Source organism: Cupressus sempervirens, chromosome 5 (assembly GCF_028749045.1).
Source record: "Cupressus sempervirens isolate cs-2001-9-10 chromosome 5, ASM2874904v1, whole genome shotgun sequence".
Classification (NCBI taxonomy): domain Eukaryota; kingdom Viridiplantae; phylum Streptophyta; class Pinopsida; order Cupressales; family Cupressaceae; genus Cupressus; species Cupressus sempervirens.
This window is the reverse complement of record NC_143122.1, coordinates 634,534,286-634,670,154: the sequence shown is the minus strand read 5'-3', so window position 1 is coordinate 634,670,154 and position 135,869 is coordinate 634,534,286. Positions and strand designations below refer to the sequence as shown.

At 36.1% G+C, this 135,869-nt stretch overlaps 1 protein-coding gene across 1 annotated transcript; it reads left to right on the top strand.

Annotated features, from left to right (window-relative positions):
- The first annotated feature begins 27,330 nt into the window (after window positions 1-27,330).
- On the top strand, window positions 27,331-123,802 carry PEL1 (Eukaryotic release factor 1 (eRF1) family protein). Its single transcript, XM_089832151.1, has 16 exons — window positions 27,331-27,639; window positions 27,783-27,865; window positions 34,900-34,975; window positions 35,279-35,353; window positions 35,467-35,523; window positions 71,781-71,826; window positions 72,029-72,104; window positions 84,853-84,928; window positions 89,064-89,096; window positions 89,195-89,263; window positions 92,180-92,286; window positions 110,813-110,885; window positions 111,023-111,061; window positions 122,005-122,099; window positions 122,419-122,525; window positions 122,656-123,802. Exons 1-16 carry the CDS (start codon window positions 27,589-27,591, stop codon window positions 122,727-122,729), a joined length of 1,137 nt encoding a protein of 378 aa, XP_089688277.1. The 5' UTR covers window positions 27,331-27,588; the 3' UTR covers window positions 122,730-123,802.
- Window positions 123,803-135,869: the final 12,067 nt, after the last annotated feature.

The following is a 135,869-nucleotide window of genomic DNA, read 5'->3' as shown; positions in this document are numbered from 1 at the left end:
GAAGCATTTATGTTTAGCTTAGTTTGTCCCAACCACACTCTGAGCATATCTCCAGAATCCGCTAACTCAAAGTAGTCTTCCAACTCACCAATCCAATCAATTGGGACTTCATGATTCATTATACCTAATAAATAAGAAACATCCATCTTCTACTTCAGCTTTAACTGAACTCCAAATTTATCCAACTGACCAGTTCTATCTTCCACATATATCTTCATTTGATCATCTTTGTTTCCCCACTAGATCTACTAACTTCAAAGTCTTCAACAACTTCTTCATAACCATATTTTGTACCCACATTTCTCGGTACACCATATATAGCTCTCATGATCTTAGTGACCATATCATTCTTCATTAGCTCTATCTTAGATCTAAAATATATTTTAACCTTCTGTAAATTCTTAGTCTCCACAACATCACATGGATCTGCAATTTCTCTAGGGTCTAGCTTCTTGAAGGAATCTTCTAAGATCTCTAAAAACCCAAAGCAACAAATCCATAAGATCAACCAGGCTTTGATACCACTTGATGCAATGCAAGGTAGGATTATCCCTAAAGGAGATGTCCTAGCCTCTAACAAATAACTTCATGTTGAAAGAACAACAATAACTAAGATATTTTGATCAATTGCAACACATATTCTCATAATAGAATCATATGATTTACGTCCAACATGCTTGGTTGTAAGGCCTTCTGAGTTACAACCGCATACATAATCTATTACAATATAAATTTTGTAAGACCTTACAATATCTAACCACTTGCTAGTCCAGATCTACAATCTAGTGGAAAATCCCAAGAAGAATCTAAGTTTGTCCTCGCAAGCCACCAAGAAACCTTCTTGTTTCCCAAGCCCATACTTAGCTACTAGCTCTGGCAAACTTCGCTCCTCTCTTCTACTCCTTCTTCTCCATGCTCAAAATTTAATGAATCTAGACATCACAATACCCTCTAGTTATACTAAACCAAGCCATAGGCTAGCCTATCAAGTTAAATTAAATAAATCCCCACATGAAATACGCATTCAAGCCACAAGTCAGCCTAACTAACTAAATTAAATAAGCACCTAGGAAAAACCCCCAAGTTTACATTGCATAACTAACTCATAAGACCAAATAAGAGTACATGCTCTTACGCATAAGTCCACATACCATCCAATGATCCAAATCCAAGAGTGCACAAGACAACTCTGACAAATCAAAGCTCATGAAAAAAATCTGCAACATCTTCCAGTAAATAAGGAATATGTTTCCAACAACCACCAAAAAGGCTCTAACTCCAACATGATTAATCCAAACTTTATGTGCACTTAGGACAAGATTCCCCAATATGCCTTGAACACCATCCCAATCATGTGAACCATAAATCCACAAATTCAAGCTCGATGTTCTTGCATACATGATTGTTGACTACCCCAAGATGCTCCTACATCAAAAACTTCCTAATATCATCATATCTTTTGATATGACACTTACCTCCAAAGATTCTAAAGCATTTCACAGTAGTTGTATGTCCAAACCAAAGTTCATAAGATGTCTTACCAGTGCCTTGTCTAATTTGTACTCTATTAATTACATATTATGTGGTGCTTATTGCTTCTCTCCAAAATATATGTGAAACATTATTCTCAAACATCATTGCTCTAACTATTTCTCCAACTAATATGTTTCCTCTTTCTACTATCTCATTCAATTATACTATCTTAGGTGTTGAAATTTGTCTTTTAATTCCACTATTCTCACAAAAGATGTTAAACTCATTTGAAACAAATTCTCCTCCTCTATCTAATCTCAAATATTTAATCTTCAAACTATAATCATTCTCTACTCTATTCTTAAATACCTTGAACTTCTCAAAAGCCTCAAACTTTTCTCTAAGAAATGCTACCCATACCATCCTTGTAAAATTATAAACAAAAAGAATAAAGTACCTTTATCCATATAATGTTCTTATTCTTGTAAGACCACTCAAATATATGTGCACAATCACCAACTTTGCTGATGTATTAAATATTTTTTGCTAATCTTCACATGTGTAGTAAATCTCTAACTATATGTGTAGTGCTAATCTTTACAATGCTATCAAAATTAATGTGACAAAAAAAATTGTTATAACAAACTATAATCAACATTTTCAACCAAACATGTCATCTAAGTAGGATTTAATTGAAAATTATTACCTCTTTTCCTTATGCCTATACCAATCAACTTACCATCTTTATCCTTGATTATACAAGTCTTCTCTATGAATTGTAACCAATATCCATTATCCACAAGATTTCAAACACTCAAAATATTATGTTTCAAACCATCAACAAAGTAAACATACTTAGCGTTAGAATTTTCATCAAGTGTAATATATCCTATTCCTTTAATTTGACAAGGTGCATTATTTCCAACTCTAACTACTCCTCCATCATAACTATTAAACTCAACAAACTTATTCATATCTCTAGTCATATGATGAGAACAACCACTATCTATAATCTAGTCAAATTTCTTGTTTTCAATATGTGACACTAAAACTTTCTCTCCTATTACCTCTTCTTACTTAGGACTTTCTTCTTTGATAGAAATAAATCCAAGTTCATCATCTTTATCATCATTATCTAAGATGTTTATCACCTTAAAATTGAATTTGTCATCCTCATCAACATAGAAGCAATCTTGTGTAAAGTTTGACTTATAAGGATTCCAAGGTTTTCTTTTCTTTTCTCTTTTAGGAAAAATAGATGAAAAATGAACAAGGTATTTGCAAGTCCAACAAGCAAAAAAAATCTCACCTTTAGGTTCTCTCATCATAAGTAATACAAGCCCTTCATCAATCTTCTTATCTTCATCTTATTTGACTATTTATTCTCTACCATAGTCTCCACTTGTGCTCACACTCGTTGTAATTTTAGTTATGTCTTCTTATACACTAAAGGTTTTCATAGTCCTTTTCAATCCTTGGTTCTTCTTCAAAGCCCATTTAAATGCTTGCAACATCCCAAGTAATGTTTCTCTACTAAAATCTGGTGTTACTGAAATAATTTCTTCAATCATTTCAACTTTGTGTGCATAATAAGGGGTCCAAGATTTCAATATCTTACATAATCGTCTATCATAGTTCCTTCACAACTCTTGATTCCAAAAATAATCTTAGATATTCTACCAAAATATTCTATGATGGATTCAATTTCCATCATCTTAGCATTACTCAACATATTCTTCCAATTTTGTAATCTAGACTTCTTTGCAAATTTAACTCCTTTGGATAATTTTTGTAACTTAATCAAATTTCATCTTCAAGATATAAATCTTTTACCTCAACATACACTAGTTCAAGAAGAGATGATAACAATGCTTCTCTAGCATACATATTGTAAATGAATAGAGCTTTGTCTTCTTCAAAACATGATGCCAAATCCTTTTCTTCTATCACGTCCTTCTTTTCTCTTGTAATTAGCCAATAATTTGATCCCATGCATAGAAATTCAGTCTTCATCCTTTCCTTCAAGTTGTCATAGTTCACTCCATCAAATGTTGCACTTCCTTTCCTGGATGTAGCCATGGATCTCCTTAATCTATGAAACTTTATCTTCAAGGACTTAATGCTTTGATACTATTTGTTAGAAAGTAAATTAAAAAATATAATTGAAGGGAGAGGGGGCATGGGGGGTAAATCATTTATATGCTTTAAACAACTTTTATCAAATTTAAAAAATCTAAAACATGTAACCAAAAGATATAACAACCACAAGATGATAACCATGCAATGTGACAAAAAATATGTTAGCTAGGCAAACTCTTGATCAAGGGGAAAACCTCAATGGGAATAATGCCCACAAGATGCTGTACTGATATAAAAATTCCTTGTAAAAGGGTGTGACCCTATTAGGAGTCAATTCAATACAATAAGTACATATGAGTCCTTGTAAAAAGTTTCCAACCCTATTAGGAGTTAATAGGAAGACAATTGAACCCATTGTCCAAACTACTTTAGAACTATTTTCACTAAACAATTTAGGATAACATTTCCAAAAAATTAAACTAACTAAAACAACAACTTATCTTTCCAATATAATTCCTTTGAATTCCATAACTTATCCTCAGCATCAAGCACTACTATGACCTTCACAAATTTGCATCCAAAGCTTGCATAACATCATATCACATAATATATGAACACATATGATCTCACTAATAATACAAAATTTGCAACCAAGGAAACATATTTCCTTTATAACAAGTCCTAAGAACTAATTAAGTTGGTCCTGAGTATTTCCTAATGTACAATGAATAATATAGAACCATCATAAGATATTACATTTAAGTTCCACATACTATAATACAAGTTAAATCAATAATTCAACACAACCAACCTCTACGAAATAACATGTATGTTATCCTTCATAAATATTCATAGAATGAAAAATAAATTCCTCCATTTTCAACATAGCTTCATGAACATGTCTTTGACCAAAATCCAAGCTCATTGAACAAGCTTCAAGCTCATGAAAAAGATATGACACAAACAATAACATGCAGTTTCCTACAACCAATCCTCTACAAATCTTCTATAACTCAATGAAACTTCATAATTATTTTTGTCCATATAGAAATAGAATCTATAAACATACAAGATCATATTGTTACCCCTTTGAAGGAAACTCAACAACCTCTAACCTAACTGAATAAAGCTTTCTCCTCTACTCTATCAGAACTGTCCAAAAAGTTGATATGTTGGCACCAATGACAAACCAAGTCATAAATACAACATAGAAGCACTCAATCATGTCCAAAACATTCCTTACAATCTCCTAGAGGCATTCGTGAAAAATATTTTTCTCTTCAATAGTTTTTTAAAATACATCAAATTAATTAAAGAAACTTGTGGACCTATATTATTTTGAAATTATTGAATGAAATATTTAGCGAGAGTTTGAAAAGAATCAATATAATAAGCAAGGCTTTATCCCTAAAAGTACATCTAGTTTGGAAAGTTTTAACTTGAAATATGGGATCCCCCTTACCATTATAAGTCTCAAGATCAAGTACCTCAACATGTTGTGGTATAACAACATGAAGGAAAAATAAGGAAAGGGGATTAGCAATGTCACATTTAGGAATGTTATTGTTGGTGTAAATAAGTATTTACGTATTACACTTACTTAATTTTACTTAGGTTAATGCATTATTTATTTATTTTGCATTATTTTATTTGTGAGACACTTAGGAGTTTATGCACTCTTGTGAGTTGTCTTAATGACATCACAGGGGTCCACACCTCTTTTAAGCACATGTTGTCTACAACACATGAATCTTCTACACACATATGACACTTTGTCATTCTTATCCATTCATCTAGAATGTTGGATAAGGTGCTTAGTTGTCTTATCTTCTGTTTGTTTCTGGAGACATTCTAGGTGCTTCCTGAGAGGCCTTTATATATAGGCACTCCTAGTGTGTTTGAACATCACATTCTGAACAGAGCAATGTATTTGGACATACTCTTATTAATTGATCATATCCATTTTTGGTCTATTGTATTTTTGTGTTTGAGTTCTTAGTTCCTAGGTGAATTTTGCCCTTAGGAAAATTCTTACATGGTATCAGAGCATAGAGACTTTCTCATCACATAGCCATTTGAGACTATCATTTTGCTTCACCACCATAGCTTGACTCTAGAGTATCATAGAAATTGGGAGTGTCCAGCATTAGGTTTGACCTCACCATTACATCCAAAACGCTGATTTGGTGAAAATTGGCTATAAAGCTGCCTACCCTAGGCCAAAGTCGATTGTGAGGCAAATTTCTTTTGCAAATCGGCACTCGAAGGACTGATTTGTAGAATTGGTATGATTATTTCAGATATGTACATTTAATTCTCAAATCTACTTTTTTCATTTGCATCTCTGCTATTTTTTCGGATCTGCATCATTTTCTAAAAAAAATTTGGCCATGGGGCCATAGGAGAGATTTTTTGCAGGTGAAGATTGAAGCTTGTTGGTGCAAATCTGATATTTGCATCACATTCATAAGGTCCAAAAACCCCTAGATCAGATTTTTTTTCATCCAAATCAAACATCTGAGGCAAAATCTAGAGCCATTTATTTTTTGGAGGCGCGGCGGCGATTTAGAAAAAAATAATAGTAGCAGCGATTTTCAAACAACGATATCTTCCTCATACGAACTCCATTTTGCGAGCAATTTTTTTTGTTTTGAAGTAGGATTTCATGATCTACACATTGGTGCAGGTGGTTTGAGATCTCTATTTCTGAATTTTTCTACAACTCTTAAATCTTGAATTTTGCCACTTAAAATGCTTGGTACGAGCTCATCTGGACTCCAAATCAGGTTCCATTTTTTTTGAAAGTGCATATTTTTTTGTCTACTTTCTAGATCTGCAATTACATTATAGGTTTTGTAGACAAAAATACTACTTTTAGAAATAGGCCCTAAATTGGCAAGTGGCTTTCAAGTGCCAAAATCATACATTAGGGGGGGTTTATTTGATTCTTCTTTGTTTTGGAGGTTTCTTTGATTGGTCCATCATGGAAGAGTCAGATTTGATTGAATTGACCCCACACAACTATCATGAATGGAGTTAACTTGCTATCAGATATCTCCGTCAACACAATGTATTGCCCTATGCACCAGATCTTGAGTTTACTTTTGATCAGCATGACATCATTTGGTGTACTCTCTATTTACATATGGAATATAAAGTTCTAAAAAAGCTAATCAAAATTAAGTCATCCAATCCATATGTTTTTTGGATGTATCTTTGGGAGCATTATGGAGATCCAACTATTCCTCCATTCCTAGAAGATCTTCTTCCTCTAATTGTAGATGACTCCTCTTTCGATGAGATCACGCCTCCAGCTCCTGTTGCTCCTACTGATCCTATTTCAGCCATGGATGCTTCTGAATCAGTGCAGCATGATACTTTATGTCTTCCTACTCTACCTTCATGCAAAGACTTCCTTTTAGACATTGCACAGTTGTTCGTGGAGTCTCACATTGAAGATGTGGGAGATATTCTTGATGGCATTCATCTTCTTTTTGAAGCAGATACTTTATCATTTGCCGCAGTGACATATTCATGTACTTTAGCACTACAGGGTACTCATGGTCTTCCAGGTGATGATTTCTTATCAGACATTTTAGTTCTATTCTTGGAGTCACACACAGCAAAAATGGGAAACTTTTATGATGATTTCTTGGTTCTCTTTGCTGAGGAGTCTTCTACAGTTGTTGCGAGGGCCCACTTTGACCCTCAACTCCATGCTCTACATGATCAATCCTTTCAAATTGGCGTGATTGTGGATTCTTATTTGCAACATCTATAGGAGGTCTCTTCATCAGTTGAGAAGACTGTTGGTTTCTTGAGACAGGTTCTACCTCCTTCCTTCTTCGATCCGCTCTTCTCTTCAATAGTTTTCGAGGATGCCATCATCAGTATCAACACAGGGAATTTTGAACAAGTTTTAGAGATACCAGTCATCATAGAGATTCCTTGTCCATCTAGGGGACACATCTCACAGGTACCCTTGCCTTTGTTTCTTCCAAAGGGGAGAAACATCATCCTACAGTCATGGATCAGCTTCTACATTGGAGCATTTCTCACTAATCAGCATACTACTTTTGAGGAGGGGGGGGACTACCTTGTCTCCTTCTTCTCCTTTTTGGGGGGGACTTTTTCCTCATAGGAGGTTTTGTCCTTCTCCGTTCTTTCTTATATATACATGGATGTATGTCATAATGGGGGGGGGGTCTTGATTACTCCATCCATCCATGCATCCCTTTTATCTCTCTTTTTGGGGGTGGGTTTTTCCCATGAGGTTTTCTCTCTTTCCTCGCTTTATGAGAGATTTGCATCTGCATTATGTACATGGGTACCTAATACGGCCTAGTAGCTGGGACCCATTATGCATCTTCATCCTAGTTCATAAGCTTAAGGGCATTCCCCTAAGTTTCACTTAAGGGGGGGTATTGGTGTAAATAAGTATTTACTTATTACACTTACTTAAGTTTACTTAGGTTAATGCATTATTTATTTATTTTGCATTATTTTATTTGTGAGACACTTAGAAGTTTGTGCACTCTTGTGAGTTGTCTTGATGACATCACAGGGGTCCACACCTCGTTTAAGCACATGTTGTCTACAACACATGAATCTTCTACACACATATGACACTTTTTCATTCTTATCCATTCATCTAGAATGTTGGATAAGTTGCTTAGTTGTCTTATCTTCTAGTTGTTTCTAGATACATTTTAGGTGCTTCCTGAGAGGCCTTTATATATAGGCACTCCTAGTGTGTTTGAACATCACATTCTGAATAGAGCAATGTATTCGGACATACTCTAATTAATTGATCATATCCATTTTTGGTCTACTGTGTGCTTGTGTTTGAGTTCTTAGTTCCTGGGTGAATTTTGCCCTTAGGAAAATTCTTACAATTATATTTAGATTGAGTAAATTGAGCCACGTATTATTATAATAGATTGACACTTTGAACCAAGCTAGTAATGATAGGATCAAAAGATACGATAGTAGGCATAGATATATTAGATGTGTTAGGAAAGTTATAAGAAGTAGAGGGAAAATGAAAAGATGTTAACTAAGGATTTTAAGCAATGGGTAAAGGATTGGAATAAGTAAAAGGAACCACATTATATGAAGGTAGAGAAGAAGATATGGAAGTGAAAAGCTAGGAAGATCAACACTTAAAGGAGTGGACACTTGTGTAGAAGTCATCGGAAGAGGTGGAGCATATGTAGGAATGCTAGAAAGAGTGGTAGAAATTTGAATATAAGGTTCAAAGGTGGTGAAAGGAGGAGGATATCCTAACTTTTAAGCACACTCCATCAAATACTTAGCATGAGTATTAATAAGGCGAGATATACCATGCAAAATAGAAATTTTATTATCATCATTATTAACAAGTTTCTTAAGAGCCTCAATAGAAACATCACTATCAATTTTTTTATGTTGTTTCATAAGCCAAGTTTCCAATTTATCAAATTCATGAGAAATCCTATCAACTTGTAAAGGAATAACTATTAAGTTCTCATCATCATCATGGGATGATTGAGAAGAGTTATGCTCCATTATAGGATTAAGATCATGGGAAAAGATGTTAATGTCATCATGAGACTTAGGTAGAAAAGAGGAATCATGATCAAAGGATCCCATGAGTCTACAACTTCTCCTAACAAGAATTCTATAGGTTGGACTTAGTCTAGTTAATCTCATAAATGATGAGATCACAAAAGAAAACACTAATGAGATCTAACCACACAAATGTAAGAAAGAAAATAAAAGAGAGATATAACCACACACAAAAGATGGTAAAATCTAACTCTGCCAAAAGAAGCAAAAATCTAACTCCAAAAAGAAAGGGGGCACAATTCAAGTTCACCAAAATGTTTAGGGGAAAAAGAGAGATATTTTAATAGGATGTAGACCTCCACTCTTTGCCACTAAAAAATCCAAAAGATATGTGAAGGGAAAGAGATAACCTCCAAATATAATTCCTCTTTATAATCTAAATTAGACTAGTAATGCCCAAAAGGAAAGATATGCCAATACCAAATCAAAATTGTGAAAAGGAATGCAATATAAGGGAATACACTCTTTAGCCTGTGTGTGATAATATGTATGCAAAATTGAACTAATTGATTAAATAATGCAGATCCAGATGCTAAGTGTATGCAATCATCCCAATTAAGATATAAATCTAAGATAAAATTATGAAGGAAAATAACATATGAAAGACTCACCTTGAAATACATAGTAAAAGTTGTATTTTATCTTCAAAATGTGTGGATTTGTATCTATAAATGCAAATTTGGCTACAGATATCCAAAAAAAATGAAAAACAAAAAACATTAGTTTTCTAAAAAAGCAATAGGGAACCAGACGACTTGGTTATAACTATACTGAACAATTTCCACAAAGTCATCGTGTTCTAGGGGCCCTATAATGAAGTCAAACCAAGATCTTGATAAATCTACCAAAAAGTTATTTTCAAATTTGTGATCATAATTTTTCTATCATGCTCATGCACATAGAAAATAGAGGTTTTAATTGTTTAGTGTATGAGGTCTTGCCTTCATTTGAAGAAAGCAACTTCTAGAGTAATTAAGTCTGTACAATCAAGTAAAAATTATCAAAAAAGAAAGGAAGTGATTGCATCTTCTAGAAAACCAAAAAAGAGAAGAATTATCATCAAAGATGATGAGGATAATGAGAAGATTGTATCTGATGATGTCGATAAATTCAAATTTGTTGTGCATAAGAGGCCAAGTGCAGTTGATGAGATGAAAGATTCCCTAAGGGAACACACAAGTTTTTCTACATTTACATATTTTAAATATGATAGTATGAATGATGTGGAAAACAAAAAATACAATATTCTTTAATATCTATGATGGCTAAGTTTAAATGTGCATCTATAGAGATAATATGATTCCTAACAATCTATACCATAAGATTGACAACATACGGAAATATGCCTTAAACACTAAGAAGGAAATGAGAGAGAGATCACTTGCAATAATAATGCCTAATATAACTGAAATAAAAAAGGTAATGAAAAATCATAAGCAAAGATTTATTTAGAAATGAAGAGAACTATATGTTTTGATAGGACAACCACAAGTTGTTGATGAGGATGGTCAAATGAGTTGGAAGCAAATTTACAATATTAAAGATCTAGAAGAGGTAACTCAAATTGATATATTGAGCCTAAGAAAAATTTTGAACTTGATAATCAAGAGGATGATTATGGTATAAGTATATCTAGTGAAGTACATTATATGGTTAAAGTTATAATTGGTCAAGATGACACCATATCCATTGAAGATATCACAAGAAAAGATCCTGGAGAGGAAATAAACAAAGATGAAAATGTTATGGCTAACACTGAGCAACATATAGAAGGTTTAACATCAACCGAGTCAGCTCAAGCTCATATAACAATTTATGCCCCTATTATTGAACAAATCAAGCAATATCCTAAGCTAGACACACAAAGTGAACCACAAAATGAGAATAATATTCATGTTAATTCTTTGCAATCTTTAGTTTATAGTATTCCTATGGACATTGATGGAGATCAAAAGGACACATAGACCGAGCATCATGCTCAAAATTCTCAAGGAGGAGATTCTAATACCATGAAGAATAAAGATAATGTTGATGATGGGAACACTTAGACATAAGGAGATACAACTAAGAGCAAAGAAGATGATTTTGCTACAAGCAAAAGGCCACAAGCCTAGGGACTCCCTAATGAGGGAAATATAGAGAAATGACATATAAGTTCAAAACATGAAAAGAAGAAAGAAGACCTCACACAATATAGGGTTACATCACAAACCATATTTCAGTATGCATTAGTTGTTCCACCTACTACAAGACAAGAAGAGAAGAAAGAGGAGGAAAAGAAAGATGAAGTGATTACTGCTACATTGAAAAACCATGTTAGCTAACAATATTGATCAAGGTGAAACTAGAGACAAGACAAAGAAAGATGGCGAACCTAAAAAAACAAATCAGAAGACCCAAGCTCCATTTCCACCCCAACTATCCCCGAGTACTAGTACTATAGATTCAAAAGGTAAGAAGTAGAAGAAAAAGAAGGAGACACCACCGATAGTCAGGATCAATCCGGTCACACTTGATGAAGTAATAGTCTTACCCGATTGGAATCCCAATGCTTGATTTGATTTAGAACTTACAAGATTATGACTTAATCTTAACAATCAGATATACATTCTTGATTCTTGCAGTAAATGCATGGTTATGTATCTTAAACCATTGAAATTACAAGAAGATTTATGCTTTAAACACTTAAAATTAACAATGTGTTTAATAACATAAAATAAAGAACATAACTAAAAAAATGATAGAAATAAGAAAGAGATAGAAGAGACGCAAACAATTTGATAACAAAGTTCATCCGGTTAGGACTACGTCTCCGAGTTTGCTTCTCAATTTGGGGATCACTTTATTAATGTCGCCAAGAAAAACACACCTTCTTACAACATCCAAGCTTCAGCCTTTATAGTCTCTCTATTTCGCACTTGAAGTTAATAACTTCATGCTTACAATAATCTCTCACCCACAAACTCTCTCAAGAATTACAAAACTTCTCCCAAGAGCAAATTTTCCTTCCAAGCTCTAATTGAAGAATGCCTTTACAAAAGGACTACACCCCTTTTTATACATGATTTCAATCCAAAAATGGCTTAAAACCATATAACCATCACCATAATTACATAACCCAATTTGAAATAACAAAATAACCCCCTTAACTCCCTCATAACAAATTACATTTTCGTTTAACCCCTTTAGCCTTTTTATTATTTTGGCCTTTACTAATTTTTGGGGTTAAAAGTTATAACAAGATAACAAAAACCCTAATTTTAAATAATGGGTGGGCTGTTTGTTGTGGCTATATAACAATTCTTCCTTTAATGTTAAATATATTATAAATAGCCCAGTGGTTGGCCTTACTTTTAGGAGGGAAATGGTTGAGAGTTCAACTCCCATCAACTAATTCTTTTAATTCGAATTAAATAATAATTTTATTTGAATTTGAATTTTTTCCCTCTCTTTAAGATTTTATGATGTCATGCTGATGTCATTAGAATCCACACTTTTACTTGAACTTCAAACCATCATAACTTTTACATTCGATCTCTGTTTTTGACGAAACGAACACCGTTGGAAAGCTTTTATCATGCTATTCATTTTAAATCTATTGTTGACCACTTTTGAGATGGTATAATTTTGCCCCCTATCTAGCCCTCTGGTCTACCTGTTGACTAGAACTTTGACCGAGCGTAACTACTGCATACGAGCTCCTTTTTTACCCGTTCAAGTTGCGTCGGGTTCCATTCTCTAAGCTCTTTGCAGTGATGCTAAATTTGAGAGATTATGAGACTATTGAGTTTTTGGCCTTCTGAATCCACCTGGATCATTCCTCCCCACTGAGAAGCTTTTGGACCTCCAAAAGTCTATTTTCCACATAGAATGCAAATGAGGGCATGTTCGCCTCACTTGCCCTGTATCACTTGTACAAACTACTGGAATTTTGAACATTTGAACCATCACGCACATTATGAAGAATGAGATAGTACTGCTAATACCATCAACCATACATCCACCAGTATTCATTATTACATCAATCATCCACATAGTACCAGCTAGTAGAAATAGAAGCAACAAAATTGAAATAACTAATGAAATGGAAAAAGTATCAACATTTTGGACCTCTCATACATAAACATCATTATAAAATGATCCTTTCAAATTCTCTTTTACCATCGCAGGTTGAAGATTTGATTCTGCCTACACTTGATCCTCACTAACTACTGCAAACATGAGAGTCAGTTTATTGCTTGCATTTATTATCATTTTCAAATGTCCTGTGTTTACAATTGATCCTTCATTCTTCATGCGATGAGCTCTTATAATGTATTCAATTCCATTTTTAAACAAGTGATACCTGTTATGTTCCATGAAGAAGATTGCTTTCCTATCATATAATTATGGGCTACCCAACACAATCCCACAGATGTCAAGTGGAACTACATCAAACTCAACCTCATCTTCGAACTTAGATGTTATTGCAAATCTTAACTTACATTTCTTAGTGACTTACAATCTGTTATCATTGCACACCCAACCTAATGGATAAGGTCTCTTATGTGGCTTAGTTTCCAATCCCAATTGTTTAATAACTTCTTCTGAAATCAAATTAACTTGGGACCCACTATCTATCAATGTGTCAGTTTTAGTGTTCTTTGAAATCACCCTTATATGAAAAATTTCACACCTTTTACTATCTTCAGGAACAACATGACTTTTGGAAGTGGAAGCATATGAAACATCAGTGGTAGAATCAACAAAATCTTTACCTCTCAAATCCACAACCGATATGGTTACTTCATCACCGAAATCTAATCCAAGATCCTGAACAATAGCTATAGACTTTTGCTTACCCTTATGATCCTTAAACCACTTTGGTTTCAACTCTGGATGCAATTTCCAACACTTTTCTTATGCATGTCCTTTCTTCTAACAATGCAAACATGTAGGCTTGTCACCTTCCTCTTTCTTTACTGTGGCTGCCTTCTTTCCTTTCTTGATGCTATCAGGGGAAGAAATTTCCTTCTTAGAACTGAAACTTATGTTTCCTCCACCTGCTTCAATATGAGTCGCTTGAACACATACTTCATCAAATTTAGAAGGACTAAACATCGATATCGTATGCTTCAAATATGAATGCATTCCACCTATATACTTTAATAAAGTATCTTGTGTATAAAGAGGAATTCCAAGAGTTAATGCCTTCTTCCTAAACACCTTTGTATACTCTTGCATAGACTGCCCTTTACCTTACCTTAGATTTTGCCAATCCATAATGGCTTGTTGCATATAACCCAACAGATAAAACTGTTTCTTCAGAGCAGAAGTAAATTCATACCAAGATGAGATGATTTTACCATGTGCAGCAAGATCATCCTGGATCTTACTCTCTCACCAAACTAATGTGGTACCTCCCATTCTGAGAGTAGCTAGCTGGATTTTGGAAGAATCATCCAAAATCTTTTGAACCCTGCAGTACACTTCAATCTACTTAAGCCAATTATCCAGTTTCTCTACATCCAATTCACCACTATATACAAGCAAATCAAACTTAACATCCAGTTTTAACAAAGGCACATTAACATGCTTAGGTTTCTTTGAAGAATAAGTAAACAAAGAAGATGAAGAAGAGGAAGAAGAAGATGGAGAAGATTGAGACGAAGGTTAAGGAGGGTCACTACCACCTCCTACTCCTTTACCTTTTGCATCTTCTGATGAGGATTTTGCTTCCTCCTTCTTCTTAGCTTTATTCACTTTCCTCAAATATTGTTCATGTCTCTCTTGGAGAAGAATGTCGACCAAAGCCTTTAACTCCACAAAAGATCTTTCGAATGCTTCTGTATCAAAATCAAGAAAATTCTATTCAGATGCCATCTCTGATCGAGGAAAAGTCCTTCTTTTCCCAATTTCTGGATTGAACTCTTCAAGTTCACCTTCTCCTTGTTTTAATCTCAACCTGGTTAACATTCACCACCTTCAATTTCTCTGCAAAACAAGCTCTGATACCAAACTTGATCTGATTTAGGACTTACATGATTATGACTTAATCCTAACAATGAGATATAAGTTCCCAATCCTTGCAATAAATGCGTGGTTATGTATTTTAAACCATTGAAATTACAAGAAGATTAATGCTTTAAACACTTAAAATTAACAATGTGTTTAATAACATAAAATAAAGAACATAACTTAAAAAAATGAGAGAAATAAGAAAGAGATAGAAGAGACCCAAATGATTTGATAATGAAGTTCATCCGATTAGGACTAGGTCTCCGAGTCTACTTCTCAATTTGGGAACCATTTTATTAATGTTGCTAGGCAAAACACACCTTCTTACAACATCCAAGCTTCAACCTTTATAGTCTCTCTCTTTTGCACTTGAAGTTAATAACTTCATGCTTACAATAATCTCTCACCCACAAACTCTCTCAAGAATTATAAAACTTCTCCCAAGAGAAAATTTTCCTTCCAAGCTCTAATTGAAGAATGCCTTTACAAAAGGACTACACCCCTTTTTATATATGATTTTTATATAAAAATGGCTTAAAACCATATAACCATCACCATAATTACATAGCCCAATTTGAAATAACAAAATAACCCTCTTAACTCCCTCATAACAAATTACATTTTTGTTTAACCCCTTTAGCCTTTTTATTATTTTGGCCTTTACTAATTTTTGGGGTTAAAAGTTATAACAAGATGACAAAAACCCTTATTTTAAATAATGGGTAGGCTATTTGTTGTGGGTATATAACAATTCTTCCTTGAACATCAACTATATTATAAATAGCCCATTGGTTGGCCTTACTTTTAGGAGGGAAATGGTTGAGAGTTCAACCCCCATCAACTAATTCCTTTAATTCGAATTAAATAATTATTTGAATTTAAATTTGAATTTTTTCCCTCTCTTTTAAATTTTATGATGTCATGCTGACATCATTAGAATCCACACTTTTACCTAAACTTCAAACCATCATAACTTTCACATTCGATCTTCGTTTTTGACGAAACGAACGCTGTTGGAAAGCTTTCATCGTGCTATTCATTTTGAAATCCATTGTTGACCACTTTCAAGATGGTCTAATTTTGCCCCTTATCTAGCCCTCTGGTCTACCCATTGACTAGAACTTTGATCGAGCGTAACTATTGCATACGAGCTCCTTTTTCGCCTATTCAAGTTGTGTCGAGTTCCATTCTCTAAGCTCTTTGTAGTGATGCTGAATTTGAGAGATTATTAGACTATTGAATTTTTGGCCTTCTAGATCCACCTAGATCAATGCTTTTGATTCTGATACTCTATATTTACAATGAATTATGTAGTAGAAAGGATGATCAAGAAACGTGGAAGAAGGAAAATAAGCAAGAACAGGTACTTTATGATGTTATAGATATTATATTGGAGGTTATTTTTGATGTCGCTTTGAACGAGAAAACTCCAATCCTGGAACAACTTGTGTGAATAATGGAGAAGCTCAATGAACCTGATGTGGACACCCAAGCCAAATCGATGGCAAGAAAATAGAAGAAATCTGAAAATAAAGTGCTAGACAAGGCTGCTCAAGTTGTTGTCATGCAACAAGTGGAATTGTCCACTAGCGTTATTGAGTTGGAAGCCTTAGTGCAAAATGTTCTTATATTACTTAGGAAGTTGTGTGATATACCATTCCTCACAAATGAAATCAAAGATAAATTGTAAAAAGTTAGTGTAGATATGAAAGCCAGTGCAGATGCACTTAATGTTGATCTTAATATATTGATACTACATTACTCCCAAGTTAGATTTGTAACATGATTTCATCATAAAATTTTACAAGAAGAAATAACATTAAGAGAAGAGATCAATGAAATCCAAGCACTTCTACAACCTCATCTTGAGATAATGTAGAATCATATAAAGATAGTGATCAATCTCATAGTTTTCCTCAACGTAATCATTGCAAATCATATGACTATTTGAACAACTAAGTTAAGGATTAAGAAGAAAATAATTGAGTTGTTAAAGACAAACTAGGATAACACCATGGTTATCATGTTAAAGAATCATCAATCTTTTCATGATCACTATGGATTACATCCTAAGTAAGTATTTTAATTTGTGTTGTTATTTGACATAAGTGTCGAAAAAGGGGGACATGTGTCTATTGAGATAGGGGGAGTATATGTGTATATATGTATGCATTATGAGAATGTGTACTTCAATGTAAGGAGTTATTAGGATAAGGAGTTATAAGGAGGAGATATAAGGGATGAAACTGTAAACAAAAGAGTTTGGAAAAAGATTTGGCAAAACAGATGTTATATTGAGGAAGTATATATGTATGGGGAGTTCTAATTTTTTTGAGTTATTTCTCAGATAATGTTTTTTCCACTAATGTCAAAGGGGGAGATTGTTACTCATAAGATACCTTCATATTGTCATTAGTGTCAAACAATTAATTATGAAGGAAGAAGATATTGGTCGGTGAACACTATCACTGAGTTATAATGTATTTCCCAAACATAAGGAAAGAGATAAGAATATGTTTTCTAGTTATAACTGAGCTTACCACACATCAAGTACTTCAATACTTATCGAGCACATAAGTTACCAAGAATTTCAACCATAACTGAGTTTAAAGGACATCGAGTGATAGCATAACTTCCTAGCAGAAATTGAGTATACGATGAGTTGTATAGAGGGAACACAAATATTTACAAGGGCACAAAATTTGATGTAAAATAAACCCACTCAGAGAGAAACATGATTTACATAGATCGAGGTAAAGATTTGGAAAGATTCATTGGTAAATGTGCAATGTCTATTTATGATTTCAAGGCACATAAGGCCAATGAAATAAAAAAAAGGAAAAAGTATGGGATAACGATTATTCTATATTGTTGATTTCGATCAGTGACATATTCTAGAGAATTCCAAGACACTAATTATGCTAGAAATCATAAGAGGCAAAAAGAAAACTATTTAAAGACCTACTGACACAATTTAAAGTTGTTGTTGAGATGAGATTTGTTGTTATTGTTAATGTTATGTTGAGAAGGGGATAAACATAGATAACATTACTTTTACTTTCAAGTATTGTGGTTAATGGTTTATCCTTACCAAGTTGAGAAAAGAACAAAGACATTGTAGATTTTGTTTAAAGGTTAAAGGTTTAAAAGGATACTAATGCAAGAGCATCGAGCTTGGATTTTTGAGGACCTTATGGTTTGCACAATTGGGGATGTATTCAAGGCATATTGGGAAAACTTTTCCTAAGTGTGCATAGAGTTTGGACTCATTGTCCTTGAGTTAGAGCCATTTTAGTGGTTGTTCATAACATGTTCCTATTTTACTAGTAGATTTTAGAGGTTGTATTTGTGAGCTTCAATCTATGGGAGTTGGTGTGTGTGCTCTTGGATTTGGATCATTGGCTAGCACATAGAACTATGTCTAAGTGCACGTATTTTGATGTGGTCCTATGAGCTAGTTGTGCATTTTAAACTTGGGCCTTGTCCTAAGTATTTAATTTTATGTCATGTATTTAATGTTTGTTGCCAAGATGACTTGTGTCTTGAAGGGTGCATTTAATGTAGGTTCATTTAATTAATGTAATTGGCTAGGTCGACCTGTGGCTTGGTTTAGTATAAGTAGAGGGTCTTGTGGAGTCTAGAGTTATTGTCATTCAACATGGAGAAGGAGTAGTTAGGAGGAGAAAAGTGTAGCCAAGCTAGTAGCTAAGTGTGGGATTGGGAAACAAGAAGGTTGCTTGGTGGCTTGCAAGCACTAGTTAACATTCTTCTTACAGATTGCAAATCTAGGATAGCTAGTGGATTGGACCTTGTGAGATCTTGTTGAACTTTTATTGTAATTGTTGATTTATTTGGCCATAACCAAGAAGGCCTTACAACCCGATACATTGCACGTAATCAATTGTTTTATGAATACAGAGTTGAGTTTGGTATTATATCTTGTGTTGTGTTTCCACTGTGTGGTTAATTTTTGGGGACTAGGAAAACTCCTTTGGGGATTATCCAACCTTGCACTACATCAAGTGGTATCAAAGGAAAGGTTGGATTTGGTTGATTTATTATAGAGGGGTTGCGAAGATCTTGGAAGATTCTTCCAAGAAGATTGTACCCTGGGTTGATTGCAAATATTTGTAATATAGTGGAGATTAGGATTAATGAGATGATGTCTTGGGTGGACGCTGTTGTGGATGTTTCTTGGTCTAAATGAGTAATGAACCAAATAAAGAAGTTGTGTGTTATTGGAGCTTAAGTCTACCGATATGGAAGCAAGTTGTTTGGCTAGTTAAAAAACTTGTTTGAGAGAGAAAAAGGGCATTACAAGGTTGAGGTGGAGGTTGATTTTGTTGATTAGTTTGTGGAGTCTAATGCAAAACCTATAGAGCAACTTGTGGCTATTGCTGATGATATCTCTAACCTTGTTGTTGTTGGGATGAAGATTTGTTTTAATGATCAATTGGCTCAGTCTGACATGGTAATTGTAGAGCACTTGGTTGTGAATAATCATGTTGCATATATGTTGAGTTGGATTTTGCTGATGTGGTTGGGGATCTACATGATACTAAAGATTCTTGATTTCCTAATGGTTGAAATGACTGGGGATTTGCATGTTTCTCTTAGTATGGATTTGGGATTACATGCTGTTGACTTGGTTTTGGAGTTACATGATGTTGATGACATGGATTTCATATTGGAGAATGTTATTATTGCTAGTTGTGATCAGTTGTACGAATTATTGGTGAAGCATTACATTCAATTTGTTCTTAGGAGTGAGCATGTTGATTGGGTTGCTAAGATTCATTCGATTCAAATGTTTGAGTGGATGAAGCATAGATGGTTGAGTTTTAGATTTGTTCTCTTGTCCTTGATGGAATGGAAGCCTTTGGTGAAGATGAAGTTGGTTGTGGAAATTTCTTCGGGCATCAAAGTATGCAACATACTTTTCTATCTACTTAGGATTCTGATGCAAGAACATCGAGCTTGGATTTTTGTGGACCTTATGATTTGTGCATTTGGGGATGTGTTTGAGGCATATTGGGAAACCTTGTCCTAAGTGCACATAGAGTTTTGAGTCATCGTCTTGGATTTGAAGCTATTTTAGTAGTTGCTCATAAGGTGTTCCTATTTTACTAGCAGACTTTGGAGGTTGCATTCATGAGCTTTGATCCATGGGAGTTGGCATGTGCTATTTGATTTGGATTGTTGGTTGGCATGTGGAACTATGTCTAAGTGCACATATTCTTATGTGGTCTTATGAGTTAGTTATGCATTATAAACTTGGGGCATGTCCTAAGTATTTAATTTTATGTCATGTATTTAATGTTTGTTTCCAAGCTGACATATGTCTTGAAGGGTGTATTTAATGTAGGAGTATTTAATTAATGTAATTGGCTAGGCCAACCTATGGCCCGATTTAGTATAAGTAGAGGGTCTTGTGGAATCTAGATTATTGTCATTTAGCATGGAGAAGGAGTAGCTGGAAGGAGTGAAGTGTACCAGAGCTAGTAGCTAAGTGTGGGCTTGCGAAACAACAAGGTTTCTTAGTGGCTTAGGAGCACGAGTTGACATTCTTCTTGGAGTTCTCCACCAAGTTGCACATCTAGGCTAGCTAGTGGTTTCGATCTTGCAAAATCTTGCTATAATTTTATTGTAATTGTTGATGTATTTGGCCATAATCAAAAAGGCCTTATAGCCCAACACATTGCATGCAATTAGTTGTTTGATGAAAAAAGAGTTGAGTTTGGTATTGGATCTTATATCTTGTTTTGTTTTTCCACTTTGTGGTTGATTGTTGGGGCTAGGACATCTCCTTTGGGGATTCTCTAGCCTTGCATTGCATCAAATACTAATTCACCACCCCCCCACATCCTGCCTTTCCTAAATAATCCAACATCAGTAATGGGGACAATCACCTCCTTGTGACAAAGTCCTTTCCACATGCACAAAGTTCTTGCCACCTTCCCTATAATTTAGTGGATGGTCAAACCACCTCACTTATTCAAAGGTGACTCATAGGACACTTGTACCAAGAGTTCCAATGAGGATTGAGTCTCACCGCTCTTCTCTCAAAAGGTCTTTGTGAGATGGATGACACATGACTTCCCATTCTACTTCAAATTCCTTTGTGTCAAGGTGAGAGGAACATAACTCCTATACTTCCTCTCACATCCCAACCACTCACCCTTTGCTCTCCATTCCTCCAAACAAGTCAATCTCAACCCTCCACTTGTCTAACTTTCTCTCACAACCATTGGATTGTGATACCTAGGCTAGGGTCTCCCAAAAGTCTATAAAAAGAGCTTCCATTTCCACAAGAAAGCTAATAGGTAACTCTTGAGCAATAGGAAATCATAAAATTTTTGAGCAGTTACAAGCATTCTAGCATTTTTAAAAGCAAATCATCATATAGAAACTTTGATTATATTATGACTCCATCTAATTATCCCAATCATGTTTCACCCATCCTTTCATAATGCATTATAGGATTTGCGTTCTAGTAATTGCATTGGAATCACTTAAATCTCCATAACCTTGAAGCATCTCGAAGAAGGAACTGGTTCAAATCCAAGGGCTCACCAAATCAAGAACTCGAAAGTAGGAGGAAAATGAATTAAAATTTTGTGGTCTTACATTACCATAATCCCCCAATCATAATTTTGTAATTTGACAAAAGATTACAAGATGCATAAAATAAATCATAAAGATGTCCTGAATAATGTCCACTGTTTAGAAATCACAACAAGAAGGTGACGAGAAATCCCAAGGCCAAGAAATATGAGGTGGATAAGGGGATGGAGACAGAGGAGGAAAAAGACCTTACTGCCCCTACCCCTTTGGCAACTAAGAAAAAGTCATTCAACAATAGGCATGGCCCTTCTAGAGCTAGGAAAATTATGAAGGAAGAAGGCAAGGAAATAGAGAAAGACAAGCAAAAGTTTGTCACCCCCAAGTCCACTAAGAAAAGATATTAGAACTAAGAAGGTTATTAGGGAAGTCACTAAAGACATCTCTAAGGGTGCAGGCTGAAATACTCCTTGTTTTGAGAAGAAAGTATGGGAAAAATGCCAATATTATGAATGACTCCCTAGGTGCTGAAGTGAGAAGAGAGGGAAATGGTTAGAAGGGTAAGGGAAATGTCCATATTTAATAGACCATGAAAGCTTTGTGGATCATTATATGACCATCTCACCATCTATTTCTTAAGAATCAAGCATGGCTCTAAGGAGGTTTATTCTCCTCCTCATTACAAGAGGAAAGTGGGGGCTTCTTCTATGGAATTATCTATTGAAGGCTTTGCTAACAAAAGGGAGGTTACTCTTGGGGTGCTACAAACACCTAAAGCCAACTCCTTGTATATGTTCAAGGTGATGAGATGGCCCTTTCTTGAGATTAAAAGTCTAAACCTAAAATATTGTGCCCTATCAACCAAGGTGGAAGAGATGTAGACTACTACTAGATATAAAGATACCTAGGTGGCCACAAAGCTTGATCTTTCCTATGCATAGTGGACCTATGGCGAGAAAAAGTTGGTGATGAGCTATATGTTAGCAAAGTCCAATGCTAGAGCATTGCTAGAAGACAAGCTGGGTAATCTAAACTAGAAGGTGGACAATCCTGACACTACTCTTAGGAAGATTTTGAAAAACTGTCACAACAACATAAAGGTCTCCATGGAGAATATGAGAGCCTTAATCATTAGGCTAGAGTCTTTTCACCAGGAGAAGACTATTGTAAATCATGAGTAGGAGGGTGAGGCTTTTGCTAGTGATATTCAATGTCTAGGAAAAAGAGAAAGAGCTAGCATGAAAAAAAAGGTTGTTCCTATACCTTAGGATATTCAAGAGCTAAAGAATTTTGCTAAGAAAATGAGCCAACTACAAGAAGAGGTCACAAAGACCTTGGAAACTTGGGTTATCAATCTCTCTTTACAGTTACTTTTGGTTCTTTTTTTTGTTGTATGTCTACTAGGTGGGGGTTGGTATTGTTTAATCTTTGTCTCTCTCTCTTTTTTTTTTTTTCCAATTTTTATTTTGTTGGGTGCTATTAATGTTCAATCTATTGTAATCTCTTTGTAAAGGGTTTCAGGTCCCTTCAAAATCCATTTTTGCATTAATAATAAAAAATATTGTAAAAGTATAACACATGATATATGAGATTCAATCCATGATTAGTCAAAAAGATTTAATATAATCTTTGATCTATAACCCACATAATTGATTTTAGAAACTATATAATTTTGAAATTTGATTCACCAATTTCTCTACTATTTATTGACAATAAAGGATTGTAAGTATTTAAGAGGGTAAGTTGTGGTCAATCAACTCCAGAAAGACTAACTTTATAATCCTAGATAAGTGCTACTAAACAAAATAAACATGCATATTGATCTAGATGTGAATTTTGATACGATTGTGCAATTTTTAGTGATTCAAATCTAATTGTTCCATACATTCCTAAGACTATTATGAGTAAACATTAAGATACTTGATTTCTCTAGTTTAATGTTTAAAATTTCAAATGAACGTGTTTAAATATAAAATTATAACAAATTGTATTGCACAAATATATGTTAAATTTGACGAGTTATTAAAAAATAGAATTCGATAAATAGAATTAATAAAAATAAATAAAATTTTAGACCGCACCCACACCCACACCCACATCATGTAAGATTGATCAAATATAAAATTGTAAAATTTCATGATAAAAATAAAAATAATAATGATAATAATAATCATAAACAAAGTAATATCCAACAAGAGACACACTGCATCAAAGTTCCTGCCAATAGTTAGGAAAGAAGGAAATTAGAGAGTAAAATATATGAAGAGAGAGTTAAAAGAGATATATTCATTGTAATAGTTAGAAAAGAAGGAAAATGGAGATTTATATATATCAAGACAGATTGAAAAGAGAGATAATGATAATAGAGATTTATAGATAGAAATGAAGGATACAAAGGATATGAAGAGATTTAAAAGAGAGAGAATGACATGTTATTTTAAGGACACTAAATAGAGATAGTTGGAAGAGAATTAAAAAAATAAATTAAGGATTATGTTATTTTAAGAAATATTTAAATGACAATTATAAAATTGAGTTAAATCAATGAAGTATTTGTTTCTACATTTTCTAATATAAATTCAAATATTAAATTTTAAAAAATAAATTGTTGACTACTTGATCCAAATCAACAAAAGAGTTAGTAATTTTGAAGAACACTATTAATTTTACAAATTTTAAAATGCAAAAAAGAATTAAAACAAAATTGGAAAAACTAGCTAGTTAAACATAGTGTGAAAAATGTTAGCATTTTATGATTGACAAAAGTAAGGAACAATGTAAAACTAATAAATATATTTAAAATAGAAAATATAAACATTTAAAACTAAATTTATTTATTTTTGTAACAAAATTTATAAATATTTTTAGTAAAAATATATCAAATAATTATATTCTTAAAAATATACTTTTGTTATTTATTAATTTAATTATAATTTAGAATAAAAAATTATTTTGAAAATTAGAATAAAATAATTTTAAATTATTGTGAAGAAAAAATTAAATAAATGTATTTTATAATGATATGATAATTATATTTTAAGTAAGATTTTAAATAAACTTAAACTTACAAGATGTTAAAAACAATAGATTAATATATTTACAATCTTTGGTAAGAAAAATGATTTAGTTATTATTGTTGATTAGACATTCATTTATGTCTTAGAGAGTGAGGTGGAAGATAAAATAATTATTTTTGAAACTCTAATTAATTTGTCACAATTGTGAAAAAGATAAAGCTATCATTAATGCATGACATCATTGTGTTGGAAAAATAAATATGTGAATTTTTGTAAAGGAAAATTAATTTTTCTCCCTACCAAAAATTAATTTGTAAATATGTGAATTGTCATAGTTCCTGCCTAATGCATAATGGTTGTAGAGGTGTAGATGAGTGAGAAAAAGGTTAAATAGTTCTAAATTAACATTGTGAATGCATTAATTTTTTCCTAAAAATGCACTTGTGATTTGATAGGATGACTCATATTTTGTTGTTAAATTCTCATCCTAGAAATGCACTTGTGATCTAATAGGATGGTTCATATTTTGTTGTTAAGTTCTCGTGTTATATTATTATATCTTTGGGCATTTAAGCCCAAGAATAAGAGGCCAAAGTCCTTGATATGACATTAAGTACTTAATATCATACTATGATCAATAAATATGCTTTAGACAAATTTGCACCTTCTACATTGACAACTTAAAATATGTACAATGAGGAAAGCTATTCATACCAATATTTAAATTATAGAACTTGAAGAAGTGATGAAACATTTGGAGTATCACATTATATGTTTAAGCATGTTATGCTTGGTACTAGAGAACCATAAGTAGTTGGAAAAACTCTCCCAACTATGTATTATTCTCATCTTGATTATCAAATGGAAGTCGCACTGTTTTCAATCATTAGATAGAGATAAATAGTAGTATAGAACAATAACAATATAAACATATATGGAAAGGAAAAAATGATAAATAATATAGATGAAGAAGAGGAAGAGAGATAAAATAGTAAGATAGAGTGATACCGACATAAGTTGTGTGTGTGTGAGAGAGAGAGAATTAATTATAATTATTTTTATTAATAAAACACATAGTCAAAATAAAATCATGGTTATGATAAAAAATAAAAATATATTATATTTTAATTAATGAAACTAAGAATTTAATTTTTATATTAAAACTTACATTTGTATAAGAAAAAATGAAATGTATTGAAATATAAAAATATTTTATAAGTAAAACTAATTGTTTAATTTTACACAATTAGAGTAGGTTCACTATTTAATATTTTGTATTTCCAATTTTTTTATAAAATTAAGTAATTTTTAATTATAAAATAATATTTATATAATTTAATATGTACATTTGTAAATAATAAATAAATGTAATACATATAAATTTGATATAAATTTGATGTTGATGAATAAATATGATGTAATAAATAAGAAATAGAATATAACTATTTAATCTTAATACATAGTTTATAAAAACTTAATAATAATTTATATATTTTATAGAATTAAACTGTTTCTTTTTTGTGGTTATTTTCTTTAGTATGATTTTTTTTTTTGATTGGTAAGAGGCCAAAGCCATGATTAATTATTGTGTTATGATTAAATTATTATTATTTATTAAGCGCTTGAGTAGATTTGAACCCAAGACCTCTCGAGGCTCACAATTTACCATTGTGTTGTAGGCTCTTGCCTTTTTAGTATTTTTTTTGATTTAAATATAATAAATAATTCAATATTAAAATATATATTTAAATTTTAAACATATTTAAACTAAATGATAAATTGTTTAAATAAATAATAATAATAATAAATGATATAATTTATAAATTGTAACACTTATCAATTATACATATTACAAACACTATTATAAAATATAATTAGAAAATAATATTGTTTAATTTATTTTTATAAAAGTAAAATAATAGTAATAATTTAACTATTTTTATTAAAAAATCAAAGTTTTAAAAAAATTAGAAATTCAAATACAAAGATATAACATAACTATTTTTATTAAAAAATCAAAGTTTTAAAAAAATTAGAAATTCAAATACAAAGATATAACATATTGAAATTATATTGCTATTGAGAATTAATATTGATTAGACATATTGTGTGAGGTGGAAGATAAAATAATTGGAAAAAATAAATAAATCTTATCACCTTGTCATAAATGTGGAAAAAATAAAGTTGTAATTAATGCATACATGAAATTGTTAGAAAATATTTGTATTTTTGTTAGAAAAAAATTAATTTTCTCCTCCACCAAAAATAATATGGACAAATAAAATGAATGTAAAATATAATTTATAAAATAATAAAAAATAAGAAAAAGATATAAACATTTGAAATTTCATATAATCTTTTAAATTCTTTGATTTGATTGGTTAGTGTTAATGTGATATTAGCATGACATAAATGCATAAATATTCCTACGATGCGCAGAAACTAATAATAATACAAACTTCACTTTCACTTAAATAAAGTAATATAAATATCCAATAATATATACACGCTTAAATAAAGAAATCTTTGAGTTAGTAGACATTTAAAAATCTTCAAGAAGATTCCAAGTAAGCAACGACATCCGCAACACATCTTGCAAAAACTGAAAATACATCACACGTTGGATATGTGGCAACGTTCTGAATTGATACGATGCTGCCTGCTCTGTGAGAAGCAAAGGTCTCTCATACATGGCGACTCGCGGACTTCGATCGTTGGTAAGGCGGAAGTAATTTAACTTACAAATCGAAATCCCTGGACTCGGAGAATCAGACCGTCCTACAAACCAAGGAATCAACTGAACAAAATTTAGGGCTTAACCTTTTGTAACAGATCATTGTGAATAACAACAGAAATGAAACTGGTACGCAAGGACATTACTCCACAGGGTCCTGGGACTGCCAAGGTAGGAGAATTTCACCTTCTAGCCATGTTCTTTGTTTTGTGCAATTGTATACTTGAATGAGTTATTATAGCCATATTTTTTTTGTTTTACTCAGTTTTAAAATTGATTGACGTATTAAAACTTAATTGCAATTGCTTTCTCAGCTTGTGCCAGAGGAAGCTGATGATCTATGGCACGTATACAATCTTGTTTCCAAAGGTGATAAGGTTGTGGCAAACACTGTCAGGTGCGATATTATTATTTGTATGCGTTTCTATTACTTGCCCATTTTGAAAATTTAATTTGGTCGAATTCACTCGAGTTGTGTTTTTTATGTTTTCATTTTCTTTTAAACTTTCAGAAAGGCTGTTGTTGTGTATTGGGAAGTTTTATTTCCCATGCAGAGTCCAATGGTATTCAGCGGGCTGTTAGAAGTGAAAAATTGGGACCTGACCTTTATTCCCTTTCTTAAGGGACCAATTCAGAACGTGGTTAGCTTATTGCTCTGTTGCGTTACACTGTTCCGGACTAGTGAATGTACTCGATTCTCGATATTTCATAACCGCAAATACCCATGTTTAAATATTTTACCTCGACTGCCTACATTTTTAACATTTAATGACATCACATAGCTATATTTCTGTATGGGAGTTTCCAGTACCCCCTTTACCATTCCTTTGGGAACATGATTTCTCTCTTATCATGAGAGTAGATCAAAGAGTGTACTAGAACACACTCAGCCTTTGCAAAAGATCTTCATCCATCGCATGAACTTTGAAAATCTCACTTACATTAGATATGCCTATATTTGTTCGAGAAACAATGGCTCTTAGCCATTGTAATTTAAGTAAGGAATCATGCATGCATGCCATGAAATTCCAAAATGCACACTAAGGAAACCACACTTTTGCTAGTATTCACTAGGCGTAAATTATGAGTATTTTTAGATAGGCTGAGACCTTGAGATTATTATGATAATAGATAGCTTCTATTATTTTTTAATGGTTTTATTTGTAATCTATTGTAAATATTAGAATGTTTCTAAAGTATTTTACCAATTACTTCGTAATATGGGTATTTGAGCTAATTTTTTCGAAAAATTTATAATTTCTCTTGGAAAATTATTTGTTTAAATTTTTCGAGATTACTTTTTCTGAAAAATTCGAGGGCAAAATATCATCTTTTTTTGCAGAACCCGTCTAGGGTTTCAGATGATTTTTCTCTGATCACTTTTTCTTGGCAGCAAATCTGTGTGTTTGGTAGCAAACTCTGCAAACAAAAATCGTGGGCTTCCTTCAAATCGCTGGTACTCTGTAACACGATTTCAAGCTGTTTTCTCTTAAAATCATGCCTGATTGTCTTCCAACATTTTTTGACGGGATCTGTAGTTTGTTTGTGGCCATTATTTGCAATATTTGACGTTGTCTAGGGTTTCCAAACCCTCTGTTTGTTATCAGCACCCAAAATCAGCCATTTTTCTCTGCTAAATCTGTCATTTTCCAAGCTTTTTTGCAGCCATAGCCATTTCTGTTCGAAACCCTAATTTTCTGTAGCGGATCAATTTTTTTTACAGATGCTTAGTGAGCTTTTCGAGAGCTCAATTAGGTTGTCGTCCGTTTTTCTAGGTGCCTCAATTTTCGAGCCAGCAGATCCAGAATTTGACAACACATTCCTTTTGGGTTTTTTGAGCTCTCTTTTTTGGGTATCTCTTCATTTTCTCTAGGTCTTCCATTTTTTTGCCTCAAAGTATATGCCTTCACAGATTTTCATGCTTTTCACTAGAAAATGTGCTATGGTATCTTTAACTAATAGTCTACTCGAGGGTAATTCAGAATTCAATGGTCGGAATTGTGGCACATGGAAGTAGCGAATACTAACAATCTTTGAATATCAAAATACTAATCAGATTGTTTTGGGTGTTACACGACATCTGATTGTAGTTGGTATTGATCAAAATACACGAGATCAGAATAATCGGGAAGTGACTTCTCAAATTATCTACAGCTAATGATCGGCTCCCTTAGATTCCATCCGACAAGACACTGCCGAGATCTGGGTGCATCTCAAGAAACTTCATGAGATTTTTGACAAAAGCAGAGCCTTCTTTCTCAAGAACACTTTATTTTCTATTATCATGGATGAGTGGACATTTCTCCAGGAACACTTGAATAGGATTTAGGAAATCCATGATCAGTTGCTTGCCATTGGACACAAGATGGAGGAAGAGGACATTGTGTTCATAACCCTCAGAACTTTACCCAAGTCCTACGTTCATTTTTTCGAGACTCTCAACATCACTTTTACTGGTGTTGATCTAAAATTCACAGATCTCTGTACACTTTTGCTTCAGCAAGATTAGTGGAAACAACAGTTTGGTAGTAGCTCTAGCTCCACCTCCACAGAGAAAGCCTTTGTTGCTAAATCCTTTTAGAAGTATAAAGGCAAGTATCAACATTCTTCTCAACATAAGTTATTTTCTTCAGCTATAGAAGGCTCTAGGAAAAATAAAATTCAATGCAACTGTTGCCACAAGTATGGTCACATGAAGGTTGGATGTCGGAAATGCTTAGCTGCTCAATCTAAGTAATTTGGTTCGCAACCCAAAGCAAATAGTGCAAAGCACATTGAGCAAACATAATTTGCCTTTCACGCCTTCATGGCTAAAGGACCTGCAGATCATGTGAAGTCATTTGTTTGGTACATTGATCTAGGTGCCTCTTGTCATTTCACACACTGCAGAGACTGGTTCACTGACTACCAACCTTATTCAGAGTTTATTATTTTTGGAGCTGGAGAAGAGTACATTGTTGTCCGCAAAGGCAACATCTAGATTCAGTCTGCTGGGAGGAATGTCATTTTCTTTGATATGTGTACTACGTTCCAAGGATGGAACTAAATCTACTCTTAGTTAGTCAGTTGCTGCGACACACTCCACAATTGGATATCACCTTCAGTTTACATCAGTGTACCATCATTGATAGGGAAACTCAATCTATTGTTGCAATGGGTCTTAAGGATCATGGTCTTTTTAGACTTGCTAATTCTGGTGATTCTTGGGACTTAGCTATGGGTGCTCGACAGTCTTCTGTCATCACACTTTGGCATTAGCGGTATGGGCACTTAAATGTACATTATCTCTCTCAGCTTGCTCGAGAAGAGCATGTCCTCAAATTGCCAGAGATTCGGACTCAACAACTTGGAGTTTGTGATGCATGCCAGGCTTGGAAGCAACATTGCACACCTTTCACTAGTGATGATTCATGTCGAGCTTCTTAGGTACTTCAGCTTGTACATGCCGATATTTGCGGCCGTATGGCCACTCCTATTCTTAGTCCAAGTATTTTCTGTTTGTTGATGATTTCAATAGAAAAATGTGGGTCTATTTTCTTAAAAAGAAATCAGAAGCATTTACTGTATTTCAAAAGTTAAAACCTTTAGTTGAAAAAGAGTCTAGGAAATCTATTATTGCTCTTAGGTCAGACGATGGGGGGGTATTTTGTTCTAATGAATTCTCTAGCTTCTATGATACTCATGGCATTAAGCGCCAGTTAACCACACCCCACATACCACAATTGAACAATGTAGTTGAACGTTAGAACAAAACAATCATCGAGATGGCTCGATCCATGGTCGAACATAGACATGTTTCGAAGAAGTTTTGGGCAGAAGCAATTAACACTGTAGTTATCTTTTGAACCGGTCACCTATAGTGGCAGTCAAAGGTAAGATTCCCGATGCAAGCCCAGAATCAGTCACTTGAAGGTTTTTGGCTCTCTTGCTTTTGTTTGGATCCTTGATGCGTCATGCATTAAGTTGGATGCCAAGAGTAAAAAACTTATGCTTGCTAGATACACTAGTCGTCACAAAGCCTATCGCTTGATCAACACTAAGACATCTCGTCTCCTGTACAATCATGATGTAGTCCTTGATGAGCAGCAAGGACCATTCTTGCATGTTTCTTCTTTTCCTGATCCAGTAGACCAGCCTATGAAGGCTCATGATTTGAGATTTTAGCTTCCATTAGGTCCACTTGATGGGAGGGCTCCAATAGCTCCTACAGCTCCAATTATATCAATGATTCTTGTACAGACACCTTCGGCTTCTCCTGCACGATCACCTAGATATGCAGATGCTTCACTTGATTTTCATCCTGATTCTTCTGATGAGGAACTTGATCATAGAGCATATCTTGATAGTAATATTGGTTGTTCTCCTCTCCGGCCTAAATGGTGGGCTAAGACACTTGTTGATCTTTGAGACGATGAGCTGATTGATGGGAGAACTATTTGGAAAAAGAGAAAACCTATTAAGTCATTAACTTTTCTCTCATGGCCAATAGTCACAGTGTGTTTGAACCTCAAGCATATTCCCAAGCTAAAGGAATTTTAGAGTGGGAACAGGCCATGACATCTGAACACTAGAGCCTACTGAAGAATAACACTGGGATGAGTGACCTCCCTAGAAGTCCCAGTGCTTCACCTCTGTGAGCATCACCTAGATCCAATGAGTGTTAAGTGTTCCATTTATTCTCATGAGAGATGGATTTGTATGTGAATCACTACTCATGATAAATGGGTCAATGAGTTTGACTAAAAAACTACACAGTTAAATCCTAATAGCAATATCACAATTTGACTTGTGCTGGAAAATACCTCCTACTTATCAATTGCTGAGCTTAAGGGGCTTTCTAATGAATGGTTCATGAGGCACAATGCTTGGTGAAGGTTTTGCAAATGGGGTTACACGAGAGTGGGCTTCAACTATGGAGGAAACTCCGTAGTTAAGCGTGCTCGAGATGGAGTAGTACTGGGATGGGTGACCTTCCGAGAATTTGTGGTGCTTCACCTTTGTGAGCATCACTTAGATTCAATAAGTGTTAAGTGTTCTGTTTATTCTCATGAGAGATGGATTGGTGTGTAAATCACTACTCATGATATATAGGTCAATGAGTTTGACTCAAAAATGACACAGTTAAATCCTGATAGCAATATCACAATTTGACTTGCGGTAGAAATTACTTCCTACTTATCACTTGGGTCCTGTCTGATCTTCCACCAGGGAAGAAACCCGTTGGTTGCAAATGGGTTTACAAAATCAAATACAAATCTAATGGTACTTTGGATAAATACAAAGCTCGTTTAGTTGCAAAAGGATTTTCTCAGTATCAAGGCATTGATTATGAGGAGACCTTTGCTCCTATTGCAAAAATGAGCACAATCAGATTATTCCTAGCCATGGCAACACAGTTTGGCTTGAAGGTCCATCAGATGGACGTTGAGATTACTTTCCTGAATGGTGACTTACAAGAACAAGTCTACATGACGCAACCTCCTAGTTTTAAGGTTGCTCGTAAATAAGACTAGTTTCTTAGATTGGTGAAAGCTCTCTATGGTTTGAAGCAGGCCACTAGGGCATGGTACATGAAAATTGATGAGTACCTCAGTGATCAAGGCTTCCAGAGGAGTTCTTCAGACTCAAATCTGTACATCAAGACTATTGACGGTGACATCATCCTTTTGGTTATTTATGTGGATGATTTGATCATCATTGGCAGTTTGACATTTTTGATTAAGGGAATCAAACAAAATTTATGCCAATTTTTTGATATGACCGACCTTGCGCGCATGCATTATTGCCTAGATGTTGAGGTTTGGCAACAGTCTTTTGGTGTATTCATTTTTGAGTCCAAATATGTAGGGCTCTGTTAGACAAATTCCATATGCAGGATCACAAGCTTGCATCTACACCAATGGAGAAAGGTCTCAAGTTATCAGCCAAGTTTGATTCTCTTCCTGTTGATGATACTACGTATAGGCAACTAGTAGACAACCTCATCTACCTCTCTGCTACTAGGCTTGATATCAGCTTCGCAGTCAACTATATCTCACGCTTTATGACAGCTCCCAAGGCTGATCATTGGATGCCAGAAAAACGTGTGCTTCGTTATGTGAAGGGCACTACAGATTATGGACTTCTTTACTCTCGGAGTTCGAATCCTAGACTCTAGGGGTTCACAGATTCAAATTGGGAAGGCTTTGTTGACGATAAAAAGCCAACTTCTGGATATGTGTTTAGGTTGGGTTTGGTGCCATCACATGGACCAGTAAGAAGCAACAGACAATTTCTCTCTCCTCCACAGAGGCTGAATATAGAGGGACAGTTAAGGAAGGTGTGAAGCTGTTTGACTTCGTTGGATGCTTGGGGAGATGTAGATGTCACTAAAAAGACCAACCACTTTGTTTGTTGATAACGAAGGCGTTATCAAGTTAGCACGGAATCTAGTCTTCCATGAACAAACCAAGCATGTGGATGTTCATTGTCACTACATACAACAGCTGGTTGAAGACGGGCTAATAGACTTGTAGTTTGTTCCTACAACGGACTAGACTGCAAACATTCTCACCAAGCCTCTTGGCCGACAACTTGGTGTAGTGGATAGATTAATCATTACAGGAGGGTATTATGATAATAGATAGCTTCTATTATTATCTATTATTATTTAATGGTTATCTATTTATAATCTATTGTAAATATTAGAATGTTTCTAATATTTAGTTAGCCTGTAGTTAACTGTTAGTTTTCTATTAGCTAAAATAAAATGTTTCTATTGTTTACAATCGTTTCCTAAGGAAACATTGATCATTCTTTTTGCATATATTGATCTATTGATCATTGTTAATAACAAGCAAGTAGTTTACCAATTACTTCGTAATAGAGATAACCTATACTTTATGCTACCCTTCTAGTGGTCCACATGTTTCAGACTTTGCAGGCGCATCCTTCACATTATAGTGGAATAGTTTAGATTCAAATCGTCAACGGAATGTGGTAACCTTTCCAATTGATACATTTCAGGTTTACCATTTTAAGAAATTCGCGAGTCTTAAATTTTATAATTTACAATAGTATTATTTATGTAATACCGACCCACCAAATTCTTTCATGCTCACATGATAGAGGAGGACAACATAAGCTCTTTCCTCATATTTTCTTAGGCACTGTAGGTAGTTCCGAACAAAAAATGAATCACAATTACAGGGTTATTTGTTTAAGGGTCAAAATATTTTGGAGTTTGGACATATGCTTTGGAAAAAATGAATTAAAAGATTGTACATTTGTCCTCAAAGAATTCAATGAGTTTGGTAACTCTAGGTAGAAGTGAACTCTTTACATGTTAGAAGCCTCAAAGACTACCCTCTGTTCTCTGCATATTAAGCTAATCAGTCTGTCTGTGCAACTCTCTCTTGGAAATAACTAGTCTGGTTTTGACGGTGCTTGCAGGAAGGTTCAAAGAGAGTCTTCTTCCGGAGACAGAGATGTAGAACGTGTTAAACTAAAGCTGGAGATTGAAGTTAAGGTATCACAGTTTCTGCTCACCTATGTGGTACTTGCATAGACATACATAAACATGTGTATGTGTGTATTGTTTTAAAGTAGCTTCTGGAAGTTGAGGCAAGAGAATACTTTTCAACCAGATGACATGTTTGTATGTCTCATTAGTTCTTGATGAATTTGTTAGAACTGATGTTGAGTTTGGATGCTCAAATAAGGCGACACAAATTTTCAAGCCAGCATTTTATGATTAATCATCAAGTTTTTAAACATTACATTAAGTATGAATCCTGATTATATTAAAGATATCTAACATATGGCATGATAGGCCATAGATTATGACAATGTGGCAGCAGTCTTACGAATTCGTGGCAAAAATGTTTCTGAGAATGAGCATGTGAAGGTTATTAATTTTCTCTGTAAGCTTCTTTGTGCACTTTATAAGTTTTAAGTTTTAACCATGAGGAAACATTTAATAGGAATTATTATTGAAATGCCTGATACATGATTATGCAGATTGGAGCATTTCATACCATTGAGATTGAAACACAACGGCCATTTGAATTAAAAAAGGTAATGACCCTTTTGTTTTTTTTAATAAATTAATAGATAGCAAAGCGTTACACTCGATAATGACCCTTAATTAAATTAATAGGTAGTGGTGGATTTTGAGTTGTTACACTAGTGTTAAATATGCAGATAACAATTGGACTGTGTATCACTAGGTTTCGTGCAGTGGGATAAAATGTTAAGCTAAGTGTGCATTTTTTGGTGGTTAACTACATGGTTAAGCATTCTTGGTCCATATCAGCACGGGTGCATGTAACCTCCTGGAAGTCCTGGTTAATGGGTACAAGTACTGGCAGTGATGATTGATGCTATGCAGTCTTAACCTAACCAGTTTCAGTCCCACACTGTCGTTTCCTAGAGCATTAGCTGATGCATGATCTCTAAGTGGATGATTCAAACTCGGGAATCTTTTACTTATCGCTTGAACTATTTGATTTGTGTTTAATCTTAAACTATTTGGTAGCTGTCCCCACTTTATCAGGTGAGAATTCAACTAATTACCATGTCTCACTTATTGTTAAGCCACTATTTTCTTCCTCGTTTTCTTTCTCATCTCCCTTTGTGGGAATTCACCCTTCGGTTCTGGTTTTATTCCAGCCGAGGCAGGTCTTGTAGTCCTTCCCTTGGCACTCTCTTTTGCTTTCTTGTGCTCTTTCTAGGTCACCCTTTGGTGCTCCTGCTATTTGTGGTTTCCTAGTTTGTAATCTTTGAGTCCCTTGGATCCTTTTGGTGGTCCAATGTCTCTTGTTGGACTTTAATAATTTTATCTTATCTTATTGTACTAGTTGCGACAAAATTTACCTTTCAAAGTTTGAATACAACATTTGACTAACCTACATTGTTTTGTCACACCACTTCAATACTTTTTTTCCTTGGTTTGATTTTCAGTAATGATACTAAATGTTCTACCAGTTAGAAAATGTTTCCATTTTCTTGCTTATTGTTACTAAGATCAATTCCTCCTCGATAAAATAATTTATCCATGTTTGCATTTGCAACCATCTTTCTTCTTGTACGATAATGAAGTTTACAGGCCTTTGATTTTTTTTAAAGCCCAAAATATATATTTGGAACTTTTCTCTTCTAAATTGCTCTTACTTTCAAATGGCATTTGTGCAAGCATAATGCAAAAGTCTAATCCTTTTAGCTTATGTTTTGACCAGGCTGCTTTAGGAGTCATAAGCTTAACTGAATTAGTGAGAATTCTATTTAGTAGACACATTAGGCATAAATTGTTTCTTTCAGTAATCATTTTCCATCTACTTTTCCCTCATTGTAATCCAAGCAATTTGTGAATTGATTACATCATAGTTCTGGAGAGTATATGGGGTTATCAATAGGCTCTTAATGCCAAGAAAGTATAATGATCCTAAAACTCATTGTATGTTGCCCATTGAATTGAAATTAATATCTTAAGTGGAATACAAAAGAAGCTGAAAGATCTGATCATGCTAAACCATCCCTTGACCAGAACTGAGAACACTCTTAAGTAACAGAGCTGAATACTTAAAAACTATTCATTATCTTGGAAGTATACTAGCTACCTTATATTATTGAATCTGAGAACCATGTGGAAAGAGGATCTCTTTATTCTAGAAGATTTCCTATTAGGACTGGCCGACTGGGGATCTGCTGAAGGGGTCTAATATCACAATAGCCTGATCATTTATGAAAAGTCACAAGCTCTGAGGGAAAGGATAAGAACCATCGGTCAAGAGAGCTGAGCACAACCCATCTATTTGGGAAGCAGAGTTTTAGGGGGACCAGACTTCTCAACCAAAGAGGAAACACCTTAGGAGGAGGCAATGATCTAGAGGGATAGCTTTCTGAATAAATAGCCTTTTGGAGTTCTGAAACCTCACCTGAGGGAGAAAGAGAAATTCCATTAGGGAAGCAACAGTAAGCCAAAAATCAGCTATTGAAAATTCCCTGCTCCTTTCTATCAAGCAACATCATTGGGGCTCATTTTCATTTGTCCCCACAAACCTTTGCCAAATGTCAAAGGAAACTCTGCACCTAAATTCCAGCTTCTCATAATCTATTTGTTGCTTTCAGATATGGACTTCAACTTTGTACCAAATCTTCTCTGGCCTTGTCCAAATAATTAAGGTCATGCCATGAGGAAGAAGTCAGGGTCTTCCTTGGAACCAGAAATGACTATTTAGAAAGCCCCTGAACATGGGTAAATGTCTGAAGTATCGGAGAGGAAGGGTTTGAAGCCTTAGAAATCTAGGATTCGAGTTCTATATGATGAGTTGAGAACTTTAAAATCTAGAAATCAGCTTTCCTCAATGTCTGTTCCATCTTAAGTAAGGAATCCAATTGGATTTACTAACCACATTTTAATCCCTAACACCAATCTGAAAATTGTGGGCCAAGATATTTTCACCAATCTCAATATTATGCACAGGCAAAACAAAAGTATCATTACTGTCCCCATAGCTTGAGCATTAAATGAGGAGGAAAAGAGATGGATGAATCTAATTTAGAGTTTGTAGAAGCTTCCACATTTGCACTCACAACCAAAGCAAGCACCAAAGCCTTGCCTCAGCTAGGGTTTAATTATGTGCAAGCACTAAAATGCAATCTAGATTTTATTATTGTTATCTTATGAATAGTCACAGGGGAGGGCAGAATTTGGCAAACCACCATAATCACCTTGAACCTTGGCAAGCCTAGTTAGAACATTGTCTATGAGTCGTGTGGAGGAGAAAGACACAATAGATCTGTGTACAAAGAGTAGGAGAGGCAAGGGCAGTGACACCCTGTTTTAAAGCAAACAGTAGCTTGTATAACTTCAAGGCCCTATAGTCATGTCAACATTCACTAGAAACCCTTTGTATCATATAAATTTTAAAGGTTGTAAGTCTGAGGTAGGGACTGTTTGCTGGTCCAACAGCTTTATAAGCCTAGAAAACACCCCACACGCCTTATAATCAGGTTTCTTCAAAGCACAAGGGGTAGAAAAGTTGAAGGAAGCATAGGGGTCACCAAGCACATGAAATCCAGCAGCAAAATGGCAGCAATGAGACTGGTGTCTGTCACTCCCTCCTCACAAGCATGGCTCAACTAGTGGTTTGCTTCTAAAACATGTCTCACTTTCTTTTTCGTCAAGACAACCTGCAATGACTTGCTAATGTGTAATATCCCCAACTGGATATTCTCCTCAAATTTCTCACAAATAATTTTCAGAATGCAAACAGGTAATTTTATGCAATAAATTTTAGATAAACCAGTAAATAAATTAGCAAATGCTCGTATAAAAATCCTCAGAATTGCATTGCATTACAATAATGAGCAGTACAATAACATAAAATAAAAATACAATATTAAATACAGTGTTAACAGTCAGATTGGTAAAACTTAAAAAAATCAGAATTGCTATTGCATTATAATAATCAGCAATACAATAACATTATAAAAATCCAATTTTAAATGCTGTGTCAACAGTGATTGTGAAGATGTAAGAAATTGTGACACTAGACATCAATTTTTTAGATTTTTATTATCATGATTCATCATTGGTCCATTACTTGCTTAGACTTATAGTTTGATGGGGTTTAAGAGCAACACCAAAATGGGTTTGAGGGGTAGTTCTCCTCATGGGGGTCAAGGAACAGCACACTTCATGAGGTCTGGGGGCAGCACCTTTGGTGCATTTGATGGGTGGAGTCCTCGTCACCAAGCTCAAATTGAGACCTTTAAAACCACATAGACCTTCATGGGGCACACTGTTTTCACTTTTGTTTTGAAAATACTAGATGGGCATGTCATAAACCAAACATGCATAAAACATTAATTAAATGGCCGAGTCTGTGGGCTGAGACTCACCTAGATTTGGTGAGTCTAGCGAGTTTCTAGACTTGATGAGTTTGGACAGTACTTGGCTACCATGCCTCCTAGACTCGTTGAGGGTGGTTCGCCCCGAGACTTGACAAGTCTTGTAAAATTGTTACTAACACATACATACAGGTGCATACACACACATATATATACATGCATACACATACTCACACACACATGTATATCTCAAAGGTTGCAGGTGTGACATATAAATTGTTTGCTGGTCCACTGGCTATATAAGACTAGAAAGCACCTCACAAACCTTATAATCTAGTTTCGCCCAAGTACGAAGGGGCAGTAAAACCAAAAGAGGACCAGGCACTACCAACCACATCTAACCTAGCATCAAAAAAATGGTATGGTCTCTAGAACAAATGTTTCACACCCTTTTTCACTGAGACATCCTGCAATAACTTGCTAACGGAGGTCAATTTGCTAACAAGAGCCATCAAAATAAATTACAATGCCATCTTTATGGGCAGACAACATAGAGGACAACCTACCGGAGAGGTATGACCAACAATACTATCAAGCTCACTACAAAACCCTTCAAAATCTTTGAAAAGTTTAGTCTACAAAGTCAAATTGCATAAAAAAAGTCCATTATTGCAACAACAACTGGTAAACTTCACTTGCAGCTTAAAGGTGATTCCTAGATGAAATCACACTAGCTAGCTAGGGGGGTTTTCTTCCCCAAAATCAGTGTTTTCAAGAGGGTTTCAACATTTCAAAATTTCAAAGATTAGAAGGAAGTCTTTGGTTTTGTGTACAAAGATGTGAAAGGAGTTTTGCTAGAAACCTGTGCACATAGGATTCCTTTGATACCTAGAGCATGAGTATAGAAAAAAGCATATAGAATAAATCCTAACTAAGCTGCAAAACTGAAGAGGAGATTGATACAATTATTGATGTAGGCATAATGTTTAAAGTACAAACATTTGAATGAGTGTGCCCAATAGAGATTAGCTTGAAGAAAGAATTTACACAAGTATAAATATGCATTGATTTTAAATTTTGAACATAATTACAATTAAAGATTCATCCACTAACCCATTTACAGATTCTTCATTGGAGGAAATAAAAAGACATGATATATTTTCTTTTATTGATGACTTCTTGGGTTATAACTAGATAACACAATGAAAGAGGATAAAAGGAACGACATACAACTACACAAATCTTGTTTGAGTTGTGCAATGCCAAAAAAGGTTAGCATTTTTTTGTTGAAGATGACGTCTATTCATACAATCAAATGTTGTTTGAGTTGTGCAATGCCCTTGCCACCTTCCAATGGATTATTCCACTAACTTTTGACAAGATGGTGATGAGAAACTTCAAAGCTTTCATACATGATTGGTCTTGTTGTCCCTAATTTTTGCTTGGCAAAATTCAAGGCATAATCCTACAAAATTTGTTCATTTCATATTTCAAGGTCTTAGAAAGCTCTTGCTTTGTCCTTCATGGATACAAAGTTGTAAGTTTGATTTCACTTTTGACTTTTATGTGTAATTGTTTGGTCTTGCATGTGTAATCAGGTGTTTGAACCCTGGTTACGAGTCATTCCTTGAGTTTCCAATGGATTATTCTACTCACTTTTGGCTAGATGATGATGGGAAACTTCAAAGCTTCCATACATGATTGGTCTTGTTGCCCACAATTTTTGCTTGGCATGATTCAAGGGATGATCCTATGAAATTTGTTCATTTCATAGTGTAAGGTCTTAGAACGCTCTTGCATTGTCCTTTATGGATACAAAGTTGTAAGTTTGAACTAATATTTGACTAACAAGTGTTATATTTCAGTCTTGCATGAGTAATCCTGTTTTTGAACCTTGATTACAAGTCATTCCTTGCATTTGCACAATGGGCTATAGGTGTGTGTTAGGTCCTAATTGCTGACCAACATGTTGCTGCATGTGCATTGATCTTTACTTGTTAATTGGATCTTAGGACCCAATCCCCAAGTCAATCGATTACAAGTTATCTTTGTATCCTCATATGTCATTAGTCTCATTAGGTCCTTAAGACACGATGACAAGTTCCATTAGATCTCCGATGCAATGGGGTCTGTGAGACTTGATTGCGAGTCACACCTTTGCAACCATAAGGTGTTGGTTAGGTCACTAGACCCAACCAACAAGTCTTCCGCCCTCTCTATATGTTATTGGGTCTTTGAGACTTCATGACAAGTCCTACATACATCTAAGTGTGTTGGGTCTCAAGAACCAACCATTATGGCCTCACACCATGCATATGTAGGGTGGGTCTTAAGACTTGGCCCACATATCTTGCTCACCACACACTTGAAATTGGGTCTCTAACACCCGACTCCATATTTCCTTGCACTATCTACACTTATATTCGGGTCTTGAGGATCTGATTACATGTTGAATCCTCTTGCACCCCCTTCACACATGCAAATTGGGTCTCGAGACCCGAATTTCAACTTGGTCTACCCTATGTCCATTTTGAACCTTTTTGTTGCTTTTGTGAGGTTTTTCTCTATTGTTTCCTTGTTTTGGTCCAGTTATCTGATTTGGTGTAACAAATAGTTTTTCATAACAGAAACAAAGACAGTTTATAAAGAGATTTTCCCAACATTCATTGAATAGATAACTGAATTCCTTTTCATACGACATTAACTGTTTTAACTATCAACAATTAACTGAAATAACCATGTTCAACTGAGATAACCATATCAATGATCAATTGAAGAACATAGATTAATGATTAACTGAAAATAATTGTATCAATGATTAACTGAAATGACTAGTTTAATGATTAACTGAAAGAAACTTTATCCCTGATCAACTGTGTTAGCCGATTGGATGGTTCCGGCGGTATTTTCTATTCTGTAGCCGACGGTCCGGCGGTGTTTTGTATTCTATAGTCGACGGTCTGGCGGTGTTTCGGTATTCTGTAGCCGACGGTTCGACAGTGTTTCGGTATTCTATAGCCGACGTCGTCGGTAAATAATTTGTAGCGGATAGAATAATTGTGGCCGACGGACTCCTTCGGGAAGGTTCGGCGGTAGTATTTATAGCCCGTCTGGGATCTTTGTAAACCATCAATCATCTACTACTGCGAATATTATGAATCCTAATGTATGTTCTGGCATATGCGAATATTATTCTGCTATTATTGTCTGTATGCGTTGATTTCTTTACTTGTACGGTAAACATTTGGTGCCGTGCAATTCAGGCCCTGACTCGGCGGAGGGAGTGGCACTTGATCAGAGCGTATATTCGTGGGATTTGTCCTCGGTGATTTCAGACTTGCTTTATAGACAGGGGCTGGCCGACAACGGAGACAACTGAGATGTTGGCAGATTGGGCCACTGAGTCGGAGTTGGGACCCAATGACACCCCTATGATGAAGCTGGCACATGAGATAATGGGACTGTACAAAGATGTTTACTACGGTCGTCAGCATGCGGAGGCGAACATGGTTGCAGCAGAGAAATCATTGGCAGTTGAGATTGAGGCTAGACAGAAGCTAGCCGCCGACTTGGCCGGCCAGCAGGCAGCATGGGCCACAGAGCGGGCAGCACTACTGGCAGATTTGGCAGCAACGGTGTAGGAGAGAGATGCGGCTAGACAAGGTATGGAGGCAGTTGTTCGAGATAAGGATGCAGCTGAGCACGAGATGTAGTCAGCGAGGACGCAGGCCATGGATGCGACGCTTCTTTTAAAAGAGGCCGTCGAAGTTAATTCTCAGATTCAGACAGATCTTCGCATCCGGACTGAGCAGGTGTACGAGTTACGTCGCCAGCAGCACACTTTTGGGACACCCCCTTCTCTCTAGTTTCTTCTGTGGTCTGTAAGTTGTCTCCTAATTTTGTTAGTCGTCAGGAGACGACTGTTTTTTTGGGGGGGATGGTGTTAGCCGACTGGATGGTTCCAGCAGTATTTTCTATTCTGTAGCCGACGGTCCGGCGGTGTTTTGTATTCTGTAGCCGACGGTTCAGTGGTGTTTCAATATTCTGTAGCCGACGGTCTGGCGGTGTTTCGGTATTCTATAGCCGACGTCGTCGGTAAATAATTTGTAGCGGATAGAATAATTGTGGTCGACGGACCCCTTCGGGAAGGTTCGGCGGTAGTATTTATAGCCCGTCTGGGATCTTTGTAAACCATCAATCATCTACTACTGCGAATATTATGAATCCTAATGTATGTTCTGGCATATGCGAATATTATTTTGCTATTATTGTCTGTATGCGTTGATTTCTTTACCTGTATGGTAAACAAACTGAAACAACTAATTTAACAATTAACTGAAAGTGTCTATATCAATGATCAACTGAAATAACTAGATTAACGATTAACAATAACTATAATAATGATTAACTATCTTTTTCTATATACAAGTAAAGTAAATGCTTATCATGGAAAGAAGAAAAGAAACATACAAGTATTATCCGATGGGTCTTTAGCTGGTTGTGCAAGCCTCAACTTTTGGTAAGAGGAGAAGCATTAACTTAGGCTTAACCTCCCAACCTCGGACCATACTTATCCCCACACAATCTATTGAATTAGAAAGACCCTCCCTACCCTGGGATCGGGCTTGGGATACTCTTAGTCCAGCCACTTGAGCATTCTGGTGTTTAGAATGTCTGCACAGTTATGGATGGAGATGTCTGCATAACTGACACCATTGACATCAAATAATCAACAGATGACAAACATGCCTTTAAACCTTGGCCAAGGTTTTTTGATCACTACCGCTCGACTTGACAACAAGAAACATTAATAAGGACGAGCATGAGCTATTAAGTAAGATTATTTAATTTATTTGAGCTATTAAGTAAGATTATTTAATTTATTTAATCATATTTGATTCCACTTCTGTGTTCTTGTAGATTTCATCTCACCTTTTCACCTTTACATGGCTATACAGCCGGTGAGTCCAAGGTGCTTGAAAATTCTGAGCAATCTGCTCTGTTTATTCATTCTAAAAGGATTCATTGAAAATAATATATCTTATCACAAACTGTGACTTGAAACAATATGTTTTTTAAGACTAGCAAAAACATTATTGAATTCTGATTTCCAAATGGTATATTTAAATCAAAATTTATTGCATTTAAATATCTCTTTTCTCAAGAGGTTCTATCCGATAATATCTATGATGATTATATCTACAATCTAGCTGTTATGGAAGTCAGAAAACAATAGCAATTGACATGAAAATATTCAGCAAAGCTTGGAACATGGTTGATTTCATAACTTGAGACTATTCTGGAAAAGAAAAGAAGTATGAGCGTAGCTGGCCGCTATGATTCAGCCCCTCCACAAACGTTCTTTAGGCGCAAAAATCTAGTGTATAAATGTATCATGTCTTCCACAAACAAGACTATATATAAAAAGGACTTGGCATGCTATGGGCGGCAGTGATTTTCAAATGATATTTGCAGGTTATTGACTTATGAATGAAAGTCGGAAATGAGAGAGAGAGTCGGTCTCTTGAGAAAGGTAGTCAGGTGCTTGGAAAAGATATCTCCGCCTCTCACTCTCGACTTATATATAAAAAAAAAAACATGACTCCTTAGCTTCTGTAACATAAATAATTATCTTGGCTCTTTGAACGCCAATTCAATGCCAAGTGTTCAATCGGTTTTTAAACAAAAGAAGAATAAAAGGATGGAAGAAGATTTGAAGGTTATAATTTGAAAAAAAAATTATGGTTTATATTTATCTACGTACACAGATATATTGTTGAGGTGGCATCTTTTTATTATAAGAAATATAATATTATGGTGGCACTTCATTTTTATAATTGTGTACGTACATAGGTATATATTATAATAATATGGTGAAAGATCATTTAAAATCCTGAGGTACGTATTATATTTTAATTAAATTATTTTATGTTTCTTAAATTATTTATCTAATAGCTCATGCGGGTCCTATAGATTTATCCTGAAGTTCAAGTCGCTAGGTCCTTACCAAGAAGTTTAAGGTCATACCTGTCAATCCTATTTATTGGACTAAGCTAATATCCCATTCCGTTGATCTCGTTTAGCAATGCTTCCCCCCTTCATTTTCTCTTGCAATCACTCATGAAACACTTCCACCATAATAACAAGTTCCATAATAATTTTCATATAAACATTTAAAAGACTTCAATTATTAACCATAATTCCAAAATCAAGCAACTTCTAAACATCATATGACAAATAATGGTTAACAGCCATCTTCATTAACAATTAATACAATGGATATAAATAACTACCTACTTCACATGATTATGAAAGAAAAACCTGTTAAATCCAACGACTATGAGCAAATTTAAAAAATAGGTCAAAATTTGGGATGTAACATTTGGAAATGCTTTGAATTGTTTTGGGCTGCTCCATATCAAATGCCCTCATCCATATATTGGACCTGGAGACTCCAAGCATTAGAAACTACATAACATGAAGACTTCCTTGAGAAGGGATGATGTTAAAGTTGTGTCTGTGGACACTTAGTTTGCTTTCCATCATTCATTATGTAATTCAATTTTGATACGTTACAGTTGTGTCTGTGGACACTTAGTTTGCTTTCCATCATTCATTATGTAATTCAATTTTGATACATTACATGTAACATGGGAATATGTAATTACATTACAAGTCAAAATAATTTAGGGCTATAATTTTAAATAAGTCAAAAATTAATTAGAATTCTCCTACCTTTTTCTCAAAGCCACTCAGCTCCTACCTTTTTCTCAAAGCCACACAACTATATATATATATATATATATATCTGAGAGAGAGCTCATTATAAATAGGGATAATTTTCGGAATGCAACAAAACCCTGTTAGTTTGGGAAGCTCACTAAAATGTTAATTTTAGATGTAAATCAAATTACAACCAATAAAAGAGCCAAGTTGCTTTTAGTGTTTGTGTTGGAACAAGTTGTTATGTGATGACATTATCCGGAGTTGATTGGGAGTATTGCGGTGTTATCTAAAGGAGATTTAAACCCAGCTTTGTAGTCTTTGAGCTGCTCATTGTGTTTGGAGTTAATGTTATGCTTTTAAATTTAATCTTGTAGTCTTTGGTCTTCTTATTATGTTTGAAGCTAGTGCAGTATGCTCAAGCTAGAGACAACTTGTAGTCCTTGTGCTTCTTTTATCTTCTATGTTTGTGCATTAAGGTGTAGTGCATGTTGGAGTCTTTGAGCTGCACATATATTCCATATTCGTTCCTGAAGCTTTATACAAAGTCATGGAAAGTCTTTGAGCTTTTGTGAGCATCTTGGTTACTAAAGCTGCTAGATTGTACATGAAGGTTATATGTAAGAATAAATCATCTTATTTGGAAGAAGACAATAAGTTGAAGGAAGAACACCTATTTTGGAAAAAGAGAATATTGTAAAGGTAACACCCTATTGATTTTTGTAGTGTACATAATCTTAGATCCTAGTTAAGTGTTAGTCATTTTCAATAGCAATAAGAAGGGGGAACCTTCACTTACAAATAGGAGAGATCCTTGCCTCACAAACTATGGTTGAAACTAATATTCACCCAATAAGTCCATTCACAACAGACAAGAAGCACACCTTCAAGCTTTGACAAAATGCATGTTACATTGTTGAGCAACAAAATTGGTACTAAATCCTTTGAGTGCAGATTCATTGTACCTTAAGGGAATCTTGTAGGCCATATTGTTTTGAAGATTGGATAGAAGATGGACCTTGCTAAAATATGTTGGTTCCTTGTTGAGATGGAAGCATCAAGTCATGATAGGAATATAATCTTCCATGGGATACTACTAACTTTTCATCAAAGATCATGTAATGGGACTATAATACTTCATTTGTTACACCCTATTGATTTTTGCCGTGTACATAATCTTAGATCACAATTAAGTGTTAGTCATTTTCAATAGCAATAAGAAGGGGGAGCCTTCACTTTCAAATAGGAGAGATCCTTGTCAAACACATTATGGTTGAAAAATATTCACCCAATAAGTCCATTCACAACAGACAAGAACACCTTCAAGCTTTGACAAACTGCATGCTACATTGTTGAGCAACAAAATTGGTACTAAATCCTTTGAGTGCAGATTCATTATACCTTAAGGGAATCTTGTAGGCCATATTGTTTTGAAGATTGGATAGAAAATGGACCTTGCTAAAATATGTTGGTTCCTTCTTGAGATGGAAGCATCAAGTTATGATAGGAATATAATCATCCATGGGATACTACTAACTTTTCATCAAAGATCATGTAATGGGACTATAATACTTCATTTGTTACTACTAACTTTTCATCAAAGATGCTATCCCTTAGATACCTTAACAAAGAAAATGACACTATCTGTATGGTTTAATGTATTACAAAGTAATTAGTAAAATGCTTGCGTGCTTATTAACAGAGACCGAGAGGTCTATATATATAAAAGAATAAAGCGATGTTTCCTTAGGAAACAATTGTAAAGAGTAGAATAGCTAAAGGAAAGCTAAAGAAAGCTAATAGATAACTACAACTAACTAAATATTAGAAACATTCTGATATTTACAATAGATTACCATAAACTAATAATAGATGCTTATCTATTATCGTAATACCCTCCCTTAATGGTTAATCTATCCACAACACCAAGTTGCTCTTTGAATTTGACAAATTTATCAGGAGCAAGAGGCTTGGTGAGAATGTCTGTAGTTTGATCTATGGTAGGAACATACTGCAAGTCTATTGTCCTGTCTTCAACCAACTGTCGTATGTAGTGATATTGAACATCCACATGCTTGGTTCGTTCATAGAAGACAAGATTTCGTGCTAACTTGATAATGCCTTTGTTATCAACAAACAAAGTAGTCGGTCTCACTGGTGACATCTGCATATCCCCAAGCATCCGATGAAGCCAAATAGCTTCACAACCTGCCTTGACTGTCCCTCTATATTTGGTCTCTGTAGAGGAGAGAGAAATTGCCTGCTGCTTCTTACTGGTCCATGTGATGGCACCTAATCCCAAATTGAACACATCTAGAAGTTGACTTTTTATTGTCAACAAAGCCTACCCAATTTGAATATGTGAACCCACTAAGTCTAGGATTAGAACTTCGAGAGTAAAGAAGTCCATAATCTAAAGTACCCTCACATAACGAAGCACAAACTTTGCTGCCATCCAATGATCAGCCTTGGGAGCTGTCATAAAGCGTGAGATGTAATTGACTGCGAAACTGATATCAGGCCTAGTAGCAGAGAGGTAGATGGGGCTGCCTTCTAGTTGTCTATATGTAGTATCATCAACAGGAGGAGAATGAGACTTAGTTGATAACTTGAGACCTTTCTCCATGGGTGTAGATGCAGGCTTGCAATCCTGCTTACAAAATTTGTCTAACAGAGCCCTAGCATATTTGGACTGAGAGATGAATATACTAGAAGATTGTTGCCAAACCTCAACACCTAGGCAATAATACATGAGCCCAAGGTCAGTCACATCACAAGACTGGCATAAATTTTGTTTGATTCCTTGAATCAAAGATGCGAAACTGCCAGTGATGACCAAATCATCCACATAAATAACTACAAGGATGATGTCACTGTCAGTAGTCTTGATCTACAAATTTAAGTTTGAAGAACTCCTCTGGAAGCCTTGCTTACTGAGGTACTTATCAATTTTCATGTACCATGCCCTAGGGGCCTACTTCAAGCCATAGAGAGCTTTCACCAATTTGAGAACTTGATGGTCTTTACCGACAACCATGAAACTAGGAGGCTGTGTCATGTAGACCTCTTCATGGAGATCACCATTCAAGAAAGCACTCTCGACGTCCATCTGATGGACCTTCCAACGTGTTGGTTCCCAAAACCGCAAATTGGAAATCCAAGAGTGTGCCACTTCTCTAATAGGATTTTGCAATCAATTCTGGCCAAGAAACGAGAATCACTTTGATTCCCTTGCACTTTAGGCTCTGCTACACTTAGGCGGGTAGACCTCCTCCTCGAATCTGAACACCTTGGTTCAGAGCTTTTCTAAAGAGAATTTAAGCTTTGGAGTTCTTCGGTTGGCAAGGTCTTCGAACTCGATCAAAATGAAATTGAATGCTGAGTGTTTGAATTGGTCGGATGTTTTGTATATTGTTTTGTTAATAATGGATTTGAGATTTGTAAGAAAGATTTTATAGATTTTTTGACATCAAATATAAATCCAATAGACCAGTGCTTTAACTTATTCGGGCAATAGAGTCAACTTCAGTGAAGATTTTCACGTACAAATTCATAATGTTTTATGCACTTATAATGCCAACAATTAAATATTCAAGATGCGATAGAGCAAATATATTTGCAATCTTAAATTAGTCCACATTGAACTTTAACTCCTTTAATAGGGAGACAAACTTGAAACAAATATGGAAACAATTTGATATTTCACAATATTTGTGGTGATCAAATTTAAGATGCTAAATGACCATGTCCACTTATCTGATATTTAAATTGTACATAGAATTCCAAAAATTAATTACAAAAGATGATTCATTTGCAGTTTAAATCTCCATGCCATTTTAAAATAAATAAAGGACCTTTTTATCTTATTATTAAAATAAAATATATGAATTTATATTACAAAGTCATTTTAAGCTCCTTATCCCTCCATACAAATATATAATACTTCTTCTTTGTAGAATGTTTTTCCAATGTCTTGTTCGTTGAATATGAATGTTAGAATGTCTTGTTACAATATCATCTCCCTCTTGAAAATAGAACTCTAAATATTTATACATGGATGAAAAGATGAAGACTATATGAAAAGCATCGTGACCCTTCATTATTGGCAACTAATTGTGATTAGAATAACATAACCATGGATTAATTTTTGTGATGCTTGGAGTTTGCCTAAAGTGCTTAATAATCATTTGATTGATAATTAATATCCATCGCACAAAGAAATGCTACGTGTCTTCGTTCAGTATGAATCATAGGAGTGTACATTGGTGAATTAAATCGTGCCATGCCAATTTATGCCTACATTCCTGAATTTATTCTTTTGATGCGAATGGTCTTCCCGTCAATTTCTTGAGTTTGGAGTAGACAAGACATTTATCCTTTAACCGAACTAGTTTGCACCTGTAACGTTGAATCTGAGATGCTTTGTAAATATCTTTGGTTTATCGGTAGAAGATCATCAGGCATATCATATGAAAGCAATCAGTGGTGTTTTGATGTCTTCTACTATGTATGACAGAGGGCTATCCAAACTTCTCTCTATGTGCTGAAGATATTTTTATCCTTCATGGATTCACAAACATGAATATATTGTTTTTGATTTCCGTCTGATCATCCTATGCATGTTTGTTGCCTCATACGCAAGTTCTCTAAGGTATAGTAGGTCATAACAATTTGTAGGAGGTTAGATATAATTCCTCATCTTTAGAAGCCTTTGCGTTAAAATGCTTTTCTTTCTTCACAATTGCTCTCTCAATAGTAGCGTGATCACCAAAGGTATAGGATGTGTCGTGTGTTATATAAAGATGGAGAGGGGATTTGTAATCTGTTCAACACCCTTAATTTTGTGGCGGAGGATTCCTAGTTGTCGTTTTGGACTTTCATGTCTTGGATAGTAATCATTAGATATATATTTGAACCTGCTCAATTGGTTCTTGAAATACTAGTGGACAATGGAGGAAGATGTCTTGATATCCTTACACAATCATTTTTGAGATATAGAGGCTTCCGATGATAAATTTTATTCCACTGAGAAATACCAAGGATATGTCATGATTCTACCGCATACACATTCACAGTTTCGAAAGGAAATTCACCACTACAGAGCAGGTTGTTGACAGGCTTTCAAAATGATGATATAGGCTTTTTCAATTCTATCATACTTGCTATTTTGTATGCCTTCAATGTTTTGTCTTTATCACATGCCTATGATTGCTTATCTTTTTTGATTCATGGCTTACATGCTATCTAGTGATTTTGAAGGTATACCGAGTGTAGGGGCTAATAAAGTGAAACCATTCAATATCCTTTTGTCTTGATTCAAAATTAGTTGCTTGACCATTTACGAAAAACCATACTAATATAGATATTTTGCTTTGGTAATATTATTGTTATTTGTTTTTCTCAATCTTCGAATTGCAATCATTCCTGCTTTGCTATTATGGGCCGTAAGATTACCAAGGCCCTTCTGGCTTGAAGCCTAATATTTGAAAACATATCTTTTCAATGTATTCTTCTTCTATCTTCAGTAGAACATCCCTCTTTCTAGCATGCTTGTTTCTAGGACATTAATGATTATATTTCCATCATGAATTTCCAACACATTTCTCAAATGGAGGCCAAATGTTTGAGCTCAATCACAACCAAATTGTGCTGCCATGGCTAGGACTAATCTGATTGTGCTCATCTTTGCAGTAGGAGCAAAGGTCTCCTCATAATCAATGCCCTAACACTGAGAAAATTTGAAGGGGTATCTGGAAGAGCTCGAAAAACCTAGAAAGAATATGTTGTCGGTTTCTGGATCCTCTGTCTTGAAAATCAATGCACCCAGAAAAATCGGACAATTCAATTGAGCTCTTGAAAATCCCCCCAATAATTAGTAAGATATTTTTAGATCCGGTACAGAAAATTACGGTTTTGAACAAAAACGGCCCTGCTGCAAAAGAGAAACACAAAAATTGACAAAAATGTGAAGAAAAAATAGATAGCAGTTGCCGAAAAATGGCCGTAAGAAGCATATATCATAGAAAAAGATATAATATTTTTCGAAAAAATTCAAAGAATTGGCTTTAATACCATATTACGAAGTGATTGGTAAAATACTTGCTTGCTTATTAACAGAGGCTGAAAGGTCTATATATACAAAAGAATAAAGCGATGTTTTCTCAGGAAACGATCGTAAAGAATAGAAATATTCTATTCTAGCTAAAAGAAAGCTAAAGAAAGCTAATAGGTAACTACAACTAACTAAATATTAGAAACATTCTAATATTGATAATAGATTACAAATAGATTACCATTAACTAATAATAGACGCTTATCTATTATCGTAATACAATGAACATGACCAAGCTTTTAAAGAACATAAGGTACATTTAGTAAGCTCACCAATCTTAGTGTATTCAGTTTGGAATAAATTTTTTAGTGTACGTTGATCTTTTCAACTTTTCCATTGGGGATTGCCTTGGCATAAGTTGAAGATGATGGACTATCACTATCCCCCTATTTCCTTTTGCAACTTGTCTACTATCCAATGTAGAAAAGAATTATAGTACCATTGAATCAGAAACCCTTGGGCATGGTCTATGCCATTCAGAAGTTTCAAGAATATCTCGTAGCAACTCTGGAACAATAGGCACTAATATATCAAGTAAAGAAGCTTATTATCTAAGGTAGATTAAGGGGTTGGTTGATGCCTTTGAAAGAATTCATTTTCAATATCATTGTGAGGGTAGGGAGAAGCCATGTGATAGTGCATTAGTGATCTCACATAAATTCAGGTGAACCTCCAAAAGGCACAAACAACAATTTTCCTTACAAAGTTATTTCCAAATGCTATCATAAGTGACATGCACCTTCTGGAACAAACAAAAGTGGTATTGTAAGCATGTACATTCCAAGTTGTGAATGATCTTTTGTCCAAGATAGGACCTGATTAGGTGTCAGAGAAATGTATCACGGAAAAAGAGATTTCGGTATTCTTTTGGAAGTATATGGAGGTATGGCTGACAGTGATCAGGGATTTCATGCTACAACAAAGAAATTTCTTCAAGCAGACTATTGGTGGCCTATATTACAAGACAATGCCAAAGAATGGGTATTGGGATCAATATGTGTTGTAGTCCTGTAAGCCACTTTGGCCTTTTCAACCCCAAGAACTCTTTAAATGTTGGGGCTTAGATTTCACTGGAAGATTGACAAAACCGAAGTACAAAGGTGTGGTTGCCACATAATATCCAAGTGGGCAAAAGCATGGGCATTTGTTGACAACACTAGTTTGATTGCAACAACTTCATTTATGAATGCATAGCTACAAGGTTTGGAATTCCTATTCAAATAACAAGTGATTGTGGGCAACCAATTAACCATATGATGAGACTGATGCTTATGGAGTACTACATCTTTTGTTCACTGTCAAACTAGTGCCATCTTCAAGGCAATGGTTAAGCAGAAACCAACAATGAAGTACTGATTGGGGTTCAAAGATCTTGTTGCATAGGAGAGGATTGAGAAGAACGGCTTCCAGTACTCTCGTGTGTATTGAATAATCAGAAAGATAACTTTTGTGGCACAGGAGAGGATTGGAAGATATACTTATTGTAGTCATGTGTTTATTGAATTATCTGTATGATAACTATTGACCACATCCCTTCCAACTGATATATGTACATGAAGAACAATTGTAATGGAGTATGCAATCTTTAGTTTACAAATATTAGCTGACAGTAAAATTGTGATGAAGATACCCTCGAGGAGAGATTCTTTGGAGGAGGCACAAGAACTCCTGAAGGATATATTTAAAAGATGAATACAATTTTAATTGTAGAATACATATTTATGTTAAATAGGATCCTTCTCAAATGTCTAAGGGCTATGCTTACAGATTATATATCTGTATTTTGTAGTGATTGGATATGCACTGAAATGAACAAAGAGAGAATTGGCAAGTTGAAGGTAAAGTGGCTTGGATTGTTGAAATTCAAAAGTTTACAAAATTATGGAGAATGAAGAACTCTAACCCCTACTAGAGATAGACTCAAGAAATGAAAGTATGAGTAAGGATATGGAAATTTTAAGTTTTTTCTGACCTGGAGCTGGTTTAAAACATGTTGCCCTAAAGAATGCTATGAAGTCCCTTTAATCATATTGCATAAATCAACAAGATTTGGGAAGGGTTGAAGCTGAAAAAATGAATACAGTATGTAGCATTTCTACATATCAAGCTGTAAAACAAACTGTATGCAAAATGCTTGACCTATAATATGTTAAATTTTGACATGAAAATTGCTTTTTATTTTCAAAATTTGGCTGAGTTTTACCCTATTGTTGAGAAAGTAATGGCTTTTTCCTTGTGAGTAAGGTGAGTTTTCCACAAGATTTATTTTTCTTTCTGAAAGGGCTGAGTGATTCTAGCTACTGCTTATTTGGCTTTTGGATGGGTGAGTACTTGTAGAGTTTGCAGCTATGAGTTGGATGAGTTGGTGAGTACTTGTCTGCCTGGTGGCTGATTTGGGGGTCATGATTTTATTCCTTCCATTTTGTGTAGCCGGATATTTATTCTCATTGTCCTTTTTCATTTTCTTTGTGGTAGTTTGTCCTGTTCTTCAGAGTTGCATAGTAATCTGCTAGCATGCCTTGGATGTTCATTTCAATTGGAAGCTTGGTTATACTCTTCGGCTGTGTGTCAGTATTCTTTTTGGGGTATTTTATGATTTAGCATTCTCCTTTTTGCGCTAACATAGGGGCATATTCTTTGTCTAGGTGGCTTATTTCTTCATGGCTTCGATCAATTCCACGATCTTCTTGGGTGTCACTTATTGGGGCTGTATAGCTTTTATTTTGCCTTTTCTTTGGCTACTCTTTCAATTTTGATGGGGCAGTTAACATTGCGTGGATGCATGTTTTGCTCCATAAGCTGCTTGCAATGGGTTGTGAAAGGCTTTCTTGGCCATACATTATTCCTCATTCAGGCTGGTAATGGGCTTTGTAACAGTTTGCCTGGGGCTGTCATTGATGTAATAATTTAAATTGCCTAAAATGAAGACTTGAGTGGTAATCTGGAGAGAACAGGGAAGGGGATCTTTCTTCATGATAAAAGAATGGATCTCTGGTAGGAGAAGAGGGGAAAATGATCCCCTATTGAACAAGAGAAGAGGAAATAAAACTCTGTAAATCAAAATTAAGGAAAGGGAAGCTTCTCTAAAGATTGTGTCGAGGATTGAGAATGAAGCTGAGCCGAGGAGACTTCTAGTAAGAGAGAGATGTGCGACATTTAGTTGTTTTAGTTTTCTGTAGATTATTATAATATGTGTAAATTGTGTGCTGCTATAGTTGGCCTATAAAATCACTGTAGCTGACTGTAAAACTATAAGCAGTTTCTGTTGTGTTATAAGAAAATTAATAAACTTGTTGAAGTTTAGCATTTAGTGCTTCCCTGTGTATGGGTGTGTTGTGTGATTATATGTGCTGCTTGACTGGGAAATCAAAATCTTAATAGGACCCCCTGATATAGGCCTTGTCTTGGTACATCAAGGATAAGTTAGGGTACTCTTTCTAAGCTTGGGAGGGTACTCTTTCTAAGCTTGGGACCAAAAGCTTCTCAGATAGGATAATTGTTTGACAAGTATTAGGAAAACACAATTACAGTATTCACCAACAAGGCTCTGAATGGAGTATTTCATGTATGCTTTCAAAACTTCTGATTGACACGGGTTGTGGATGCACACCATCTGTTCAAATAGTAACAAAGTGTTGATGAAGATAATGTCTGTTAATGTAGGCAAGAGTCTTGAAGCCATTTGGACAAATTTATACATTGTGATCAATGGTCTACTTGAAGTAACAAATTCACTCTGAGAAGCTGCACATGAAAAGTAATGGAAGTGTGTCAGCATCCTTCAATTTTTGGAGTTCTAAGGAATTCTCAAGTGCGTGAAAGACAAATCACTGGAACAAGTTAGCTATTAAATAACAATGAATAAAGAGAGGCTGTGCGGAGTGAGTGGAGTGTGAAGATGATTGAAGAATGAGGAATAGTTCAACTTCAGAATTAAGAGAGGCTGTTGAAGCAAACAATAGTGGGTGTTGTTGTAGCTGTTCTATTATCCTCTTTATATGTAATCCTTCTCTATGAGGAAATGAATGAAGCTGTGCAATTGCCACTTCTAGATTGGTTTCACAATCTTGGGGGTTTTAGGGTTAATTCAGTATGTAAATCGGTTGTACTTCTCTGTTGTTATATTGTTGCAAGTACTTGTAATGTCCCTTTCCTGGATTGCCCGAGAATCTGCCCTAAATTCAAAAATCAAAATGAAACGAAGAACATTTAAATAGTTAGAGATATAGTTCTAACCTAGGAATAAGATGAGATAACCATACCTTGCAACCTGTAACCAAATTAGATAATAATGTAATCATAGCACATGTATTACATCCATTTTAGGGTTAAGAGAGAAAGACACTCATAACACAAGCTTCTCATGGGCTCAATCCATAATTAATGTTGAGATAGGGAGACATGATGAGGTGCTCTAATTATCTCTGGTCCTAGGTCCATGATTGGAAACTTTGTCCCCTATGGCCTCTTGTGGTCACCATTGGCATAATTGTCTCAAAGCTCAAGGATTGACCAGTAGAATGACTAGTGCTTTCAGTTATGACTATGTTCTCATTGATGTCAAGTTATAGAAGGAACCAAGATTGGTATAAAGCCATGACTCGCAAGGCACATTGATCTTGTATGTTCGACTCTAGTTCACAAGGGTGGTCAAAGAAAGATGAAGGACAAGCCCAACAGAGGCGATGTCATAGGATATCCACTTAGATGGAGTTATGCTAATGAAGTAAGAATGTGTAGAAGGATGTCAATTAGGAAAGGAAGTTAGAACGACTAGTAATCATATAGGATGGATTGGTCGAGTTAGCAAGGGAAGCATGAAGCAGGATACCCGTGACTACCATGTCACAAAGTCGGTAGAAGTGCGCTCATCGTTGCATGCAATGATAATGGAGTTATCATATCGAGGAACAATCGAATTTGAATTCTTTCCAGCAGTACAAGTCATTGAAGACACAAGACATTTGTGACTCTTGTACGAACACAAAACATCTGACAAGAGCGGCGCATAACAGCAACAAGAAGTCAAGCTAGGAGTAGGCTTGAGATTTCAAAACATGAATCCACAGATTAGGGTTTCAAAGTTGAAAGAGAAGAGACTATAAAAGAGAACATTGTCTCAAGAGAAAAGGTTAGATCGCTGATTAATTAGCCAGAGAGCCAAGAGACCTGAGCTAAGTGTAATCTCGAAGTGAGAAAGAGTGATAGAGAGAAGTCACATCTAAGGAGCAAGTGTGTTGAGAATCTAGTTAGACTAAACGATACAAGTGAGAATGCGTGCAATAGCGACCGGTGCCAAGTACGTAAGTGATCGTGTCTGAAGTTGCAGAGCATAGAGAAGGCAAAGCACAGTTGTAGATAGGTCAAAGGAGCGGTAAAGGGATCTATTTTCAAGAAAAGTGTAGTAGCTGTTTTATTAGATCATTCCTCTGTTATTTACTAATCTCTACAATAGTAAATCCCGTTGAGGGTGGACCCTATCAGGTTCTTTAGACTAAATCCTCAAATAGGGTCACATATTAGCTTGTGCTCAAAAGTCCTTTAACCAGGCTGCTCCTAATAGGGAAAGACTTTCACAAGTCTTATTCAAATCCCTTAAGCAGGTGACACATAATAGTGTCATTATAATCTTTTAACAAAGATAGGCTCTTGACCGGACACACTTTAGGAGAGTGCAAGCTTTGGGAGATTTGACTCACACACCGTGGTTATTACCCTAGTCGGATTTCCACCAGATAAATACTGGACTATGTGTTGCTATGATTGTCTCCACTGTTTTTGCTTGATCCTGACCGATTACGTTATAGCTAGCACTAACTTATAGACTGGTGTGAAGTGTGGTAAAAGTAGAAAAGCTCTTACTACTAGTATATTAATTCGACCTCCCCTCAATGTACCAACTTGTGATTGGACCAACAATTGGTATCAGAGCCTTGTTCCTCTGAAGTAAGGAGTTTAACAACTCGAGGAAAAGATGAAGATGTTTAAAAGAGAAGCACTAGAGTTTTCTAATAAGGAAAAATATAGGTCCTGGTGTAGAAAGATGCAATTGCATCTGAGAATTCTTGGTGATGCTTATTGGACCCATGTAGAGGTCAAATCTGTGGAACCTATCACTCCACTCACTTTGGACTAGGTAAAGGAGAAAGAATCTCACACAACCACAATGGATGCTCTAGCCAACACCTTGTCTTACTCTGAATACAAAGATGTAGAAGATCTAGAAATATCATATGAGATGTGGGAAAAGCACAAAATTGTCTACGGTGGCGATAAGCATTTCCAGAAGGCTAAAGATGAAAGCTTGAGAGGAAAGTTGGATGACACGAGGATGCAAGAAGGAGAGGACATTAGAACCTATGGCAAATGGGTAAAAGACGTGATGCTAGCCATCAAAGCGACTGGAGGCATACTACAAGATGATGAATGTTTAAGCAAGATATTGATACCCTTGCTTCCCAAGTATCCCATAAGGGTTTCACCATTTAGGAGCTGAGAACAATAAACAAAGTGGAGGTTTCTCTTGATGCCTTAATAAGAAAACTCACTGCATTTGAGCTAAACAACTACGATAATAGTCAACCTAAGGTTGAAAATGCACTGAAGGCTTCAGTTGCACCGGCTACAACTTAAAGAGGAAAGGAGGCGAGCACATCCAGATACAGGAGAGGGCTTGAGAGTCTCTATGTTGATGAAGCTGAACAAGAAGAGCTGGAGGCTTTGTTTGCAAAGAGAATGGTCAGAGGGAAAGAGAAGTACAAAGGTAAGCTTCCATGTAAGTGCTTAAATTGCAAGAAGGTAGGACACTATGTTGCTAGATGTCAACAGAATGTGAAGGAGGAGATTGACAGAGAATGGCAAAACTCCAAAGGAAAGGAGAAGAAGTGACACTACATTGTCGAAGAGGGTGTGATTGATGAAGATTCAAGAGTCAACCAATGATGATGATGAGAATGAAATATTCTTTGTTGCTATCATAGAAGAAAGGGTGGAAAGAGCCTTGATAACCAGTACTAGTATCCACAAGAACTGGATAATAGATAGCGGTTACTCGCACCGCTCGCACCACATGTCTAGTGACAGGAGAAATTTTCATGAGGTGGAGGCCTACGATGGAGGAATGGTGAAGTTTGGAAACAATTCACCATGTACGGTAATAGGTAAGGGTAATTTAGCCTTGAACAAATCCACTGATTGTGAAGATGCATATTTATTGGAAGGTCAAAAATATAACCTAGTGAGTGTAGCTCAGCTAATGGATAAAGGTTATAGGTTTGAATTTAACAAAGGATCTTGTAGAATATTTGACAAGACAGGTAAACTTTTAGCCACAGGAGAACAAAACAAAGGTAATCTTTTCTACCTCAATATTTTTGAAAGTAAATGCTTGGTAGCTAAGAATGACAATACTTGGTTGTGGCATAGAAGGTTATGTCATGTAAACTTTGAAAGCATTGTAAAGGTAGGAAGGAAAAACTATATAAGGGTTCTACCTCCTTTTACTATACCAAACAATGTTATGTGTAAGGACTATCGACTAGGACAATTGGTAAGCTCTAGTTTCTCTAGCAAGTCATTTACTTTTGAACAAGTTCTAGATCTAGTTCATACTGACTTGTGTGGTCCCATGAGGACAAAGAATGTATCTGGTGTTACTCATGTTGTTTATTGATGACTTTTCCATAATGATGTGGATTGTCTATTTGAAGGAAAAGTTAGAAGCATTCCACCTGTTCAAAGCCTACATGGCAAAGGTGGAAAGGGAGACTTGTAGAGCATTGAGATGCTTGAGATCAGATTGGGGAGGTGAGTTCGCCTCACAAGAATTTGAGTTACTTTCAGGAGCACTGAATCAGAAGACAAATGTCAGCTCCTAGGACACCACAATTGAATGACATTGCTGAAAGAAGGAACATAACAAACATCAATTGTGCTAGAACAATGATGATTCAAAACAATTTTGCATAGATCTATTGGAGAGAAGCTATGAGCACAGCTGTTTACACTTTGAATAGGGTACAAGTCAAGAAGGGATCAAAGAAGGCTCCCTATGAACCGTGGTTTGGTCACTCACCATCTTTGAGTTACTTCAAGTTATTCGGAAGAAAATGTTACATCAAAAGAGATGAATACAAAGGAAAGTTTGAACCTAAAAGTTAGGAGGGCATCTTACTGGGATACTCTACCAAAAGAAAAGCATACCAATGTTTGAACCTTTGGACATACAAGATTGTGGAATCTTCTGACGTGAAGGTAAATGAGTTCTTCAAGAAGAACAAGGAAGAAAACAAGAAAAAACTAGAAGACTACTATTAGTTTGAATATATTCCAATAAATGATACAGTGGAGAGAGTACTGGTGGAAGTGGAAGTTGTACTGGCACATGTAGAAGTAGCTCAACCTGAAGAATAAAGAGCAGAAGCACCTGAAGGAGAACTGGTGCTAGCAAAGTATGTGAGAAAACACCACTCAGCCGATTAGATCATTGGAGATAAAGACACTAGAGTGATGAGTAGGAGAAAGGTGAGAGGGACAGTATGTTTGCTCTTGCACATGGAGCCCAAAGCTAAAAGGGAAGTTCTCAAGAACAAAGACAGGAGAAAGGCCAAGGAGGAAGAGATCGATAAAACAATAAAGAATGATACATGGACCTTGGTGACCTGACCAAAAGACAAGAATGTCATTGGAACAAAGTGGGTGTTCAGAAACAAGATGAATGAGGATGGAGAAGTAGTCAGTAAAAACGCTAGGCTTGTTTGCAAAGGATATGCGCAAGAGGAAGGTATAGATTATGGAGAAACCTTTGTACTGGAGGCCTGCTGGAAGCAATTAGGATACCCCTAGCATTTGCAGCATACAAGAACTTCAGAGTGTACTGGATGGATGTAAAATCTGCATTTTTGAATGGAGTTCTAGAGGAGGAAGTGTACATTGAACAACCAAAAGGGTTTGAGAACGAAGAAGGCAAAAATAGAGTGTGTAGATTGAAGAAAGCCCTGTATGGACTCAAATAGGTACCCAAAGCATGGTGTGAGAGACTACACTTATGATAAAAATTGGGTTTGTTAGAACAACCGACAACAACATATATCTGAAGCAATAAACAGAAGGAAGATTGTTGATTGCGGAGATATTTGTGGACAAGATATCATCTTTGGAGGAGATGATAAGATGAGTGCTGAATTTGTTGAAGCTACGAAGAGAGAGTTCGAAATGTCCATGATTGGTGAGATCAAATTCTTCATTGGACTTTAAGTATCTCAAATGAAAGGAGGAATCTTCATAGGGAAAACAAAGTATGTGAAGGAGATTCTGAAGAAGTTTGGTATGGAGGAAGCAAAACTGGTGGTCACCCCAATGTTGACCGGTTGTAAGTTGTCAAAAGAAGATGAAAGCCTCGAAGTGAATGAAACACTTTAGTTATCTATAATTGGTAAAATGCAGTATGTTGTGCTCAACAGATCGGACATTGCATTGGCGACTGGAATAGTGGCCGGATTTTCCACCAACCCAAAAGAGTCACACATGGTAGCTGTGAAAAGAATTTTCAGATATCTAAAGGGTACTAAAGAGTATGACCTATGGTATCTTCACAAGGGAAACTTTGAGCTCAATGTCTTTATTGATGTTGACTGTGCAAGGAAGATAGATGACAGAAAGAGCACGAATGGTGGTGTATTCTTTCTAGGAGGAAGATTGGGTGCATGGGCCAGCAAGAAGCGAAACTGCATGTTGCAGTCACCATAAAAAATAGAGTAATTGTTGCGACAATGAATTGTACTCAAGTTGTTTGGATCAAACAACTACTTGAAGGAATTCAAGAGAAGATGGAGGAACTGATGGTTATCAATTGTGATAACACCAGTGCAATCAACATATCCAAAAACCTGGTAATGCACTTGAAGACAAAGCACATATCAATAAAGTATCATTTTTTGAGAGAGCAAGTGTAAGGAAAAAAGGTAAGGTTGGAATATGTACCAACCAAGGAATGATAGGCTGATATATTCACAAAGCTTCTTCAAAAGGATACCTTCGAGTATTTAAGAGAGAAGATAGGGGTGTTACTCCTATCAAACTTGAACTAAGATAGCCAGACATGCATCAATCCGTGATCAGAAAACGGTGAAATTAAAATGGTGGATTGATGAGCAAATGGGACTACTTCGTTAGGGGAGTAGTCACAGAGTTAAGATGTGCGCCTTTGGCATTATTGTCAAAAGGGGAGAAGTTGAGAAGCATAAAGAGTGATCAAAGGGCGAGTTAGACAAAAGTGGGACAAAGGAGTAGAAGAAGAAAAAAAGGGGGGGGGAAGAAGCAGAAAGAAGAAAAGCTAAGAGAAGTTGAGAAGCAGAAAGAAGAACAACAAAGGGGAGAAGCTCCAGAGTTGAGAAGTTAAGTGCACAAAGGACTCAGAGTGGTCAAAGCAATGTGGATGCATCATCTTAGGGGGAGATGTTGAGAAGAAGATGAAAAAGAAAAGGAAAAGATCTCAAAGTGTTGAGGTGTTACCATCAATGTCAAAGGGGGAGATTGTTGGCACAACTGTCTCAAAGATCAAGGACTGACCAATAGAATGACTGGTGCATTTAGTTATGACTATGTTGTCATTGATGTCAAGGCATAGAAAGAACCAAGAATGGTATAAAGCCATGATCGACAAGGCCTATTGACCTTGTATGTGCAATTCTGCTTCACAAGGGTGGTCAGAGAGAGATAAAGGAGAAGCCCAATAGACGCAATGCCAAAGGATATCCACTTAGATAGAGTTATGCTAAGTGAAGTAAGAATGTGCAAAAGGATGTCAAGTAGAAAAGGAAGTTAGAACGACTGGTGATCATAAAGAATGGATTGACAAAGTTAGCAAGGGAAGCATGAAGTAGGATACTTGTGACTGCCACGTCACAAAGTAGGTAGAAGTGCACTCATTGTTGCATTGAATGGTGTTGGAGTTGTCATATCAAGGAATAGTCAAAAGAATTCAAATTTGAATTCTTTCCAGCAATGCAAGTCATTGAAGACATGAGACATTTGTGGCTCTTGACGAACAAGCTACATTTGACAAGAGCGATGCATGACAATAACATGATGTCAAGCTAGGAGTAGGCTTGAGAGTTCAAATTTTGAATTCACAGACTAGGGTTTCAAAGCTAAACGAGAAGAGACTATAAAAGAGAACATTGTCTCAAGAGAAGAAGTTAGATTGCTGATTGATTAGCCAGAGAGCCAAGCTAAGTGTAATCTCAAAGTAAGAAAGAGTGATAGAGACAAGTCACAACTAAGGAGATAGTATGTTAAGGAGAAGACAATGAGCTCAAATGACACAACCAAGAACTTGTGTAAGAGCAAGTAGTGCCAAATACATAAGTGATCGTGTCTGAAGTTGTAGAGCCGAGAGAAGGAAGAGCATAGTTGCAGATAGGTCAAAGAAGCGGTAAAACCGTAAAAGGATTTATTTTCAAGCTAAGTGCAGTAGCTATTTCATTAGATCATTCCTCTGTTGTTTACTAATCTCTACAATTGTAAACCTTGTTGAGGGTGGACCCTAACAGGTTTTTTGTACTAAATTCCCTAATAGGGTGACACACTAACTTGTGTGCATAAGTACTTGAAGTGACACATTAACTTGTGTTCATAAGTCCTTGAACCGGTTTGCTCCTAATAGGGCAAGACTTTCACAGGTTTGTTGCCCCACTTTTCGTCATATACCAATTTTGCAAAATGGAAAATAACTTGTATTGTGTTTAGTTTGGTTGAATTAGTTGGTCCTTTCTTCCTCAAGTGATAAGTATCTCCATCGGGTTTTCATCTTTTCCCTTCTCTCGCATTGTATGGCCGGGTGGGTTTTATTTATCATCATGAGTCTTTGGGGTAGTTTAGGACCTAGCTCGATGGAGATTCTTTAATTATGTTACTTTAGATGAACTTACTTGTAGCTCATTTTGTTCCAAACATATAGAAAGTTGAATTGGCGGAAAATCCAGTTTCGTCTTCTCCTTGGCAGGTTTTCGCACCCCAAAGGTGAAACTCTGCCGAGATTCACAAATGCGATTTGCGAGCTTAAATGAAGAGAAGCGAATTATGTTATGGATAGATCATTCAAGTATTGCCATGTTTTCACTGCGGGAACCCTTCAAAACTCACTAAGATGATAAAAAAGGGCATCGGTAGAAAACTTAGAAACAACTTCTCCTCAGCGGGTTTCGAACCAAGAAGTCAGTTTTCCGAAAAGGCATTTGTGGAAAGGTAAGCGGGTCAGTGGGTCCCATCTTTCACTTGCGAAGCCAATTTTATATTTTCCGGAGGCTTAAAGTAAAGTGGTAAGGGTAGAGAAGGTAAAACGAGGGCAAAAGTGGAAAAGTGGAAATCGTCTTCTCCTTTGTGGGGTTTCTATCCTTGAAGGCAGTTTTCCGCATCCAACAGAAAATCACTCTTGCAAGCATGGTTATTTGACAAATCGATTACAAGAGGCTAAAAAAGATAAGGGAAGCATGTCGATCACATTGAGGAAGGTATTCTATTCAAAATCTGACTGAGCGGATTTTTACTCATGGAGTACTCCATTCTTAATTCTTCGCAGCTTGGTAAAAACGGGAAAGTAAAACTGTAATAGAGGAAAGTAACTGTCGGGCCAATGGAAATAGTGAAAAGACAAGAAAGAATCCGTTGTAACCTCCACATTTACCAATCTAATGGATTTATCAGTTAATTCGTTTGTGTGGTGCGGATCTTAAAGATTAACGGGTGGATTGGGGTTTCTATATAGAGATGAACATAATGGATTTTCAAACTATTGCTTACTTATTTGAACTGTTATGCTGTTGAGTTGACTATTGATTCTGAAATTCCCACAGTTACAAAGTTCTACTTTATATCCTATTTTGAGTTTTAAGATTTCCAATTTATCTCTACCTCAGTCGAGATGGCAACAAGGTTTGCTGGATTTGATGGATTGGGTGGAATCAAGTCTACAAGGCAGAATATCACAGACACTTCACTCCGTTTCTTTGACATGCAATATTTCCAAAGAAGGTTGAGGATGGAACCAATCCATCCCATAACGGAGAAACTCCAAGGAAGTGGGCTGGTAGAAGCAGTAGGATTTCCTGTAGCAGTACAAGCCCCGGAGCTAATTATTGAATGTATCAATCACTATAACTCAGATACGAAGCAAATCTTACTGCTTGATCAAACGGTGTTAATCTCAATTGATAGGCAAGCGGTAGTGAACTGCCCGCGGATTCCAAAACGAGAGGAGTTCTCTGAACTAACGATTGGAGGAGCCTTGTCTGAATTCTCTCTGAAGAAGATGGTGTGGCGAAAGGAGATCATGAGTTCTTGGTTCCAAAAGCCAAGGGAAGCTAAGAGTAAGGTCCTTAAAACCCTTTTCGACATTGATCTCAAGCTCGAGATTGTGGACATTCTGGTCCTCTTGCATCGACTTAAAGGTGAGGTAGAAGCCTTTAATTTTGTAGAACAATACTTCTTTTTGGTGCAAATTATTTGCTCGGATACACAATATATTGACTGGGCGTATGAGGTAAGTGAACATCTGTCTAGGGCTCTTAGTGCAGCTAAGTTCTACAATTCATTTTATATGTCTTCTTTCTTGATATATATGTTGGCTTCCCTATAATTGTTGCCGGGACTCCCCAGATTAGAGAATTTCCCTGATGACGTGAAAAGCTATGAATTTTATCCATGCCTGCAACTGCAGAATAGTTATGCAGAGTATATCCGAGTAAATGATGTGTTCACAATGAGAATATGCAGGGAGCTCCAAGGATGTTCGGAGCGAAGATTCAGCCCAGAGGCAATGGCGGTCATCTGTCAATTTGGCAGTTATTTCATCTAATTCTCATCCTTTTCATATTTAAGTCTTGCAGCGTTCGATGGATTTCCCCTGAAGCTGCCTAGAGATTCGGATGACATGATAGTGCTCATTGAGATCGTGAGACAAGCAATCCAGGCGAATGTGCTGAGCGCCAGTTAGAGGAAAAAGGGATACGAATTTCCCATAAAAGTTGGGGCCTACAGTTGTGAGTCCTGATCAGATGCCAAAAACATGCTCAAGGCATTCGAGAACAAGTTCAAATTAGAAGAATATGAAGTGATGAGGCCTATGTTTGACCCAAATTGGTATGCCAAAGATGTGCTTCAAATTGGAAGTGTGATCAAGCATGTTACTACTGTAGAAGATTATTGGGCAGATTGCAGAGATGAGTTGGAGAGCCGTGATCGTGCATTTGCCAAACTCACGGTGGAACAGATAAAGGCATATGGCTTTGATCTCAATGTAGAAGGACTGGAAGATGATGGGCAAAATATGTATAGTAATACATATTTGACCAAATTAAGGAATACTCCGATTAGTTCTGAGCCTTATGTGGATATAGAAGAAGATTTTGATATTATGATGGCTCGAATCATGAAGAGGACCAGAAAATGGGTTGAGTGGACAGCAAAAAAGGGCCGGAGTAAGGGTAGGACTACTCAGGCTTCTCCAGCCGCTGCTACTCCCACTTCTTCTCAGAGTGCCACACCAAGTGTTACAACTATAGCCGCTTAAGGGCCTGCTCAATCTACAGGAGGAGGTGACCAACCCCCGGAGAAAAACATTTCAATAGCCCCAACTTGCCAAGGCGGTCCTCTACTAGTTATTGGAGCCCAAGCTAGCACTGAAGAAAAGAGGACTGAAGGGCCGAAAGATGGTGTTATTGCTCTAGTCTCACCTCCTCATGTTATTGCTCCAGTCTCACCTCCTCATGTTACAGCTCCATTCTCATCTCCTCACGTTACTTCAACTCCACCTCCTCATCATAGCCCTGGTCCATCTGTAAGCGCTCCCCTTTTGAAGCCAACTGGTTCCCCCATTCAGATAGTAGAGATCGGGGATGAACAGAGTAGTAGCAGCGAGTCCATTGAATCTGATGAAGCTGCGAGGAAAACTCAAGAGGAAGAGAGAGCCTCGAGTTCATCTAGGCTTCTTTTTCAAGATCCAAAGAATCCTTTTTCTGCAGCTACAGTGGTAGAGACTCCGGCGAGGAAGAAAATGTTAAGTATAGAGTCACTTGGGGCTGCTTCTAAGGTGATTAATACAGAGTCCTGGCTAGAAGACACCTTACAAAGGAAGAGAAAGAGGAAAGAGGAGAGCATCCCTGCAAAAGATACTGTGTCTCAAGCAGTTCGCTTTGGATCTACAATAGTGAAAGCTAAGAAGCAAAAGACTTTTATCAATACTTGGGCAAGATCCAGAAATAGGACACTTAATAATGGAGATAGAAAAGTCAAACAAAGCAGGGAGAATTGAAGACATGACACCCGATGATTTCACTCTGCATTCAATTGATCTTGGAGAGGCTAGACATGATACCAAGGTAGGCCTATTGAGATCAAGTAATGAGGTGATAGAAGAACAATTGGAGAGCCTCAAACTGTCAAAAATCAAGATGAAGGCCGAGATTGAAGAATTGAAAAGATTTATCAGGCAGTTAGTTGTTCCATTGGCAACCATTACTGGTGTGCCTGCTACTGAAAACCCCACAGCAAAAGAAGTGCAAGCTTTCATCTCACAGCTTCAGAAAGATAGGCATTTTGGTCAGATCGGAAGAGAATGGATTGAGAAACTCAATGTAGATGGAATTGCTCTGATCGATCAAATTGGAAATGTTATCCTTCGATTGGAAACTGAGAAGGATAATATCATATCTAATCACAACACTTTGGCCACAGAGAAGGCAAGATGTGATGAATGCATTTCTCTCCTGAAAATGAAGGCAAAAGAGGCAGTTGAAGCAAAGATTTTGAAGAAAGGGACTGAGCCTCTGTTCGAATGGCTTCAAAGCATGCAATTTAAGTTGGAGATGATTCAAGAAGTTGAAGAGGGACTCAAAGAAACAGGGGAAAAAGTGAGGAAGACTCAAGACAGAGCATTCGAACTCATGCGGGGATTACACACTGACCCACAAACCAGTGGGAAAGGGAAAGCTCTCATTGAGGTAGAAGTAATGAAAAACAACTTCTCCACATACTTGAGTAATTTATTTGGAATGACTTCAAGCAGTCAAAATAGAGTGGTAGAGTTGCAGACGCTTGGTGGATACGTACACGTGGCTGCTGGAGAATTGACAAGTCAGCTAAATACAGTGAAGGAGCTGGCTCGAGAGCATTTGAAGTGGCTCTTAGGATTCACTAATGTACATGTGCCTAATCACGAAGAAATGATTCCAATTATAGTTGCTGCTAAGGCATATCAAGCGAAAACTGAAAAGGGAAAGAAGTCCAAGTGATTCAGTTGACACTCCCTTTTCGTTTTTTGATGTAAATTTTGCAAATTTTGTAAATTTTGTAATATGACAAACTGGCATCTTGCCATTTGTCATCCTCAGAAGATGAACTGATTAAAATTCCTATTGTAACGGTCATCTCTCAACTCTATATGTATGAAGTTGAATGATTAATGAAGGGTCGGCAAATTTTGGTATAGGATACTTGATGTTGCAGAGTCAATTGAAGAGTATTTTTATGTCAATTATTTCTTGTTCCAGTAAGTTGATAGTTGTTAATTAGTTGGTTCTTTTACTTAAACTAAGTTACAGTAGGAAGGAAAGGATTGTTTCATTCCTTTGTTTCAAGGTTGTGAATTAACCAAAGTAGGATGTGCTTTGGGATATTCAGGGGAGGATTCATTGGAAGTTCTTGATCATTTCATCTATATTTCCATTGATAGTTTTTGTAGTTTAGTTGATGCTGAGTATATGGATTCATAAGATTTGTGAATTCTATTGCTTGGTTTGTAGATTAGTAAGTTTTTCTTGCCTGGATTAAGTTTTGGTTAGACTTAATTTGGTTTGCCTCTTCTGCTCTCGGGTTAAGAGTATACCCTGCATTAGTTTTAGGAATAAAACATAATTCCTTGAACATCATTCACATAGGGAGCTGTACCTACCAATTCAGAGAGAAGCTAGTAATCAGAGAATGGCTTTTCAATTGTTGTAAATGATATTGTTCATCATTTGGGCATTAAGAGTCATATTTTCATATGAAATAAGAAAGGACAAATCTGTTTACCAACAAGGTTCTTATTGGAACCCCTTAATCGGGTGGCACTTAATAGTGTCCTTGCAATCTTTTAACAGAGATAAACTCTTGACTTGGCACACTTCAGGAGAGTGCAAGCTTTGTGAGGATCGAATCACACACCATGGTCTTTACCCTAACTGGGTTTTCACTAGATAAATACTGTGTTGTGTTTCTATAATTGTCTTAGTTGTTTTTGCTTAATCCCAACTGGTTAAATTGTGTAGCTAGCACTAACTTGTAGATTGTTGTGAAGTGTGGTGAAAGTAGAAAAGTTGAAACTATTGGAGTATAATGATTCACCCCACCCTCAATATACCAACCTATGATTGGACCAATAGTCACAACCATGCTCATGAGTTGGCGTACCTAACAAAGCCTTAGATTGTTCTCCTCCATCACACTATCCCTCTCCTTTTATGATTGAAGATCCATTTCTTAGTTACCTCAATAATTGGCATATAAGCTAGGAGGGAAGATTGCAATAGGGCACCCGTAAGTTGACCCTAGGCCCAAGAGTAGAATCTTTGCCCCCCTTGGCCTTGTGTAGTCCATATTTGATCTCATGAGGTGGTGTACCTAGTGAGGCCTCACCAATCCCCCGCCTTGCACTTCCTTTCCTTTCTATTATGGTTGATTTAATAGGTATAGGTGGTTGTCAATTATATAGACACAAATATACATTTACTAGGCATAGGTCTATTTTAAGCATACCGATATATCAGAGATAAATTCTGCAAGAAAATATTGATAATCGCATCCCTTCTTATGTATCAGTAGTTCAATTATTCCGTTGTACCATAATAACCGAAATTATAATTGCAACCTGATTTGTTGTAAATGACATCTTGTGTGATGACAATATGCTGCTTATTCTCTGGATTTATGTTGCTTGATTGATGCTTTCTTGGAGTTGATCCTTGACCTTCTTATACCTTCTCCATTGGAATGGAAGAGGTGCGTCCCTTCACACAGCATCTCCTCAATTCTCTAAACCTACCTATTCATATCTCTTTGGATTAGTCAGCTATATTATTAATCTAATTAACTGCTGTTAATTCTCAATGGGCCAGCCCTTATTAATCTCTGCTAATTATTATGAATCGTCCTTTGTTAACCCTTGTGTCAGCTTAATTAATTAATTACTGCTAATTACTATGAATCAGCCTTTGTTAACCCTTATGGTGGCGTAATTAATTAATCACAGCTAATTATTATGAATTGGCTTCTGTTAATCCATGTCTATTATTAAAGGATCAGCCTAGTTAGTTTTAATTTTTACCGACCTCCATAGTGTTGTTACTCTCTTGCTGTTATTGTGTATGCTGGGTGAAGTTTTGTTTTGAGAAAATCGTGAAGTCTCAATTAAGATGATTTTCTCATGAATAATGCCTATCATATGTCAGGGACATGATAGTATAACAGACACACACACAAAAACTATATTAAGTAGCATGCATGAAAGTTGACAAATGAACCTGATAAACAAGTTTATTTCCATAAAAATCCTAGTCTTTTCCAATTATTTCAACTTTAAACTTGATTATGTCTTCATATAAAAAATATCAGTGGGCAATCCCTATGTGGATGATTCATATTTCATGTTCTCTCAGCAACAAGCAAGTACAAAAGTAAATTTAGGTCCAGTTCCAGTACTTATATGAAGATAATGGAACAGACAGGATTCTGGGATCTTCCCTTTGGACAAATACTTTTATACACACCTCTTTGGGTTCATCTGCATTATCCTTTATTCTTGTAAGATGATATACACTAGCTAAGGATCCCCTTTGGTGCTACATCATAAGCACACTGAGAACAGATATAACTAAAAGCATAAACGTATAAAGCAACGTCTATAGAGACCCAATCGTCAGATTTTATTTGTCTATGTGCCTTGGTAATCAAAACCCCAAAGGTCTATGAGCTAACTTATGCTTGGCTAGCCAAGCAGATTATTGACCATGCATTTGATTACTAAGTGTTCCAAATGCAAATAAACAATTCAAACATAAGAGTCTCAAATGCAAAGTCTTGCGATCAAGAGAGTCACGGAGTTTTCTCTTGTATGCAAAAATTTAAAATGAGAAAAGAGTTCTGATGCAGAGTTATCAATCAAGACACTGTTGTCTATTTTATGCATAATCTTACAAAAAAATTGCCAGAAAATGTTATGATTATGAGTTAAGAGTTGCTTCTATCTGACACTAAAGCATGCTTTCAAAAGTTCAAACCAACATTTCAAATATTTTAAATGTTATGCTTTAGTTTATTGCTTATTTAATTGATTCAGCAGGTTCATATATTAAATGCACAACATTGATTTATTGTTGATGTGTTTTATAATTTATTTGCATGGCAACGGCTTGGAAGAAAACTTTTGTCACATCATACTTTGTATCACTCAATTAGGAAAGTGACATCTCATCGAAGAAAAGCCAACTTTATGTAGTTAACTTAGAGGCTAATGTTTGGCTTTATAACAAAATCACTATTTTATTTGAATTAGCTGGATGCCTAACATAATGTTATCTAATTTTATTATTATATGCATAAATTATCTCAGGATGTCTGGGACTCTGTGGCTTTGGACACTCTTAAGCAGGCTTGTGGTAAGTTTACAGAATAAAATATTTTGCTTCATTACTAAGCATTTACAGTTTGGATTAGTGGCCTTTAGAATCTGGAGTGGAGCCCCTTAAATTCTGCAATTTATGAATAAAACTTTGTATAGCACTATCTGTTTTACACATAAAATCTTCAACTAACGATGATGGAAAATTTTGTTCTGTTGCCATCCTGTTGAATTATCAGACCCTGGAGCAAGTGCTGATCTTGCAGTTATCTTGATGCAAGAAGGTCTGGCACACATATTTCTTGTTGGTAGAAGGTAATTACTAAAGACATCTTTAAGTGCCTAATTTATTGGCTGTGCTTTGTTAGCGAATGAAATGAGCTACCTATACAATTGCGGCAGTTAATTAAACACAACACTATGGTATTATGTCTCTTGTAATCTTCTGACTGTTATTCGAAGAAAGGTCACGGAGTGGTGGATTTGTGCTGTGCATAACCTTTGGATAGTCTTTAGTAGTTTTCTAGATTCTTTATGTCCAGCTGGCTTGGCTTATTTTTTGGCCTAAAGAGCAGAAATAAAAAATTTATCGCAACAAATTGTGGCCTGGCCTGCAGACCATTTTGTTTCATCAAAGAAAGAGTGATTTTTAAAAATTTGGTCAAATATTTTAATGTTCGGATGAATCCCAATTAAATTTTGGTTAACGATTTTTTCATTATAAAAAGTGCTCCTGTTTTTTTTCATATCATTTTCATATTTCAACTTTTCTATACTACTTTTTGGATGAATTTGATGTCAATTGCATTTGATTGTGCAATCTTGCTTTTTTTTACCATCAGATTGGATTGGATCAATTTCACAACTTCCAGGAATCTTCCTTACTATTTTCATCCTCAATATTATTTTTTTAATATAAATATTGCTTGATTTTAGTTTTTAAACTCTACTTTGGTTCATATTATGGCCTGATGCTAATGATAAACTTTGAATTTGTAAGGTTTGGGGCTAGCCTGGTTAAGTAATCTTTGGTGTTAGGGCTAGGTTTCCATTATAAATGGAAATTTGGGCTTTGTTGGGGTTTTGTTAATAAATTTTGGGTTTTAGTAATTGAATTTTGAGTTTAGCATTAGGTGAGATCATAATATTATGCCCTAACCCTAATCTTGAACACTGATTTTCTTATGGGTTGGGTATTCTTTGGTAGTATGTTTGGTATTAATGATTTTTCTAGGATTTGGAGTTAGGGTTAGGATTTTCTTGTAAGTACTAAGTACAATTTAACATAATCTTAGACCTCAAACTTTTTCCAAGATTATTGTTAGTGTTTTTTTGGTTTAACATATATGCTCTAACTCTAACTTGAAACCTATATATTATAGGATTAACAGTTTTTCATGATTTAGTAGTCACCTTATTTTAAGGGTTTAGGGTTAGTGGTAGTATGTGGTAAAGCATCAAAATAAATTGTTTGACCCTAAACCATGATTGTTTTCAAATTGAAGCTTAGGCCTTTTAATATTTAGCTCTTGTATAGTATTTTTAACATTAAATACTAATAGAATATGCAAAATATTCAATACCTATGCTTGCCTCTTGAGCCTTTCTATAGTTCACCAAACACAACATTTGACAAAATAATTGCTTCCTTTGTTGGGAGCTCCCGACCTAGTTGTATATTTATGAGTCTTGTTCGAGTGATGAGGAGAGATCATAACTTTTTTCTTTTAGTAATGTTGTTTATATATTTTTATCCCTTTTCTTCTAGTGATCTTTCATAATTGGTTGAGCTAGATTTTTCATAAAGGTTTTAGTGGAGTGAAGTAAGGGGTGCTACTGCACTACTCCCGTAACTTGCTAAGCTAGATTCCACATGAAGTGAGGCCTTAGACACATCCAATATTTCTTCATGCTATCATTTTTGATGCTATTAAGCTCTTTTGTACCATTACTTCCATGTACTATTTGTTGTATGAGAAGATTTATTATATTGAAAAGATTGCTTAATCATACTACTACACTTCCATAGACATTTGGTTTTAGGGAGATAGGTATATTGAAAGATGAGAGTAATTAGATTGGAGTCGTAAGGTGAGAGAGTTATCACTTCAAATGGTATTTGTTAAAGGTTCCAATTCATTATGTGAACCTTTTTAAATACTGCCCTCTAGATGTCATCCATTAAGCCATTAGGGATTTTGAGTTGTATTTGAATGGTCAATAGCAACAAGGGCACACATACCAATTGGTTCAACTTATTCATGGCTAGATTCAACCTTTTCATGAACTACAGCTAGCACAACAACCAATGAGATACTCTCTTTCGTTGTGATGGACACATTAATGTCTTCTTTGCACTATGTACTACTCTAGATGTGCATCCAATATCAGAAATGTGGCTCGTTTAATTATAGATAATGAAGCCAATTATCTTTCTGCTCGGAGGCTTTCAATGGTAAGAATCACACACTCTGCACATTGTCTTGATCTAACCTTGGGAGACACTAAAACCTTAAATGGGTCAAGTATGTATTTGAGAGGATCTACACAATCACCAAATTTATATACAAGCAAATGAGGGCGTTTAATATGATGTGCACCTTTTCTAAAGGCAACGAAATTCCTTAGCTAGGGATGATGAAATTTGCTACCCACTTCCTTGCATTGTTGGCTCTTTTTGTTTTCATTAGATGAGTTTGAAATAAATGTTCATTTTGAATGAGAAAATAAATCATAGCTTTACCAATCATATGAATGGCAAGACTACGATTGACTAAATTTTTAAATTTTTTTTGGTAGAGTCACAACAAATTGTCAAGTTTTCAATGTCTGTGGTTAGAGTTTCAACTTTTAAGGGTAGCTGATGGGGTTGAATCCTTTGTGGAATATTTATCTGAGGCGGTAAGATCCCTGAGAAATTTTGGACTCCCCAGGTGTGGTCTAGAGATTTTCCTGTTGTTTAATTGAAACTGATAATCCCAGTTCAATACTGCTGAAGATGTACCAGTGACTCATTAATGATCCACAACTATTTTTTGTATGTCTTGTGTTATTGAGAATGTATAAAGTTCTTTTCAGAATGTGAATAATCAGAAATTAACCAGAATAAAACACAAATACTGAACTTATAAGCAGTTGTTTTTCATGACAGAATACAACATTACAGAATGTTTTGGCAATTGAAATTGAGTCTTATAAAATGCTTGCAAATGTCTACATTCAGATATGTATATATAAAATAGCAAGGAACATAGCTCAGATTGGATTTCTCAGAACCTAGAGTTATAGTTATGCGACTGTGGCTGTCACAAATTGTTGCCTGAAGCTGGGACTCACAGTCACTGCAAATATTAAAATGTTGGTCCTTATAGAAGATGATGCGATGACTCCAGCTGCTGTTTGAACACAAGTCTCCATTACTCGCATGCCTTAGCTGGCATCGTGTTATAGCTCACCCCACTCTCTTTGCGTAGATAACTTCTGACTGATGTTCAAATGACGTCCTTCACCAATTTGCTTAGGTGATTATGCCAGTTTTAACCAGCGGTAAACTGCTACACAGCCACGACATGCATCATGACAATTGTCCTTTCACTGTTTTGACTCCCACAGAAACAGACCCTGCTACATATAAACTCTGAATGTCACACCTTTTAACAACTATCTTTTCAGTCTCACTGTCGAGCTCTGAGTGACCAGATTGTCATCCAAATTGCAATACTTGAAAGGTTTGCATCCAAAAAAGTTTTCTGTGTCTAAACTTTTTTGGTCTTGACATGGACTGAGCCAGCCATGGAGCATTACAACTCATGCGGCCACTAAGGAACTATCATTGTCAGTAAACTGCCAGGTAGGAGGCATGTCACTGGCCCAGTCAATCTCCAAATAACTCATCATCGACCCAAAATTAGGCACCAAATGTAGGCTTTGAAATATTAAACTAATGTAGTGTTTTCAATTCAAAATAATAAGACCTATATGTGGCCCCTAGACATCCCTTGTTTTAGAAACCTTAGCCTACTGGAATGTAACACAGGCTAAGTTTTAGCTTGATGGTCAATCTACCTTCTTGGGATTGCTTGCTCTCAAGAACTTGTAGTGCTGGATGCTTTAAGATATGATTATCCTCCCAAGTAGCATCTCCAAGGGGCAGGTCTTTCCAACGCACCAGGTACTTTCTGATAGACTTGTTCCTCAGATGTCTGTCTCACCTCCAACATTTTTGTAGGTACTAGTTCTAGCCTTCCTTCCTCATCCAAGGGTGGTAATCTTGGAGAGCTCATAATGTGCTGCCCAATAGCCCTCTTGAGGCAGGATACGTGGAAGATGCTGTGTATGCAACTTCCCTCTAGTAGCTCAATCTCATAAGCCACTTCACCAATTTTTCTCATTACCCTGTATGGTCCGTAAAACCTAGGTCAGAATTTCTCCAAACCAGTCTTCTTCAATGAACTTTGTCTGTAAGGTAGAAGATGTTAAAACACCATATCCCCAACTTTAAAATATCTCTCAGTCCAAGGGCGATCAATATAAATTTCTTGGTGATTCTGAGCTAGCTGCATATTCTTCCCGAGGGCTGTCAAAATATCCCACTGATCATGTAACCAATCTCTTGCCAAGGGGGTCTTGCTATCAACAAGAGCCAAATTCATGAAAGATAAAGGATCATAACCATATAAGGCTCTTAAAAGGAGCCATGCCAATTGGTCATATGGTGTGTGGAGTTGTAACAATAGTCGCCCAAATACAACCATTTGACCCATGCCCGCTGATGCCCTGAAACATAATGCCGGAGATAACCGTCCAATCACTTGTTTACTGCTTTTGTTTGCCCACCTGTTTGAGGGTGATAGCTGGTACTTGGAGTCAGCTATCTCTCGACTAGCCTAAACAACTCCTGCCAAAACATGCTAAGAAATTTGTTCTCCGTGTCACTGACTATGGTCTTAGGTAGACTAGGCAATCTAAAAACCTCTTTGAAAAACAACTTTGTTACCTGTCAAACTGTCCAGTCAGCTGCAATGGTGTAGAAGTGTGCATATTTTGTCAATCAACTGCCACAAATATGTAGCCCATACCCTGCATTCTAGGGAGACCTGTAATTAAATCCATTGATATGCTTTCCCATTTCTGCTTGGGTAGTGGTAAGGGCTGCAACAAACCATCTGGAAGTGCTCAGAGTTATTCTGTTGGCAAACCAGGAACTCCTTGACATGCTTAAGGGCATCATCCAGACCCTTCCAAGAGAACCTCTTTGAATTGTGTGTAAGCCTTAAAGTAACTTGGATGGTCTGCTAACGGTGTATCATGCATTTCTTGCATAATTTTGTATCATCTATTCATTAATTATATAATTAATATAATAACAAATATATGTGTATATATATAAATAAATGCATTATATTTCATATATAATTATTCATAGGTTTATCCAACTAAAGCTATAAAACATTAACACATGATAAATATTACACCATTGGTAATATTAGGAAATCACATCAAGGAAATATTTGATCAGAAGACTTCCATTATATAATATCATATGGGTATTGGCCTATCAGAATATCAAAACATGATATTGACCAAATACTCTTTTGATATCATATTAGGTAAACATGAGTATTGGCCTATCAGAACATCAATCAAATGATATTCACCAAGTATTTTGAGTAATGGCCTATCAGAACATCAACTAAATGATATTCACCGAGTATTCAATGCGGTAATGGCCTATCGGAATATCAAGGCAAGATAATCACCAAATACCAAGCATATATCTATCCAAACAACTTATAGACAGTCAATTTAATGACATCTAACACTTAGTTGTTGATTTACAAGATAAAGCCTTGCATGATCTATTCCAACATTTACGCAAAATGCATATCATGATTTAAGTTATTGTAAGATCGTCACCTTCCAAGAACTTTTGCAAATACAAGCAATAATCATTTGGAAGTCATCACTTCCTCATGCTAGATATGAAAAAATGTATTGCAATATAAGATATAAAGATGTAAAAGAGTAAATACTTGAACATTGCATTGAATTGGAACATCGAACATTGAACATTAATAGTCAAATCAGCAAATAGTCAACACTGGGATGTCCCCCCATCCTCGACAAAGGTGGCATAATTTAGTGACACTGCCGAGGACGCCGAGTCTCCGGTGCATCCCCATCTCCAAGACGTGGGGCAAAATGGGGTGGACGCATCTCCATGTTACTATGATTTATACTTGTACTTATTTCGGGTTTACTTATTTAGTTTTACACCTTCTTGTCTAATTCTCCATTTCTTACTTTTTTTGGTTTACTTTGATCCCAACATCTCTTTTTCCCTAGTACTTTGCTACTGCAATAGTTGTATGCAATTTCCTCAACAAATTCTAATATAAACTAGTTATCACTTTTGGGTCAATTAGATCTCGTTAAGACTAGGTGAGAACTTAGGGGGGATGAATAATGATTTTTTATAAATATTCCAATAATGATAATAACTAGCAAGATGTAAGGGTGGAGTGCATTAATAATATAAATATATTGAGGCTTCAAACAGACAGCACTAAAATAAAAATAAAGCTTCTTCCATGCCTTATCCCGCGATCTTGCCTTCTCGTGACCAGCGATCATGCCCTCTCTTGTGCTCGTGGCCGTTGCTAGTTCTCCCACAACCATTCTGTTGGTGTTCGAGCTCCTTCCTGACGACGACCGTGTGCCCTCTTTTGTCTCGCTTGAGCTTGGGTTTCGTTTCTTTTCTTTTCTTTTCAACTGTGGTGGATGTTGTAGGGATTTTCGACCATTTTGTTATCTGGTTTCATGACTGTTGTGGGTTTGCGGGTGTTGTTTTGTGGTTTTACATTGGTTCGACAACTTGAGGGTGCTCTTTTCTCTACTTCCTCCTCTTTGTCGATTGTGTGCCCTTGCTGTGCATGGGTTTCTCTGTTCTTGGTGCCGTGTTTGCTTGCTAGGACGGATTTGGTTGCTTCGACGCCTGTTCTAGGGTTGTTTGAGTGGGTGTTTGTGGGGCCTTGACGGCTGGGGTTTTTGTCACATTTGTTGTGGTGAACACATTTTCTACTGTGTTTTCTTGGACTGCGATCTGCAGAGTCTGAGGACTTTCATTATTGACTAGTCTTCTGCTCTTTCAACTATGGCAGACAGTGGTGATTCCTGCTCTACTCAAGGCCAACAACTCCTCACATATCAAAGGTTGTGTGACAGAAAATGGACAATATGCAACTGAGGGAGCAGGTTGTTTCCTTAACGAATACCATTTTTGAACTTAAGAGTGCCACAACCTCCAATTCGACTTTATTACAAAGTTTCTTAGGTACTTTCACCACTGAGATAGTAGGACTGCAAACCAGTATGTGTTCCATTATCGCACAATTGGAAGAATTTGATGCCATCAGGGAACAACAATCCATTATTGCAGCTAAGCACTCTTCTCTTGTCTCGGAAATAAAACAGAAAGCTAAGTCATGGGCCTCCCTCTGTAGTAACACGAACACTGCACCTCTTGCTAGTATTGATAAAATGGTGCAAGGTAAGAGTGAAGATGAGAGGGTGAGACGGGTTCGTGAGCTCAACCTGCGAGTTCGTGGACTCCCTCCTACTCTTGATACTCTCGCAACTAGACACGTTTTCCTCTACGATCTTCTTGGTCTCACTGATATCACATTGGATAGATGCTGGGTTGGACATGGTGACATCCTATTTATTTGATTCTTTTCACTTGCAGACAGGCTCCGGGCTCTCTGAGCTAAGAGAAAGCTTTTTTCTCGACCTTCCAAGATTTTCTTAGATGAAGATCTCACGAAGGCTCAGGTTACAGAGCTGAAACACGCTCGTGGGATTGTCGCGGATGTGAAGAAAGCTGGTAAATGGGCAGTTATCAGGAATCTGAAAGCAGTTATTAGAGATTCCGCTTCCAATGGGTGGGAAGAGAGGCAGGCCCCCAAGGCCAAATGACGGTCCCACCAGTAGTCGGACAAGAGGGAGACCCCCACTTGCTCCCTTCTTGTAAACTGCTGGAATGGCATTGGGTCTCTTTGGTTGTTGCCTAGCCTTTTAGGTGATTTTGTGGGATCCGTAGATATTGCAGTTATTAGAGATTCCGCTTCCAATGGGTGGGAAGAGAGGCAGGCCCCCAAGGCCAAATGATAGTCCCACCAGTAGTCGGACAAGAGGGAGACCCCCACTTGCTCCCTTCTTGTAAACTGCTGGAATGGCAGTGGGTCTCTTTGGTTGTTGCTTGGCCTTTTATGTGATTTTGTGGGATCCGTAGATATTCTTGTCATTACAGAGACTCATGAGAGTCCTGTACGTCCTCTTCCAGGTGTTACTGGCTATCAGTGGTTATCTATATGTAGAGAGGAGGTTCGTGCTTCTAGTGGTGACATGGCTCGGGTGGTGTGGCTTGTTTGATCAAGGAGGATATTTTCAGTGGCACTTCTATTGTTCACTCAGGTGTGTTTGCCAGATTTATGTGGGTCCGCATTGACTGTAAATGTCACTGTTAGAGAGATCTTTTCTTGGCTGCTTGCTATTTCCCACTTGCTTCTTCTTACTATGCTATTCATGGTAGCGAGGACGGAGACCCATATGTCGATCTTCATGAGACTATTTCTCAGTTTGCTACTCTTGGTGACATTATTATTCTTGGGGATTTTAATGCGAGAACCAGGGAACTCCAGACTCCGCTTTTTGATCGTAGCTCGGAGCCCATCTACTCCACTGAGATTGATCCGACTTCCCTTGGACTTCCATGACACTTTGAGGATGCTCTTGGGCCGTTATCTATGTATGGTAGACATCTGCTGCGGTTTTATGAGTCTTCTAGTCTGGTAATCTTCAATGGCCTTTCTTGCTTCCCTGGTTCAGAGTTCTTCACTTGTTGGCCTCATGGTGGGTGTTAGTGTTGTTGATTATGTCCTCGCTTGTCCCTCTTTCATTTCTTGCATTCACAGTGTCACCATTTTGCGCCTTCCTCTTGTGGACCATGCTCTCCTCAGTATTCACCTTCGCCTCTCCCCTCGTTTCTCACCTACTCTCTCGGCCTCTCATCTCTCCTCTGTCACTGCTCGCTTACCCATTTGCCTTCGTTTTATCGAAGGTGATTGTGAGCTCTTTTCCGCTCATCTTTTGAGGCTCCTCAACCCTTCGTACTTTTTTGACTCTTGCGAGACCACTTCCATGTTTGACCTACTTGTGATGGCTATTCAGAAGTCTGCTGTTCTTTCCATTCCTCATCACCCTCCTTTGCCCCTTCGTAGCAAATGCCGTAATACTTGTCCTATGAACCAATGGTTCGATGCAGATTGCAAATCTTTCCATCGTTATATCCGTTTTTCTTTTGTGGCTCGTTCTATCGACTTTACCCGCATTCACTCTTCTTATCTTCGTTTTCTTCGCGGTAAGAACCGTTCCTTTGCCGCTTCTAAGTGCAAATCCCTCTACTCCACGCTGATCCATAATCCCCAGCTTTTCTGGTGCACTCTCTTCCCCCGTAGTTCTCCTTCTCCCTTTGCCCTCGACTTTCGCTCCCTTACCTTACATACCACGGCTCTTTATGACATCCTAGGTCATCCTTCTATCCATCCCATTTTGCCTCCTTTCAACCGCTTGTTCACCCCTTCCCACATCTTTGAGGCTATCAGATCCATGAAGCGTAGTAGAGCTATTGATGAGGAAGGCTTTCAGGGTGAGCTTTTTAAGTTTGGTGCCTTAGTTTTGGGTCCCTATCCCTCTATTCTTTTTAATAGAGTGATTCACACTGGTTTTCCGACTTCTTGGTTTAGGTATTTGATTTATCCTATTCATAAGACCGGTCCGGTCTCTAATTCTGGAAACTATAGAACCATCATGAGTGGACACACGTTTGCCAAACTGTGTGTGACAACCCTTAATACTATGTTATCGGGTGAGCTAGACAGGATAGGTTGCAGGGCTAGAGGACAGGTTGGTTTTCGAGCAGATTATCAGACTATGGATCACATCTTCACTCTTCGAGCTATTATTGAGGAGGCTAGACACAGATTGGAGAAGGTTTATTGTTGCTTTGTCGATTTTCTTAAAGCTTTTGATTCTGTTCCCAAGGTGGCTCTGTTTGAGAGGCTTAGGGAGATTGGCATCTCTGAGATGTTACGTACTGCTGTTATGAGACTATATGAGATTGTGGTTGGCAGATTCAGGACTCCTGAGGGTTTCTCGGATCCGATCCATAACACCATTGGGGTTAAGCAGGGTTGTCCTCTCTCTCCTACGTTGTTTGGGTTATATATTGACTAGCTCAAGGACTTTCTATGGAGGTTCTCGCTCCCTGGAGATGGTTGTTATCTTCACCAAGTTCTGATCTCCATCCTTCTTTTTGCCAATGATGTGGTTCTCCTTGCTTCCTCTCCAGATAGTTTATAGAGACTTCTTGATGGCTTGGCTTCCTTCTGTGATCAGCAACAGCTTGTGGTTAATTTGAGTAAGACTCGGATCATGATTTTCAATTGTTTAAAGACTTCACATCTCCACTTCTTCTTTTAGGGTCAGGAGATCGAGATCACTACATCCTACACTTATCTGGGGGTTAAGTTTTCAAGACCACGATTCAGTATGAGGTCAGCTATTCAACCTAGAGTTAATAAGGGTATTGGTTCTCTTGCTTTGCTTGAGAAACAGTGTTTCAAGCACCATTTCTAGGATACCTCGTCCAAGTTATCTCTCTTGGACTCTCTTGTGAGGCCTACTGTTCTCTATGGGTCTGTGGTTTGGGGCCCATCTCTTCTTGGTTCTGATTGGGCCTCAATCGAGCGGGTTCAAACTTTATTTTTGAGGCGCATCATTAGATGTCACAGGTTCATTCCTCATAGTATCATTCTTGTGGAGTTCGGTGCTCATCTGTTCAGTCTTGCGGCCATTTTTGATTTGGTTTCGTTCCTCCATTGTCTTCATGGCTTTGCAGACTATGCTGGTGATTGTGATCGACATTCCTATTTAGCTTTTTGTTCGTCTGTCTCTACTGCGAGCGCTAAGTCTGGTTCTCGCGCACGTTGCTAGTATGCACAGGCCTCTTCTTTTCTCGGTTCGATTGGGATTGATATTGACCGCCTCCCCCCTTTTAGTTATCGTTGGATGCCCCAATTCATCTCCTCCCATCTCGGTGGGAGTTGAATGAGCATGTCAGGCTTGACATCTACAGACAGTACATTGCCACTACCTGGGTTAACCCTCTTGGTGGGTTACGCCCGCGGATGTCCTTTTACACGAAGCACTTTTTGGAGATGTCTAATGGTATTATTGTCCGTCCTAGCTACCTTTCCTAGAGGTGGTCTCATGCCTTGCATATTTCTTTGGGATCTTTCAGAGTTGGGTCTTACTGTCTTCGGCTCCAGACTAACCATCATATTGATAGTGGTGAGCGGATTTGTAGGCTTTGTACTTCGGGTGAGTTGGAGATTGAGACACTTCATTTTCCATTGCCCAATTTATTATGAGATCCAAGGGAGGTTTTTCTGCTTGTTTCAGGATTTCTTCTCTCTTTATGATTTTTTTAGCTACTATGATCAGCACTGTCTTGCACTTTATCTTCAAGAGACCACTATGCTCTGTGATAGCACGATCCAGTCACTGCTTCCGCATCGACACTCGTCTACTCAGCTCATTTTTGCTTTTTTCACACCATTATCTCCTTTGCGTGGGGTGAAAAGGCCTTCTAGCTCCACTAGATCTACCAGGCATTCTAGATGCATCAGGGCCCGAACCAGCTATTTGCACTAGTGACACTCCTTTGTGAGTGGCCGCATACAGGACAGGGCCTTTACTCATCGGCATACAAATCATTCAGTGACTGACTTCGTTTAGCCTAGAAACGACTCCTAGTCTCTCTCTCTTTCTTGGCCTCCTCTCTGGTTCTTGGTTTGCTTTCTCTTGTTATTGTATTTATTTTCGGACACCTTTGTGTGTTCCTGCTGCTGTCAGCCTCATTGTTGTAATTTGTCAGCCTCTTTTGTTGGACATTAATATCATTATCTTATCTTATCTTATCATATATTGCTGATTTAGAAGTACAAACTCGCTGAAATTGCAAAATATATGCTAAAATTCCAAACAATTTATGAAGCACAAATATAACCTCTACATGAGATTGCCTTACGAAATCAAAGCATTTCCATCCTCCAATCTGCAAGAAACCAAAAGAGTTTTGTCCTCCAATCCATAGACCCAAGGATTTTCATCCTTGTCTCCTATAACGGACATAGTTAAGCTTATACTAAAATTATACGAAAAACAAAAAGATGAGAATAGGCATTCCAACCTCTAACTTATACCAAACTTTGGCGCCTGAATCCATGCATATGTCCAATACCCCTACATGCTAAATAAAGACAACAAATTAGAAAAAGCTGTCTTCATGCATGTATACCCTTTGCATGCACAACCTTTTAGTTCATGGTTGTATTGCTTTTTATTTATGCCTACTGCTTTTCGTTAATGAATGGATTTTTCAAATTAATGCATTTGGTGCTTTTCCATGCATGCATGCATTGCTTAATGTTCACGAGTCCTCATATGATAACTTGGTATAAGAGGTGATACATCATTATACATTCAAGTCCCTTTGATCTATTCTTGGTTCTTGGACATCAATATCATTTTTTTCTTTTTAAGTTTAATTTTCATGATCAGTGCTTTCTTTTGCAAAGTGAACACTACATTTTACCCTTCTATGAGATGGATAAGACATCAAGATTTTACGTAGACAATTCATTTTTAACCATCTTTTGTTAATCATTGATATTATTGTTTTTCTAGCTGGAAAACACATAGCATAAGTGATGCAAACTATGGAATTTGTTTCTAATGTACATCTTTTTGGTTTTCTAAATTTGTATTTCCTTATGTATGCGTGCGTGTGCACATACAGTTTTAATTGACAGTTTTAACATTTTTTGCAGTGACTTCTTTGTGGTAGTTATATACAATAGAGTCACGGACTTGTTCTTATCTGGCTCATTTTGTTCTTTCCTTAACATAATGTGTTTCTTGACCAAATTTTATGTTTCTACAGTGTAACAACAACAAAAGCCAGGATAGAAGCATCAATTCCACGCAAGCGTGGTCCAGCTATTGCTGGTTATGAGAAGGTGAAAGTAGTGTCTGTATTTTTCTTTGTGCAGAAATAGGACGCTTGACTTTTGGTACTTTTGTAGCGATTTTTACTCTTGTTTATTACTATTGTTGTCATAGTTTTGGTGTTGTTGATCTATTTTGATCATTGACAGATGGTGATATAGTTTCTTTTGCCATTCTTATCTATCATTTGAAATACTTTGAGAAAAATAGTTTACAAGGCTAAGTTTAAATGAAATTCCATGACAGTGGTGGAATTTAATATTTTTAAACAGAGGTTTCGGAGGTAGCGAAAGATTTGAGACAGCAAATTAGCAGGTTTTTGAGGATCATTTGGAAGAAGGTTACTATGTGGAGGATGATAGAATTATGTAACTGTGGTTATGAATGTGATGCAGATTGTGGGGCAATTCTTTTAAAAGACCTAGGGCTAATTTTGAAACTCTTAGCAGTAAAGTGGACAAGGCTGGTCCTGATAGAGAGAGTTTACAAAGCATGGGTTATGATCAACAGGATTTAGATGAAATAATTGACACGTTAGCCAATATGGAAAAATACTGCAAGGAGTAGGGTGGAGGTTTTCTTTAATGCTAGGTAAATTGAAAATATGTGGGCTATTGATTCCAGTTATTTAAAGATCTGATTAGATTGTAGACAAAGCCAACCAGAACTTGGAGTGTGTCCTAATCTGTAAGTTCTTTGGTGCTTGGTCGGCTGCAGATGGTTTAGTAATGTCAATGGTTCAAAAGTAGAGATTCTGCACTATATCTGACTATATATTTTAGGCAAAAGGATATTTATAAATTACAATTACAACCTGCTTAATACAGAGACCAGTTGCTTCTAGGGGAGACACTAGTTTGATGGGATTACAGGACTATACACAAGACCTTGGGACTTCTATTTTTATCTTGAAGAATTTCTCTTGGGTGTGCTCTTATGAATTTGTTTATATATGTTACTACTTGAATTTGAGGAGGAAGACATAAACAACTAGTAGAGGCTCTAGAAGAAATTATTTGTAATCCATATGTTGCAATAAATAATGGAATGCCAACTTATGCATTGGCCAATTCCAATAGAGCTCAAGTGCCATAAGACATGTAGCTTCAAAGGACAGAGGGATTAAACATTGCGTCAAAGGAGGGTGTACAGAATCTAATCATTGAGTGTGACAGAATTATATTCAAATTCAATAGGTAAAGAGGTAATGGGTAGAACTAGATCAGATATAGAGTGCCAAACTAAATTGTTTAAAACTCTGTAAGTCATCATTCTGCTTGACCATGCCACCAATAATTAAATCAAATGTATCAAGTTATCCAGGAAATTGGAAAAAAAATGAGTGAGGAACTTTGTGTTGTGCTCAAACAATCAATTTTAATAATTTATGAAAATAAATACCCCAGTAATACCATTAATGTCTTTATGATCACTAATCAATCATTAATTAGGTGAACCAAATGCACACAGCACAGAAGCTCAAACAGCACCCTATTTTATCTTATAGAGAAGAGAATTGTGAACTACACAAAAATACAAAGAAAATAAGGTGATTTGTCAAGATAGTCAATCTTTGACTTATGCATATAGAAAGCACAAAATGTTTACTCTACCCTAAAATTCAAGTAATGAAAATACAACCCATCTATATATAAAACACTAAAATGGGAGATTCAAACTGTAAATTATAATATACATGGAACCTTGAAGGCTAAGAGAGACACTGAAATGCAATATTTATTAATGATATGGTTAAAAAATCTAGAAAGCTCCAGAGTGTGTGATCTCTCTTATCTCATCCCATTATTATTGGACTAAATAGAGTGACAGTTAAGGACTTTAAAAAATACAAAGAAAATAAAGTGTTGAAGATAGTTGTTTTCTGAGGATGTTTATGTAAATGAGTTTTGTTTTCATTACACAAATAACAGAAACACTTTATTTTAAAATTATCAGATGCTGTTATTTGTGCAATCAAAACAAAATGCATTTACATGGAAAACAGTAAATGGTATGATGGATCCTTAATGGCTAAGAGATACGTAAAAATGCCAACCAGAGAGATATTTATAAGGTGCAAGAGTGTTACAAGTAGAATCGGAAGGAGGGATGATTTGTGGCTTTTGTGCCATGCATTATAATACATATTCATCAATGTGAAGGTGGCTGTCAATAACCAAATGGTGTGAGAGTTTGCATACCTGTAGAAAAACGCCAAAGCTCTGGTGTAGAAAAATGTCGAACCAGTGTTGTTGCTTCTGCTGTAATGGTGAACTGCTGCTGCAGGATGGGAAGTTTCTTCCACTAATGGTGAATCACTATAGCAATCATGCTACCCGTGGCGACATTTTATTACAAATTGCGATGTTCTTTCGTGCACTTTTGAGTTTTTGTTTGGCAGGGTTTTTTAAAGCAATTTAATCATATTTTTTCCCAATTTTAATCGAAAACTTTTGGGCCAGAAATCATTGACCATCTTGACTGATTTTTGGCTATTTACTGGGGAAAAAATCGACATGTCCGATCCCCAATTAATCTGGTATAATTGGGATTTTTCCCGATTTATGCCTCTCTGGTTTAAACAACCACCTTGGTATTATTGTTAATAATTGAAATGTTAATTTTTTTTTGAATAGTTAGGATCACAAAAACCCCGAGGAAGCAAGCATTTTAGGTTAATATCAAGCCATTAAAGTTTCATTTCAATTAACTGGCTTTATGCATTTACTTTTGGTAAGTACTCTTCGAAGGTTCAAATATGTTAAAAATATAAAATAGAAAGACTTTCTATTTATAATATTGTCTACCTCTAAATTGTGTTTTTGGTTTATATACATGAAAAGCATTACTATGAACCTAAGGCAAATCATACTGGTGCGGAATACTAAGAAAAAGGCAACACATCTCTTAACCATTCCATGCCAATGTCCTTTACATCAAATGTAGAAGCATACAAAGAACATGTCTATATATTAATCTGCTTAACATCTACTAGAAATATTCATCCATTCAAGGTCATCTGCTGTGACCTATGTCAGCAACTTGTGAAAAATAGCGAATCTCTTTGATGGTCATTGGTGAACCATGTCCCAACAGCCAATGGTTAATTCTGTGTTAAAATCAATGGAAAATCCCAATTAAATAACAATTTTGTACTGTTAGGGTTTCAGTATGGGTTGGTGGGCTGTAAATGTGTTTTCTGTGCAATTTAAACCCTTAAAAATCATGGACAATTGTGGCTGATCTCTTGATGCTTTCAGAAAAAATCATTTTATTTGGAAATCTTTTTTAAATTGCAAAGATCGGGCTTTTTAGAAGACTTATGCTTCTATCACCAAGCTCATTGACTCGGAGAAAAGAAGCCAGAAAACTGAACCCATGCTCCCAAAAGACTTTGGAGTTCTCCCTTACTCTTCAAATATCTTACAGGAAATCTTGGAATTTGGGCTAATTGTTCATAAAATCATTTTGCTCAGAAAGGTAACATTACTTTTTCACATAATTATTTTTCTGGTCTTCAATGTGCGTAAAAGCTTTGTCAAGTGGCAAGCATGAGAGCATTGTTATTGGATAATCTCCCATAAAGTTTTCAGCTTTGGCAGTAAATCATTTGAATTTGAAACAAAATTGGTTTGCTGCAGAATAAACATTTAGAATTTGTCTCTCCAAAAAATCTGCTTCATAGAACACAAAAATGCATTTTAACAAAGCTAATCGCTGTTAGTCTATTAAAGTTAACTATCAAGGAATCTAGTGAGTGGCAGATTTCTGGGGAATGTATTAGATCTGATTCACATCCGTCTAGCTCTATGTCCTTCTCAAATGTTCAAAGGATTCTAGTCAACTTCCAAGCCAGTTATAGAACAGGAAAATGTGTTTAGATGGTGGCCTCCATCTGTCAAGCCATTAGCACTACTGGAGACCTTTGTTCAAATGTCTGCTTTAGTTCCTGATTCCAGTTCTGTCACATGGATATTTTATTCGGAAATGTGTGTTTGATATTCTTTATCCAAACTCTACAATGCCATATTTGTTTCTTGTTGTAGCTAATTAAAGCTTCGTTTCCATGTCTAAGCATTCTTATTTTCATCATCCTTGCAAGAAAGGGACCCGTTAGGATACTGATATTGTGTTATGGATGGGCAGGCTTTGAAGAAATTTTTTGAGAATGTTTTGCAGGTGAAGTTTCTATTTCCCTTATGGTTCAACATTTAATGGTTTTAATTGTTTCTTAGTTGATTTATAACTTATCTGTACTGTTCTGTGCTATATTTCAGGCAGTTCTTAGGCACTCCGATTTTACTATTGTCCGTTGCATGGTAATTGCAAGCCCCGGATTTACAAAGGTACTCCTTAGTTCTTATCCTGAACTAAATTTAGAGTGAATTGTTTCAGTGCACATAATATGAAATTTCTAGCTACATTTCATGCTTTTTTAACATTGTTTGAAGGTGAAAGTTTGAATTGTAATTAGCTTGCATCATTATATCTTCTTTCTTGGAAGTAAACCAGTGGATATATGGCTCAGGTATATAAGGAGTTGGTAAATTCAATGTATTACTGCATAAAAAACAAATAACTTGTATTCAGTATGATTAGTTATAATTTGATTGGATAAATGTATTTTGCATCACCGTTTCAGGTCACTCTTTGATCCATCATTAGGATGAGGGAGAGCTGAGGAGGTAAAAAAATGGATCATGGAGTGTTATCCAAAAAGTTGATGCAAAATAAATTTTATGCAGTTGAATCCAGAAACTAGTTGTACTCAATATTATGGATTGTGGAAATCTGATGCCATTAATTAAATAATTTGTAGTTAGAAATGCTGATCTGATTGTTTAAACAAATTGCAATAGAATAAACAATTGACTGGAATTCTTTCCTAAATTTTACATAAACCTTACTCTCTGTCACCGTATACTTGTCTTGAAGACGTTTATGGAAATAACACTGGTAAACCAGGACACCCGCACCCAAACATGCAGAGAGAGATCAAGAGCAAAACAGAACCATTAAATAAATAACTTCTAGTTAGAAATGTTGATCTGATTGTTTAAACAAATTGCAATAGAATAAACAATTGACTGGAATTCTTTCCTAAATTTTACACGAACCTTACTCTCTGTCACCGTATATTTGTCTTGAAGACTAGATTTTTATGGAAATAACACTGGTAAACCAGGACACCCACACCCAAACATGCAGAGAGAGATCAAGAGCAAGACAGAACCACTAGGGGAGGGGGGAGAGAGAGAGAGAGAGAGAGAGAGAGAGAGAGAGAGAGAGAGTCTTGTCTGGCATCAGAATAGATCTCACTAAACCTAATTGGAAAGGTTTTTGTCCAAGGACTAGAAGTCTTCTTTTGTCTTTGAGTTTGTCAACAACTTCATAGGCTGCTGACTCTGTGGGAACCACTTCAGCTGAAAGGAACTAAGAAATTTAATCAAATAATCAACTGAATAATACAGAAATGAAAATTCACGACTTTTTATGCCTTTTGACAGTTTTCTCGCCATGGAAAAACTCTGGTTCAGTGGGACAACTGCTAACATTTTTTTTAAGGCTCTTAACTCAATTATTTTATTTTGATTCTGAAACTGACTGCAGAAAATAAATTTCATAATTGCATTATATGATGCAAAATGAATAAAAAATATTGCCAGGGTTATTCATGGAATCAATTTCCTATATAGAAGCAATAGATGTTTGCCAAAAGCTAATTTTAGAGAAAAAGCAGATATGCCCAAAAAGTTTATAGGATCTTTTATATTTTTAGCTGCTTCTCAAGATGCTATTCATTTCTATAAATAAATGTTAAAATTTCTTTTACCATTCAGTGTGCCCTTTATTCACTTGGTTCCTTTTTCTTTTCAAATTTTCTTAGTAATGTTAATGTTAGCTGTGGACAGCTTGGAATATAGTGAGCTATCTCTGTATACCAATGTGATTGGATAATATTAAGAGCCTCTCCTTATTTAGAGCAGCAAAGCTGGCACTGGGGATTGTTTCTGGCCTTCTTGTGCCAGTATGCGCTGTAGTCTTCACTGGATTTTAACATGACTACTAATATTTAATTTCTTTTTGTCTCTAGTTACTATTTTTGTCTTTATCGAGCTTTAGAATTAGCATAATTTTTTTTCGTAAAATAGAGATTTAATGATCTTTTTGAAATTCAAACTTGTTTAAGGGGGTGGAAATATATTATTTAAGACTGGCTTCTAGGAGAAAGTTTTTACATCTATTAAAGGAGAAAGTTTTTACATCTATTAAAGGAGAGAGTAAATTTTCCTTAGCTTTTCTTGTAATAGAACCTTAGTTACCCAGGTTCGCTGGTATGGCCTCCAAACCAGGCCTGGGTTTGAACCAGTACCGAATTCGGGTCCAATTCGTCAAAAAATTGCGTAGATTTTAATTTTTTTTTTGTGTATCAACAGCTCCTTGATTTTCCTGCATGATGTTATAGTGTAGGCATCCCAGGTTGCATCTTTGACATAGAGAATGTTTAATTGCACAAAATGGACTAGATTAGATCATGAATGTGGAGACGATGAGCTTCTTCAGTGGTAGACATGAACAGGATAAATGTACCATTGAGGGATAGAACAATGCCGCAGGTATAAGTCTGCTTCTTTTATAACATGATACACTTCTTTCCAAGCTCAGCTTGCTATATGCCTGTTGTAATAAACAGAGCTTTTGACAAAGTAGCTCGCTTGTTTGTATTCAACTTGTCTAGCAAGGCCTAAGATATGCCAATCAATTGGACAATGCTTTGTAATGATGCTATGATTACAAGTTTAAAGTTTATGGTGTTTTTGTTGTTTAAATGATTAAATCATATGATTTTATGATTCTCTGTGACATTCTAATTTTAACTTATGCTTCTAGGCTTCATTAATATATATATATATATATATATATATATATATATATTTAACATGTTTTTGTACGGACAAACCCAAACCCTTTTCCAAAATTTTGCCGTATCAGCGAACCGGTTCTTTGAACCTGTATTTCGAATCAAACTCGAACCGTTAACTAAGAATAGAACCATTATTGAGTGAAATTATTTGAGAGATGAACCAAGTGAAAAACTTTTGTTTTTTGAATTCCTATGGGGTTTTCCACTAGTTATCGAATTTATGATTTGTGAAGTTGCAGTTCTCAACTCTTCTATTGTTTCTTTTCAGTTTTCTGTTGTTTATTTTGAATTGTTTCAAGTGTCCTTACTGAAAAGAAAAAACTTATTTTTACATCAGGATCAATTTCATAGCTATATGTTGCTTGAGGCAGAAAGACGGGAGTTAAGATCCATCATAGAGAACAAGTCACGCATTATTCTTGCTCATGCTTCTTCTGGATACAAGTATGTTTCTCAGGCATTTCTTGTGATGGTTTTTTCAATTTTATTTCCCCAAAAGACTGGAAATTTATCTTTCTGCAGATTCTAGAGTTTCATGCAATTCCTTTTTATCATGTATGCCTAAAGATGGCAAAAAGGTTGGTTTCGCAAGGTGGCATGCCATATAGTATTCTCTAGAAATGGGGAGAATGAATCTCAGGAAACGATATGGCTTCCAAAGTAGCATATTTGAACCTGCCTGGCCTATCATTTATAATTTGAGGTTTTAAAAACAAACTATAGATATTAGGGTAGCAACGATTACAAAAAATCAGCCATCCATGTCTCCAAAATCTCCTTCTTGGTATGGTTTTCTGGGAAAGCACATCTGGCAAAATAAAGATTCAGAAGTAGGAATACTGAGGCAAATATTAATATGGCTCACAATTCAACATAATTTTTCTGGAATATTGAGCACAAGTTCGGATGCTTGTGATTAAATGTTCTCCTTACAGTTGAATCTAATTCTTTTATTATTATTGTCCTTCAATCAGTTATATATCAGTAATTTGAATCAATATGTTCTTGAGACATGAAATAGTAAGATATCACTGCAATTAACGGCATTGTGTTATGATCTAATATCTCTTAGTAAGTTCTAACCTATGAGTAGTTACTGACTTACAACACATTTGACTCAGCCAAAAGCATGGATGGTATTGTATATTTGTTCTTCTTAGGTGCACGATTCATGGAGATGAGCAATGCTTCAGAATTGTTGTCAATGGAAAGATTATGGTTTGTTACGGTTCTTTGTGAAAAGATCACAAGAAATACTTCAGAATTGTTGTCAACAGAAAAATGCACATGGAAAAAATCATGTTGATTTTTATTAAAATATATTTGTTAGGCACTATTTTGAGGGTTTTCAATAGTTTTTAATAAATCAAAGTGCAGCTTTAGAAAAAACAAAAATCTTTCTAAGCTCGTTGTTGTCTGTTTTGGATCATCTCTTGCTAGGGGCTATGGCATAGGATCAATTTCACTTGCAACTGAGGTTTTCCTTACTAGTCGCTACACGAAAACTATTATAGTAAATCGATGTTGTATTAAATAGAGGAGTCGAAAGCTCCTTATATACATTTGTAAAGACAATGTTTAGATTATGAAACAAATGTGAACTAAAGATGAAAATAGAAACTATGTAATAAACTGAAGACTAAGATGACTATTAAACAAACATTACAATATTCTAATTCCCTCCATTAATGCTCATCATCGTACTACCCTGCGAAAGACTACATGTTATGCGGTCATAATTTTTTCAAAACACCCTGGTGGTGCCGAGACCCTCCTTCGATCTGTAGAATGTCAATGACCAAGAGTAGCCAAAGTCATAGAGAAGGTTGTCCCCTTTTTCAAAATGGTTTGCAACAAGAGGCAAGAGCCTGCCACTGACTTTGCTACTGAGATGAGTCTGTTACTAACCCTCCCGGAATCTGCAAAACATTTGACCAAAAATCATCACAAAACACCCATCCTGATGTTGGATAAACGATCGTCCTTCCCTGTAGATAGATACATACATTAAGAACAACTGCCACGATTTTGTAGAAAATCGCAAAACCTGCAAACTTTTGCAAATGCATAGGGTGCCCCAAAATAAACTGCAAGATATCATTGTTGAAGTTAGCAAAGCATAGGATTTTTTAGAACAAATGGTAAAAACTCGAAAATGTGAGTCTTTGACACTAAATCCTGTGAACTTTGTGGATTACATAAACCATAAACGATTTTCGAGGTGAAAAATTGATCAAAAGCAGAAAACAGAATTTAAGACACAAATTAGAGAATACAAAAGTTTGTTTTGAGGTGAAAATGGTATAACCCAAGAAATAATTTGAGGAAAAAATTACTAAAGTCCAGATAATTTATTTGAGAAAAATTATTAAAGCCCAAAAGATAGTGAGAGAAAAGATCAAGGCGCAAACACAAAGTTTAATATTTTTCCCAGTTTCTTATTATTTTTTGATACTTTTTTTTTTCTATGAATACTAATTTACCACTCTAGATTAGGTGCCTTTAAGGCAACTTTTGAACCAAACAAATTTCAATAATTTCACAAAATCGAAAGAAATTCTCAATTTACCTTACTCAAGATATGATTCATCAATTTTATGCAGTCTTGTACATTTTCCATCTTTGACCTTGTACAACATAGATGAGAGCATTTGAAAATTATTAAAGCCCAAAATATAGTGAGAGAAAAGATCAAGACGCAAACGTGAAATTTAATCTCCCAACTTGGCATCCTTCTAGTCTGCATATCCCTCATTCGGTGAAGACAATCTCACAAATTTTCCTTCGTGGCTCAAGGAGGGAGATCACAATGGTGCGAGGCAGTGGGGTGTTCAAGAATGCTCAAGGCCATGCTCTCGTTGAGACCGTTTCCCACACACTCAAAGAAATGGTGCTGAAACTCACTGTTTGTTGTACCTTTGAGTGAAGTCATCCTCATGTTTGCTATAATTGTTTTTCCTTACTGCCGATACTCCTCTTTTTTTAAAAATGACTTATTTTTCCCTTCATATCAATGATGTTGCTGATATTCTGGTTGCTTGCTTGGAGGTATCCACACGGAGATACTCTGCAGGCAAAATTTATTCTTCTAGGTTTCCCTTGATATTATACATAAAGTCTGAAAGAATCTTTCATTTGCAAGTCACAGTCAAACAGTATATTCATTCCCTCATGGTCTACTAATCTATCTTTCATTACATATGCAGTCCAGCTTTGATACAATGTTAGATTTCTCGGATCACTGCAAATGTACTAACACTGTCATATTATTTGATATGTGTTTTCCAAATGACAACGTCCTCTTGTATTTGTATGAGGAATAATTCAAGAGAAGAGACATGTCCCTTCATGAGACATGTCTATTCATCAATATAATTAATATAATGACAAATTTAATTATAGTTGTATTATATATATTATACACACACACACACACATATATAAGTATATTAATTTCTTCTTGATCTCACAGGTTTATCCTACTAAAGCTACCAAAATATCAATAGGGGGCAAGGGGGCGGGGAAACCAGTTTCTGGGTTAGATTTTTTTCTCCTGGGCAAGGGAGACAGTTATATAAAAAATAGGGGAAATTTAAATGTATAGGGAGATTTTAAATATTCATATGAAGGCATGGATAAAGCATGTTTATATATGCTATAAAACCTTAACATATAATGTTTGTGTTAAATAATTTAAATTGAGAGCTCACATGAGAGTGGAAGTTAGGCAAATTATCAAAACTCAAACATTAATTTTATGGGACAGCAAAAGAACAGTTTTTTGGAAGTTTCCATGTTTACGGAACATCCCTATTTCCAAGACGAGTGTAATTATGCCAATGTAGACACCTAAATCTGATTAATAATTTTGTAATCAAATTTGGAGTTAGCTGTCTCCTAGGCATTTTAATTAAATATTGTCATTTAATTAAACTAGGTCAATCCTCTAATTAATTAATTATAGTCCAATTAATTAAATATGCAACCTTGGCTATTTAACTAATTAATCTCCCTTCTATTAATTGAAACAAAAATTTTCTATTTGGTTTAATTAATTCATTTAATCCTTTTCCTCTATTACTGAATTAAATAAATCACATTTAATGCAATTTGAGTACATGGCCCTCAACTTTAACCACCTTCTAACCAAACCCCAAACCGCATAACCCATGGTTTTAACACAATCCAACCCATTCACACATACTAAACTAACTAAATTAGTTAATTACCATTGATTAACTAATTAGCTCTCCACTCATTTTCTTTCCTCCCTCTTTTCTTTTTCCTAATCCTCCCACTTGCCCACTAATCCTAGCCTAATCCCATCCTAAACATTTGCAACACCAAGGATTAAGAAATCCAAAACCAAGCCTAAGTCAACCTCCCATCACATCTTCTCAAATCCCCAACCATATGCATTTAATTTAAATGCTCTTACACATCCTCTTACACCCTTTTCCCTATTCCGACTTCCCAAAATGGTCATAATCCTCAAGGCTTGGCCTTTGGGATTTGAGACAAGATGGGTCTTTATGGTATATCTTCCCAACCCGCCATGTCCTCCCTCTATGAATTTGAAGAAGCACAATCCATGCGCTCCCCTTCAAATGCAACCTAGTCACTCCTCATCTCTGCATCTTGACCGTCCATTCCTCTCTCTCTTTGCCTATAAATTGAACCCTCTGTTAGAAAGGATAGGGTTGTAGTTGCACCAAAAGATTGACCTGTCAATGCCTGATACAACCAATAGTCTTATAAAACCACAGGAAGTGGTTAAGCCATGTCATGAATCTTGCGAGAGACACTGGTCCACTATCAACAATCCCCCTCCCAGCGTCACTCAACTTAGCCTGCAAGATTTGAACCTATGACCAAGCTCTAATACCAATTGTTAGAAAGGACAGGGTTGCCGTTGCACCAAAAGATTGACCTGTCAATGCCCGATACAACCAATAGTCTTGTAGAACCACAAGAGATGGTTAAGCCATGTCATGAATCCTGCGAGAGACGCTGGCTCACTGGCAACTTCCTCTTCCCTTCATGAATTATCCACCATCTAGAGCAAAGTCATAATGCCATTTTGAATCCAAGGCAATAGATAAGCATTCGTATAATATCAAAATCCTTACTCACCATTAGAAGCTTGAGCGAAAAACATTTGAGCACACATCCATCTCATTGGACAAGTCCACATATCGAGGAAAGCTATTTGGGTGTATGAGGTTTGCATCTTTTTGGGTTATTAAAGGTTTTCTTTGTCTTCTCATATATGTTGTATTGATTCAGTTGTTTGAGTGCTTTCTTTGTTTATTGCATTCCTTTAACCACTATTTCCTTGCATACAGCCAGAATTATATTCCCGGGTATTACTGAATTATATTTGATGCCTTATTTGATCACATACAATCATGTTTACTTAATGACCCTTCACTGAAGCCAACTCTGAAAATGTGAACTACTGTTATATGAAAGAACCACATAATTAATCCAAATTTTAGAGAACCATACAATGTCCAAACTAAGATATGCAGAGCCACAAGCAAATGCAAATTTTGGAACACAACATTCTAACTTCCCCTTTGGTGTAGCAGTTCCCTTAGAAAGAAAGAAATAAATTATATTAATGACCACAGATGACCAAAAGTTGGTCATTTAATATTAGAACAAAAAGATGATAAAAGTATTATAACAGATAAGTTACCTCACTTACCTACTCACCAACACACTCTTAATCGATTGACAGTGTTCTTTGAAACAAGTCTCAACAGAAAACTCCAACATTTAAGAGTTGAGAAAGCATTAAGCAAAAGCAATCTTCACAACAGTGAACCGACAAAGAATTCTTTTTAACACTTTTCAGACATAAAAATTATAGAACCAACAGAGTATTTGATATTGCATAAGGAAACATTCCTTGATGCCAAACTTGGAAAATGTAACATTTTTTCAAGAACCAAGATACCTGGACAATTAGTGTGAGGCAAATTATAATACATTGGAAAGCAGCTGACATCCCAAATCTCTTTACGTATTTGTAGGAATCGGGATTTTATTAAATAATTATCCTTAAATGGTCGAATATGACAACAAAAGCTCCTAAATTTGGACTACTCAATATAAAATGATTACATGTCGGACAAACATTAGGTTTCTATGTCAAGTGAGAAATCAGCATGTGTGTTGTTTTAAACTTTTACCATTCACACATTAATTGGTTATCATGAAATAGCTGTTCATAGCAGCATTTGGATGGGAAAATTTTAGGCAATGCATGACCAAGAATTCTCCCAACTCAGTGAAAACTAACTTTAGCAAATAAATGAATGTAGTTAAACTGTTAAACTCAACATTATAATTCTAGCCAAATCCGTTGCTGAGTAATTTGACATGTCCTTTAGCTTCCTATAATCAAGTTTATAGTTACTAAACATGGTTGGAACTGAAATCTATTGAGGATGCACTGCTCAGATCCAATTTGGGCCATTTTTTTGTTTATGTCTATTGGATCTAAAATATTCTCAAAACAAAAGGTACACAAAACTAGAAGCAAAATTATAAAAGAATTAAATTAAAAGCCAAAATGAAAAATACTAAATCATGTCCAAATATAATTTTATTTAATTTTTTGACATTGCTTATAATTTTAAGCACAATTATAACCTGTCATATTTTCCAGACAGAATCAAACCTTTTATGAGATCCCAAATTTCTTGACCTTCCCCTTTTGTCATTGTCTTTGTCTGTGTAGTCACTCCCTACACATGTCCCTGCATTGTCTTGCTCCATCTATTCTCCATGGAGCTCCCATTTCGCCCTGCCTCCACTGTCAAATTGAATAGCAAAGCTTGAAGCATCTAACTTCCTTCTGGGAGTACCTTCAATATGAATCAGTTTTCAACAGAGCCTAGTGATATATCCTTCCAATTTGATACAGACTTGCTTCTCCTACTCAGTTTGATTTAATAAGTTGATTTTCAGATCCTATCTAGAGCACCATTGAGGTGAAGCAAGGCTGCCTTCTCTCCCCTACTCTTTGGTATTTACATTGACGAGCTCAAGGTTTTCCTTCGGGACTTCTTGCTACCTGGCGATGACTGCTTCTTGCACCAGCTTTTGATCTCCATTTTTCTTTTTGCTGATGACATGGTTCTTTTAGCCTCTTCCCCAGAGGGGCTTCAATGGCTTCTGGATGAGTTGGCTTCCTTGTGCGATTCACGTCATCTTTTTGTGAGCTTGGGTAAGACACAAGTGATGGTCTTCAATTGCTTGAAGACCTCATATCTCCACTTTTACTTTTAGGGTGAGGAGATCGAGATCACTTCCTCCTATACTTACTTGCGGGTTAAGTTCTTTGAACCACGTTTTAGTTTGAGACCTGCCATGTAGCCCCGAGTTAACAAGGGCCTATGTTCCCTAGCTATGCTTGAGAGACAGTGTTTTAGACATCACTTCCACGATACCATGACCAAGATGTCCCTCCTGGACTCCTTGGTTAGGCCGACTGTCCTCAATAGTTCTATTGTTTGGGGCCCCTCTCTTTTTTAGTACAATTGGACTTCGATCGAGAGAGTCCATGATCCGAATTAAGATTTTGGACTACAATACCTGGCGTAGAACTTGCGGTATTGTGATGTAATTGAAAGCGATAGAAATATAACAATAGATTTCTATAAGCCAAAAAGTGATTCAATGTATTCAAAAATAGAGTTTACACATAGATTGATGGCTCCCAAGCGTCACCTCTCTCCCTTGGAAATGAAAATGAGAAGTCCACTTATTTTTCAATTGCAAAAAATAAACACTAAAAACTACTAAAACTATGAAAATGTATATTAAAATTAATGTCTAGATTTAAATGTAAAAATGCAAAATACTAAATCATAGAAAATACCAACAAAATAGATTTTAGTATTTCCCCATTTCTTGTGTCAACATCCTTCTACATCTTCTTGAAATGTGTTCTAATTAGTCCAGATCCTCCTTTGATGCATTAATAGATGTCATCAGTCCACTCCGCACCATACCATTTTGGCTGAGTTTGGGGCTCATCCTTTCAAGCTTGGGGCCATCTTTGACTTGATCTAGTTTCTCCATCGGCTTCAGAGCTTTGTAGACTCCACTAAGGGTCACCATAGATATTTCTACCTAGTTCATCGCTCCTTTCGAGGTGGTGGCGGTTTCTGATTTTGTTGGCAGATCTCGTTGTTGGTTTGCCAAGGCTTGTGCTCTTCTTGGTTCTATTGGGATCGTGATGGACCTCCTTCCTCCTTTCCAGTTCTCTTGATGCCCCCACTCACCTCCTTCCCTCTCAGTAGGAGTTGAATGAGCACGCTAGGACCGACATCTACAGACGGTATAATACCAGGACATGGAGCAACCCCTAGTGGGTCTTCGTCCGAGGATGGCTTTTTATACTGAGCACTACATGGATATCTAGGACGCGATTATATGGGGGATCTTTGTTCGAGGATGGCTTTTTATATTGAGCACTACATGGATATTGGGGACACAATTATTATACACCCTTGGTACCTCACCCGCCACTAGACTCATGCCCTCCACATCTCCTTGGGGGCTTTTAGAGTGGGCTCACACTGACTACGTATACAAACCAATCACCAAATTGATGGGGAGGACATGATTTGTCACCTTTGTTGCCCGAGGAGGTGGAGACGAAGGCTCACTTTGTTTTTTGTCGTCCTACCTACTACAAGACTGGGAGAGTTTTATTGTTTTCTCAGGGAGTGTCGGTCCCTTTCTTCCTTTAGATGCACTAACCAGCAATGCCTTTCCCTCTATCTCTAGGAGGTCTTACAACTTCAAAATCACAGTCTTTAGCAATAGCTCCCACCGAGCCATACTTCTGACTAGCTCATCACTTCCTTCTCTCTCGGGTCTCTTACTCGGGGAACGAAGTGGTCTCGGCCATTCTTCGGGTCACACCAGGTCAGTGAGGTCTTGTTGTGGGTACACTCTATAACATCACACTATTTCGTACAATTCTTCAAGACAATCCAATGCCTCTATTCGCCTTGGACCATATCCTTCTATTCTAGACTATTTCTTGTTTGTGAGGAGTACCTAGTCTTTTCTTGCTCTTGTTTTTGTTCTTTTGTTCTCTTGCTTGTTCTTTCTGCGAACACTGTTTGGTTCTCCTGCTGCTTGCGGTTACTTGTCCCTTAGACCCACGTGGTCTCTTGTTGGACATTATGTTTGGTCTCAAAAATGTAATTTGGAAAATATCCCTAGAATGATTATGGCTCCAAATATGCAATCTTGGCCAATGAACAGGTTTGACCCCAAGAAGTTCAAATCATCCACTATTTTTTTATGAATCTGAAGCCTGAGGGATAATTAAAACACTTAGCAACAAAACAAACAATGAAGAGAGTGTGTCGTTAAACCAAACCACGAGTTCAATCTTCCACTATTATGTGAGTGATAGCATGTGCAAATAGATCTAAGAATGTCTTGTTGGTCCTGTATCCAATCTCTAGCTAGTGGTGCCGTGTTGTCCTGTAAGGCCAAATCTACGAATGATAGTGGCTCGCTGCCATAGAGAGCTCGAAATGGTGTCATCCAAATGGACATGTGATAGGAGTTGTAGCAGTACTCCCTTAAAGACAACCATTTAACCCAAGCTCTTTGTTGCCTTGCCACATAGTTCCAGAGATAACCCTCTAGCCATTTATTTACTATCTCAGTTTGTCCATTTGTCTGAGGGTGGTAACTCGTCTTGGGTGTCAACTCAGTACCTGCCAATCTGAATAACTCCTGGCAAAAGGTGCTAAGAAATTTGTTATCCCTGTCATTCACAATGGTCCGAGGTAGGCCATGTAGACGAAAAACCTCTCGAGAAAACAACTCGGCTAGATGAGAGGCCGACCAATCTGCCACTATAGTATAGAAATGAGCAAACTTAGTCAATCTGTCCACAACCACAAAAATGGAATCTATGTTTTGAACCCTTGGCAACCTTGTAATAAAGTCCATAGAAATGCCCTCCCATTTCTATGCTTGAATAGGAAGAGGCTGTAATAATTCGACTGGAAACTCGTGCTCCGACTTGTTCTTCTGACAAGTTTGGCACTCTGACATGCTAAAGGACATCATCCTTGAGGCCCTTCCATGAAAACCTTTCTTTGACTTGCCTGTAGGTTTTAAAATAACCTAGGTGTCTGGCTGATGGTGCATCATGAAGGGCATTCATGATTTTTACCTTGAGCTTAGACTTGGGCATGAGGGAGATCCTATCCTTATAAAAAATCATATCATCGATTACCTTGTACTTGCTGTCTTGGAGTTGTCCATCCATGATCTGACAAGCTTGAGTATTCTTAGAATACTCAACCAATAACTGGGACTTCCAATCTGCTGATATTTTTGAAATGACACAACACTCTACTACTGGAGTCTCCTAGAAAGTGCATCAGCAACTATATTGTTCTTACGTTTGACATACTCTATGTCAAAATCATATGCTTGAATCTTGCTGACCCACTTTTGTTGTCTTTCATTTAGATCCTTCTATTCTAAGAAATATCGCAAGCTGTTGTGGTCTGTCTTAACTGTGAATTTTCCACCCACCAAGTACTGTGTAAACTTGATTAAGGTGTGCATAATGGCTAACATCTCCTTGTCATAGGTGGAGTACAATCTCTCACTTTCCTTGAGCTTCTGGTTCCCATACGCTATCGGATGCCTGTCTTGCATTAGAACTGCACCAATTCCGTTTCCTGAAGCATCGCACTCTAAGACAAAGGGGCGAGAGAAGTTGGGAAGTGCTAGAACCGGGCATGTGCTCATCACCTTCTTGAGCCTATCAAAGACTACCTCTGCTTCATCTGTCCACCTGAATGCCCCTTTCCGTGTGAGATCGGTGAGGGGAGTTGCTGTCTGAGAGAAGTCTTTAATGAATCGCCTATAATAAGAACAAAGACCGATGAAGCCTCTCAAATCTGATACATTCCTCAGAGGCGACCAATCTAGGATTTGCTTGTATCTTTTCCTGTTGTACCTTAACCCCATCTGCACCAATCATGTGTCCAAGGTAAAGAATCTCAGGCATCCTGAACTCACACTTTGATTCCTTCGCAAACAATCAGTGCTCTCCCATAATGCTAAGTACCTCATCTAAGTGTTGCAAATGCTCCTCCCAAGTCCTGCTAAAAACCAGGATATCATCAAAGAAGACCAGCATGCTCTTGTGCAACTGCTTTTTAAAAATATGGTTCATGCATGACTGAAATGTGGCAGGCGCATTAGTGAGCCCAAATGACATTACCAAATACTCATAGTGTCCATAGTGGCATCTAAAAGCTGTTTTTTGCACATCCTCCTCATGAACATGTATTTGATGGTATTCAGATCGAAGATCTATCTTCAAGATATAGACTGCCCCATGTAGCTCATCTAATAACTTATCAATAAGGAATAGGGTACCTATTCTTAATGGTCCTCTTGTTGAGAGCATGGTAATTATACACATGCGAAGAGTACCATCCTTCTTCACCAAAACTACCGAAGAAGCAAGAGGGCTGGAGCTGGGTTTGATGTGTCCCATGTCTAAGAGTTTCTTAATTGTTCTTTCTATTTCCTCTTTATAGTGCCTAGGGTGATGATAAAGGGTAGTAATGACGGGCTTGGGGCCCTCCTCTAACTTGATGATATGCTCAAACCCTCTATCTGGGGGAATACCTGGGGGTATGTCCACAAAAACCCTCTTGTGCTTATCAAGTACCGGCTGAATGTCACAGTGAAACTACTATCCTGAGCCTAATGTAGCCTTAGAGGAGATGAAACAATGTGCCGCCCACTCCATGTCATCACGCCTCATAATAGCCTCCATTTTGTGAGCTGAAATCACTTTGAGTTCACCCTTTGGCATGGCCTTGAGAATCACCTGCTAACCCTCCTGTAAGAATTCTAGCTGCATCTTATTATGATCAATTGTATACCTGCTGATAGTCTGTAACCACTGCCTACACAATATGGCGTCTAACCCATCCAAATCAACAACATAAAAATATGCCTCTAGAGGATAGTCATCAAAGTGAATCGAAAGCCCTGACACTTTCCTTGTGCACCTTTATCTATCACCCCTTGCTACTTTAACTTCAAACTGTGTTATATCATCAACCTGTAACCTTCTCTTTGATACCTAGCATGTGCTTATGAAATTATGTGATGCACCTGTGTCTAAGAGGCACACAATACACTGCCCTCTAATTATGCCCTTCAAATGAATTGGGTGACCATTGGGATTGCTAGAAAGGGAAGCTATAATAGGGGACTGTCTAGGAGTGGATTCCTTCTTCCTCTCTTTAAGAGGTTGCTCCTCACTTCCTTCCTCATCGGTGCCTCCCTGCTGCTCATCCTCCTCTTCCGAAAGAACCTCAGCATAATGTATTTTACTCTTGCCAAGGCACCTATGATCCGGTGTCCATGGCTCCCTACAAGTGAAGCATAGCTTCTTCGTTCTCAATTCGTTCCGCATCTCAAAGTCCAACGTTGGGGGGGAAGTCTTATTCTGATTCTTGTTCTTTTGAACCGAAGTGGACGCCATATAATATTTCTTAAGAGGTTGTAGTATCGAAGAAGGTGAGTCCAGATCATGTGCGATCTTAATAGCATCATCCAAGGTGTTTGGTTTAAAGACCTTGACCAAACCCCTAAATCTGTCCTGTAAACCCTCTGTGAACAGCATTACCTTACGCTTTTCTGTCATATCCGGAACCATAACCGAGATCCGCTGAAACTCATCAATGAAGTCATTTAAAGATCCACCCTATCGCAACTGCACCAAATCCCTGTAGTAGACCTCAATGTCCTTCCTGTCAAAACGAGTGATCAACTTAGAGTTGAAAGTGTTGTAAGATGTAATAAGACCATGATCTTGGGTGACTAGCCCATGATGCCACCAATCATATACTGCTCCCTCTAAATGCATTGTGGCAATTTAATAGCTTCTGTTTCCGGCATGGGTTTAAGTGTCAGGTAGGTGTCTAGCTTGTGAATCCAAGCTCTAGCAGACGTCTTATTGCTGCCATAAAAAATGGTGAGAGATAACTTGTTCACGACATGCTTCAAATCCCTATTTGGTGCCCTAGGCCTCCTGTCCTGCTGTGTTCTCTTTGACTCCCTTTTTTGATTCATGCATTGAATAAAACTCAAATTCTGTTTAAACGGATGAGGGAACAGATCCGCACTCATCATACATAGCCATAACATTATCTGGAAGTAAGCCTGTTGCTGTAGGTTGGGCTAACTCTTCCTCGGCATTAATCTCAGCGAAAATGGGCATCAAGGGTCTATCAGTGTTCCATGTGGGGGCCCTAGCAGCTTGGGTGATCCTGCCACACTACCACCTCCATTATGTTGACTTGGTGCTCTCCTGGGTATCGAGGCTAGCTATTGCATAGTACCTATAAGTTGCTGAAGTGCGTTAGCGAAATTATTCTGTCCATTGCTAATAATGTGCAGGGTTTCCCTCACTTATCGTTCCTGTTCATTAGCCTCTCGGGCCATTTGAGTGACTTGTATCTGCTCCTGTGTGCTTATATCGATATTAACACTTACCACAGTTGATGCCACACACTCCCTGATATTCTCAGATGCGTAGGAGATTGCTAGTACGAATTCCTAGTTAGTGTAAAGAGAACTCACAACTACTTCTATTGCTAACAACTTACTTCTGAATGTAGGTCCGATTTGATGCAGGGTCTTATACTGCAAACTTCATGCCTGAACTTGGGTGCAACTTCAAGGAAATGTTGGGGCAACGTCCAGCCTCCCAACTCTTCTAAGGGGTTTCGTCCTTAGAAAAAAACCAGTCACATTTAAGTAACCAATTTTGTCTTTCAATGTATTCTTATATTCATGGTGTGAATCCCAAGAAAGCTCATTGCCTTTATAACTTCAATATGAGGGAGAGCACAAACAACTAGGCAATGTGGGATAAAAACCATTTTTCCTCTTTTAGTCACTCAAGTTACTTTTGTTATAAAATGACTTTTCATAAAGTAACTTTATAAATCCACTTTATAAAATAAAGTGACTTAACTATAGAAAAGCTTCTCAAACTTTAATATTTCCCCAAATGTAACCAAATAAATTCCTATGACTGGCTAGCATCCTCTAGATTAATGCCGTTAGCCTATCCGGATGGAAAGATAGACCAACAAGGCACCAAAAACGCTTAGCGCGGAGAAGGGGACATTACACTTTGGATTCTACAAAACCTGGGTGGGTGTACCCTTTCTCTAAGTTTAGTGATTTCGTAGCAGATTTAATTGACTTGCAATAACTATTACTAAATCCTTTGTCCTATAAAGCAAAATAAAAATGTTATAGATCAGTCCCTTATCCAACTTGGGCACATAGTCAGCTTCTCCCAAGGGCTCGTGTACTTTCACAAAACAATCTAGAAATTTTTGTGGACCATCAGCTACACAGTTCTATAAATGCAGATAAATTGAGTTTAGAAAGCTAACCAGTCTAAATGTTTTTAAATTCTTTTAAAGAAACCAAATAGATAGAAAATGATTAGACAACACTTCGCAATGACTTCCTATTCGTTCAAGTCAACTTTCAAAAAACTTGAATCTACTACACAAGTTTTAAAGATAGCAATTAAACATATAGTTTGATTATTGTGAAAGACTGCTCTTGAAAAGAACAAAGACATATTGCACCCAAAATATAGAAAAAGGCCTACATATTCGTATTATATTTCCTTTGTTACATTTTCATGCTTGTTGTATATTCTATCTATATCTCCTTCGCTATATATATATATTCTATCTATATCTCCTTCGCTATATATATATATATAGAGAGAGAGAGAGAGAGAGAGAGAGAGAGAGAGAGAGAGAGAGAGAGAGAGAGAGAGAGAGAGAGAGGGACAAAAATGGTTGCATTTCTTTGAAGAGGAAGCGACAAGCTTCCAACTGTTATATGTTTTAATTTTCAGTAGTTACATAACTTTTATTTACAAAAAGCCCAATAACCGTCGATTCTTGCAAAATGACACTTTAGCTTTCAGATCATCCAAGAATCATCAAATCCCCAATTTTTCGATCACATCTTCAATTTGTTCCTCGAAGTCAATCAGGTCAATCCCGAAGTTGATGAAAAGAGCCTGGAACTCTACCTTTACTTGCTCCTTTTCAAGCACGGCCATGTCTTCTTTGGGATTAGCAGGAATGCTTTGTGAAGCTACCATAAGACTAGTCAGAATATCGTGTTAGTTACCATGACACCATTATGGGTGGCTTCCAAACTCATCCTTGGATTGCTCTAATTAATCCTTGTCCAATATTTTCATATAAAGGATTTGCATATATTTGCATATTCCATCTCTGCAATCCTATACAAAATTCTTGATTTGCACCTTCTTCTTGCTGAACAGGGGCATTGATTATGTTGATTTCTTCTACTGATTCTTAATTTGTTTCATCATCAGCTACAGAATCGAAATCAAGGTTAACCGTTATTATCATCATAAATAGAAGGCTCTGTTGTTTCTTCATTCTGAGTTACAAGAGAATAACATGATCGATTTAGAGGATTTGTAAGCGAATAATCCATATTATTGCAAAACATAGAAGGGTTTTGCGATATTCTTTTGTCAAATTTGAACTTCATTATCTGACCAAACTTCTCGACCTTCTCAATGTTACTGGCAATTAAGAATACTTCATACAAATCTCTTGGTTCTTCCATTCTAACCTTGAAATTCATATCTTCATTAAAAGTGCCCAAATACTCGGCCAAGGCTCTTGGCAAATTCTGAATAGTTCTCATGAATCTAATATTAAACAAAGGTACTGTTTCATCTTCTAGTTTTCTAATATTCACAAATTCTATAAGCAAAACAGGAATCATTCTTCTTTTCACCAAAGTACTAAAAAAACTTGATTTCAATTTCGCCCAAGAATTTATTGACCCCGGTGCCAAGTTACACAACCATTCTCTAGCAACCCCTATTAAGGTCTGAGCAAACAATCTCATGAGAACAACCTCATGCCCAATTTTGAAGTCTTCTGTTAAATATTCAAATTCTCTGATACATTTTCCTTCCTTTTTCCTCTCCATGCCTCCAAACTTAGGAAGAATACCTTTGATACCAAAGAGCATAAGGTTTGGAAAACTCTTAATTCTACTAAAATTCATCTTTTTGTATAACTGAATTGACACGATGCCCCCTTTTTATAAGAAGAAATCAAGTTATTTGTAGCAAAGTCACCAGCTTTTGAAAAGGAAAATTTTAGAAATAAATTTGATCCCCAATGGAGTCGCCAATCGGTTGAGTCTCAAAACTGCAACTTGGCAAATATCTCTAGAATGATTATGACTCCAAATATACAATCTTGGCCAACGAATAGGTTTGACCCAAGAAGGTCAAATACTCTACTCTTTAGGTTATGCAAAATTGGGGTGGATGTTCCCTTTATCTAAGTTTAGTGATTTCCTAGCAGATTTAATTGACTTGCAAAAACTATTACTAAATCTTTTGTCCTGTAAAGCAAAATAAATATGTTATAGACCAGTACCTTATCCAACTTGGGCACAAGGTCAGCTTCTTCCAAGGGCTCATGTACTTTCACAAGACAATCCAGAATCTTTTGTGGACCATTAGCTACTAATTTCTATGAATGCAAATAAATTGAGTTTACAAAGCTAACCAGTCTAATTGTTTTTAATTCTTTTAAAGAAACCAATTAGATAGTGATTGGACAACGCTTTGCAATGACTTCCTATTTGTCCAAGTTAACTTTCAAAAAACTTCAATCCACTACACAAGTTTTAAAGATAGCAATTAAACATACAGTGTAATTATTATGAAAGACTGATCTTGAAAAGTCCAAGGACATATTGCACCCAAAATATTGAAAAAGGTCTGCATATTTGTATTATATTTCCTTTGTTACGTTTTTATGCTTGTTGTATATTCTATCTATATTTCCTCATCCCCTTTGCTGCATATGTGTGTATGTGTGTGTGACAGAAACGGTTGTGGTTTCCTCAAAGAGGAGTGACAAGCACCCGACCTTTATATGTTTTAGTTTTCAATAGTGACATCAAAAAAATTACAGAAAGCCCAACAACTGTCGATTCTTGCAAAACATCACTTTAGCTTGTGATATTGCTATCAGGATTTAACTGTGTGATTTTGAGTTAAACTCATTGACCCATGTTTCATGAGTAGTGATTCAACGTGGAACACTTAGCACTCATTTGTGATGCTCACAGGGGTGAAGCACCGGGACTTCCGGGGAGGTCACCCTTCCTAGTAATACTCCAACCTGAGTGCGCTTAACTACATAGTTTCCTCCATGGTTAAACCCAAAGCTTGCAACCCCATTTGCAAAACCTTCACCAAGTGTTGTGCCTTATGAACTATTCATTAGAAAGCCCCTTAAGCTCGGTCAACGAGTTTGCCCCTTAAGCTCGGTCAACGAGTTTGACTCAAAATCACACAGTTAAATCCTGATAGCAATATCACAATTTGACTTGCTGTGGAAATTATCTCCTACTTATCCATTGATGAGCTTAAGGGGCTTTCTAATGAATGGTTCTAAGGCACAACACTTGGTGAAGGTTTTGCAAATGGGGTTGCAAGCTTTGGGTTTAACCATGGAGGAAACTCTGTAGGTAAGCGCGCTTAGGCTGGAGTAGTACTGGGAAGGGTGACCTCCTGGGAAGTCCCGGTGCTTCACTCCTGTGAGCATCACCTACATCCAATGAGTGCTAATTGTTCCATTTATTCTCATGAGAGATGGATCCATGTTGAATCACTACTCATGAAACATGGGTCAATGAATCACTACTCATGAAACACGGGTAAATGAGTTTGACTCAAAATCACACAGTTAAATCCTAATAGCAATATCACAATTTGACTTGCTGTGGAAATTATCTCCTACTTATCACTTTGGCTTTCAGAACATCCAAAAATCATACAAGTCCCAATTTTCAATTACATCTTCAATTTGTTCCTCAAAGTCAGCCGGGTCCATCCCAAAGTCAATGAAAAGAGCCCAAAGCTCTACCTTTTCTTTCTCCTTTTCAAGCACGACCATGTCTTCTCTAGGATTAGCAGAAATGCTCTGTGAAGCTACCATAATACCAGTCAGAATATTGTTTTGTTTTTCCTTTTCGTCTTCATTTAAGTTTGGCAGAATAATAGGGCATGGTTTTTCATTGGAGGATCCTTCAACTATTGGTAATCCCATTTTTAAAGTCAAGTTGGCCGTTTCAGGAAATAACCGGCATGCCTGTGTATTTATGGAATGTTTTGTTACGAACTTTTGTTTTCCATAAATGCAGAGGGACGTCTTGCACGAACTACTCGTCCTTGGGAATGGTATTTCCAGTTCACCACCTTTAATGTGTCACTTATTTGATAATCCATTCACTTATTGATGACATACTTGTGATCAATATTCCTCTGTTTAGTGTTGATTATAAAAGACCTAACAGCTGATTTTTCATCCTCTCCATTGAAGTTAAGCCATTGATTTGCCTTGTAGTCACATGCCACTTGTCAGAGATGTGACTTTATTGCTGTGCCACACTACCAACTTGCCTACCATCTGTGAAATACATCCCATTGCTATGTCGCAGGTTTTGAGCACCCTGCAAAATGGAGACTTAGCTATTTTGGAGCCTTTGGTTTATGTTGATAGTGAAATAGCAAAACTACTACTGCGAAATAGTGCCAACTGCTGCTTTTTGATTTTCCGATGAAATGGCAGAGTTCCATCATAGTAATAAATTTATCTTATCTTTTCCGTTCTTTACATTTAGTTATCGCCACTTCTGTATTGAACCTATAACATTTTGAAACCTGATCTGCGTGATTAAAAACTAAGTTCTATCAGAATATCCTGATTCCACAGTGTTAAATTCAACAGAATCCATTTTTCTTTTAATTTTGGAACTAATAGAATGGTATTATTTCTTTCAGGCACAGTCTTGGGGAAGTTCTTGATGCACCCAATGTTATGTCAATGATAAAGGACACTAAGGCAGCTCAGGAGGTGTTTCACAATGAACCTTTTATTTTAATATGATTATATTTATTGCTTGTGATTCACACTTTTATGATTCAGTTCTTCCAGGATGTGTTGCTTTATCTTACACCATGGTTTAACATGTTTTTCTCATTTGTAATCAGGTGAAAGCACTCAAAGATTTTCATGAAATGATGTCAAATGTTAGTATCCAAATTTCTTACTTAGCAATTGTTTTCTTTGTTTCGCTCTTAGTCTTTTTGTGATGAATTTTATTACGAAGAAGAGATTTAATATGATCAAGTGTTTTCTTTGTTTCGCTCTTAGTCTTTTTGTGATGAATTTAATTATGAAGAAGAGATTTAATATGATCAAGACACAAGGTATGTCGGTATAGTCAGTGAGATTTGAGCTAAAGAAAGTCTGTTATTTGCAACCATGATTTACTATATCGTTCATCTGCATTGAAGATCAACTCTAGAACCAGGATACCGTTTTCGTTTAACTGGCTTATATTTGTGACATGGCTAGTGACTTGTTTTGTCTTTATTTGGAAATTCAAATTTGTCACTATAACAAACTAGATAATGTTTTCCTCATTATTTATGCCCATTATTGTCTCTGCTTGAGTTTGATTTGTTATGATTTTCCTTTATTAGTGTAAGTGTTTCGAAAAATGTCTACAATGGGTTAACCTACAAAGTTTATATGTTTTACCATGCATGCATAGCTGACCTTTTCAAAATTACTAGTAAGAAATACTTGGATGAGATGTAATACGGGTTAAACTTTTGTTGTAAGTTTTTTTTATGACAGCGAATTTTCATATGTACATATTAAAGAATTTTTTATCTAGATATTAGAATGCACAATTTTGGTTTTAAGATAATAATTGTGTGGTCAGTGATGGTGATTTTAATCTTTAAAAAAAACTAATGATTTAGCTACTTTATGAAGAACTAACCATTATATTTAGACCATTCATTGGGTGATTTTTAAATGGTGATTGTCATTCCAAAAAACGTGTAAATATCATTGTAAGAGTGAAGTATTTCAAAGACTTGGTTTATATGTGCTAAAAAATAGGTAAAGTAAATTATAAAGAATCAAATGCATCACTTAGTTTATATCAAAAAAATAAGTTATGCGCATGTGCTCATTCGAGGTATACGTAGTTACAGACTATAGCACATTATATTATTATGAATAATTGAAGGGTCAATTATCAGAGGAGTTTGTCTCCTTTGTGATTTGGGAGATGTAATTGACAATAACTTAATGACTAATATAGTACACTACTAAGCCACTAAGATGACTTCATTACAAAAGAAAATCATTATATCCTAACCCCACTTATGGCTTATAGTTAAAGCAACAATCAGCTAATTGAAAACAAAACAGATTGTCAAAATAAAAATAGAACAGCATACTCTTCTAAAAATTACTTTTTGAATATAGTTCTTGGACCAAATTGAATTGCCTTGTAATCCTTGCAAAGCTGTAGGCCTAGAGCTAAATGCATGAATTCTTGGATTCTATCTCCTCAAACTGATGATCTAAGAACCTATTTAAATTATTGGACAACCTGTTGGTTCCCAAAACCATAGATTAGAAATCCAAGAGCCTGCCACTTCTTTGATAGGATTCCGCAATCAGTTTTGGCCAACGAACGGAAATATTTCTTGATTCCCCTACACTTCGGGCTCCGCTACACCTAGGCAGGTAGACCACCTCCTCGAACCTGATCACTTGGTTCAAAGCTTTTCTAAAGCAAATTTAAGCTTTGTGAGTTCTTTGGTTGGCAAGGTCCTTGAATTCGATGAAACTGAAATTGAATGCTGAGTACTTGATAAGATAAGATAAGATAATAATATTAATGTCCACAAGAAAGCAACAAGGTTTATGGGACTGAGCATACAAACAGAAGAGCTAGCCAAAGCAGAAGCACCAAACGATGACTGAGAAGAAACAAAAGCAAGAAACAAGAGAGAAGACTAGGTAATGACTAAGGGTCCTTCCTTGTCACGAAGAAATCAGTAATAGAGGGATAAACCCGTGAACGATCCATAGTCTTAGAATGCCATGTAGAATTGCTGTAGCACTGTCGCTGCTTGGAGAGACTAGTGCAGTGTCTAACCGATTTGGAATGAGAAGTACTGGAAGGCCTTTTCAAACTTCGTGGAGGAGACAAGGAAGAGAAAAAGGAAGTAAGGAGCTGGTCTAACGTACGCCCCTGAGGTATAAAAGACTGCAGGGTAATCTCCCAAAGTTCGGTGGCCTCTTGAAGATAAAGTGCAAGACACTGCTGATCAATATAGCTGAAGAACATCGAAAGAGAAGAACAGTCTCTGAAAAGACAGTAAAATCTCCCTCTGATCTCATTGTAAAGAGGAGATCGAAAAATGAAGTGTATCTCAGTCTCAACCTCTGCCAAAGTACACAATTGACATATCTGGTAGGCCTAATTCGAATGGTGATTGGTCTGAGCCCTGAGGCGGTGAGAACCAACTCTGAAAGAGCCTAAAGAAAACTATAAGGCATGATTCCAACGCCAATAGAGATAAGTAGGGCGAACAATAATACCACCCTAAATCTCAAGAAAATGCTCAGCATAGAAGGCCATCTTAGGTCGCCGACCTCCTGGGGGATTACTCCAGGTAGTGGTAATGTATTGTCTATAAATATCCTGTTTGACATGCTTGTTCAACTCCTGATGTGAGGGGAGAAGATGAGCAGGAGCATCAAGTAAAAAATGGTAAGGAGGAAGACGATCTATCTTAATACCAATTGAACCCAACAAAGAGGTGGCCTGGGCGTACCAACAACGAGACCTAGTAGAAGTGTTGAATCTCATAATCTCACTAGAAGAACAGTATGCCAGATGAGAGTATTTGTGCCAGTCAACACCTAACTCCATAAAACCATGAAGCCGATGAAGAAACCAAATCAAGTAAAAAATGGTGGCAAGTTTGAGAGGATGAGCTCCAAAATCATATAGGACAATGCTGTGAGGGGTGAGTCTGTGACATCTTATGATACGCCGTAATATCAACGTCTGAACCCGCTCAATAGAAGCCCAATCAGAAGCAATAAGAGAAGGCCCCCAAACAACCCAGCCATAGAGAATTGTCGAACGAACCAAGGAGTCCAAAAGGGACAACTTGGATGAAATATCTTAGAAATGATGCCTGAAGCATTGTCTTTCCAACAAAGCTAGGGAACCCATGCCCTTACTAACTTTGAATTGAATAGCTGGTCTCAAGCTGAAGCGCGTTCCTGAGAACTTCACACTAAGATACATATAAGGGGGGGTAATCTCAACCTCCTGACCTTGAAAGAAGAAATGAAGATGAGAGCTCTTTAAACAGTTAAAGACCATAACCCGAGTCTTAGAAAAATTGACAACAAGCTGCCGTTGATCACAAAAGAAGCTAGACTATCAAAGAGTTGCTGCAAGCTGTCGGGAGAAGAGGCCAAGAGAACCACATCATCAGCAAAAATGAGAATGGAGATCAAAACCCGATGCAAATAGCACCCATCACCCGATTGAGAGGAGTTTACAAGGAAATCCTCCAACTCATCAATATATAAACCAAACAGAGTAGGAGAAAGAGGACAACCCTGTTTCACCCTAATGGTGCTCTGAATCGGAATAGAAAAGTCTTCCAGAGTCCTGAGCCTACCGGTTACCCTCTCATAAAAGCTTCATAATAGCAATCTGCAACATATACGAGATCCCAATCTCACAAAGTCTCTGAAATAAGGCCAACCTAGGAACAGAATTGAAAGCCTTACATAAGTCCACAAAACAACAATAGACTTTCTGAGAGCAGTGCCCAGCCTCCTCAATGATAGCTTGTAGTGTGAATACATCATCCATAGGTTGATAGTTTTCCCGAAAATCAGCCTGCCCTTTAGCTCTATAGCCTCTTCTATCAAGCTCACTAGATAACATGGTGTTCAGAGTAGTGGCATAAAGTTTGGCAAAAGTATGTCCAATCATAATAGTCCTATAGTTACCCGGACCGGAAGCAAGCCTAGATTTGTGAATAGGGTAAACCACATGTCTAGACTAGGACTCAGGAAACCTAGTGCAAACCACTCTATTAAAGAGTGTAGGAAGGTAAGATCCGAGAACCGAAGCACCAAGCTTGAAAAGTTCGGCCTGGAAACCATCTTTAGCCACTGCTCTGCTGCATCTCAAAGATCTGATGGCCTCAATCATACTGGAGTAGGTGAACAAATGGCAGTATGGAGGTGGAGTGGAGTGAAGAGGTGGCTGCCCAAGAATGTTGTAAAGCATAATGATATGGGAGGTCAGAGAGTGGTAGTCAAGAGTGGAGGACGGGGGGGAGCACCGAGGGAAAAAGGTTTTAATAATGGATTTGATGCTTGTAGAAGGAATATATAGATTTTTTGACTTCAATAATAGAAAGACCAATGCCTCTGCTCATTCGGGCAATAGAGTCAACTTCAGTGAATTTTCATGTACAACTTCATAAAGTTCTTATGCACTTATACTGCCACCAATTAAATAATCAAGTTGCAACAGATCAAATATTTATGCAATCTTAAATTAGTCCAGATAGATCTTTAACTCCTCTGGTAGGGAGACAAACTGGACACAAATACGGACACAACTATATATTTCACAATATCTGTAATGATCAAAATTAAAATGCTAAATGACCATGTCCACTTATCCGACATTTAAATTGTATACAAAATTTCAAAAAATAATTACGAAAGATGTATCATCTGCAGTTCAAATCTCCATGCCATTTAGAGATAAACAGAGGACTTTTTATTTTATTATAAAAATAAAATAATTGAATTTATATTATAAAGTCATATTAAGCTCCATATCCCTCCATACAAAATAATATAAAATACTTCTTGTGAATGTGAATGTTCTTCGAATATTGGATATGGATGTCTTCCAGATTTCTAACTTAATTTATATCTTATCCTTTATGAGGCATGACTTTTCAAACGCGTAAGGTCATACCCCTTGTAGACATAAGTTACGTCTTTACAAAATAATATAAAATACTTCTTGTGAATGTGAATGTTCTTCGAATATTGGATATGGATGTCTTCCAAATTTCTAACTTAATTTATATCTTATCCTTTCTCCTCTTAATTGAAATATTTTTAATTTAAAATTTGATTTAATAATCGCAGTTTCAGTGCGTTAATGGACTTTAGTTTTAATAGCTTTATTTGTGTCAAAGTCTTCATCGTATAATAGACACCCTTCATCTTCATTCAATATGCAGTGTGCTCTGGTGAATCAAATCATGTCATAGCGGTATTCTGCCTCATCTTTAGCGTTTGTTGCTCATGACTTAAAAGGGACAATATGATCTCTCATTCTCTTAAATATTGTCGTATTTTCCTTCAAAACAAAATTGTGCAGGTTGCATGATAAGCCATCAAATACTGGCATCATATCGTCTAAGCAATATCCATGAATTCTGTGGTGTTCTTTGTTGAAGTTTTGCTAGAGTCCTCATCAACTACTGCTCCTTCATTCCGTTTGTGTTGCATCGGGATTTTCGGGTTCAACTGGCCTTTCTTCCTTCCACGATTTTCAACAGATGAATGTGTTTTTTCTATGCACACATCCTAAATATTAATGTACTTGTAATAAATCGAATCTTTATTATCTTTGGTGTTTTCCGGCAAATACCATTCCATCATCTCCAGGCGTTCAGGTTGTTGCTCCATATCTTCTATTTGTTTATTATTATTGATGTATGATCAGAGGACATCACTGGGTGCATATATTCCCTTCTGACGTAGAGTCTCTCACTGTTACATGTCTATGGGTCAATATGCTTCAACATGAATTCCTCGAGTTGCTGGGTGTCTTTATGAACTACTGTGCACATCACATGGAATTTTACCTATGTACAGTCCCTAAATATGCAGTATTATCAGTTCTGTTGTATGCCAGTGGTATCTCCAGAATATCAGAGCTGTAGTTTACATTCCTGCTGTGTATTCTCTTGCTTATGGCACGGTCCCCCATTGGTATATGTTTGAAAGTTGACTGTATAATGTTCAACGTTACCATTTCATGAAACATTTCTGAAGGTCCGGTTAAAGCAGGTCTGACATGGCTTTACCAAAATGAGGAGAACGATGAATTCAGAAACTATAGATGTGATGGATATATATGCTGATTTTGACGAAACTGACTCCTGTGGTAGATATGACTTTCAAATTGAGATTGAAGTGAGTAGTAGTGATAATCATTTTGTGACTCTTCCTATATTGTGGTCACTGTCCAGACATCCAGATGCAAGGCTTTTATTTTCGTTTTCAAGGAAACTGGTTCCATTAATCTGATGAGTTGTTCGAAGATATTGCTTTTTCATCTTCTTGGGCACTTTCTTGTTACAGTGACATCTTGTGGGGAGCCTTAGTTCACAGACCATACCCCATTCTGAATATTTGATTAAGTAAAATTGTGCCAATCTCAAGGTATTCCAAGCTTGAATTGAGTGTAAGCATTTAACATGTACGATTTCCTCTTTGTCTATATAAAAAATGGATGTCCAAATTTTGGGCTCCATCACAACCATCCATATTGAGCTACATTCATAGAATTCAATCAAGTTGTCTTGTGACCTTCATAAGACCCCAAGACCCGTAAACCTAAATTATTTTGGGTAGTCATCAATATTGAGTTTCATCTACACTAGATTCCTTCCCATCTTCAGTATAGACTTGTTAATGTATGAACTCTTTGCCATTGTCAACATTTAGTGGAACTTCAACATGGCTATATTAGCTTACATCTAGTTAGTCTTTGAGCTTCCCCTTGAGAACAGCATTTCATAGAATTTTAGACTTCTAGGCTGTGTGACTATTTTCTTGCAGTAATAACAATCAATCTCCTATTTATCTTTGTTTGATTCTCTGCAATTGCTTTTTCAATATAAAATACTTTAAGGTTGAGGATCATTTTCTGCTTCTCTTGCATTTGCTCTCTTTTGTTCAGCTATAAGATTTGGAATCATATATCCTAAAGCTTAGAAAGCATTTGACTAAAGAGTGAAAATGACATTACTGAATTTAGAAGGCAGACTTTTCAACAGAATGGCTTTGGTATCACCATCATCTACCATAGCATCAACTTCTGTGAATTGTCTAATGAGAGATTTGAGAGTGCTTACCTAGCTACATGGTGACTCCATTAACATCTTAAATTTGAATAACTGAAGCTTTAGAGAAAACATTGCATTAATCGCTTTTCTCGAAACAATTGATTTAGATTTATTTAGATAGCTTTGAATTATCTTTCCTATTACTCAGAATTTGAGAGAGCATGACCTAATAATTTGGCTTTGGTTCCACCATTCTATACTTTGCATTCTACTAAATTATTTAGATCAGCAGGGGATTTTTCATTTCTATTTACTATTCCCAAGTTCTTGTTGATTGGCTGCATTTGGAACTCACTAGGTGTGGAAATTGATGCTATAATTTATTTTTAATGGAGTTATCATTCTCAATAAGAAAAAAATCTCGAAAAATAAACCTTGTACTCTAAAAAACCATGAAAATAGCCCTTTCTTGATGCTTTAAAATGTAATGATCTCTCAGAAAATACATTATAACCAATTTTTTTAGTAAAACACCTCAGGCATAGGGGGGAGGTGAATCAGGCTTGATCAGATCCTAAAAGTTTTCCTGTCACATACACATTAGTTTTCTTTATCTGACTAACAATCAATGAAGGACGTTGCAATGACAACACAAACACATGAACATCAGATTCTTACTTGGATCACTATAAGATCTTCTGACTACATTTCTGATATACCTCTTCCCTTATAGAGATGTCTCTGTACTGTACTTCTCTCCCCATATTGACAATTTTCTAACTGCTTTACAACTCATATTAGCAACAGCACTTTCCTTGACAGGGACAAGTCATCTCTATAACAACTCTCCTACAACCATGAAACCACAACCTTCACTGGGCTCTTCCCTGAGAGCAAAATCCTCATGAATCCAAGAGACAAATGATAGACATTAAGTCTCCCCCTGAAAAGATGCACCACTCTTATGCATCTAGTTTGAAGGAGGGGCAATAACCCCTAACTTCTGCCAGAGATACTCGAAGGTATCCTTTGTCAATGCCCTAATGAAGATATTTGCAATCTCATCCTGTGCAGGCACATACTCCAAACTGATTTATTTCTCTGCAACCTTCTCTTTCAAAAAGTGATTCTGGATAGAAATGTGTTTAGTCCTTGAATGCATCTATGGATTCTTTGAAATATTGATAGCACTTGTGATATCACATATAAACAAAACTGCTTCATTATACACAACCTTGATATCTCTTAGAGCCTGTTTTATTCATAACACTTGTGTGCAGCAATATGCCACTGCAATATATTCTGCCTCTGTAGTAAATAATGACACTAAATCTCGTTTCTTACTCATCCAAAAGACCAGTCTATATCCCAAGAAAATGCACCTCCACTTGTAGTTCTTCTGTCATTTACACATCCTGCCCAATTAGTATTGATTTAATCCTTGAAAGAAAACTTATCTCTTTTATAACATAATTCAAAGTTTGCAGTCCCTTCCGAATATCAGAAGATTCACTTTACTGCTTTCTTATGTGATTGGTTCAGATTAGCTTGATATCTTGCAACCAAGTAAATTGCATGCATAATGTTGGGCCTTGAAGCAATCAAATACATAAATCCACCAATGACAGATTTCTAGAGTTTTTCACCAACTTCTGAAGAATTATCATCCTTTCTTAAGTGACTGCCAGTCACCATTTGGGTCCAACTAGTTTACAGTCTTCCATTCCAAAAAAAATTCAACATCTCCCTGATATCTTACAAAATTTCTGTCATATACACTAATTAATTATTTTATCCAACTAGCCATCTATAAAAGATATTCAAATGACAATACAACCACACGAACACCAGATTTTTAATGTGGAAACCTAATGTGGAAAAAACCACAGTGAGAATCACACTCACAATATGAGTAACTGATAACAAATGTTTTAGGCCACAGGCCAAGGAGCACACTGCTCCCAAAAATAACTTGCAGGCTGAGGTGCCAAACTTAAGGCAAGATACAAAGGACTTGCAAATCACTATAGAGTACACCTTATTCAGGGAAAGATATAGGTTTGCACAAGCTGCCAAAAGAGCCACTGTCTTCTAGAAGGCAGAGAAATATATCGAGCCCCTTTCTCTCTATGTATATATATAGACACACACACAAGGAAAGAAAACTCAAAAACAGAGATCACTACAGAAGCACTCGAAAGACAAACTATATAGTTGAGACTAAGAAGTGCTTGAAACTAAATAGGGAAGGAGCAAAAAAACTAAATGAAAGAAAAGAAGGAAATAAATGAGAGATGAGAGAAAACACAAGAGAAAGAAAATAGAGAGAAAACAATGACATGCAAACCAGACAGGAAAGGCGGCAGAGGAGACCAAACAGAACCAACGAAAAGGAGAATATGAAATGGAGTCAGTTACAGAGAGAGAGGAGAGAAAACACAAAGGCAAAGAGAGATGACCAAGTAGATGAACTCGGGTGAAATGTTGAGGAGTGTGGCAGCTGGGGGGGGATGGTGGTTGCTTTCTAAGGCTAGATAACAAAGGCTGCTAGGAATGACAGACTTCACTCATCATGGCAGTTAAGTTTGGAGGGGTTATTATTGATAGCAATTCTTCCTTAAGTTTTCCCTTGAAGTAGTTGCCTTCCGTGGACATAATTTGAGAGTTTGTAACCAGATATGGTGGTTGGCTGATGAGGAGTGTGCGCAGATTCAAAAATTTGATCATGCCTAATATTTGTGCAATGTTCTTTGGTTCTGGTGGTGAAGAAGTGACCTTGTGTTTTTTCCAAATATTTGTTTGGCACTTGATATTTGTGCAATGTTCTTTGACCTGGGGTTGAAGAAGCAACCTCTTTTATTTTTCTAAATATATGTTCAGCTATTCCAGCTGGGCAACCTTTTCTTAGAAAAAGTTCTCACATGTTTAAGCACGAGCTCCTTAGTCATCAATTTTGTGACTGATTTCAAGCAAGATTTTATCAATTTTCTGACTGAACTCAAGCAAGATTTTAATCTCTGGCCAAATGTGCTAGCAAATCTATATATTCTCTACCAAAATGTAGTCGGTACCATGAAACTATTCTCAGAATAGTATCAAGAGTTGTTATAATCTCTGGCTAAAATCACTGGTAAACCTGTAAATTCTCTATACGATCAAACTAGTGTAAAACAGGAGGCATATAAACAGAAACTATGGGCATTGCAATTTTATACTCACAAGTAGTAAAACTTACGATAAAGATTCAATTTAATTAAATTTCCTAGGTTCATATGGTATGACAGTTACACTAAAACATCTGGTACAAGTGGTAATAGTATAGGCAGGGCACAGTAAGAAAAGATGACGTGTTTTTGTTCCCTGGGGGAAGAGACCAGCTATCTATTAGCCTAGCTTTCTTCAGTGCACACTACTTGAAAATGGTGACGTACACTTTAATATTCCACAAAACCTTTTGATAGCTACTGCTAAGCTTTTTGCCAACCCATATTCTGCTTTAATGTTGAACTGCCAGTTGTTTCTTTGGAGATCTGATGAAGAATATAAAACTTGCCCCTCTGATAGCACTTGATAATCAATGGGGGTTACGTTCAGCTAATTTCTTTTTAAAACTTTTAACAGGAAATTAAGTTTAAAACATTTGGAAATCACTGTTCAGTGTCTCTAAAATTATAAAATATAAAAATGAGCAACATGGGACATATATAACTGTTAATTATAGCAGATATACACTTTGTAAATGTAACCTGTGTAAATTTGCCTCGTTGCATCTATATTTTGTGCATATATTTAAACTCCTTTCACATGCTGAAACAATGGTAGAATTTGAATTTCTGCAAACATAATGCAACACAATTTAGACACGTTGTGAGAAATGCAATTTACAGACATCTTTTGCCTGGCTAATGCTGAAAAATGTAAAATTTAGATTTTTATTTGAAGTTTCGTTAATTTGTTTTGGTTTACTGTACTGCAAGGTACGGTGGTTGTCTCTAAAATTCATGTTTATTATGTTGCATCTTGCTTTACAGGATCCAGCACGTGCATGCTATGGTCCTAAGCATGTTCAGGTGGCTCATGAACAACTGGCCATTCAAACACTGCTTCTCACTGATGAACTTTTCAGGTACTGAGATATGCTTTGGCTGAACTTTTCAGGTACTGAAATATGCTTTGGCTTCGGATTTACGGAACAATAAGAGAGGTGGAATTGATGCCATTTTTTACATCCATCATGGACTTGATAAAAGTACAGTTTTGAATTTTCAATACCAAAATATATGTGTTTATTTAGTCTTCTCAAAGCCTAAAGCCTAATTATTCTAAATGCAAATGAAGTCAGACTTGTTGGATCATACGAGATACAGCTCATGGGTGAATGCGCTAGATGACCATCTTGCATTGAAGGCTCACATATATATTTGATTGATGATTTGTGACCTCAGAAATGCAGATATACAAACTAGGAAGAAGTACGTTGAACTGGCTGAGTCAGTCAAGAATGCAGGTGGAACCACACACATATTCTCTTCTATGCACGTTTCTGGCGAACGTATGATCCCAACCTCAAAATTATTTATTTATTTGATTCTTTATTCATATTCTTTTAGGCTGTCGCATCTGATTCCTTGCATGCTTCCTACTTTCTCCTTATTATTTGATTATATGTCTGATTTGACCAGAACTTCAACAACTGACTGGCATAGCAGCCATTTTAAGATTTCCTATGCCAGAACTAGAAGATCTGGAGATGTGAGAAAATTCGTGATGCTCTCTTTCGTCAAAGGGCAACTAACAAATATGATCTCATTGGCTGGATTGCCTTTACAATAAATAGATTGGGAACATATGCTGGAAACCCTTTGTATTTTTGTTGGTAATATGAATAATGTGTGTTATATTCCAAATTGTTTATTTGCAGAGGGTTTGTTTAAATATGATCACTCTTGGAGTCCTCGGTTTACTACCAAGTTCTCATTTGTCCTTGAATAAAATGTTGAGCTATGCTCCTGAAGTATCTATTATAAGAAACATATACATCTGATAGCAACCAGGTTTTGGTGCTAATAATCGGAGATGACACAATACATTACCTGCTGGAGAGTATCTTTACTTGAATCAAAGTAAAATTTGCAGCAACATTGGTCCACTTCGTGGCATTTTGCTTACTTTGGCTACAGGATTCAGCAAGCATAATTACTAACGCTGACTAAGAGGCAATTGTTCATTCTGCAGGGCCAAGTTTGAATGTCTTTATAATACACAAGACTCAAGACATGCTGTCTTGCCCTGGTTAGTAAGTAGACATGGCACTGTTGTTGCTTGATGTGTTATGTTGAGCTTATATTATAGGCTATGTTGAGCTTCCTAGACGTCAAAATTCTCTTCTCCTTATCTTACTTTTCTAGCGTAAAGTTTGTAATGCCTTGTGAGGGAACACAAAAGAAATTAACCTAATCTAGGTTAAGGAAATTGGTGCAGAGGCACCTAAATTTCAAGAGAACAAGGAGGTTTAGAGTCCTTAAGTCATATGTTGAATTAATATGATCCATTTATTATATATTCGAGTCTTTTGAGGTAAGATATAAAGCCTGGAGAAACCATTTCATAATTTTGGTCTAGGTTGGGTTTATATGAAAGTTGTAATGCAAAAATGCATAAAGTGCATAAAATGTTGTCAAAAATGCAAAAGGGTTAAAAGAATGTAATGGGTTGGTTTAAAAGGTAGTTGGGAAGTTGTAAACCACCAAAACCACTATAAAAGCATTGTATTGGTTGTTCCAAACAAAGATGAATGAATGAGAAGAAGAAGAGATCATCTTGAATCAATTGGTTTCTTAAGAACTTGTCATTTTGATTGGTGTTAACTATTTTTGTGTTGGTTTCAGGTATTGTACGAACATTAATAGCCTGAAACCCATGTATATTCTATACACTTGAATAATAGGATGAATAATCTTTTTCTCTTTTTGGTTCGAAACAATTTTGTTAAGTTTTGAAGAAGTTATGCTAGTTTTGGTAAAAGTAGTTATTTGCAGATTTGAGGATGCCCAACTACAGTCGGATTGAAATATTTGGTACATACACATTTGGATGAAACATGAACTCTATTTATATTCACTGAAAAGATATGTGAACTAGCTTTCATTTCCAATTGGTTTGAGTTGTTTTCATTCAGATTTGTGTAAGTGAGTAAAGACTGGTTTTTAAGGATCTCTGTTGAAGTTACACACAATGAATTGTGCTTGTAGGATGATTTATGCATTGTAAGAATTAATGGTTTGTAGATTCATAAACTAGACTCGTATAAGGTTGAGTGAAAATTGGTTTGGTGTTACTTGGAATTATCTCGAGAAATTTATTGGATGCCCTAGGAAGGGAACTAGTTTTGCCCTTGAATTATGACATAAAATATGGGTCTTGGTTTAGAGCACATAATTTGTAATTTGTTTATTGGATTGGTCTCAGCTTTGGATATGTTTTAAGAGGGATAATTTGGAACAAATACTCCAATTGGTTTTGAAAGAAAATCTTAGGATTGAAAGTACTCGGGTATAGAAGTTAGACCATGTGAATGGTGAAGTATTGTAAACTGTTGGAAAGAGTTTTGTTTTGTCTTATGAGATGTTTAAGAATGAAATTTATTTCATGAATTTTGAAGGGATCAACATGTATTCCATTGATTAGTTTATTTGTAGGATGTTCTGCATCAAATTGGTATCAGAGTTTGAAGATCTTGAGTGTGTGGGTAGAGCGCCGAAGGAGACAATCCACACCAAGGCCTTGAAGATTTGGTTTTGATTTGTTGATGAGTTTTTGGTTGCAGGTGCTCATCCATCTTGCTACAAAAAGAGGATGTTGTGTTGTTGAGTTGACAGACATGGAAGTTCTGTCAAGGGCCATGGGAAGGTCCAATGAATGCCAAGAGACTAGGGAGAGAGGCAAAGTGAAGGACTCCTAGGTGAGGCACATGGAGAGTTGGTTTTGGTGAGTTTGAAGCAACATGGTAAAGGTGGATGTTTGATTGATAAGGTACTATGGAAGTTGCAACCATTAATGCTCCACTGATAGGAGTATTTGAGAAGGTGATTCTGAGGGCAATCTTGTGTCCTTAAAGGAAAATATGATGATGATAAAAGCATGAAGAAGCAAAGGAAAATGAAGGCAAAGACGAGGATTTTTGATGTAATATTTTTTCTTGTAGTTTATTGAGTCCATGTTTCAAAGGGACTTGAAAAGTTTTCAAGGTTGGAAGTATGGTGCAGAGGCACCTAAATTTCAAGAGAACAAGGAGGTTTAGAGTCCTTAAGTCATGTTGAATTAATGCGATCCATTTATTATATATTTGAGTCTTTTGAGTCAAGATATAAAGGCTAGAGAAACCATTTGCAATAAGTTTTCAAAATTGTAAAAGGAGTTCTTAATATGATCAATAATGTCAAAATGTTTATTTAATGGGTGAATGGATCTATTGGTATCCATCTAAAGTCATTTGAGTCATAATTTTGGTCTAGGTTGGGTTTATATGAAAGTTGTAATGCAAAAATGCATAAAGTGCATAAAATGTTGTCAAAAATGTAAGAGGGTTAAAATAATGTAATGGGTTGGTTTAAAAGGTGGTTGGGAAGTTGTAAACCACCAAAGCCACTATAAAAACATTGTATTGGTCGTTCCAAACATGGATGGATGAGAAGAAGAAGAGATCATTTTGAATCAATTGGTTTCTTAAGAACTTGTCATTTTGATTGGTGTTAATTGTTTTTGTGTTGGTTCCAGGTATTGTACTGACATTTACAGTTTGGAACCCATGTATATTCTATACACTTGAATATTAGAATGAATAATCTTATTTCTCTTTTTGGTTTGGAGCAATTTTGTTAAGTTTTTAAGAAGTTATGCTAGTTTTGGTAAAAGTAGTTATTTGCAGATTTGAAGATGCCCAACTACAGTTGGATTGAAATATTTGGTATAGATACATTTGGATGAAACATGAGCTCTATTTATATTCATTGGAAGGATATATGAACTAACTTTAATTTCCAATTGGTTTGAGTTGTTTTTATTCAGATTTGTGTAAGTTGTGTAATTGAGTAAAGACTGGTTTTTAAGGATCTTTGTTGAAGTTGCAGACAATGAATTGTGCTTGTAGGATGATTTGTATTTGTATAAGTTATGTGTAATTGAGTAAAGACTGGTTTTTAAGGATCTCTATTGAAGTTGCAGACAATGAATTGTGCTTGTAGGATGATGTATGCATTGTAAGAATTAATGGCTTATAGATTCAGAAACTAGACTCATATAAGGTTGAGTGAAAATTAGTTTGGTGTTATTTGGAATTATCTTGAAAAAGTTATTGGATGCCCTAGGCAGGGTTACTGGTTTTGCTCTCGATTTATGACAGAAAAAATGGGTCTTGGTTCAGAGCACATAATTTGTAATTTGTTTATTGGATTGGTCTCAGCTTTGGATACGTTTTAAAAGGGATAATCTGGAACAAATACTCGAAAGGGTTTTGAAAGAAAATGTTAAGATTGAAATTTATGAATAATGTACTCGGGTATAGAAGTCAGATCATGTGAATGGTGAAGTATTGTAAACTAGAGTTGGAAAGAGTTTAGTTTTGCCTCATTAGATGTCTAACAATGAAATTTATTTCATGGATTTTGAAGGGATCAACATGTACCCCACCGATTGGTTTATTTGTAGGATGCTTTACATCAGATTGGTATCAGAGCTTGAAGATCTTGAGTGGGTGGGTAGAGCGTCGAAGGAGGCAATCCACACTAGGACGTTGAAGATTTAGTTTTGATTTGTTAATGAGTTTTTGGTTGCAGGTGCTCATCCATCTTGTTGCAAAAGGAGGATGTTGTGTTGTTGAGTTGAGAGATACGAAAGTTCTATCAAGGGCCATGGGAAGGTCCAATGAATGCCAAGAGACTAGGGATAGAGGCAAAGTGAAGGACTCCTAGGTGAGGTACATGGAGAGTTGGCTTTGGTGAGCTTGAAGCAGCATGGTAAAGGTGGATCTCTAATTGATAAGACATTGTGGAAGTTGCAACCATTAATGCTCCATTGATAGGAGTATTTGAGAAGGTGATTTTGAGGGCAGTCCCGTGTCTTTAAAGGAAAATATGATGATGATAAAGGCATGAGGAGGCAAAGGAAAATGAAGGCAAATACGAGGATTTTTGTTTTAATATTTTTTCTTGTAGGTTATTGATTCCATGTTTCCAAGGGACTTGGAAACTTTTCAAGGTTGGGAGTATGGTGCAAAGGCACCTAAATTTCAAGAGAACAAGGAGGTTTAGAGTCCTTAAGTCATATGTTGAATTAGTGTGATCCATTTATTGTATATATTTGAGTATTTTGAGTCAAGATATAAAGGCTAGAGAAACGATTTGTAATAAATTGTCAAAATTGTAAAAGGAGGTCTTAATATGATCAATAATGTTAAAATGTTTATTTAATAGGTGAATGGATCTATTGGTATCAATCTAAAGTCATTTGAGTCATAATTTTGGTCTAAGTTGGGTTTATATGAAAGTTGTAATGCAAAAATGCATGAAGTGTTGTAAAAAATGTAAAAGGGTTAAAATAATGTAATGGGTTGGTTTAAAAGGTGGTTGGGAAGTTGTAAACCACCAAAATCACTATAAAGACATTGTATTGGTTGTTCCAAACCGAGATGAATGAATGAGAAGAAGAAGAGATCATTTTGAATCAATTGGTTTCTTAAGAACTTGTCATTTTGATTGGTGTTAACTATTTTTGTGTTGGTTCCAAGTATTGTACTAACATTTACAGCCTGGAACCCACGTATATTCTGTACACTTGAATAGTAGAATGAGTAATCTTCTTTATTTATTTTTTGGTTTGGAGCAATTTTGTTAAGTTTTGAAGAAGTTATGCTAGCTTTGGTAAAAGTAGTTATTTGCAAATTTGAGGATGCCCAACTATAGTCGGATTGAAATATTTGGTACAGACACATTTGGCTGAGACATGAACTCTATTTATATTCATTGGAAAGATATGTGAACTAGATTTCATTTCCAATTGGTTTGAGTTGTTTTTATTTAGATTTGTGTAAGTTATGTGTAATTGAGTAAAGACTGGTTTTTAAGGATCTGCGTTGAAGTTGTAGACAATGATTTGTGCTTGTAGGACGATTTATGCATTGTAAGAATTAATGGCTTATAGATTCAAAAACTAGACTCATATAAGGTTAAGTGAAAATTAGTTTTGTGTTATTTGGAATTATCTTGAGAAAGTTATTGGACACCCTAGGCAAGGTTACTAGTTTTGCTCCTGATTTATGACAGAAAATATGGGTCTTGGTTCAGAGCACATAATTTGTAATTCGTTTATTGGATTGGTCTTAGCTTTGGATATATTTTAAAAGGGATAATTTGGAACAAATACTTCAAAGGGTTTTGAAAGGAAATGTTAGGATTGAAAGTTATGAATAATGTACCCGGGTATAAAAGTCAGACCATGTGAATGGTGAAGTATTGTAAACTAGTGTTGGAAAGAGTTTTGTTTTGTCTCATGGGATGTCTAAGAATGAAATTTATTTCATGGATTTTGAATGGATCAACGTGTATCCCACTAATTGGTTTATTTGTAGGATGCTTTGCATCAAAAATCTTGATAGAAATCTATCTCAAGGGTACCAAGACACAAATAACATCTAATCCTGGAGGAAACAAAGACACATAGGAATTCAATTATATAAGTGGGCTAGTGTCATCGCATGAGTCAGCTCTAAGGTTACCCTGGTAGCCTCTCGAGACTCCGACCCCCTAGTGACTCTGTGCGGCATGAATATCCTTTTATACAGACAAGACATACTAACGAGGCAAGGTCGCAACCAAACATCCTCTCTACTCCTTGTAATAGCACTCAAGGCATGGGTGAGGTAAAACACATTTTAACGCTTTTAATGAAATAGTATCACTTATTAAAACAACTTATAATGGGTTACCCACGCAACCTCTATAGGGCTCTAACCTCCATTGTAAGCCACTTTCCAACATACACATAAATAACCTACCCTAAGCTCATAAAAAAATATGTCATAAAATCACAACAATTTTTTTAGTCCTATACAAGCAGCTAGAAAGCACCAAAAGATAATTGATAAAAAAACTCAGGTTACAGCAAGAAAATCACATTATTCACCCCAGTCCTATACAAACAACCAGAAAGCACCAAAAGATCACTAATCGAAACTTCATAGGTTACAAAATCACACTTATCACCTCAGTCCTATACAAGCAATTGGAAATCACAATATAACTACTGATCCATAACTCAAAGATCAATCACATAGCCACGATGTCACATATAACATCATAAAACAATAACTCCTAGGCCTCTGGTAAACATCTAAACCTGGTCAACATACTAAGTCAAACCTAGCTCCAAATCAAAATAAACCATACATCTCATTAGGTATTTAAACAAGTGTAGTTAAATAGTTAATAAGGCTTGTCAATATAATCTTATAAGAAAATCAATTCATAGAATAGTTTTTCAAGTTTTCGTTTTCAAAAGTAATCATAGTCGATAAAAGGTTTCAATGTTGGATTTATCAACTAGAAGTCTCAAGTTCGTACCTTAAATCGACTATATTTTTCCAAAAAGATACCTGTTTAAAATTAGTCAAATGATAACCTTAATGGGAAGAATATCTTCATCTAAACTATACCCATAAAATCCATTTAATAATATTTTACAAGTTCCCCCTTTATAAATAAATGATCATTTATTAAATCAATATTAGATTTAAAAATAAATAAATCAAATATAACATTATTGCATTAAGAACATAACTCAATTTCCAAATATTAAAGAAAACTATACTAATTTTTAATTATATATAAATATAACTCTTTTAAAATAAAAATAAAATAAAATAACATGTATTAATATTAATATATTTTTAAATAATAGTAATAATCTTTAAAAAAACTAATTTAAAACACATTTAATAAAATTTATATAATAATAATAACAAACTTACCTACCTAACACCCACATGGTTTGCAATAGGTAGGCGTGGGTTGGCAGCCGCAGTTTGCCTTAAGTAGTCGTAGACTGATTTAGCAGTCGTGTGCCCAAGGCCGACGTCCAGAAAAAGAAGAGGAGGGGTGGTGGTAATGGCCCGCTTCTCGATTTGTTATGTTAATTTTTATTTTTAAACATTAAATTTTGTTTTACACAAACAAAACAAGAAAAAACTCAATTTTATTTTAATATTATTATCACAGCATTAATTTATTACTGTGGCGATTAATTTTTTTTTTTGTAACCATTTCCAATTTGGATTTGATAGGGCAAAGAATTTGAAACAGTCAAATTTAATAATTAAATCTAGTTTTCTTTTCCAAACCCTACCCCAATTCATAATTTTCTAATCCAATCCAATTTTCAATAAGTGTCTCTCAAGCAGGGGTTTCAAATTTGATTTCTTTCATAGACGTTTCAACAACGAAGAACAATAAATTTATCAACAAGGGTTTCAACAAGAAATATTTCTAAAAACATATAAACAAACATAGAGAAACAAGGAAGAATTCAAAGGGAAATTACTGTGATAATCTCAACAAAGTTCCTACCTTGATCTAATGCTCTACCCAGACAAATGCTTGGGAGTTGCAAGAATTCTTGTCTTCTCGAAAACCCTTTTTTCAACATTTGCGAGAAATGAGCTCTAATTTCTTAATAAAGAGCTTTCTCCTTTAGGGTTTCAATTTTACAAACATGAGAGCCATTTTCTTTATTATTTTAATTTGTTTTAATTTCATGTGCAAGCTTTTTGCGTTTTAATTAAAATAAACTTTATTTAATTTATTCTCTCTCTCTCTCTCTCTCTCTCTCTCTCTCTCTCTCTCAAACCGCAAGACACATTTTAATAGTATATTTATTAATTTAAATAATAATATTTAGAGTTTATTAATTAAAATGAAACTCCTAAATTAATTATTATTAAATTAAATAAATATTATTACGCCAAATTTGGAACTTTAATTAAATCATTTAAATTTAATTCTTCTATTTAATTAATTTCCCAATTAATTAAATATAAATAAAAATGATTTTTCTTTATAATTTTTTTCGTTAAATTAAATAATTTAATATTCCCTTAATTTGATTTAATTATAATTGAAAATCACAACAGACCCACAAATGTAAATAAAAAAACCCATTTTAAAGGCAAAGTATGGATTCAAACTCGAGGGTCAAAATCTCAAATTCATGTCACTTTGATGAATTCGGAAGATACTTGTCCTATTTTCTAGGAAAATTGGCTTAGGGTTAGGATTTGGACTCAAGAACTATCTCCCCTCTTTACCATTGAGATATTGCGATAGGGAATGATTATCATGGAAATTCAGGGAAGTTGATGGCCAGTACCTGCAATTTGCATAAAAGTTGAGCATGTACATATACATATAAATTTAAACTAAACAAGCAATGGCGGAGAGTGGTGCATCGTGTATATCCCGACTAGCAGGTGACAACGACTCCCTCACTCAACCAAATCAAAAATGTGAAGCATAAAGTGAAACATACATGTATACCATACACATGCAAGTATTTGGCAAGTATCCATAGAAATTGCATATAAATCATCCATCTAACTATTATCATAAAATAATTGAAATCACTATATGAACATACAAAACATCATCATCAAAAGGATAAACATGAACACATGAACTAACCAAGTATCAAGTAGCTCATCAAATATATAAACTCAGTATGAAACGACATCCAATCAAATCAGGTTACTGAGTACCACTAAATCATAACACAACCATAAAAGTTGGCCTAAAAGAATTCGGCAAAGTAACATGAAAAGTAAACTAGGGGTAGGCATTACATCCACCCCCACTAGACTTAGGCTTACTCTTGGAAGCCTACAAGAAAGATAAAACTCAAGCACTCAAAGTGCGGGTCCCATTGGACCCTTCCCCCCTGTAGGAGAATAAGATTCCACTGAAAACACTCTCTGCGATCTATCCATATCTCCAACCTTAGGTTCTAAAATTGTAGGTCTCTAATCTGAGAACCATGGTTTCCGTTGAGAACAATGGGACAACTTATGCTCACATTGTCCGCAAGAAAAAAATTCTCCATCAAAACTCCAGTGCATTCTAAGTGCCTTGGACTGCTGAAAACTATGCCCACTAGCAAAAGAATGAGTACTATGTGCTTGCTAGTCATACTGATTGCGCCTATTGCGCCGAGAGGAACGAGAATCCCTAGGGTGTGAACCATCGCCACCACTCTGTGTTGGAGGATAAGATCCTCCTACTGTTGCTGCTGCTAATTGCCTCCGAAAGAATGAGGCTTCCTATTACTAGCCGTTCCCTGGTTACCTTGGAACCTTGATGTTGCAGGTGCTCCCACAAAACCACCATGTCCCAAAGTGACATTTTGCTTTACAAAAATAGTCTAATGTACCCAATCCTTGAGGGTTTTAGGCTGGAATACCTTAACACCCCCAATGAAATGGTTATTTAGACCCCGAATGAAATGTTGTATCACCAGTGGAGAATTGTCATTGATCATTGTCTCAAATTAGCCTCCTCTAAGTCAACATGTTCTTCTCTATGACTCTCCTCCCTATTCTCTTCTTGAACATGACTCTCTCTATGAGTCGGAGGAGGGCTATCATATCCACCTCTCCCACGACCTCTACCTCAGCCTGTACTACGACCTCTAATAATTGATCTAGTCTCAGACGCCATCCTCCTACAACACCCAAGCAAGAACAAAAAAATGCTCACAAGTCAATAAAAGCATACCACCTTAAAGCACAATCATAAGAAAATGATGTTTGAAAACACAGTAAAGAGTTATTCATGTTTTTCCTTTTTTCTATGTTTTAAGTATTTGAGTCGAAGTCTCAAATGTTCAAGTTGTAATAGATACATATAGCTATTTAAATTTTGTTAGAGTTAAACTAGTTGTCATCTAGTGACATTCCAATATACCTAGAACTCTCAATGTAGAAACTCGGGCTCTGATACCAGATGTAGCAGCCCACTATAAAACCCAAAAGAAATTACCCTAATCTAGGTCAATGGAATCCTGATAGAAATCTATCTCAAGGGTACCAAGACACAAATAACATCTAATCCTTGAGGCAACAAAGACAGGTAGGAAATCTACTATGTAAGTGCACTAGTGTCATCACATGAGTCAACTCTAAGGTTACCCTGACAACCTCTTTGGACTTTGGCCCCTAGTGACTCTATGCGGCATCAGTATCCTTTCATACAGACAAGGCATACTAATGAGGCAAGGTCGCAACCAGACATCCTCTCTATTCCCATCCTAGCATGTACTAGCACTCGAGGCATGGGCGAGGTAAAACACTCACTTTTGTTAATTTATTTTAACCCATTTAATGAATTATTATCACTTATTAAAACAACCTACAATGGATTACCTAGGCAACCTCTTTAGGGCTTTGGTCTCCATCGCAATCCACTTCCCAACATACGCATAGATAACCTACCCTAAGCTTATAAAAAGTATAACTCATAAAATCACAACAATCACCTCAGTCCTATAGAAGCAACTGGAAAACACCAAAAGATAACTAATTGAAAAACTCATAGGTTACACCAACAAAATCATAATATTCACCTCAATCTTATACAAGCAACTGGAAAGCACCAAAAGATCACTAATCGAAACTAATCACCTCAATCCTATACAAGCAACTGGAAATCACAATATAACCATTGATCCATAACTCATAGAACAATCACATAACCACGACTAACATATAAGATCATAAAGCAATAATTCTCAGGCCTTTGGTAAACATCCAAACTAGTTAACATACTTAGTCAAACCCAACCCCAACCCAAAATAAACCATAATCTCATCAAGTATTTAAACAAGTATAGTTAAATAGTTAATAAGGCTTGTCAATATAATATTATAAAAAAATCAATTCACAAAATGGTTTTTCAAGTTTTCATTTTCAAAAGTAATCATAGTCGATAAATGTTTCAATGTTGGATTGATCAACTACTAGTCTCAAGTTCGTACCCTAAATCAACTATATTTTTCAAAAGGATACATGTTTAAAATTAGTCAAATGATAACCTTTATGGGAAGAATATTTGCATCTAAACTATACCCATAAATTCCATTTGCTAATATTTTACAAGTTTCCCCTTTATGAATAAATGCTAATTTATTAAATTAATATTACATTTAAAAATAAATAAATCAAATATAACATTATTGCATTAACAACATAACTCAATTTCCCAATATTTAGAAAAAAATTATACTAATTTTTAATTTTAATTATATACAGATATAACTCTTTTAAAATAAAAACTAAATTAAATAACATATTAATATTAATATATTTTAAAGTTATAATAATAAATTTTTAAAAAACCAATTTAAAACAAATTTTATATATATATATATATATATATATATATATATATATATATATATATATATATATATATATATATATATATATATATATATATAACTTACCTACCTAACACCCTCACGGTCTGTAACAAGCAGCCATGGGCTGCCTTAGGCAACCATAGATTGGTTTAGTAACCACATGCTCAAGGTTGACAACCAGTAAAAAAAAAAAAAAGAGAGGGGGGAGGGGGTGGGGGTAATGAGCTGCCTCCTAATTTTTTATATTAATTATTTTTAAATATCAAATCTTGTTTTACACAAACAAAACAAGAAAAACCCCAATTTTATTTTAATATTATTACCATAGTAATAATTTATTATTGTCGTAATATATATATATATATATATATATATATATATATATATATATATATATATATATATATATATATATATATATATATATATATATATATATATATATATATATATATATTTTAATAACCATTTCCAATTTAGATTTGATAGGGAAAAGAATTTGAAACAATCAAGTTTCATAATTAAATTTAGTTTTCTTTTCCAAACCCTACCCCGATTCACAATTTTTTAATCCAATCCAATTTCCAATAAGAGTCTCTCAAACATGGGTGTTCAAATTTGATTTTGTTCACATACGTTTTCAACAATGCATAACAATAAATTTATCAAAAAGGGTTGCAACCAGAACAATTTATGAAAACAGATCCATAAACAAATATGGAGAAAACAAGGAGGAATTTAAAGGGAAATTGCTATGATAATCTCAACAAAGATCCTACCTTGATTTGATGCTGACCAGACAAATGCTCGAGAGTTGCAAGAATTCTCGTCTTCTCAAAAACCCTTTTTCTCGAAATTTGGCCCTCCAAACCTATGTGTGGAGAAATGAGCTCTAATTTCTTAATAAAAAAACTTTCTCTTTTAGGGTTTTAGTTTTACAAACATGTGAACCATTTTCTTCATTATTTTAATTTCATGTGCAAGCTTTTTGCATTTCAATTAAAATAAACTTTATTTGATTTATTCTCTCTCTCTCTCTCTCTCTCTCTCTCTCTCTCTCCCCCTCCCTCCCTCCTTGTTAAATCACAAGACGTATTTTAATAATATACTTATTAATTTAAATAATAGTATTTAGAGTTCATTAAATTTTTTTGATCAGTAATAGGTTTATATTTTATTGATATAATATGATTTACATGAAAAACAAAAAGGTCCAAATTCTCTATCTTTGAGGACCATCATTTACAATATGCCTTATTCCTCCTATACTACCATTACATTGATGCCTCTTGATTAGGCTTGTTAACTTTTAATATGCACTCTCACAAAACTATATAACCACTACTACTGCTGTCTTGGTCATGATGACCTCAGCATAGCCAAAACTGACATTCTTTCACAAAGCCAAAAGACAAAAAATGTTTTTGTTCACTACATTCTC

Coding starts and splice junctions, on each gene's coding strand:
- PEL1 (XM_089832151.1), top strand. CDS start 27,589: ATGAAACTGGTACGCAAGGACATTACTCCACAGGGTCCTGGGACTGCC. Junction 34,976..35,278: donor AGCTGGAGATTGAAGTTAAG/GTATCACAGTTT, acceptor ATGGCATGATAG/GCCATAGATTATGACAATGT. Junction 89,264..92,179: donor CAAGCCCCGGATTTACAAAG/GTACTCCTTAGT, acceptor TTTTTACATCAG/GATCAATTTCATAGCTATAT.